Consider the following 122,203-nt stretch of genomic DNA (forward strand, 5'->3'; position numbering starts at 1 on the left):
TGCACTCCAGCCTGAGCAACAGAGCGAGACTCTGTCTTAAAAAAAAAAAAAAGCAAATTGCGAAGTAACTATAATATGCTATCTATGTAAATATTTAAAGATCGGCATATGGGGAACACTTATAATCAGTACAAAAATGAGAATTATAATGAAAATCACTAATTCAATATAGGAATTCTGGGTTGGTCATGTATAATTGTGTTGTGTGCACCACTCATGTAAACTACAGTGTTTATGCAGTATTCAGTCTTCTATGATAGACATAGGAAGGAAAGAAAGATGGGCATGATTTATTAATCATTTATTTATTTATGTATTTATGTATTTATTTATTTTTGAGACATAGTCTCACTCTGTTGTCCAGGCTGGAGTGCAGTGGCACGATCTCGGCTCACTGCAACCTCCACCTCCTGAGTTCAAGCGATTCTTCTGCCTCAGCCTCGCAAGTAGCTGGGATTACAGGCACCTGTGACCATTACAGGCACACGCCACCATGCCCAGCTAATTTTTGTATTTTTAGTAGAGACGGGGTTTCACCACTGTCAGGCTGGTCTCAAACTCCTGACCTTGAGATCCGCCTGCCTCAGCCTCCCAAAGTGCTGGGATTACAAGCATGAGCCACTGTGCCCCGCCATTTTAATCATATTTTAACTTTAATTGTATCTGTAATTTATTTTAAAAGACAAAGATAAAGCAAAGGAGAAGAATCTGATATCGTCAAATGTTGACTTTTGTTTAATCTTGTAGTTCATTAGTAGATGTCTTTATTTATTTATTTATTTTTTTTTTTGAGACAGTCTTGCTCTGTCACCCAGGCTGGAGGCAGTGGTGCGATCTCAGCTCACTGCAGCCTCTGCCTCCCAAGTTCAAGCCACTCTCCTGCCTCAGCCTCCTGAGTAGCTGAGACTACAGGCACATGCCACCACACCCAGCTAATTTTTGTATTTTTAGTAGAGATGGGGTTCCACCATGTTGGCCAGGCTGGTCTTGAACTCCTGACCTCATGATTCACCCGCCTCAGCCTCCAAATTGCTGGGATTACAGGTGTGAGCCACCGCACCCAGCCCTTTTTATTTTCATACTTTTTGCTACGTGTATAGTGTTTCATAATGTAAAAAGATAAAAAGAAAAGTAAAGAAGGTCCCAAGGGCAGTTCTTTTTGTTATTTCCTATTTTATTATTATTTTTATTATTTCACTTTATTTTTTTCATGATTGAAAAGTAATGGTCAGGCACAGTGGCTCAGGCCTGTAATCCCAGCAGTTTGGGAGGCAGAGGTGGGTGGATCACCTAAGGTCAAGAGTTCAAGATCAGCCTGGCCAACATGGTGAAACCCTGTCTCTACTAAAAATATAAAAATTAACTGGGCGTGGTTGCACACACCTGTAATCCCAGCTACTTGGGAGGCTGAAGCATGAGAATCACTTGAACCTGAGAGGTGGAGGTTGCAGTGAACCGAGATCATGCCACTGCACCCCAGCCTAGGTGATAGAGTGAGACTCCATCTCAGAAAACAACAACAAAAGAAAAGTAATAAATGCTTTATTATAGTAAAATTTGAAGAGCACAAAACACAAAAAAAGACTAAAGGAAACAAGTCACTCATATTCCCAGTCTAGAAGTTCTTATATTTCTGAAAGTATAGGAAGATTCCAAAGCCACTGGAAAAAGTGAAAATTATAATAAAATCTAGTATATGCATCAATATTTTGATGCATATTTAACTATAATATTCTATTGATATATTGCGGTTTGCCTATAGTACATGGGCCATAAAATTGGTATATTAGATAAATAGGCAATAAAGCGACTGCTATGGTTTGCAGGGACCTCTATCAAAATAAAACTCATTACTTCCAGTTATTTTCAAATGGGAATAGAGAGGGGATTGGTGGGAGTTTATAGACATGGGCATGGCTATTGTTGGTTGGATGTGGAGCCTTAGAGAAAACACACTGTGTCTTTCATTTGTCTTATTACTTACCAGTGGATATTTATAACAATGAAGATGAAATTCGGTTTAAACAGTGCTAAGGACAATTCAGAAGCACTAAAAACAAAACACATGTTAAAGGGTAGATGCAGTGTGGCAGATTATATTTTCCAAAGGTGACCACAATAGTATCTTTTATCTCACCTCTCTTCTTACCATATATTTTCTCTCTTCCCATTGAGAGATGGGGTGTAGGTTATGACTTCTCTTCTCCAACCTGGGCAAGTTTTTGTAACTGTCTTGACCAAAAGCATATGGCAGAGAGATGCCATGTGACATCTAAGGGTGGGTAATAAATATGCTACACGTTCACCTTGATCTCTAATGATCACACTGAGGGATGCCACCCACATATAAGCAGCCTAAATATTCTGAGGCCGCCATGCTTTGAGGAAGCCTAAAAAGTAGCCCACATAAAGAGACCCTGAGACCACTTGGAGAGAGGTGCTTGACCTGCCCCCAGTTGCTTCAGCCCTTCATTGGTACAGTCAGTGTCTCACTACAATTGCATTAGAAACCCAAGGCAGAACCATCTAACCAAGACTTTTCTGAATTCCTGACCCACAGAAACCATGAGAGATAAGGAAATGATTGTTGTTTTAAGCCATTAAGTTTTACAGTGTTTTCTTAATACCACAATAAATAAGTGAAACATGTAGAAAAGAGGATAGAAGAGTGAGCATAGTTAATAATAATTTATTGTGCATTTCAAAATAGCTACACGAGAAGATTTGAAATGTTCTCAACATAAAGAAATGATAAATGTTTGAGGTGATAGATATCCTGATTACCCTGATTTGATCATTATGCATTATATGCATGTATCAAAATATCACATGGACCCTATATATATGTACAATTATTATGTATCAATTTTTAAAAAAACTATAAAACAGGTCATGGGAGGTGACTCACACCTGTAATCCCAGCATTCTGGGAGGCTGAGGCGGGAGGAACACTTGAGCCCAGGAGTTTGAGACCAGCCTGGGCAACATAGTTAAGACCTCATCTCTACAAAAAATAAGAAATTGGCCGGGTGTGGTGGCGTGTGCCTGTAGTCCCAGCTACCCAGGAGGCTGAGCCAGGAGGATTGCTTGACCCCAGGAGATGGAGACTGCAGTGAGCTATAATCTCACCACTGCACTCCAGTCTGGGTGACAGAGGTAGCTGGGAAAAAAAAAAAAAGTGCTTCTCCTTCTCTGACTTCTCCTCTTTCACTCTCACTCTCCAATGAAAAACAAACAAAAAAGAGTTTAGGATCAGTTGCTAGTCTCCAGATTCTGAAATGTTATTAGCACCAATTGGAAGGTTCCATTTTCTTCTTTGCACATACACAGTCCCTTGGGTCTGGTGTCTGGTAGTGTTTTGTACCTCAAGAGGGAACAATTAAACTTAGTTAAACAGATGACTATTCTGCAGCAACTGAGCATACTTAACCTGAGTTTTCACCTAGCCAACATGGTGAAATTCTGCCTCTATAGCGGGTGCCTGTAATCCCAGCTACTCAGGAGGCTGAGGCAGGAAAATCAATTCAACCTGGGAGGTGGAGGTTTTGGTAAGCCGAGGTCACACCACTGCGCTCCAGCCTGGGAGACAGAGTGAGGCTCCGTGTTAAAAAAAAATAATAATAAAAATAAAAAGTCCAGGTGTGGTGGCTCATGCCTGTAATCCCAGCACTTTGGGTGGCCGAGGCAGGCAGCTCACGAGGTCAAGAGATGGAGATCATCCTGGGCAACATGGTGAAACCCCGTCCCTACTAAAAATACAAAAATTAGTGGGGCGTGGTGGCAGGTGCCTGTAGTCCCAGCTACTCTGGAGGCTGAGGCAGGAGAATCTCTTGAACCCGGGAGGTGGAGGTTGCAGTGAGCCGAGATGGTACCACTGCAATCCAGCCCAGGCGACAGAGCGAGACTCCGTCTCAAAATAATAATAATAATAATAACACAATTTTTTTGAATGTTGGGTTTTCATAAAGTGAACCAACATTGCACACCCTTGTATTCTCTTCATTGTTCTTCTCACAAACAGGAAATATACTTACTTTGTAAGGCAGTACAGAATAATCTTCCCCTTAGAGCTTTGCCTAAAAGCTTTACTAGCTTCACTTTTTGAGTCATGATGTTTTCTTCTTGGTATAAATGATAATGTGCTGTCTTCAAAACATCAGGCTAGGTCTCTGAATTTTTTATCCCCTGTATAGTTGAAGAACAAGTGTGTTTAGTTTTGAGGTATTGCATATCATAAAGTCCTAGGAATAACTTCTATATAGTAGTATTATCATTCTTCAAATCTGGGAATTACTACCTTTAAAGGAGAGTAGAAAGCAGGATTTCCAAGGAGGAAGGATTAAAAATTAATTGGAAAATAACCAAATCAGACGTTAAAAAATTTAAAACATTCATTTAACTATAATTAGTGCAATAAATAACTGGGTAAATTTCCAGGAGTATTTGTCTAATAAAATCTATTATTACTCTTGTTTGTAAATCAAAAAACCCCAGTTTAGGGAACTAGTTTGGGCAAAAAATGGGGATTTGTTGGCTCATTTAAACAAACCCTGGCAGACCACAGTGGCTTATGCCTGTAATCCCAGCACTTTGGGAGGCCGAGGAGGGCGGATCACTAGAGGTCGGGAGTTCAAGACTAGCTTGACCAACATAGTGAAACCCTGTCTCTACTAAAAATACAAAAATTAGCTGAGCATTGTGGCAGGCACCTGTAATCCCAGCTACTCAGGAGGCTGAGGCAGGATAATTGCTTGAGCCCAGCAGGCAGAGGTGGCAGTGAGCTGAGATCTCGCCATTGCACTGCAGCCTGGGCAAGAGTGAGACTCTGTCTCAAAAAACAAAACAAAACAAAACAAAAAAACCCTATTAAGATCAGCAGTACAGTTAGCATCAAAGGTGTCTGGAACCAGGAACTCAAATATATTACGGTCTTTCTCCCTTGTACCGTCTCTCCCTGCTTTTTTCTCACTCTCCCCATTTTTTGGTTTGCTTCTCTCTACTTTTTAATCTCAACACACTTAAAAGTAGAAGTTTCTTGTTTTTAATTGTTCCCCTGGTCTGTTTTTCCTGTCTATCAAATGTTTTAATTCCCATCAATCTTTATTTTTAACATCAATCTGCTTCTTCAAATTTTTAATTTCTTAAATTCTTCTTAGCCTTTGAATTTTTGTCACTAACCTTTACTCTTTGTTGATAGTGTGTGCTTATTAACAATTTATCTCTATAAGAGAGAAGTTCCAGAACTTAAAAAGAAGCATGAGCCTACAAATGTAAGGAAATTGATTTGCATTTATAAATAATGGGGACGGCAAGGTTCTGAGAAGTAGTCAGCTGGTATTATCCTCAACTTGACTTTATTAATGATTTTTAACCACCAAATTTAGACTTTCTATAAGGATTATAACTTCCTTGTTTATCCCTTTTATTGGCTAAGGATGGGAACTACATTTCCCAGAATCCTCTTTCCTAAATGGTTCTAGACTAGAACTGAACAAAAGAGGAATATGTATGAGATTTGGAAAGTGAATGAAACTGAAGCGACTGTGCTCAAAAGGTCATTGCTATGAAAACGGGCGACAGGTAGAGACAGATGCTGCGAGTCCCAGCTTGTCCTTCCATTCTCCATTCTGTGTCTTACCTCTCTTGCCACCTGCTGGTTCGGCTGATCAATAGCAGCCCCTGACCCAGCGTGTAGGCGATAGCTACACAAAGACAAACCTTTCCCCAGAGATGGCAATTTCAAGACACCCTCCATGAATACGCTCTTTGCAGTCCCACTTTGGCAACTGGTCACGCTTGATTTCCTGGATTTCTCGACCAGCAGAAGTTTGTTACTCAACATCAGTGCTTCAGTGGACTCTTCAGCCTATTTCTCTGATTCTCTGACTCTCCCTTCCAGACCTTCACTTTTGCAACTCTTTTCATATTCGTGTAAGTCCTAATTCCTATAGTAAATCAGTTATTCTCATTATAATTACAGTGGCTCTTGGAACCCTTCGATCTTCGTGCTCTGCTGTCTTTATTGCTTCAGCTGTCTTCCCTGATAGTTGCAAAATGGCCACCACACCGAGCGTTCCCTACTCACCTGATGTTGCTCCAAGCAGCAAGCAAGCGCACGGGTACTTACAAGTCTTTCCCTTACAATCTTCTCTTGTTTCAGGATGGAATATTTTTTTTACTGGAAGCTTCTAACAGAATTCCCCTCTAAGTCTCCTAGGTCAGATCAGGCACCTTCCCCTGGTCACTGATAAAGGAGCTAAATTGCCATTATTGGCTCAGGCTCGTGGTCCTGCTCCTTGGCTGCACATCGGGGAAAATTTTAAAACATATTTTCACCTGCACCCAACTTGCAACGATTCTGATCGAATTGTTTTCGGGTGGTGCTGTAGCTCAATATTTGTAAAATGCTTTCACAGAGATTATAATGTGCAGCCAGGGTTAAGAACCACTGCTTGAATCAAACATGATTAATTCTCTTAATATTTCACAATGCCTGAGCAAATCACGGTTCTGTTAAGGAAGAAGGTAGAAATGCCTGAGGGATTGGCCATCAAGATTTATTCATCCAAATTATCTCATTCAAGGATGACCTATGGAATAGATGGAAATAATGACTAAATTTCCCACTTGATTTTCATCATCTAACATCACTAAGAGCTACCAGAGTCTAAGCAAGTTATTTGACTAAATCTAGGAATAATAACACAACAGCTATTCTCTATTCCTTAGTTACCGGAAGTAAAGCCTTTCTGAATGAGCTACCAAACCACGTGGCACAGAGCTCAAGAAGTAACTATTCCTTTGTGGGGCACCTAATGAATTAGCCTTATTTAATGAATTATGTAATTAATTGCATGATTAATATAATTAATTATGGGGTGGGAACATGGAGAGATGATCAAAGGGTACAAAGTTTCAGTTAGAAAACATGTTTTTGAGATACATTGCACAGCATGGTGACTATAGTTAAAAATGTAATGTATATTTCAACATTGCTAATGGGGCGAATTTTAGATATACCACAAAAAATGATAAGTATGTGAGGTGATAGATTTAATTAGCTTAATTTAATCATTTTACAATACATAGATATAGCAAAACATCACATTGTACCCCCCAAATATATATAATTATTTGTCGATTAAAAACAATTAAAAAATTTTTTTAAATCCCTCTAGTTCTGAATTTGAGTTGGAAGTATCAGTACGATATTGTAACATTCTTTTTTTTTTATTTTCATTGTAATTAATTTGTGTGTGTGTGTGTGTGTGAGAGAGAGGGTCTCACTTTGTCACCCAGGCTGGAGTGCAGTGGCAAGGATCTTGACTCACTGCAACCTCCCCGTCCTGTGTTCAAGCGATTCTCAAAGCTCAGCTCTCCAAGTAGCTGGGATTACCCGTGCACATCACCATGCTCAGCTAATTTTTGTATTTTTAGTAGAGATGGGGGTTTTATCATGTTGGCCAGGCTGGTCTCGAACTCCTGACCTCAAGTGATCTGCCTCCCAAATTGTTGGGATTACAGGCATGAGTCACAGCACCCAGCCTCAGTATAGTTAATTTTATACTACAATTTAATTATCTTTATAATGCACTTATTTTTTTCTGTTTATTTTTTGAGACTGATCTCCCTCTATTGCCCAGGCTGGAGTGCAGTGGTGCAATCTCGGATCACTGCAACCTCTGCCTCCCAGGCTCAAGCTCTTCTCCCACTTTAGCCTCCATAATAGCTGGGACTACAGGCACAGACCACCACGCCCACCTAAGTTTTGTATTTTTTGTGGAGAGGGGTTTTGCCATGTTGCCCAGGCTGGTCTTGAACTCCTGGTCTCAAGCCATCTGCCTACATCAGCCTCCCAAAGTGCTGGGATTACAGGAGTGAGCCACCGTGCCTGGTCAGTATAATGCACTTACTTCTTAAACTCTGACTTTCTTTCTGCCACTTTTGCTTATAATTACATAATTTTTTGATATTATAATATTTACCCTTAGGAGAGATCAGAATCATACATCATTCCTCACAGAAATTGAGAGACTTTTTTCCTGTTAAACAGCATTTTTTAGTGATTTCTCTATTGCCATGGTAAGGCAAGTCAAGTTAAATCAGAGGAGAATGTTTAAAGGAATATTCCTGAAAATTGTCTTATTTCTTATCTTCACTTTTGTGAATGGATACGAATTTGTGTCTATTTCATGAATTTCAGATTAACTTGTATAGAAAGATCATTATGCTGTTCTCTAAAATGCAAATGTGTTACGTTAATTTACAAACTGTTTGAAAAGTTAGGCATTTCCTTCATTCTCCTTTCATTTAAAATACATTATAAAAGCATAGACATATTCAGATCATGTAGAGTATGTACATCCAAAATAGGTAATTAAACAAATTATCTTGATTCTGCCATTGGAATTTTTAAAAACAACTTTACTGAGATATAATTCACATACTATATGGTTCGTCCATTTACAGTGTACAACTCAATGTCTCTCACAGTATTCACAAAGTTGTGTAACCACCACCACAATCAATATTAGAACATTTTCATCACCCTGAAAAGAAATTCTGCATCCTTTAGCCATCATGGCCGTCCTCTTCCATGTCTCTTCACTTTCACCATTCCTAGGCAAACACCATCTACTTTTTGTGTCCATAGATTTGTCTGTTCTGGACATTTCATATAAATAAAGTCATACAAAATGTAGTTTTCTTTTTTAAAAATTGTATTTTATTGGCCAGACAAGGTGGCTCACGCCTGTAATCCCAACACTTTGGGAGGCGGAGGCGGGTGGATCACCTGAGGTCGGGAGTTAGAGACCAGTATGACCAACATGGAGAAACCCCGTCTCTAATAAAAATACAAAATTAGCCGGGCATGGTGGCGCATGCCCGTAATCCCAGCTACTCGGTAGGCTGAGGCAGAGAATTGCTTGAACCTGGGAGGCGGGGGTTGCACTGACAGAGATCACGCCATTGCGCTCCAGCCTGGGCAACAAGGGCAAAACTCTATCTCAAAAAAAAAAAAAAAAAAAAAAAAAAAAAAAAAAAAATTATATTTTAGATTCAGAGGATATGTGTGCATGCTTGTTACCTGGATATATTGGTGGATATTGGGCTTCTAGTTTACCCTTTACCCAAATAGTGAACATTGTACCCAAAAGGTAATTTTTCAGCCCTTGCTCCCTTCCCACCCTCCCCTCTTCTGGAGTCCTCAGTGTCTATAATTTCCATCTTTATGTCCATGTGTACCCATTGTTTAACTCCCACCTATGTGTGAGAACATGTAGCGTTCGGTTTTCTGTTTCTGAGTTAGTTCATTTATGATAATGACCTCCAGCTCCACCCATATTGCTATGAAAGATATGATTTCATTTTTTTTGTGGCTATGCTTCTTTTAAAAAAGTATTTTGTTTTACGTTTGGCCACTGAAAAGACCTGGAGATAATGACCAACCCAGTAAAAATAACACCTAGCTCACAGACTGTCTTATAAATACCATTTCCAAATCAACGGAATTGTTGCTTGGAGGAATGACTGATTCTAGATATGGACCAGAAAATGTATGTGATGAGGCTAAAACATCATGTCATGACAAAAAGCAAATAAATGATCAATTCTACTGGGATCATATAAAAAACACATGGTGCCAACTTGAAGAAGCTGCCACTGTTCAAAGACAGGACAATTTGACCACTAATATGAATAATGGATTAATCTATTGCGATAAAGTGCAACAAATATGTTTAGAGCTATAAATTCATAATGATGCTTTAAAAAACCCTATTGGTCTTCTTCAGAGCACAGGAGGAAACCAACTCATTATTTTGAAATCTGATAAAGAGCATTTATCATACATTTATTCTGCCTTTCTTGTATGCATACAGATAATGAGGGGAAGCCAGGTGTGGTGACTCACACCTGTAATCCGTGCACTTTGGGAGGCCGAGGTGGTGGATCACCTGAGGTCAGGAGTTCGAGACCAGCCTGACCAATATAATGAAACCCCGTCTCTACTAAAAATACAAAATTAGCTGGGCGTGGTGGTAGGCGCCTGTAATCCCAGCTACTTGGGAGGCTGAGACAGGAAAATCCCTTGAACCCGGGAAGTGGAGGTTGCAGTGAGCCAAGATTGCACCATTGCACTCCAGCCTAGGCAACAAGAGCAAAACTCCGTCTTGGAAAAAAAAAAAAAAAAAATTCTCAAAAAGAAGCTATCTAACACTATGTGCCTCCTAATAAAATTACCACCTACAATGCAATATTATCAAGCAGACAGAAAACCTTTAATCTGAACGAGCCTCTGTCATTACCAATTTACAGAAAATACAAGAGAGAGGACCCTGTTCAATAGCACCATTGAACTATCAGAATCCATTTGAGAAAAAAGTTTTTAAAAATATATACATAAAACAATGCACCCTGTGAATGCAGTCAGAAAAATCTAGAATATGGACTATCTATAGGACAAATAACCCAATTTTTTCAACAAATAAACTGCAAAAAAAAAAAAAATTGAGAAAGAACCTATAAATTAAAAGAAATATACCAACCAGTTGCAGTGTATGGAACTTATTTGAATCCTAAATTGAACAAACTAAAAAAAAAATGAGATAAACTTGAGCAGTGATTAGATACACTGGATACTTGATTATATTAAGCAGTTATTGTTCATTTCTAAGTGTGATAATATGATGGTATGTTTAGAAAAAAGAAATTATTTTTTAGAAATCCACAATGAAATATATTCAAATGAAGTGATATTGCTTCTGGGGTTTGCCTCAAATAATCTAGTATGGTGAAGGGTGTTGTATTAGGTATCTATTGCTGCATAACAAATTACTCCTACATTTTACAACTTAAAACAACAAACATTTATCTCAAAGTTTCTGTGCATCAGGAATCCAGACCTGGAGCCATGGCTCACACCTGTAATCCCAACATTTTGGGAGGCCGAGGCAGGCAGATCACTTGAGGTCAGGAGTTTGAGACCAATCTGGCCAACATGGTGAAACCCTGTCTTTACTAAAAGCACAAAAATTATTAGCTGGTCATGGTGGCGCGTGCCTGAAATTGACTGTTTGAACTCAGGAGGCGGAGGGTGCAGTGAGCTGAGATCATACTCTAGCGCCTGGGCCATAGAGCAAGACCCCGCTTCCAAAAAAAAAAAAAAAAAGTTTCTGTGGGTCAGGAATCCAGAAGCAGCTTAGTTGCATGTTTCTGGCTGAAGGTCACTGCAGTTATCTGAAGTCTAGAGGGTCTGCTTCCAAGTTTACTCGGTGTTTGGCTGAACTCATTCCTCACTGGCTGAAGCTAGAGATCTCATTTTCTTTCCACATGGGCCTTTCCATAGACTGCTTAGTTAATAGCAAGATGTAGCAGCTAGCTTCCACCAAAATGAGAGCCTAAGATAGAAGCTTCAGTCTTTTATAATCTAATCTCAGAAAACACACACCATCGCTTCTGGCATATTCTGATGGTCACACAGACTAACTCTGATACAACCTGGAAAAGGGACCACTGATGGGTATAAATACAATGAGGACCATTAGGGGCCATCTTAGGAACTAGCCACCACATTGACCCAATGTTTTATGGACTTAGGTCAAGTGTTCATCCTTCCCCTGACCGTAAACCCAAGCCTGACTGGTGGACCATAGTAGTATTTCTAGTCTTTGGTTTCATTTTTCAAACAGAAATTGCTGGTAAATTTTAGATCTTCTTCTACAAGGAACAACCTGATTTATATGTGCAGCCAGGCAAGCAACTTAATGCCAATATTTATACTTGGAAGTTTATCCTGTTAAGTTTTTTACTTTTCGAGCTGCATTTCTGTGATGGGTTTGAATATCGAGATGCACCAATGAACACTATCAAACCTGACTGTATTTACTTTTATACATAGCATATTTAGCTGGCATAACAAGTATTGTTTAATTAATGTCTAAATATTTGCTTTTTCTTTCCTTTTTTTCTTTTTTCTTTTTTTTTTGAGATAGAGTTTCACTCTTGTTGCCCAGGCTAGAGTGCAATGGTGGGGCCTTCGCTCACTGCAACCTCTGCCTTCCAGGTTCAAGCGATTCTCCTGCCTCGGCCTCCCAAGCATCTGGAACTACAGGCGCCCACCTTTATGCCTGGCTAATTTTCGTATTTTTAGTAGAGACAGGGTTTCACCATATTGGCCAGGCTGGTCTCGAACTCCTGACCCTCAGCTGATCCACCCCACCCCCCACCCCCCCGTCCCCCGCCTCGGCCTCTCAAAGTGGTGGGATTACAGGCATGAGCCACTATCCCTGGCCAATATTTGCTTTCTTTAAATCTGTGTCTTAATAGCATCCAGCTGATAGCTAGCTACCCATGAAAATTATTTGAATATACTTTTGCAGCAGGGGCATTTTAATGTTTCTTTTGCAATCCAGAACCTTTAAGGAGAAGTTGTTTTGGTTTAGATTACTTGTTTTTATTATACTATAGCCAGTAGTTCATGTTTAAATTTCGAACTGCTAGTCTAAATTCCACGAAGGCAAGAACCTGGTTTGTCCTCACCACTTTGTCTTCATTGCCTGATAATAGGATGTAATGTTCATGCAATGAGTGTCTATGGAATTAATGCATGATTTCCGGATTCTAGCAAGTTGAAAAACTGAATACCTCCCTCAAGACTGAAAATTTAAAATCCTAGCATACATGATAAAAATTAAGTCATAGATACAAAATACTAACTAGTAAAAATAGAAAAGAACAAACATTTACAGAGCTGTTTTCTTAGCATTCTGTCTGATTTTGTTTTTTCTTTTTTCTTTTATTTATTTATTTTTTTGAGACGGAGTCTCGCTCTGAAGGGCAGTGGCGTTATCTCGGCTCACTGAATCTTCCGCCTCCCAGGCTCAAGCAATTTCCTGCCTCAGCCTCCTGAGTAGCTGAGACTACAGGCACGAGCCACCATGCCTCGTTAATTATTTTTTGTATTTTTAGTAGAGGCGGGGTTTCACTGTGTTAGCCAGGATGGCCTTGATCTTCTGACCTCGTGATCCGCCTGCCTCAGCCTCTCAAAGTGCTGGGACTACAGGCATAAGCTACTGCGCCTGGTAATTGTCTGAATTTTTTTTTTTTTTTTTTTTTTTTTTTTTTTTTGAGATAGAGTCTCGCTCTGTCTCACCCAGGCTGGAGTACAGTGGCGTGATCTTGGCTCACTGCAGTCTCCGCCTCCCAGCTTCAAGTGACTCTTCCGCCTCAGCCTCCTGAGTAGCTGGGACTACAGGCGTGTGCCACCACACTGGTCAATTTTTGTATTTTTAGTTTCACCTGTTGGCCAGGCTGGTCTCAAACTTCTGACCTCAGGTGATCCACCTGCCTCAGCCTCCCAAAGTGCGGGGATTACAGGCATGAGCCACTGTGCCCGGCCAACTGTCTGATTTTCTTATGATTGCATTCAAGTTAGGGGAAATACCGCGGTAGAGACTTTTCTGAAACAGTTTCCTTGCAAAGAAAACAGATATTTAGATACAGCATGCTGAAACTGGGCACAAGCCTGGTTGCAGGTTTTATCATGTTACAGATTTTGCATTATTACGATAATTAAAGAAACCTGCTGTTGAGTTAGTTCTCTCAGGCTGGATTCTTCATTGACAAGAAATGGAAGTTACTGGTGGAGTTCTGTGGCATCATCTTATCAACATTATTTGTTGGCCTCTAGTGTTGGCAGGTCGCTAACAAATAGGTAACTGAATAAAAGAATTTTAATGAATCACACCTACCCAAATCCCATTTGATCCAGTTGAATTCGGTTGCTTATTCCTTCAATCTAGGGGCTTTTAGCTGTATATTCATTGTTTTGTGTTCCTATGTTAATGAAGTTCTAGTGGACGGTCACTTGTAAAATAGGTCTTTATTTTCACACTAGTAGTGTCTAGTACATCCAAACCTATTTATTGTTCTTCTTGCCAATGAATGTAGCCAATAACACAATGTAAACAAATGAAACTGGAATTTAAGTTTCTGAATATTATGAAGTTGTGAAAGTTGGCAGAATCAAAATGCAATCATTAATGTTAAAACAACAACAACAACAAAACTCTAGAGCCAGGAAAGGCCATGAAGAGAGGGTTCTCATGCTTGTATGCTTGATAACAAAGACTATCACAAAGACTCTACAAAAAGCAACCTTGCACAAAGGCCATTGCAACCTTACACAACAAATTATTTTGCAAGGACATCTGCCCAGTAACTGCCTATCCAACCCTGGACTGGCGTCACCCTTGTTATTGATCTTTGCAGCCAAGGATAATCATTTGAAAACAATTATGTCATCCTCCTTCTTTTCTTAAAAACCTTTGTATTATTTTACCTCCGGGAATATGCCCATAGTTTACTCTGACATGAATAATCCCACTGCAATACCCTATTCCCAAATAAGTACCTTTTCTTTTAGAGAGCCTCTCTCTGTTGTGTAGGCTGACAAAGTCAATGAAAGTGATGTTTGAGAGCTGCTCAAATGACAACAAAAGTTATTGTCAGATAAGGATCTGGCAGAGTTAAGTCAATTAAAAATTGAAAAAATGAAAATTTATATGGATGCTGTGTTAAATGCTTCAAGACAAAATTATCTAAATAATAACTGGCTAAGGCTGGCCTTTGGAAAAATTAAAGTCCTGAAATATTTTTGCAGAAAATAACGAATCTGTGATCATATTCTGCAAGTCAGAAGTGAAATGGACATTATATTGTCACTCCCCCAAAAATCAACACTTGATGGCCGGGTGTGGCGGCTCATGCCTGTAACTAAAGAAGGTCCCAAGTGCAATTCTTTTTATCATTTTACTATAAAATCTGTATTTATTTTTTTCATGATTGAGAAGTAATGGCCTTGCATGGTGGCTGCATAAATGTCATCTTTTGAGAGTGTCTGTTCATGTCCCTTGCCCACTTTTTGAGGGGGTTGTGTTTTTTTTTGGTAAATGTGTTTAAGTTCCTTGTAGATTCTGGATATTAGACTTTTGTCAGATGGATACACTGCAAAAATTTCCTCCTATTCTGTAAGTTGTTTGTTCACTCTGATGATAGTTTCTTTTGCTGTGCAGAAACTCTTTAAAAGTAATCCCAGCAGTTTGGAAGGCCAAGGCGGGAGGATCACCTAAGATCAGGAGTTCAAGACCAGCCTGGCCAACATGGTGAAACCTTTTTTCTACTTAAAAAAAAAAAAAACAAAAATTATCTGGGCATGGTGGCCCATGCCTGTAGTCCCAGCTACTCAGGAGGCTGAGGCAGGAGAGCTGCTTGAATCCAGGAGGCGGAGGTTGCAGTGAGCCATGATCACGCCACTGCACTTCAGCCTGGGTGACAGAGCAAGACTCCATCTCAATAAAATAAAATAAAATAAAATAAAATAAAATAAAATAAAATACTTAAATTGAAATTAAATGAATGAGCTATTTCATATTACTGTAGATACCTCCATTATATTATCACTTCCAAAAAATGTGTATATTGCCACCTCTAAAAAAATAAAACGTGTTTATATATGTGTGTGTCAGTTTGGTTATCTTAAAAAAATGAATAATGTCAACTTTTCCCAGTGTGTTCTGCAGAACACTAATCCCAAGCAGTCATCTGTGAAAAAAAAAAAGGCATCTGCAGTGGTACAGGATGTTTTCTGTTTCCCACACCCTATTCTCTATTCTGCTTTGTTCCCAAAAGGCTGATCTATATAGACTGCAGGTTCCTTTGCCCTCTGCCTGGGGAGAGAGGGGAAAAGAGAGACCAGTAGGACATCAAAGGGGATGCGGAAATGCGGCTGAATATTTCTAGGTCTTTTATTGGCCTCCACCTGGATTGTTGTTAGTTGGCTGTATCTTCCAACTAAGATCACAGCTTCTTTGAGGAAGTCCTAGCCATTTAGCTCTTCCCTTCAGTCCCAGTAACTGGTCCCCTTCCCTTGCCTTTTTAGGCTGGGAGGTGGCAACAGTATCACAACATTCCTGTTGGCTTCCCTTTATTAAATGCGTCTTTTGCCGGGCGCGGTGGCTCACACCTATAATCCCAGCACTTTGGGATTATAGGCCGAGGTGGGTGGATCACCTGAGGTCAGGAGTTCGAGCCAGCCTGACCAAAATGGTGAAACCCCGTCTCTACTGAAAATACAAAATTTGCTGGGTGTGGTAGTGCATGCCTATAATCCCAGCTACTTGGGAGGCTGAGTCAGGAGAATCACTTGAACCCGGAAGGCAGAGGTTGCAGTGAGCTGAGACAATGCCTCTGCACCCCAGCCTGGTGACAGAGCGAGACTCCATCTAATAGATAAATAAATAAATGCTTTTTTCCTTTTTATAAATTTAATTTTAAGTTCTGGGATATATGTGCAGAAGGTGCATGTTTGTTACACAGGTAAACATGTGCCATGGTGGTTTGCTGCACCTATCAACCCATCAACTAGGTATTAAGCCCCGCATGCATTAGCTATTTATTCTGATACTCTCCTTTTCCCCACCCCCCATCAGGCCCCAGGGTGTGCTGTTCCCCTCCCTGTGTCCATGTGCTCTCACTGTTTAGTTCCCACCCACTTAATAAGTGAGAAGATGCAGTGTTTGGTTTTCTGTTCTTGTGTTAGTTTGCAGAGAATAATGGCTTCTAGCTTCATCCATGTCCCTGCAAAGGACATGAGCCTATTCATTTTTATGGCCGCATAGTATCCCATGGTGTATATGCACCACATTTTCTTTATGCAGTCTATCATTGATGGGCATATGGGTTGATGCCATGTCTTTGCTATTGTGAATAGTGCCGCAATGAACATATGCATGCATGTATCTTTGTAATAGAATGATTTATGTTCCTTTGGGTATATACCCAGTAATGAGATTGCTTGGTCAAATGGTATTTTTGGTTCTAGGTCTTTGAGGAATTGCCACACTGTCTTCCACAATGAACTAATTTACATTCCCACCAACAGTGTAAAAGTGTTCCTATTTCTCCACAGCCTTGCCAGCAGCTGTTGTTTCTTGACTTTTTAATAATTGTCATTCTGACTGGTGTAAGATGGTATCTTTTTGTGGTTTTGATTTGCATTTCTCTAATGATCCATCATGCTGAGCATTTTTTCGTATTTGTTGGCTGCATAAATGTCATCTTTTGAGAGTGTCTGTTCATGCCCCTTGCCCACTTTTTGATGGAGTTGTTTTTCTTGTAAATGTATTTAAGTTCCTTGTAGATTCTGGATATTAGACCTTTGTCAGATGGATAGACTGCAAAAATCTCCTCCCCTTCTGTAGGTTGTTTGTTCACTCTGATGATAGTTTCTTTTGCTGTGCAGAAACTCTTTAATTAGATCCCATTTGTCAATGTTTGCTTTTGTTACAATCGCTTCTGACATTTTCATTATGAAATCTTTGCCTGTGCCTATGTCCTGAATGGTATTGCCTAAATTTTCTTTTAGGGTTTTTATAGTTTTGGGTTTTACACTTAAGTTTATAATCCACCTTGAGTTAATTTTTGTATAAGGTATAAGGAAGGGGTCTAGTTTCAATTTTCTGCAGATGGCTAGCCAGTTTTCCCAACGCCTTTTATTAAACAGGGAATCCTTTCCCCATTGCTTTTGCCACGTTTGTCAAAGATCAGATGGTTGTAGATGTGCGGTCTTATTTCTGAGATCTCTATTCTGTTGCATTGGTCCGTGTGTCTGTTTTTGTACCGGTACCATGCTGTTTTGGTAGCCTTGTAGTATAGTTTGAAGTCAGGTAGTGTGATGCCTCCAGCTTTCTTCTTTTTGCTTAGGGTTGTCTTGGCTTTAGAAGCTCTCTTTTTTGGCTCCATATGAATTTTAAAGTAGTTTTTTCTATTTCTGTGAAGAATATCAGTGGCAGTTTAATGGGAATAGCATTGGATCTATAAATTACTTGGGGCAGTATACCCATTTTCACGATATTGATTCTTCCTATCCATGAGGATGGAATGTTTTCCCATTTACTTGTGTCCTCTCGGATTTCCTTGAGCAGTGGTTTGTCGTTCTCCTTGAAGAAGTCCTTCACATCCCTTGTTAATTGTTTTCCTAGTTATTTTATTCTCTTTGGAGCAGTTGTGAATGGGGGTTCACTCATGCTTTGGCTCTCAGCTTGTCTATTATTAGTGTATAAGAATGCTTGTGATTTTTGCACATTGATTTTGTATCCTGAGACTTTGCTGAAGTTGCTTATCAGCTTAAGAAACTTTTGGGCTGAGACGGTGTTTTCTAGATACAGGAGCATATCACCTGCAAAGAGACAGTTTGACTTGCTCTCTTCCTATCTGAATACCCTTTCTTTCTCTTGCCTCATTTCCCTGGCCAGAACTTCCAATACTGTATTGAATAGGAGTAGTGAGAGAGGCCACACTTGTCTTGTGCCGGTTTTCAAAGGGAATGGTTCTGGCTTTTGCCCATTCAGTATGATGTTGACTAGGAGTTGGTATAAATGGTTAATGGTTCTTACTATTTTGAGGTATGTTCCATCGATGACAGTTTTTAACATGATGGGATATTGAATTTTATCGAAGGCCTTTACTGCATCTATTGAGATAATTGTGTGGCTTTTGTCTTTTGTTCTCTTTATGTGATGCATTATAATATATTTATTGATTTGCATATGTTAAACCCGCCTTGCATCCCAGGGATAAAGCCAACTAGATCGTGGAGGATAAACTTTTTTTTTTGAGGATAAACTTTTTGATGTACTGCTGGATTCAGTTTGCCAGTATTTTATTGAGGATTTTTACATCAATGTTCGTCAGGGATATTGGCCTGAAATTCTTTTTTTCTTGTTTCTCTATTAAATGCTTAATTATCCACTGTGAGTGAACAATCTGTCTTCTTCTGGGACACTGATTGATATAATGGATAAATACAACATTGTTCTCTTGGAAAGATTAAAAATTCACACCTGCATATTAAAAGCTCTAGTATTGCAGTAGATAATGTCTAAGTTAGGCCAGTGTTTGCCAAACTTATTCATGAGACTATTTCTCTAATATATCTAAGAATATCCCTTGAAAATATTTGATTATAAAATTCCTTGCCTTAAAAACCACAAAATGGGCCGGGCACGGTGGCTCACGCCTGTAATCCCAGCACTTTGGGAGGCCAAGGCGGGTGGATCACGAGGTCAGGAGATCGAGACCACCCTGGCTAACACGTTGAAACCCCATCTCTACTTTAAAAAAAAAACCAAAAAAACAAAACTTGGCCGAGCACAGTGGCTCACTCCTGTAATTCTAGCACTTTGGGAGGCCAAGGCAGGCAGATCACTTGAGCTTTGGAGTTTGAGACCAGCCTAGGCAACATGGAGTAACCCCTTTTCTACTAAAAATACAAAAATTAGCCAGGTGTGGTGGTGCATGCCTGTAGTCCCAGCTACTCAGGAGGCTGAGGTAGGAGTATCGCTTGAACCAAGGTGGTTGAAGATGCAGAGAGCCAAGATTGTACCGCTGCACTCCAGCCTGGGTGACAAGTGAGACCCTGTCTCAAAAAAAAAAAAAAAAGTAAATGCAGTACTAACCTAAACACACACACACACAACCAAACTTAATGGTTTATACTCTTGATGACTATTGTCAATCATTGTAAGCATCTAATTGTTCTGTGCTGTGTATGAAATATCGATTTCCTTAAGGTCAATTGAGGTGTATAAGCTTAAAGCTGTTAGTCGTAGTATTGACTTGTTCCAAGTGGCTGTACTTTTTATATTGTTTAGTTTTTATGATTCCAAATTTGTCTCGTATCAGGCTTACAAATGTATCTTAATTGCTACCCACGTGCTTCTCAACTTTAGTGCCTGAATTTCATGACATCTATTTTGGTAGCCTGGAAACTTTAACCCCTTATGTTCAGCATTTCAGTTATGTAAAATGTTGCTGTGCATGTACTCTTTTAAACCCTGAGGTGGAGGTGATTAATTCTGTGTAGTTCTGGCCTTTCAGCACATGATAGAATTGTATTTCTGAGTTAAGGGACATGTATGATTTCTTAGTCAAGCTTTTAATCACCATGTGAGACGCTCTAAATCCCCTTTTGCCTTCTGTCAGTTAGGTTTCTCCTAAAAATACTAAATTGGTCAAGTGTGGTGGCCCATGCCTGTAATCCCAGCTACTTGGGAGGCTGAAGCAGGAGAATCACTTGAACCCGGGAGGTAGAGGTTGCAGTGAGCTGAGATCAGGCCATTATCTCCAGCCTGGGCAACAAGAATGAAACTCCATCTCAAAACAAAAAAACTCATGCATATTTATTTACATAACTGTGTGGTGTAGTGGACAGGCTCAAACACAGGTTTGAATCCCTGACTTCTACCACTTATTAGCTAGTCCCCTAGCTGGAGGCCCAAATCCCTTACTATAAAATTGGGACAACACTGTTGGAAGGGAATCAAATTATAAGAATTACCTGAAAATAAAATCATTAATAAATAGTAGCTATCAATTTAAGTATATTAACTGGTTACTGTGGCAATATATATAATTATAAAGTCACCATCAATCCTTTCATTCATACGTTAACATATATCACTGGTTTAATTCATTGAAGGCAAATACAACTTTTCCCTTACTCTCCTTCCAAGATTCCACTTAGGCTGGTTACCCCAAATGTAATGGAGAAACATTAAGTGTCACTTTTAAACCAGTCTTTAATTTTCAATTCAGGTGTGAGGCACATATATACACACAAACATTAATTTAAGGAAGCAAGAATGTAGAATATAAACATGTACGGCAGACATTACTTCATGTATTTTAAAACTTACTTTGAATTAACTTCATTGTTTACATGTAAAAGAAAAATATTCACTTATACTTCCACTTCCCTTTAAAGTATTCTCAAATTATATTTCTTGAAACTCCAATAGAAAGCATTCTCTCTTAATCATGGCAAGGGGTGGGGTACTTATTGGTGACCAAAATCTAGTGACACCATCTTTCATGTTCTTTGCCATACTCTTAAATGCCTGGCAAACAGTAAATATTTACCAGATGAATATGACATTTAAAAAATAGATTTCAAGAGATTGAGATTCTCTAGCCAAGTTGAGGGACTACATCATTTTGAAGCACTCTAGAAAGGGGATGTGATTAAATGTGACTGCATGCCTGGGCTGGCTGCTTCTAGGTATAGAGCTGTGTTAAGGCGTGGGAATAGGAGAGCAACGCCCTAGGGAAAAGAGGGCACTAGGGGAAACAATGGTTGCAGTGCACTGCAGAATGACCAATGGCACCTACTTCCAGAGTTTTCCTTCAATTAAAAAGAGATGGCATTTTCTTATGATTCAGTAACTGCATTACTTACATCAGCAACATTATGGTTTTTATAGATAAGCCTAGGCAACTAGTCTCTATTTACACCATCCCATCCAAACCCAACTAACAAAATTTTAGAACACCATCAGATAGTTTCTTGCATTCAAGACTTCAACTCATAACTCTTTGAACTCGTATTAGATATCAGGAATCTAAGATGTATTATAGGCATTCCTATAATTAGCCATATTTACAAGATACAAAATATTTGGATAAAAAGCAAATTTCATCACATCGTATAATGTACAGATAAGGTTTATAAAGTAAATTAATTTATTTTTAGCACCATATATACAATCCAAACACTGCAAATTAATTTCTTTTCAAACTCAAAAGATATTTTTCATTAATCATGATGGCACATCCTCTCTCTCAATAAACGCAAATGCTGTTTTATGGGCTGTGTGGTAATAGTTTAACATTTAGTAATTGATGATATAAAATTATTTTCTCATCAAGACTAGGCTGTATTTCCTTTAAAAAAAAAAAAAAAGCTCAGGTTAAACAGCCAAAAATTTGTGATTATCATCACAAATAATATTTAAATAACCAAGGGCCTCCAGAGGCCCCTGTTCTTCCTTTTGCCTGTCTAAAATTCAATGGAATATATTAAGTGTTAAACTGGTATGAAGAGGTGGAACTAAATTCTTTGAAACACAAGGTAGAATATCACTTTTTACTTAAACTTGGAGTCCTTTACATTTATAACTGCTATTCAAAAAAAATTAGACAAAGACATCTAGATTTAGATTAACATGAACTATCAAAGGGATTATTTTGGATCATTAAAGGAAACTTAACAGTAAGCCTTCATGTACCAAATACTAACATTTAAATTAATTTCAAAATCTATAAAGGTATGTAATTATTAATTTGCAAAGGAGAAAACTGAGGCTCAGAAGTTGCACAAAACCATGGAACTAGTAGAACTGAGCTTTAGAAACCAAGGCTGTCCTCCTCTACTATACATTATTTCTCCTCAGTACACAATAATAAATTGGTTCAAAATTATCTAGACCTTTAAAAAGTATATAATGGAAAGTGCTTTTAGTATTAAAACAGTTTTCATGAATGACCCTAACAAATTTTGTCTAAAAGCTTACTAAAATGCTGACATCATTTATAATCCTTCATTTATTTGTAAAAAGATGAGGACACACATTAAGTGAAGTGCAATTCATTTGTTTTCTACAAAATAAGTTAATTTTAAGCAAAACAATCTCAATGATGATAAATGCATGTCATTATTTATTTAGATGTTTCAGCTCTCGCACTAAGTTTTTACAAGCTGGTGAACACTGACAAAATTATTTCTCCCACAGAACTATAACCACACATCCCCAGACAGTATAAATATATGGTTGAACTAACATTAATACACATCACCATTTTATCAATTACATAATAAAACAAATTATCAAGTATCCAAATATTAAGTTACACAGCTCAAAAGGCATATAAAATATTAGATGTCTGCTCAATTCATTAGCAGAAACCCATTTCTTTTTTTGCAAGAGAGGTTGGGAAGGAAAAAAAAAAAATCACACTTTCAAACAAAAATAAGTTGGTAAACACGCTTCTGATAAGTATGGAAAAAAAATTACAAGAATTTAAGGAAGTTTATGATTACAATAACAAAGCATCTCTACCTTTTAAAAAAATATTTTACTAAATTAAAGAGCATATTCTACATGTTCTGCACAAGACAAAGGCAACATTTTGCTAAAAATAATTAATAGCCCCCTCCCATTCTTTTCTCAGGCCCTCCCTGTTAAGTTGCACCTCAGAGTGCAAACATTAAATTAATGTAAGGCTTTTTTGTCTGAAGACATTAAAGACATGTGCTTCTGTACAATGTAGATTTTCAAAATGGAGGTTTTTTTAATAACAGCACAAAGTGAGATTTATAGAAACATATTAAATAATCACTGTAAGACTTGGTAAAAAAAAAAAAAAAAAAAAAAAATCAATGGTTAAGCAAACCTGATGTATACCGGTATGAATGTGGGAGATGTAAACATAAAGTGAGCAGGCAAATAACCATGTAGGCCCTACTTTCAATGTTTGAAATGAGTGAAAGAATAAACCACATAAGGTCTAGAGTGTTCATAGTTCCTGGGATTTTAGTTCTGTATGGTACTAAAAATATACAAGTATTGTGCTGGGTATTTTGGCACCTAATCTTCCTAAATTTCTTATGTATTGATAAGATTCTGGCATGGGAATAGATTTAAACAAGTCATAACTCAATACTCCATGATTTTGGGAAAGGTCAATTGATACAAATGACAAGCACATTTTATACGCTGACAGCAAGAATCTTTTGCCAAGTATCCAAATAGGTTGACTATAACCCAAATACAGAGGTTGCCAAATCTGTCTAGCTTGTGGCCTGGTAAAACTGCCTTTCAATACTCCTATGGAAGCTTCATTAGACTTACTAAGCCAACATGTTGGCTAATATGTATAACAAATTAGACCCTATCTCAAGTTCCACTTCCAATAGCATTAGGCACCCCAATTTTATTGAATGCAACAGTTGTTTCTATGACCGTTGGAATCTTTGAAACGCAGCCGCATTTTAGGACGATACTTCTCCAAATACAAAAGTTGCTTGCTGTTAAAAGCTCCACGCCGCTTTCTGGGAGGGAGAAAAAAAAAAAAATGAAAGAAGGCAAAAGCCCCCTACAGTAATATTTAGTGTCTTATGGACAACCATCACCTTTCTTGTGGCAATTTATCTTTTGATTAATTAGGCTGTGACCTGATGCAGAAATGAATATGAACAGGCACATCAGTGCAAATGGAAAATATCATAAAAAGTTAATTTTCCATATATCTTCTTTTGAGTATTAGTTATAATAGTCAACTCACAAATCCATTTATATGTAAGTCCAAGAAAAGACAAAACTAATTTATAGTGAAGTCAGAAGTTGCCTCTGGTAGCAGTGAAGATGACTACAAAAGCCACAAAAGCATATTCTAGAGCACTCAAAATATTCTGTGTTGTATTGGATGGTTAATTTGACTGTTATTGTCAACTGGTCTCCTTTAGAGACCTGTGCATTTTATTGTCTCTTTAATTATATCTTAATTATACCTCAATAAAAATACAAAATAATAACCAACATATTCAATCAAGTATTTAAAGCAAAACAATAATTCAAAAACTCTTGTTGGATTAGAATCTTAATAATATGAGCATCTGCATGAAATGCAAAAAAGAATGTAGTATCTTGATTTCCTGGTTTTAATACTATCTCAAAAAAAATCATGATTTGATGGGCTATTACTCACTGACATTCAATAAGGAAATGAAAAGAGAATCCATTACTTACTGTCTTATGAATTGTACTGCATCTTCGTATTTCATTCCACCTTCAATCAATGCTAGGGCAACAAGTACTGGAGCTCTGGTAAGGCGAGAATTTTGATAAATACTTTTTTCAAATTCAAATCTTCATAAATTTATTTCTCCAAACACTCCCCAACTCAGAAGTATCATTATCTACCACCCTTCCTGTTCAAGTAATACCTATGACAAACGTTGACTTTATATTTAAAAAATTATAAGGATGTTTCAAGTTTCTGTATTTTCATTATCAACCCAGACTTTTACCTAGAATCAAATTGATAAATTCATTTACCTCCCAAGGCCTGCAACGCAATGAACAGCAATACAACAACCAGGTTCTTCACGAAACTTAATTTTTACAAGACTTAACCAGTCATCGACAATCTGGTTGGATGGTGGTGCGCCATCATCAAAAGGCCAATCCTAAGTCAAAAGAATATTTAAATATTAAAAATTAAATATCTAAAATAGATCATTAATATAAACACTGTAGTAATAATCCTAAATTTCTAACATGCAAATGTTTTCAAAAGCATTCTCATTGTTATGTTTAATCACATCTTACTAAACCTTGTTGTCTACCAAATGTGACTAAATGCTCAATCTTTACAAAAATGTTTCACAAGTTCAAATCCTTGCTTAGCTTTTCACCTTTATTTAGAAATTACGATTCTGCACAACAATATAATTTTTTAAATAGCTTTCTGAGGTCTATTTATGACTTAAATAGATATTTGAATTTACTATTTAAATAAACTTTTGTAGCACAGCACCATAAAAACATAGGAACTGTTAAATACTTACAAGAACATGGATACCTTCTTTCTCCACAAGAGTAGTGTCGTAAGTTGCTTCACACACTCTTACTATTGTGGTAACTCCATACTTCTTAAGTTCCTGGATAAAACATACATTAAACTAATCTTAATGGCTAACCACATCACCATTACTCAACATTTTATATTCTGATCATCTCTGATCAGTAAGTATGCTGGTTAACAGAAAATCATTTAAATAATGAGATAATCTATTTATGTTTAACACAAAAGCAAATTTTGTTTTAAATGACAATGCTAGAATGTAAAAAGAAAAGTTCTAAATACCATACATATTTTTAATAAACTGGAGTTTTCTTTTTTTTTTTTTAAATGGTGTGCCCCCTTCATACATTGAAGTTGTTTATAGTTATGGTAATACCAGATTGGGATGAAACATTAACTAAAAGGGGCTAGCAGCAATGCAGACAAAGGTAAATATAACTAAAGGCATTATTTATAACTAATTGAGTAATCTGACTTGACTCAATTATACTCACTTCTTAAACTTTACTCATTTGAAATACATAGAATGAAGTCTTAAATACAGTAAAAAAGCCCACATACCATTTAAAACTACAGGCTTCAAAATGCATTATTACTAATTATAACTCTCCTGACATTACACACACACACACGTATATATATAGTAACAAAAATTATATATATATACATAAATAAAATATATGGTAATAAAAATTAAAGTACCATTAAAGTATTTCCCAGCCAGGCGTGGGGGCTCACACCTATAATCCCAGCACTTTGAGAGGATGAGGTGGGTGGATCACCTGAGGTCAGGAGTTTGAGACCAGCCTGGCCAACATGGTGAAACTCCGTCTAAAAATACAAAACTTAGCTGGGCAAAGTGGCGCACGCCTGTAGTCCCCCCACCCCCCCACCAGCTACTCAGGAGGCTGAGGCAGGAGAATTGCTTAAACCCGGGAGGCAGAGGTTGCAGTGAACCAAGATCACGCCACTGCACTGCAGCCTGAGTGACAGAACGAAACTCTGTCTCAAAAAAAAAAAAAAGTATTTCCATATGTTCTGAGAGGCCTATTTGCTGTTTCTTAACAACTGTAGGTATTTATAAAGTAAAACGTGTGCACATCCTGATATATTATTCAGCATTCAATTCCTTTCTCCTAGTAAAGAGGCAGGTAGAGTTTTGGCTACATAGCTACCATTAGGAAGGAACAGAATTTGTAGTTGAGGGATTCTAAGCATCAAATGGGGTCCAAGACCAACCAACTTTGATTTATGGCATTAGTCATTAAGTTAAGCAGATATATAAAAAAATCCATAAATGGCAACCTTTCCCATGCAAATTTCTTGCAAGATAAGTAAGAGTTATACTGTTTTACTGTCCACATATCAATTTAAGCAAACTCAGGTGCAAGAATTATTAACTCAAGCACATGCCCTTCTCAAAATGTATAAATATATCTCTAACCTATAGAAGACACTGACATTTATTTCTGGGAACTGGAATTGTAGGTATACCATCTCATATTTTCCAAAGTACTATTTATTTTGTTAGCTATAAGCTCCACTATTATATTGCAATCAATTTAAGCTACTAAAACATATCAAATCTTACCTCTATAAATTTGTTTAAGGTCGCATTGGTTGGATTGTGTGTAATAAGAAATCTCATGTTCTTGTATGTGACTTCCACAGGAGCTGGGCGGTTCATTCGAGCCATGTTAATTTAGTTAAAAAACACTCAATAGGGTTATGAAATAACTAAAAAAAAAAATCGAATACAGAAATGATGCAAAGAAACTGAAGTCTACTTCAATATACTCCACTTGAAATTCTCAGTGCTTGAGTATGAAGTTGTAAGTAATGATAAATGAAATGAACCTCCTAACAAGAAGCAGCAATTCTTCAATCCAGTAATACTGAGGCCAACAGAAAAGAAGTGCACTGAGGTTTACCCCATCCAGGTCAGAACTCTTGTAAAATGCTCTGTGGATTTCAATTCAACACTTCTGTGTCCAGGATAACCACTCTTATGGGGGCTTCTTGGTGGAGTAGTAATCAGTTTCTACAGTTCACTTGTCTGCATAGAGGTCGTGCTGTGCCTGGCAGTAATCTCCACTGCCCTTCAGAAACTCCATAAATGTGTGACCAAGAACACCACAGAATTGCTGTTTAAAACAAAAAGACAGAAAGAAAGACAGAATAAGTTATTTTCCAATTCAAAAGAAATATATTAGGGTTTTACACTATTTAAGTACACAACTATCTAAAGCAGGGCCTGAGCCACTTCATCAACTTTTACTTGAATCGCAAAATTCAAGGGGTGAGTACAGATTAAATCAATCAGCATAAAACAAGCAGTCAGATAGATTAAACTGAAATCCATGATCTATTACTAAGATTCCTCAGAAAAGAAAAAAAAAGCCCATTGTTACATTTTTGTGAAATTCATATACATACTCTCATATATACATATTCATATATATTCTATCTATATAGTTATATTCTTTCTCTATATCTATATATAACATATAATTATGATTCTATTAATTATTCCTTTTGATAGTTGTTTTCTTTACTTTGTAATTACATACATAACTTTGTTTTTTCCAACTAACGAAAACATTTTTACACATTAATACAAACTCCAGATAACTCTGAAGTTATTAGTCTTGCGTAATTTACTTAACTCATAAACTGAAACATCTTAAGTTCCTTTCCAACTTTATGCTTTTATATCCTTTTCTTAGACTGATTTAAGTGTGTCTATATTTAGAATCTCATTTTATCCTTAACAATCTGTTATCATTCCCATTAAACTGAAGACGAGGAAAATGAGTCTCTGAAAATCAACTTGTTATATGAAATATAAGAATGTATGCTTATGAATTTAAAAAGGAACTCTCATTTATAACTATAAAGAAAATATTCATAATTTTAATAGTGTTCTTTTTTTTTTTTTTTTTTTTCAGACGGAGTCTCACTCTGTCGCCCAAGCTGGAGTGCAGTGGCCGGATCTCAGCTCACTGCAAGCTCCGCCTCCCGGGTTCATGCCATTCTCCTGCCTCAGCCTCCCGAGTAGCTGGGACTACAGGCACCCGCCACCGCGCCCGGCTAGTTTTTTGCATTTTTTAGTAGAGACGGGGTTTCACTGTGTGAGCCAGGATGGTCTCGATCTCCTGACCTCGTGATCCGCCTGTCTCGGCCTCCCAAAGTGCTGGGATTACAGGCTTGAGCCACCGCGCCCGGCCAATAGTGTTCTTTTGTATTTTAAAACCAAAATGTCACACATACAACTCAAAACTGAAATCCAACTCAGAGAAGGGGGACAAAGGGATGTTGAAGGTGGAAGTGGTAGGTCTCAAAGTAAAGTAACTATTGTAACCAATAAATATAAACAAATATGAATGTATTTATATTTTCTCTAAGTTCCCCCTTAAGAACTAAATCATTTTACGCGGCCGGGCGCGGTGGCTCAAGCCTGTAATCCCAGCACTTTGGGAGGCCGAGACGGGCGGATCACGAGGTCAGGAGATCGAGACCATCCTGGCTAACACGGTGAAACCCCGTCTCTACTAAGAAATACAAAAAATAGCCGGGCGAGGTGGCAGCGCCTGTAGTCCCAGCTACTCGGGAGGCTGAGGCCGGAGAATGGCGTGAACCCGGGAGGCGGAGCTTGCAGTGAGCTGAGATCCGGCCACTGCACTCCAGCCTGGGCTACAGAGCGAGACTCCGTCTCAAAAAAAAAAAAAAAAAAAAAAATCATTTTATGCCAATATCAAACATTAAACCAATAGTCACAGGATACTTTTAAAATATGTACATGGAAGACACTGATGTTAATAATTAGTCTTCTTCCAAATAGTTTATAAAGTACCCGTGTACTTGGGAGTAAAGAGGGCTCTAAGGAAAGCATTAATAACAGGTTAACAAGAGCAGTAATTCATAGCCACTTCCTAAAGCATTTCATGTATACGCTCATCACCAAAAAAGTTTTAACAAAAGGTTCCATTAGTTTCTACGCTTAAATGTAAGCATTTGAAGTCTTAAAATTCAAACGATCTGCTCCCATTTCCATTTTACACCTTTAAATAGTCCCATGCTATAGTTTCTAGAACTTTGCTAAATTTTAAGAATAATTCTTATGATGATTACTGCAGAAAACATCAAGTCAAAAACCGAGTCTACTTTTCTGGTAAAACACAGAAATAGCATTAACGGTCATTTATCAAAAGGTCCCATAAGAAAGGTAACTTTCATTATCACAAGTTTATTCAAACAAGCCCTCAGAGGTTACTCCCCCTACTTGGTCAGCTGGGTTAAAAAATTAAGTGTTTAAATTACAAAGACATCACAGTTACAGTGAATAGAGACTGTAGCAATCCGAAAGTAATTTCATTATACTTTCACCCCAAGTTCTAAATACTATCTCTGTAGAATAAAGTGTATTCTGACACTTTCCCAAAGACATACAATGATCTTTAAAAGCTTTATAATGACTTAACACAGTATTCTAATTTCCAGGTATTACTTCTCAATTAAAAGCTGATTTGAGACAGTATTTCACACCACTATTTCCCTATTTAACAGCTAAACTCCTGTTGGCTACAACCTAGTCGGGCCATATCCCTTCATGTAAGTAAGCACTTTGATCAGGAAGCAGAGAAAGCACTATATTAAGAATTCCTTTCCTGAACTGGTTATTTTTACTGAGTGGAGCCACCTAGTGGCTGGGGGGACTCGTCTGTTAAAGCAGTGGTGACGACCCATAGCTTTCTGTTCCGCCCAAGACACTCCTCCATTCCCAATATCCTACCCACAGGAAAAACTATCCATGATGGGGATTTTTTCCCTCCCACATATCAGTTGCATTATAATCACAATCGTATACAAGAGGGGAGAGGAGGAAAGAGCAATCTCTGTGCAGAAGCTTAAGTCACTATTATACTGCAGAGTCAAGCCAATTAATGTGTATAACTCTTTTGCCAAATAATTCCTTGAATAGTCTGTTCCACATCTACTTAGGTCTTAGGGCACCTAGGAAAGCATGCGTAAAATGCTGCTCACTCTTGGGAATGATCTAGTTTTCAACTGACTAACAGGAAGCACCGCCTCAGGATCTGGATGTCGAGCAGGTCAACGGTTCCAATCGTAGTGCAAATCACTTAATACTCGTGGACTGGTAGGGGGCTCCGCGGCCAGAAGATAAAAAACCCTCAGAATTCTGGCTGTGGTTGGCTACTGCTGCCACAAACCAACAGGAGGCAACAACATATTACACCACAGAGTTCAGGAACAGTTCTAAACAGTCCCCGATTAAAAGGCGCCATCCAGGGCCCTTCCAAAATTGGCAGGGGAAACGTATGCTGGTGCCCGGACGGGAAGTCCTTCGCGTCAGTGTAACTAACAGTAGCCCTGTCAGTTTCCAAGACGCTCCGACCCAGGCCATTTCTCCACGACTGGCCCAGAGAAAGGACAAGACTAGACTTGTTCCCATTATCACGAGCCCGAGGTGGGGCGATAAATCCGGAACAGCTCGAATTACCAGGTGGAGCCTGGGAGGAGGGCGGGGCGGAGGGCCGAAGTTCTCACCTAGTAGAACCCCTCTCTGGCCCGGGCAGGGGTGCAACTCGCGGAATGCCCCCGAGGGCCGCCGCCCCGCGCACGCGGCTGTGTGCGCCCGAGCACGCCCGCTGCGCCCCCTCTCTGCGCCGCAATCACGGGTTCGCGCCGCGCCTTCAGTCAGGCGCGGGCGCCGAGGCCATTTTGTCTGAGGCTCGGGTCCCGGCCGTCGAGCACAGGAGTGCAGCTGCACCCAGTGGCTGTCCCGCGCCCACCCCGGAGCTCCGAGAAGCTCTGGGACCAGATCGTTACCACCCGTGCCAGGCTGTCCCGCCTACCCCACGCCCGCCCGGATCTGGAGGCGAACCCGCCACCGCCGCGCCCTCCCCGTATCCGGCTCCGCAGTGACACGCGCAACCCTCGCCCCACCCCGGGCCACGTCTCCCGCTCCCAGTACAGCCACTCTCCTCCGGCCGAACAAAGAGGCCCCGGGACGCCGCGGAGCCTGCCATGCCCGGACGGGTCGCACCAGACCAAAGGGCCAAGGGCGGAGGCGGCGGTCACAAAGCGGCTTTTGTGCCACCCACCCGACCCGCTGCGGAAGCCGAAATTACCTCCGGCCGCCGCGCAAGCCGGACCGCGCCGCCCCCGTCGCCCCGGGCTCGGGAGGGACTCAAAAGCCTGTGCCTCCGGCGGTCAACCGCCACCCTGCAGCCCCGAGGGGCCCGGCGTCTGCCTCCGCACAGCCGGCCGCAATCGGCCGGCCACAGGGCAGTAACCAGCCCGCTCCCACCCGGGACCCACCGGAACTGCAACCCGGGGCAACCTGGAGGAGACGCCGGGCTCCGAACAAAGGCGACAGCAGGGATAGGGGGGCCAGTCGTGGATTCCCAACCCGAGAGGCGACGATGCGACGGCTACTCACAGGAATATGTTTACTCATTGAAGATTGTGGCCTAATCATACAGCCGGTCCCGAGGCGGCGGCGACACAGGCGGTGGTGGCGGCTGCAGGGCAGGAGGCGGCGGTGGTCGTGGCGGAGCGGCGGTGGCGGCGATGCAGGCGGCGGCGGGGGCACCAGACTCTACCATGCAGTGAGCGGCTCGGAGCGGAGCGCGTAGCCGAGCCGGCCCGCAGCCGAAGGAGCCAATACACGCGCCGAGGCGCCCTTGCGTCACAAGCCCTCCCCTTTATAACCGGTGCGACGTGCAACCCTCCAGCCACCAATCGCGGCCTGGAACCACGGGCCGGGAGACCACAGGCGGGGGCGGAGACCCGCCCCCCGCGGACGTCACTCCGCGGCGGCCGCCGCCGGTGTGAACCGGTTGATGAATGGCTAAGCGCCGAACCGGAGCATCCCCCGGGCGGGGGAGGGAAGGGGCTGCCGGGAGGACTCCGGGATGCAGGAAGCCTGAGATTAAGAATGGGTGGGAGCGAGAGAGATTCCGATCTATCGACTGGAAGGACTCTTGCTGCAAACCACGTTTCTCATAATTAAAACCATCCAGGAGTGCACACATGTCACATGAGGAGACTCGAAGTTTGCCTGAATGGTAAAATGCAATCCCTCTAGGGCTGGAACCGCGTCTCAGTGTCGACCCTATTTTCTACTGCCTTAACCACGGTCATCTTTGCCAGTGGTTTACCTTGGCACCTGGGCCCCGAGTACATTCGTCATCAAATAATATTTATGTCGCACGACCGCTGTACCCGGTGACTCAACACCTTGCATGCCACGGCCTTAGGCTTGGTCAAGATGAAGCGTCCCTGGGGGCGCTTTCAAGCGGGGAGAAACTTACCTTCGCAAAACTTAATGCTATAGAAGATGGGGAGAGTATCTTTTGATGTAGACGAAGCCCTGTGCTCCCTATATTCTTTTTCTGATCACGCCTCTATACTACGTACGCGTGCAACTGCAGTTGGCTCAATTGTGGCATTTCGAAATCACATGCATCCTTTGTACTGCTGCTCACTTGATATGTTGTCTCAGATAATGAAAGGTTAGGAAGTGCTTAAAGAAAGTGTTTTGAGAAATTAAGAATCTTCGGCTTTGTCAAACACTGATGTAATTATTTGCGTCAAAGCTAAAGCTCTTCTTTATGTTCGTTTTTTTATGTTCGTTTTCAGTCCTCTTTTACTGACTTCATTATTTAAGCCCCTAAGAAGTAAAGTCTTATCGCAGTTCTGTGCCATACAAGGGCAACTCTGTTACTTATAATCTGAAAACCCTTTCTCCTCAGCTCTGGGGAAGGAGTAAACAGGATCTTTACCTGCTTTTGAAGAACTCAGTTTTCCACTAACACTGAAGCCTTTGTTTGTTATTTTCACTGAGTATGAGATTGGAGAGGTCTTTAGGGATCAATTTTTGTCCTCTCTCAGTGCGCTGCAGCATCCTAGGATTTATTTAGAGACTCTGGTTGTATAGTTACTCAACTTTCTTAACACTGTAAGTAAAATAAAAACTTTCAAAAAACAAAAACAAAATCCTGGGCCAGACTTTCAAAGGAACAAAAACTAATCGTCATTTTGAAGAAAATGACTCACCTAGGACACATTTTAATCCATTAAAATCAAGGGAAACTAGCACACTTGAGAAATATGTCCCTTTACAAATATATGATTTAAAAAAGTAAAGACTCTAAAATCTTAAATTCTAAAAAAATATAGAAAGCTTAAAAAAAATCTTGGGTGGTAGGGGCAAAGCTAAGCAGGCTGGGGAATTCAAAGTCAAAAAGGGACAGATTTCATCATATATAAGAACTTAAAACTTTTATATGGCAAAAGACTTTTGAGAAATGTTAATTTCACACTGGGAGAAAATATTGGTGATACTTCATGGGTAGGGTTAATATAAAAAGCTTGGCCAATGTATATAATAGTGTAGTTAAAAAGCACGTATTCAATCAGCCACTCTTACTCCAAAAGTTGGCAAACACACATAATTGGAATAATGAAACTTTTTCATGTAATGGCGTTTCAAAAAATACGTTTGGTGGGACAAGATATAAACTCAGCAAATGATTAACAGAGCCAAATCTGTGTTAGCCAATTTTCTTGTAGAACTTGTGATACAAGTTGTGAGCCTTGTGATCCACAGATCCTGTAATTACCACAAGCAGTGCTGACATGAAGTATCCAGTCAGCTATGCTCATCAAGTTCTAAAAGCTCTCAAATTCTCAAGTGGCATGGGGGTCTTAGCCTCTCAGACCAGGTACCATCTTATTCTACGATGGAAGCAATATATTTAAAGGATGAAAAAATAAGGCTTTTGCTGTTGAGAGAAATGACGCACTTTATTTTATTTTATGTATTTATTTGAGATGGAGTCTTGCTCTGTTGCCCAGGTTGGAGTGCAGTGTCACGATCTTGGCTCACTGCAACTTCAGCCTCCTGGGTTCCAGCGATTCTCCTGCCTCAGCCTCCCAAGTAGCTGGGATTACAGCCACCTGCCACCACACCTGGCTAATTTGTTTGTACTTTTAGAAAACCCCATGTTGACTAGGTTGGTTTTGAACTCCTGACCTCAAGAGATCTGCCTGCCTCAGCCTCCCAAAGGAAAGGACACATTTTAAACAAGACGTAAGTGTGGTCTTACTGACCAGTCCATTAAATGTTCCTGCTTCTTTGTCAGCTGCCATTGCGGTTCACTGCTATGCTGAGGGTGTCTGCTGTATTGAGTTTAATACTGTTAAGCTGCAGATTCTTAGAGAACAGTAGAACATCCCAACATTGGTCAGGAGACTCCTGTGATTTGAGGACTCACTAACCCTTACAGACTTGCACTCAGAGCATTAGCACCTGTACTTTTTTAAAGTGGGTCTCTAACAAACTTGAAAATAGTGCTTTCAGACATCAAAAAGTGAGAAAATACCTCTAAAAGTCAGTGCTTACTCTGAGCTCCAGGAGAAGCTCTAATATAGAGGATTTTCCCTCCTGCTAAACAAGATTCTCGGCTGGAAGTTACTTCTCTCAGCAAAACATGTGTCCTTGACCTCATCACGATAGGCAGGACTTTCTACTGACGATTCAAAACATAAGAGCCAACAGTTGGGAAATAAGACTAGAAGAATATTATAAGGAGGTTGAGCGTAGTGGCATACAGACTCATGCCTGCAATCCCAGTACTTTGGGAGAACAAGGTGGGTGGATCACTTGAGGTTAGGAGTTCAAGACCAACCTAGTCAATATGGTGAAATCCCATCTCTACTAAAAATACAAAAAATTAGCTGGGCATGGTGGCAGGTACCTCTAATCCCAGTTACTTGGGAGGCTGAGGAAGGAGACTCACTGGAGGGCCGGGAGGCAGAGACTGCATTGAGCTGAGATCGTGGCACTGCACTCCAGCCTGGAAGGCAGAGTGAGACTTCATTTCAAAAAAAGAATATTATAAGGAATGTTTTTATGGAAGATGAAAGACTGCAGAAGGCAAGAGTGCAGAGGAAGACTGGCAAATCTTGATGAAGAAGAACAGAGAAATCTTTGCCAGAACAGCAGATCTAGTAAACATTGATTCCATTTATACCAAGTTTACAAAAGGAGTGAAGGATTCCTTGATTTTCAGTCTTCTCAGATTGGTTAGGGCTACAAGGAAGTCTGATAAAAACATTTAATATAGCAAGAGTAATATCATTGCAATGATAGATTAAATGGGACAATACCAACCTAGAAAAAGACACTAGATTGCAAGATATAATGACAGTCTAGCAAATATACTTAGTAGAGGCAAATACCCCAATGGGCCATAATCTAGTAAGTGTCTGGATACTGGTGCAGAGGGTAAGTTCCCATACCCATATTTAACAAGAGTCCTAAAAATTCAAGTATGCCATGGCTACTGTCAGCATTGTTAAAGTTTATTTCCCTCTTGCTGTTTTAGAGCAGTCTATTTTATATCCAATTAATTTTCTTATATGATTATTAAAATAAATATGTAGTATACAGGCATGCCTTCATTTATTGTGCTTTGCAAATACTGGTTTTTTTTTTTAACAAAATGATGGTTTGTGACAGCTTTTTGTCAAGTCCATCAGAGCCATTTTTCCAATAACATGTACTCATTTCATGTCTCTGTGTTACATCTTGGTAATTCTCCCAATATTTCAAACTTTTAAATTATTATTACATCTGTTATGCCAACTTGTGAACAGTGATCTTTGATGTTACTATTGGAATTGTTTTGGGCCACCACAAACTGTACCCATTTAAGATGGCAAACTTATTTGATAAATGTATATATTCTGACTGCTCCGCTGATCAGCCAGTCCCTCAGCGAGACATGGCAATACTGAAATTAGGCCAATTAATAACCCTACAAAGGCCTCTAAGTGTTCAAGTGAAAGGAAGAGTCCTTCATCTCTCACTTTAAATCAAAACTAAAAATGATTAAGCTGAGTAAGTCAAGTTGAAAGCAGAGATAGGCTGAAAACTAGGCCTCATATCCAAAACAGTCAAGTTGTGAATGCCAAGGAAAAGCTCTTGAAGGAAATTAAAAGTGCTACTCCAGTGAACACAGGAATGATAAGAAAGTGAAACAGTCTCATTGTTGATAAGGAGAAAGTTTTAGAGTTCAGCATTCTCTTAAGTCAAAGCCTAATCCAGAGCAAGGCCTTAACTCTCCTCATTTTTATGAAGGCTGAGAGAGGTTAGGAAGTTGTAGAAGAAAAGTTTGAAGATAGCAGAGGTGGGTTCATGAGGTTTAAAAGTAGAAGCCCTCTCCCTAACATAAAAATGAAAGGTGAAGCAGTAAGTGCTGATGGAGAAGCTGCAGCAAGTTATTGAGAAGATTTAGCCAAGAACATTGATGAAGGTGGCTACACTAATTAACAGATCTTCAATGTAGACAAAACAGTCTTACATTGGAAGAAGATGCTATCCAGGACTTTCATAGCTATAGAAGTCAATGCTTGGCTTCAAAGCTTTGGAGGACAGGCAATTCTCTTGTTAGGGGCTGATGTGGCTGGTAACTTTAAGTTGAAGCAGATGCTCATTTACCATTCTGAAAATCCTAGGACCCTTAAAAATTATGGTAAATCTACTCTGCTGTGCTCTATAAATGGAAGAACAAAATCTGGTTGACAGCACATCTGTTTAGCGTGGCTCACTAAATATTTTAAGTCCACTGTTGAGACCTACTGATAAAACATGATTTATTTAAAAATACTATTGCTTGTTGACAACGCACATGGTCATTGAAGGGCTCTGATTGAGATGTACGAGGAGATTAATGTTGTTTTCATGCCTGCTAACACAGCATCCATTTTGCAACCCATAGATCAAGGATTAATTTTGACTTTCAGGTTTTAATATTTAAGTACATTTCATAAGGTTATAAGTTGCCATAGATGGTGATTCCACTGATGGATCTAAGCAAAGTAAACCAAAAACATTCTGGAAAGGATTCTAGATGCCATTAAGAACATTCATGAGAGGAGGTAAAAATATCAGCATGAACAGGAGTTTGAAAGAAGTTAACTCCAACTCTCATGGATGACCTTGAGGGGCTTCAAGACTTCAGTGGAGGAAATCACTACAGATATGGTGGAAATAGCAAGATAATTTGAGTTAGAAACAGAGTCTGAAGAGGTGACTAAATTGCTGCAATCTTATGATCAAACTTGAATGAATGAGGAGTTGCTTCTTATGAAGGAGAAAAGAGAGTGGTTTCTTGAGATAGAATCTACCACTGGTGAAGATGCCGTGAGCATTGTTGAAATGATAAAGAATTTATAATATCACATAAACTTAGCTGATAAAGCAGTGGGCGAGTTTTAAGAGGACTGACTACAACTTTGAAAGGTGTTCTCTTGTGTGTAAAATACTGTCAAACAGCACTGCCTGCTACAGATAAATTTTTTGTGAAGAGTCATCAATGCAGCAAACTCCAGTGTCTTATTTTAAGAAATTGCCACAGCCACCTTAACCTTCAGCAACTACCTCCCTGATCAGTCAGCTGCCATCAGCATTGAGGCAGGATTCTCCAACAGCAAAGATTGTGACTTGCTGAAGGCTCAGATGATTGTTAGCATTTTTTAGCAAAAGTATTTTTAAATTAAGGTATTGTAGGGTACCCGTTTCCCCCACTTCCTTTCTGTGTCCTGACCAAAATCACAGTGACCCACCAGCCGTAGCCATAGGTTTTCCTCAGCTGGCTTGAACCCAAACCAGCTTGAACATTCCCAGGCACTGATAATGGTATCTAGGTTTACTGGAAAGAAACTGACCCCGACCCTGAGCCAAATTCCTTAAATTTTCATGTAAACTCCATCTTCTCACCCCCTGACTACAGACTTATGTGGATAAAACAACCCTTTTCTCTTGCTGTCCATCACAATGATACATTGCAACACCCTGCAAGTTTCTTTAATAAATGTTTTGGACTGATCACTCTGGCATTTGGAGCTTCTTTCTTTGAAACCTCAAACCAGCCCTGTCTCCAAATGGTTTGGGGTACTCTCTTGCAGGAATTCTCCTGCTGCTGCTTTTAAGGCAACTCCAGCTATGGATAGTTCAGTGGGACAAAACAGGTATGTACATTTTCTAGACATAGTGCTATGCACACTTAACAGACAACAAAGTAGTGTAAATGGGAAACAAAAAAATGCATGTGGCTTCCTTTATTGTAATATTTGTTTTATTGTGGTGGTCTGGAGATGAACTTGCAATATCTCCAAGGTATGCCTATGCTTGAATCTCTATGAACATATAATTTGCACTGCGTAAATATTATTCAAAACTAAAACATGCTCTATGTTAAAAAGTGACTTAATATTCTTCCTTAAGACATTGATTTAAAGTTTTAAAGTTTTATCAAAAGTCTTTTGAATAAGTTTTGATGAATAATCAAAACGCTGTAGCAGTGCCACATCCTAATTTCAGTGGGAATTTTAGACACAGAAATTTCCAATGAGCAAATAAACTTGTCACAACAAGCCTTTTAAGGAATCTGGCCTAAAGACAAAGTCCAAAGGTCAATAGCTGCCTGTAGGCTACTGTGTTTTGTTCAGAGTCAGATATATAGAAACAGTCACCCACCTAGGAGGGTACTACAGATGTAAATGTTTATCTTAATAAATGAATCCTGCTGCATCAGAAGTGACATCTTATCAAGTCATCAAATCAAACCATTTGAGGTAATATTTTTTCTGTAAAATTGATTAAGGCAATTTTGAACAACTTTTTTTTTTAAGTCTATTTTAAGAAACAATTCTCTTCAATCAGTCTCTATTAGGCCCATTCTCTGTCCCTTATTTTTCATGTCTAATTGTAATCAATCTAAATATAAACCTGAAAGTTTGCCTAGGTAGTCTCCAAATCAAATGAGAATGTGTATTCACGTTAGTAATTCTGCCGCTTAATATAGTATTTACTTCTATAGGAGCTTAGTATGCATGTTAAGGACTTAGTATGCGTATTAAGATGTAGTCAACACAGTCAGACCCTGTCTCTACAAAAGAAAAAAAATTATCTGGGCATGATGGTGCATTCCTGTAGATGTAGCTCCCTGGAAGGTTGAAGTCAGAGGATTGCTTGAACCCAGGAGTTTGGGGCTGCAGTGAGCTGTGATCATGTCACTGCACTCCATCTGGGGCAACAGACCAAAGACCCTCTCTCTCAAGGAAAAACAAAAAAGAAATGATGGACAGATTGATTAGTAAGATAATACTTTTCATTTCCATGCTGAAAGTCACCATTTCCTTGGGGCACTGAATAAAGGATTTATTATGAATCTATAAATAACTCATGACTGATTTGCCTACTGGTACCTGGAGGAATCTGGTTTGAGAAGACTCTTCTTATTTTAGTAAATTTGGTGAAATTTCTGTTGCTGTTCTATAGCCTGAATAAAAATCATTTGGGAACTGAAAATCAGGAAGGCCACAGTCTCCATGTGATTGTTTAGAACATGTTGAATTATGCCACAGTCTGAACTGAGGCAAAAATAGCTTAGGAAAGGAGAATTTAATCTGGCTAGAGAAAGGGAATGGAGTATAAATAAATTTTAAAGGTTGGATATGCATGCTATGGCAAAGCTGTCACTTGACAGGTTTAATTTACAGAGTTGGCATTTAGGCTGCAGATAATCCAGACAGACACTGACCTAAGCAGCATTACTGGGGCAGGCCTTACATAAGGAGAAATGTTGTTGAACAATTTCCTGCAAGCATAATAATATTTATTTAACAAAAGCTACAATAGTCATGCTTTTTTCCTATCCTGACACAGTTGCTTTTTAACTAGGGATGTTCAACAAACATTGCTATCTTCGTGTATTTCTATAGCTCCATTCATGGTTGGAAGATACTGAACAAAAGAGAAAATGAGTATAAGCCTTTTGAAATTGTTTTTTTGTTTGTTTGTTTTTTTTTTTTTTTTTTTTGAGACAGAGTCTCGCTCTGTTACCCAGGCTGGAGTGTGCAATGGCGCGATCTTGGCTAACTGCAACCTGCATCTCCCGGGTTCAAGTGATTCTCCTGCCTCAGTCTCCCAAGCAGCTAGGATTACAGGCACCTGCCACCACACTCGGCTAATTTTTGTATTTTTAGTAGAGATGGGATTTCTCCATGTCAGCCAGGCTGGTCTCGAACTCCTGATCTCAAGTGATCTGCCTGCCTTGTCCTCCCAAAGTGCTGGGATTACAAGCGTGAACCATCATTAAATATAATTGTCCTATAATGTATTTATTTAATCCTCAGACATATTAATGCACATAATAAATACTCAACCACTATTTATTTGGATTCTATCATATTGCTTTCCCACATAAAATTCTATTAGGGCATCCCATTCTCAGTTTTTCTAAGTTTTCTTTGCAGGGTTCTTAGTCTCTTAATCCCATTAACAATGGTGTTCACTAGAGTTTTGTCCTAGGGCCTCCTGGACTCACTTTCCACTTTCCTTGGGGTTTTCACCTACATCCACAGCTGTGGCTGTCAACCTTCCCTCCTTCCCCAGCACATATGTGTTAAATGCCTAGCATATGCCAGGCACTCTGCTATCTTATGAAAAACATAAACATGTTTTCTGCCCCAGTGAAATTTATATACAGATGAGGAAAGAGAGAAAATAACAAGTAAATAAGCATAGAATATATTTATAATCTGTGCTGTGAAGGAGGTCAACAGAATGGCTGGGGTGACTTACTTTAGACAGTGAAGTCAGGGGTGGTGTCTCCCAGGAGATCCAGATCTAAATGATGAGAATGAATCACAAAAAGAGGGGGAGGAAGAGAGATATTTTTGGTGGAGGAAATGACAACACAAAATTTCAGGTGGGAGTTTGGTGGTACTCAGGGAGTTGGAAGACCTGAGGGACTGCAGCAATACAAGCAAAGGAAATAAGCCCAGACATCTAGCAGGGACTGGATCATGCAAGACCTTGCAGGCCATGGAAAGAGTCTGGATTTATTTCAGGGACAGTGAATCACACCACATATCAGGAAATGTGTTTTAAGAAAATTGTTTTTCTGTTCTGTGGAGAATGGATTGGAGAAGGCCCTAGAGTAGAATTATTTTAACAGGGTGAAACACTTGAGATTTCCTCCCTTGTCAAATGGAAGGCAATGTTGGTGTTGACTATGATCAGGACAGTGGAGTCAGAGAAAGTGGAGAGATTAGAAATATGGAAATACAATGGAGAAGATTTACATCACAAAATGCCTCACTGCCTCCAAATTGTTGTCAAAGGCCAGAGATATAAGGCCATGATTTTGAGCCTATTTTATGTTGTGGTGCTGAATGTATAGGCACACTGATGAAAAGTTCCGTAATTTCACATTTTCATTAGCAATATGTTTGTAAGGAATAAACCAGAAACTTAAAATAAATAAAGGCACTCAAATTATACTTAGAGAAAGACACTATTTCTGAGGGTTTTGAGAATACAGCAGCGGGACTCCTAAAAATTGTGTATTTAGGTTTTAAGAGAACAATTAAACTCTTGATAGATTACTATAACAGCAAGTATAGCTAAAATTTATTGTGCTCTTATTGTTTTCCAAGCTATGTGCTAAACACATATTTGCACTGTTTTGTTGAATTTGTTAGAATACTCAGACTCTGAGATAGAAATTAGTTAAAAAATCAACTCATAGTGGGTGATATCACTTGAAGTATCTATATAATGAAATACTTTTCAGATATTAAAACTATCTTGGTGGCTCACGCCTGTAATCCCAGCACTTTGGGAGGCCAAGACAGTTGGATCACTTGAGGTCAGGAGCTGGAGACCAGCCTGACCAACACGGAGAAACACTGTCTCTGTCTCTACTAAAAATACAAAATTAGCTGGGTGCGGTGGATGGCGCCTATAATCCCAGCTACTCGGGAGGCTGAGGCACGAGAATCACTTGAACCTGGGAGGCGGAGGTTGTGGTGAGCCGAGACCACACCATTGCACTCCAGCCTGGGAAACAAGAGCAAAACTCCGTCTCAAAAAAAAAAAAAAAAAAAAAAAAAGAAAAACTTAATGTCTTTAACATAAAGAAATAATTGTAATGTTAAATAAAGAGAAATAACACTATGAAAAAAGAGAAAGAAATAAACTAAAATGTTAACAGGTAATAACTGACATTTAAATACTTTATGGGTGTCACTGGGTGATGTGATGATAAACAATTTTTTATTTGTAACTTCCTATATTTTGTAATTTTTTTTCCAAAAATGTTGCTCTTACAGTTGGGGAAAAATCATTTCAGATAAATGCTCAAAGAGGTTGCACTGATAGGTCTGTAGCCTTATTGTACTTTCTGCAGCAGAGATGGAAACACCAGCTTATCCTAACCTGACGGCAATTGTCAAAAACATTATAACCACTTTCATTGTGATTCCGTGTTCTTGGATAGTTAATCTGATTATAATTTACTTTCAATGTGTATTTATTAGCCATCAAATGTGAGAATATAATGCCCAACCAGTGAGAAGCTCCCTGGGGACTTAAAGTTGTTTATATATCATGTTTGTGGCTATAAACCAAGAAATTGCCTCTAAACGTTTGGAAACATCTAAAACCCAAGGTGACGTGGGTATAACCTAAGGGAGGCTGCCCTGGAATGTGATTGTAAGCGAAACAAAATCAATTTTATTTTATCTGCCCAGAGGAAGATTGTGAGAACAGAAGGAAGATGATGACTGGCTACACAGAGGGGAAAGGTCTAAAGATTTGAAGGTTGTCAGTGTTTATCAGGCACTGTCTAGGGAAGAGGCATTGAATCTGTACTAAACATGCTGGTTGTTGTAGAAATACACCTTATTTTAGGATAGTATTAATAACTGACTGACATTTATTGAGTGCTTACTATGTGTTGGCTACTGTATTAAGCACTATATTAATCCTTTCATAAATCTCTCCAGATTGATGTTATCCCCATTATCAAAATCAGGACATGCAGCCTCAGAAAGCTTAGGGTCATACAAGTATTATGTGATGCAGCTGGAATTCAAATTCCAGTGGCTTAACTGTAAGAGTCCCTGCTTCCATTACTCTGTTAGGCTGCACTCATGGCCTTGAAATATCCCTTAAGGTTATTTACTTTCTTATTCTCTGGTTCTTTGCTAAACAAACAAGCTGTCAATTATTAATTTGGCTTCCTACATATTCTGATTCTGTAAAGGAATTATTCCATTACAAATGCACTGGCATTTGGGCTTATATGTCATCCTTCCATGAGTTTAGTAAAAGTGAATCATAAAATATGATTACACAATACTTTACTGAAAATCTGCCCTTCCTTTTCATTCTGATGGCTATTTCAACAGAAGTTGTTCCCTAGACTAATGCTACTCCCACTGTAGTCTGTGAACTGGTGCCAATCTACAAACTGATCTGAGAGGAGATAAGCATAGAAATTGAGAGCAAGCATTTAAAAACTTTTACAGCAATTTGACAGGGTAACTTTATTTCTATTGAACTTAATTTCAAAAATTAGACTTTGTGGCCAGGTGCAGTGGCTCACACCTGTAATCCCAGCACTTTGGGAGGCCGAGGAGGGTAGATCACCTGAGGTCAGGAGTTAGAGACCAGGCTGGTCAACATGGCAAAAACGTATCTTAAAAAAATATACACAAATTAGTGGGCCATGGTGGCACATGCCTGTAATGCCAGCTAGGGTGGCTGAGGCAGGAGAATCACTTCAACTTGGGAGGTGGAGGTTGCAGTGAGCCTAGATCGTGTGCACTGCCTTCCAGCCTGGGCAACAGGATGAGACTGTCTCAAGAGAAAAAAAAAAAAAAAAGGCTTTGTGTTTTGTTTTTTACTTTTCACTTCTCTTTTCTTTTTTTCTTTTTCTTTTTTTTTTTTTTTGAGACAGAGTCTTGCTCTTGTCTTCCAGGCTGGAGTGCAATGGTGTGATCTCAGTTCACTGCAACCTCTGCTGCCTGGGTTCAAGTGATTCTCCTGCCTCAAGGCTGATTCTTAGCCTCCCAAGTAGCTGGGATTACCGGTGCTTACCACCACACCCCGCTAATTTTTGTATTTTTAGTAAAGACAGAGTTACCCCATGTTTGCCAGGCTGGTATTTTTCACTTTTCAAGTAATTCGTTTTTATTGGGAGGCACTATTGTAAATGATGAAAACTATGGAAATTGGTTAGATATGTTATGAAATACATTACCATGAGGTACCTTCATTAGTCTTTCATGAATGAGGCCACTCCCTAATCTTCCACAATATTATATATTCCTGGTATGTCCATCCTGGGTTGCTGTTGTCAAGAAAAAACACCATTCTGGCCAGGTACGGTGGATCACCCCTGTAATTCCAGTACTTTGGGAGGCTGAGGCAGGAGGATTGCTTGAGCGCAGGAGTTTGAAACCAGCCTGGGCAAACCTGGCTCAGACTCCCAAAGTGCTAGTATTACACGCATGAGCCACCATGTCTGGCTGTGAAATTCATTTTATTTTTCTTTTTTGAGATGGAGTCTCATTCTGTCACCCAGGCTGGAGTGCAGTGGCGTGATCTTGGCTTACTGCAACCTCTGCTTCCTGGGTTCCAGTGATTCTTCTACCTCAGCCTCCTGAGTAGCTGGGACTACAGGCATACACCACCATGCCTGGCTAACTTTTGTGTTTTTAGTAGAGACAGGGTTTCACCATGTCGGCCAGGATGGTCTCCATCTCCTGATTTCATGATCCGCCCGCCTCGGCCTCCCAAAGTGCTGGGATTACAGGTGTGAGCCACTGAGCCTGGCCGTGAAATTCATTTTTTAAACCAAACGATTTTTTTTTTTTTTTTGCTGCTATTTAAGCCATTTTTCTTTTATTTAGTGTTCATTGTGAAAAGTAAATTTTCTGTTTTTACAAGTAAGGATGGAAATGAAACTGTCAAATAGCTTTATACACTATCACTTCCCCTAATAACTCCACTGAAGTCCCTGCTGTTTACAAGTATCATTATATTATGATCCTTTTAATTAATGTAGAACAGTTTTTTTTTTAGAATAGCTTTAACAATCTTTGTTACAAGGGAGTATTTATAAGATATATTTTTCTTCATTGGCATGTTATTTGTAAATGTGAACTGATTTTGGTGAAGTTAAACTTGTTAATTTCCCGCTAATGGACATGGTGAACATCAGTGATTCATCTCTCCAGTGTTCTTTTGACTGATAAGGGGAGCAGAGTGAGCAAAATGATCTATCCTTCATGCCTCCATACAGTCAAGCCATCCTTATGGCCTTTGATGTGTCCTGTTTAAAGCTATTCACCCTTCAACATTTATTCAGTGCTTACTATGTGCAGGCACTGTAATAGACACTTTAGGAGCATTATGTAAGTCTTACGACAATCCTACCTGACAGATGAGGAAACTCATTCCATATCTTTATTTCTTTCTTGAAACTCTCTTGTTTTGCCTACATTTATGGGGACCCCTGGGATGGCTTGTCTTCCTCTGCCTCGCTGCCCTATAGGTGTTGGTATTTTAAAGAATATTTCCTATTCTCTCTCTGCCATTCTCATACACTTTACAGTTTCAGACTTACTTAGAGGACTTCTTTGATCTCAACTTCCAAACATTCAATGATGACTCTAAGATGTGCTTCCAGTAAAGTCTTCTCTTCTGAGCTCTGGGTGTATATATATTTCCATGGGATGAACTGAGGCACCTCATATTCAACATGGCTTAGACTGAGTCAATAATCTCTTTTCCCCCATGAGACCTGTTCATCTTACTGTTATCATGAGACAATGACTGGAAACTTTGTCCCTCAGGTGCTCAAGCCACAGACATGGCAGTCTTACTAGACTCCTCCCTTTTCTTCTTTTCTGTCTGACTAGCTACCACATTCTATTGAGACTGGAGAGCAGTGGCTCAGAAACTGTCCCCCTCCTTCTAATTTTTTACTGTGAAAAGCATTATTTGTTCATTTGCTGCTTCTTTCCTTCCCTGCTTCCTTCTCTCCTCCATCCCTCCCTCCTTCTTCCTTTTACTTCCTTCCACAATATTTTCTGAGTTGTACTGCAATAACTTAATTCAATGACTTGTCTTGTCCCATCTAATCCACCCTGCATTTGAAAAATGCATATGTAGTCGGGCGCGGTGGCTCACACCTGTAATCCCAGCACTTTGGGAGGCCGAGGTGGGTGGATCACAAGGTGGTGGATCACTAATTTTTGTATTTTTAGTAGAGACAGGGTTTCACCATGTTGGCCAGGCTGGTCTCAAACTCCTGACCTCAGGTGATCCACCTGCATTGGCCTCCCAAAGTTCTGGGGTTACAGGCATGAGCTGCCATGCCCACACCTAATATTAATTTTTAAATTAAATTTTCCTGATTTCCTCATCAACACAGATATTCCATTCCCTGTACTTCCATTGTACCTTGCAAATACCTCTGCTGCATCATTAAAAAATGATGATAATCATTTTTTAAACATCATCTATCTCCCTCATACCTTTTGAAGATCCAAGGCAGAGGCTGTGTTCTGTTAATTTCCCTGTGCTTAACACAGTGCTTGGCACATAATAAGTATTCAATAAGAAACTAGCATATTTTATGCTATTATTATTTCATACTTGATTTCAGGATGTTTGGATGACTCTGCTAGTGTTTGGTAGAAAACAGAAACCCTGAGAAATAGGATCTGGCAGCAGACAATGAGATTAGAGGATGAAATCAAGAAGTGATGATGATAACAGATGGGTTTATCTTCGATAGTATCACCTAAGTGCTACAGATCGTTTACTAATTTCTGCTTGTTATATTTGGGCATTTCTTGTAAAAGCCGATTAACAACTCACTTTTACATTACTGTTTAGAATAATCATACTTTTTATTCTTTGAAATGAATAACAAGAAGTGACAAGCAGTATCAGTGACTCAGGAATAAATTATTGATGTAGTACAGATTCACCCAAAGCGATAGTGACATGCTGATCTCTTTGGCAAAGCCTTTGCTCAGAGAATTTTAGACTTAACTTCCCCTGTGGTATCATCCTCCCATTATGCATTATGAGGCATACAGAAACCATGCCCTGAGAAAATATCTAACAAGGCACACCTAAGGCAAGTTTGCTGTAATATCTTTAAGTTGTTTTATTAGGCAGAGCATAGTGGCTCAATGCCTGTAATCCCAGCACTTTGGGAGGCCAAGATGGCAGGATCGCTTGAGCCTGGGAGCTTGAGACCAGCCTGGGCAACATAGTGAGACCTCATCTCTACAAAATACATACATATATATATATATATATACACACACACATATATATATATATATTTTTATATATATATGTATTTGACTAGCTACTCTGGAGGCTGAGGCAGGAGGAAGCCTTGAGCTGTGATTGTGGCACTGCACTCCAGTCTGGGCACCAAGGCAAGAGGCTGTCTCAAAATAAATAAATCACAGTAAAAAAAAATTTTAAATTAAGAAAATAAATTGCTTTATTGTATTAGGGTGATTAGATTTTTAGATTTGCAAAACGTGAACTTGAAAACTGGAGTAACTTTTTGGAAATTTAGGGAAAATATTTCTATTATCTTTATTGTGTTATACCAAAGAAAGGGTGAATAATATTAAAGTTTAACTGAAGCCAGGTACGGTGACTCACTCCTGTAATCCCAGCACTTTGGGAGGCTGAGGCAGGAAGGTCACTTGAGGCCAGGAGTTTGCCAGCCTGGCCAACATAGCGAAACCCTGTCTCTACTAACAATGCAAAAATTAGCTGCGTGTTCTGGTACACACCTATAATCCCAGCTACTTGGGAGGCTGAGGCAGGAGAATTGCTTGAACCGGGGAGGCAGAAGTTGCAGTGAACTGGGATCACACCATTGCACTCCAGTCTGGGTGACAGAGTGAGACTCTGTCTCAAAAAAAAAGAAAAAAAGTTTAATTGAGAAGTGAATTGCATAAGTTCTTTTGACTAGTGAGTAATCTATACATAAATTGAAATTACTGACCAATCAGTGGTATTGATAAAGAGCTTATTTAAGAACAGATTTTACAATACAGAGGGCCCTCTACTTATGATGGTTCAACTTTTATGATTGTCTCACTTTTGCCATGGCTGTACTGAGATATTAAATGCATTTTCAACTTAAAATATTCTTTGACTTAAGATGGGTTTATTAGGACACAACCCAATTGTAAGTTGTCAAGAAGCATCTGTATTTATAATAGTTTTCCTTCAATTGCATCCTTTTTGGGAAGAGAAAGACTGGTAGATGGCTACTGTACTTATAGGGCTTAACTCAGTATGGCAAATATCCTGTGATAGTCACACCCTAATTAGGCTTTTATTCTGCAACCATGCACACAATTTGTGATACTATGAAAACCATTAGAAATGACCCTTAAGGTTCTTAGTTTTTAAAAATTCTTGGCTTCTACATAGTTATCTTTTATTTTAAAATGGTTTTTATCTTTGCAAAGCACTATAACTACATAACCCAGCCTTTCTACCTGCAATGGTCATTGTAAAAGGAAATTGTGAAGTGTTTACATCTACATGCCTTTTTGGGGGAGGTGAGATTTAAAAAGATGTTAGAGTGATGAAAGGCAGCAAATGCAGTAAGGTGCTGGGGAATAAAGTTTTTCTAAACATAAGATGAAAGAATTTTAGAACCATGCAAAGGTAGAGCTGGAAAGGCCTGGAAGATCCTCCAATTATACCTCAGGAAAAAAAGCTCTGGAAGGATAAGCGACTCACCCTATCCAAGTGCTCACAGAAAGTGGCATTTATCTCAGAGCCAATGGGAGGTCCTCATAACAGAAATGAACCTTGCATTTCCATGCAATTTAACTCCTCAAATGATTCTCCTTCTATTATCTGATTGCACCTCTTCCCGACTCTAACACTGCATTGGGAGGAGCTATCCTGTTTTACTTAAAAAGAGATTAGAATTCACCGAGTAAATGAGCCACTCAAAACTTAAAACTGGGCCAGGCATTATGGATGATGCCTGTGTTACTGGCACTTTGGGAGGTGGAGGCAGGTGGATCACTTGAGGTCAGGAGTTTGAGACCAGCCTAGTCACCACCCAACATGGTGAAACCCCAGCTCTATACAAAAAATACAAAAATTATCTGGGTGTGGTGGTACATGCCTGTAATCCCAGTTACTTGGGAGGCTGAGGTGGGAGGATCACTTGAGCTAGGGAGGCGGAGGTTGCAGTGAGCTGAGATCCTGCCACTGCACTCCAACCTGGGTGACAGAGCAAGACCATATCTGAAAACAAAAAGAAAACAAAACGAAAAACTGAAAACTGAACTTCCAGACTCATTGTTCCTTTCATAAAATTGAGATCCATGGGTCTATTAATTAATATACAAATTTCTCTGAGGCTGTGGCCTCCAAGCCCTTTAGAGGCACTTGAGATGATTTCGATTCATAAGGTGGGGTCTGTGAATCCTAAAAGCTCCCAGGTACTGTTGCTGTCAGGTAGCTCATCATTGCTAGACCGAGTGGATGTATGCCTTTGGTAATACAAAGTTGATATGTCATTCAGGGAGACAAAATCCTCCATAACTACTGCAATAGGCACAGAGATTTTTTGTGGTGCCAAGAACTATGATAGCAGCGGCAGCTACACTGGCAGTAGTAATACTTCCGGTAACCCAGGCCTCATGTCATTTATACAAATGGATGACTGAAGACACTGGAGAAAGGGAGATACTTTTTGGGCATCAGGAATTTCAAGGATTTTCCTTCCTATTAGTCTAGATCTAATCTAATGACTGTGATAAGAATATTGAATGGTTAAATATTCTAATTTCCAGTGAACTCTCCAAAGGTCCTTGTTTCATTCTAAAAACCTGTTTCAATCTTCTAATGATGGAAATGTTTGCCCTGGAAAGTCGTGTACCTCTACTCAGGGCAGCCTCTAAAGATCTACAGAATCCATTTTCTTTGCTGAGCCAACTAGATCTTCTTTGAAGAAGAAAGGATCAATTAACACTATTCTTATATTACCAGAAATGAACAGCAATTGTTTTGGGAGTGGAAAGATGAAAAGAAAAGGAGGTATGAGTCTTCTAGGAATACATGGAATAATTGCTGCTTTGCTTGGCTGTGTTCTGATATCAACCACACGTTAACAGAAACCATACTATGTGATTCAGAACTTCCGGCATTGACGCTAAAAACACAATTGTCTCCTTGTATGATTCTGATATAATTTCTGTGAAAATCTACTATACACCAGCATTGCCTAAAGGTAGATATACAAACATAAATAAGAGTAAGATTGTCCCCAAAAGTGACCCATGTGTAAACAGTGACAATACAGCTTGATAATTTGTTCCTTTTTTTGAGACAGAGTTTCATTCTGTCACCCAGGCTAGGTGTGATGTCAGCTCACAGCAAACTCTACCTCCCTGGTTCAAGCTACTCTCATGCCTCAGCCTCCCCAGTAGCTGGGACTACAGGCCACCACGTCTGTCTAATTTTTGTATTTTTAGTAGAGATGGGGTTTCACCATGTTGGCCAGGCTGGTCTTGAACTCCTGACCTCAAGTAATCTGCCCACCTTGGCCTCCCAAAGTGCTGGGATTACAGGCGTGAGCCACCGCACCCGGCCTAAATTATATAATAGATGTTCCTTATTGTGTGCTATGGGAAGACTGAGGAGAGATACCTAATTCGGCCTGGAAGGTTGTAATGTGGCAGTGGAGATAAAGCCCTTGAAACAGTCTTCTAAGCATTTGGGACTTCAGTCTAGAAGAAAGTGTATAAGAATTTCTGGTCAAGTTTTGGACAAGATACTCTCAGTATTATGATAAAAGAACATGAATAGAATGCTTTTCATATGCTTTGAGGTTTAAGAGAGACCAGAAGCTTGACAAGAATAGAGAAAATTTCTACTGTAATGGAATATACTTAAAAAAAAAACTGCAAAACTAAATTATAACTAAATACACTTCTGGTGAGGATTGTAAAGTCTTTTTATTGCCTCTGAGAGGAGGCTACCATCTGTTACTTTGAATATTTGTGCTTTCAGTCTTCTGAATTTTTTAAAATTTAAATTAAAGCACTGAATTACTCCTCCCCTCCCAAGATATAGTCAATGTCTATGGAAATTTCTAGATTGGTAATTGGAAATTTTCAGATGTGGTTATAAGCCTCTTAAAATAAGGCCAACTGATACTACTAACTTTGATGCCCTGCTATTTTTCTTTCGTATTTTCTGTTTTAAACAACTGTAGCCATAACCTTTTGAATAACCTGAGTCAACTATGTTAATTGTACTCCATTACAATTATAATCCCAGGCTGGGCAATGGTTTTGTTTAGTTTGGTTATGTTCATGACACAATTTCCTCTTCCTTTCTCCTCTCCTACAATCCGGTGAATTTTAAATCATAATTTACCTTTCCTGCTCATATACACAGATATTAAATTCCAACTCCCCCAACCTAATCAGTGATAATACAATAAATTCTTTACCAGGAACGTACACATTCCTTAGCTGTCATTCATTAGTTAGAACATCAAGATCTAAATATGTGCTAATGTCCAGGGAAAGCTGACAAATTTAGCAACACTGAGACACTAAAATAGCTATACTGCATGACAGGATACCAAACTGGCTTTCATTAACCTGTCTTGGCCAAGAAGAACTTTATTTTTAGGCCACCTATGTAACTGGTTATTTATAAGGAGGAAGCACATTGACCTTTGGCTTTCACTACTGAAACATACAGTCATGGAGACCAAAATTGTGTGTGAAAATCATTCAGCGACCACAGGAGATTCTACCTGAACCTGAGTCGCCAACAGCATCCTGTTACTTTATGGCCCTGAAGCATGGTTTCGGGTACAAAATTTCAGCCTTGTATTAAAAGCAGACCTTTGACATCAACAGATTACATTAGACTAAGCTGTATCACACAATTACTGAGGACTTATTTGATGACGCAAAATTTGTAGTTCAAAGTTGAATAGTATACTTTGGAGGAAAAAACAGTTTTAATACAATCGACATACACAGATATACATTCTCTCTACTGCTTTGCAACTTTGGTGACAAGTTAAATACGGTTCTGGTACCTCTGTATGAAGACTCTTGTGCAACTACCTACATCATAGTTCCCAAGAATATTCATTTGAAAAAGGTTATGATCATAAAACAATGTTAAAAATAGTGAACTTAATATGATAGAATCCTAGTTTTGAGACAAAATATTTGTACATGGGAAAAAAGCATGGAAAGAAATACGTGAAAATGCGTATAGTGACTATTTGTGAAATCAGTATGAATTGTGGATGTTTTATTTTCTGTTTTCTATTTTTTGTTGTTGTCCAAATTACCCACAGCGGCTGGGTGCAGTGGCTCATGCCTGTAATCCCAGCACTTTAAGAGGCCCAGACAGGGGGATCACCTGAGGTCAGGAATTCGAGACCAGCCTGGCCAACATGGTGAAACTTTGTCTCCACTAAAAATACAAAACTAGGCAGGCGTGGTGGCGCACGCCTGTAGTCCCAGCTACTTGGGAACCTGAGGCAGGAGAATCACTTGAACCTGGAAAGCAGAGGTTGCAGCGAGCAGAGATTGAGCCACTGTACTCCAGCCTGGGCAACAGAGGGAGACTTCATCTCCAAACAACAACAACAAATTACCCATAGTGCTTGTAATACTTTCATAAATAAAAAATCTATCAACAGTTTCCAAAAAGTCCAGGTAATTATGGTCAAGCATGTACGATTAGATTCTCAAAGCAAAAATAAAGGTTATTTAAAAAAAAGTATGGGACTGGGCACAGTGACTTACGCATGTAATCCAAACACTTTGGGAGGCCGAGGCAGGCAGATCACCTGAGGTCAGGAGTTTGAGACTGGCCCAGCCAACATGGTGAAATCCCTCTCTTTACTAAAAACACAAAAATTAGATGGGCATGGTGGCAGGTGTCTGTAATCCCAGCTACTCAGAGCCTGGGGCAGGGAGAATTGCTTGAACCCAGGAGGTGAAGCCTACAGTGAGCTGAGATCATGCCACTGCACTCCAGCCTGGGCAACAGAGGGAGAACCTGTCTCAATTCAAAAACAAACAAACAAACAAACAAACCAAAACCCAGTATCACTATGGAAATGTTTAAAAACAAACCTCCTATTCACATATGCACTCCAACCAAGGCTCGAGGAGCTTTTACAGGCCCTTTATCATGAAAGCTCGCGTGGTCTACTCACCCCTCTATGTAGCACTGTTCTTTCTTCAGGCAGAGTCGTCTGAAGAACGCTTCAACCTTTGTAGCTTCACCCTCAGGTAGAGTCGTCTGAAGAACGCTTCAACCTTTGTAGCTTCACCCTCAGCTCGCCAAATGGTGACCCAAGCCTCTTGCAACTCCTTTTATACTCCAGAAGGAGAGGGGGGCCACACCTTTTCTTCCCTGGTTGATTACATTATCTCTGATTAATCACATCATCTTTTTTTCACACCGCCGTTAATTGTAATCCAGGGAGGGGCTCATGAAGCATTTTGTTTTGAATCTATTATGTAGATTAAAAAACCAGTCACTGAGGGTTATCTAGTATGGCTCACATATCTCAGTTTTAAAGTTTTTCTTTCAATATTTTCATTTGTTTAAACTTTTCAAATTGACACATAATAATTGCACATATTATGGAGTACATAGTGATGTGATACATATATAGTGATTAATTAGATCAGAGTAGCGTATCCATCATCTCAAGCATTTATCACTTCTTTATGTTGTGTACATTCAATATCCTCCTTCTGGCAATTTGAAACTGAATATTATTGTTAACTACAGGCATCTTACAATGCTATAGAACACTATAATTTATTCCTATGTAGTTGTAATTTTGTATTCTTTAACAAATCTCTCCCTATTTTCCTCCTCCCTCTACCCTTCCAAGCCTCTAGTATACCCTGTTCTACTTTTTACTTCTATAAGATCAACTTTTTTTTTTAGTTTCTACATATGAGTGAGAACATTCTGTGTTTAACTTTCTGTTCCTGACTTATTTCACTTAACATAATGTCCTCCAGTTCTATCCATGTTACTGCCAATGACAGGATTCCATTTTTCTGTGGATAAATAGTATTCCATTGTGTATATATACTACATAAAGGTTTTCTCTCTTTCTTTCTTTCTTTTTTTTTTTAAAAAAAAAAAAACAACTTCGGCCGGGCGCGGTGGCTCAAGCCTGTAATCCCAGCACTTTGGGAGGCCGAGACGGGCGGATCACAAGGTCAGGAGATCGAGACCATCCTGGCTAACATGGTGAAACCCCGTCTCTACTAAAAATACAAAAAACTAGCCGGGCGAGGTGGCGGGCGCCTGTAGTCCCAGCTACTCCGGAGGCTGAGGCAGGAGAATGGCGTGAACCCGGGAGGCGGAGCTTGCAGTGAGCTGAGACCCGGCCACTGCACTCTAGCCTGGGCGACAGAGCGAGACTCCGTCTCAAAAAAAAAAAAAAAAAAAAACTTCAAATCTTGTCAACATTTTATCATCTTTAAAAATAAATCAGGCTCTCTCCTCCTGCCAAAAGGAAAGAAGGCCAAGGGGAAGAAGGTGGCTCCAGCCCTGCTATCATGAAGAAGCAGGAGGTTAAGAAAGTGGTGAATCCCCTGTTTGAGAAACAGCCTAAGAATTTTGACATTGGATAGGACATTCAGCCCAAAAGAGACCTCACTGGCTTTATGAAATTGCCCCGCTCTATCAGGTTGCGGCAGCGGAGAGCCATCCTCTATAAGGGGCTGAAAGTGCCTCTTGCAATTAACCAGTTCACTTAGGCCCTGGACCGCCAAACAGCTACTCAGCTACTTCGACTGGCCCACAAGTACAGATCAGAGACAAAGCAAGAGAAGAAACAGAGGGTGTTGGCCCTGGCCAAAAAGAAAACTGCTGGAAAAGGGGACATCCCCACTAAGAGACTACCTGTCCTTCGAGCTGGAGTTAACACCGTCACCACCTTGGTAGAGAACAAGAAAGCTCAGCTGGTGGTGATTGCACACGACGTGGATCCCATCAAGCTGGTTGTCTTCTTGCCTGGCCTGTGTGGTAAAATGGGGGTCCCTTACTGCATTATCAAGGGGAAGGCAAGACTGGGCCGTCTAGTCCACAGGAAGACCTGCTCCACTGTCGCCTTCACACAGGTTAACTCGAAGACAAAGACGCTTTGGCTAAGCTACTGGAAGCTATCAGGACGGGTTACAATGACAGATACAATGAGATCCGCCATCACTGGGGAGGCAATGTCCTGGGTCCCAAGTCTGTGGCTTGCATCGGCAATCTTGAAAAGGCAAAGGCTAAAGAACTTGCCACAAAGCTGGGTTAAATGTACACTGTTAAGTTTTCTATACATAAAAACAATTAAAATAATACAAATTTTCCTTCAAAAATTAAATCAGGGTTGTGTTTACATTAACTTAATAAACCTTTTCTGAACTTCTACCATGTACCCTGGTACTCTGGGCTGTACTTGGAGAGAGGAATAGAAGGAAAAACAGGACATGGTCACAGGCTCTACACAGCTCACAGGCTGCTACAATGGAGACAAACAAAAAAACTGAGAGCACCTATGTAGGAATGTGGCATAAGGATATATAAATACTGCTGTGAGTAGCGAACACTTTAGAGTGCTTGCCTGGTGCCATTCTAAGCCTGTTCTACATATCAACTCATTTTATACTCACAACAAACCTATGAGGTAGATCTTGTGATTTTCTTTACTTTGCAGATGAGGAAACTGAGGTACAGAAATGTTATGTCACACAGCAAATAATTTGAATCTGGATTCAAAGCCTGACTTCAGATTATAACAGACAAATCACAGTAATGCCGAAAGTGCTATAGTAGGGAAAATAAGAAGTGCTAAGGGAAATCAGAGAGGGTCATCTAACTGAGACTTGGGATTCAAAAAAGGCTTTCATGAAGAGGTTACGACCTCAGAGCTGAGTTGTGGCAGAATAGTGGGTTTTGGAATATGGGGGATGTGGGCAGGAAAGAAACGGGGAGAGCCTAGAGGGAATGAAACAAGTTCCTGATTGTGAAAGAATTTATATTCCATACTAGGGAATATGAAATGATGAGATAATGGGGAATTTTAAAGGCTTTTAAGCAAGAAAACCTTAAATCAAATTTCTGATTTTTAAATAAATGTTGGAGAGAGCAAGAACAAAGGCAGAGAAATAAATTTGGGGTCTGTGTAGCATTAAAAAATCCTCCCCTGGCTGGGCAAGGTGGCAGATGCCTGTAATCTCAGCACTTTGGGAGGCCGAAGCAGGTGGATCACTCGAGGTCAGGAGTTTGAGACCAGCCTGGCCAACATGGTGAAATCCTATCTCTACTAAAAATACAAAAATTAGCCAGCATGTTGGCACACGCCTATAGTCCCAGCTACGTGGGAGGCTGAGACAGGAGAATCACTGGAACCTGGGAGGCGCAGGTTGCAGTGAGCTGAGATCGCACCATTGCACTCCAGTCTTGGCGACACAACAAGACTCCATCTCAAAAAAAAAAAAAAAAAAAAAAAAAAAAAAAAAAAAAATTCCCCCCTACTAGCCTTAAACTTCTGAACTCCTGAAAGGCATTCTCTTAAGTGTGATTAATCTTATTATATCTGAGTAGGGCAGAGCCAAAATGGTGCCCGTGAAAGGAGAATGCTCAAATAAACTTTTGATGGGAAATAAGTGAAAACCATCTATCACTACTTTAATCCACAACTTTTTAAAAAAGAATGTTTTCTCAACTTTTTTAAGGTGTAAAGCGTAATTGACAAAAATTAAATATATTTATGGTTTACTGTGTGTTGTTTATATATACACACACACACACACATACACATTGTGAAATAAAGCTATTTAACGTATCCATCACCTTACATATTTTTTTTGAGATGAGAAAATTTAAGATCTAATCTATTCAAAATTTTCATGTGTGTAACACATTATTATTAACTGTAGTCACTATACTGGGTAACAGATCTCCAGAACTTATTCATCCTAACTGAAAGGTTGTACTCTATATATTTTTTTACATTTTTTGAGGCCGAGTTTCGCTTTTGTTGCCCAGGCTGGAGTACAATGGTATGATCTCAACTCACTGCAACCTCCGCCTCCCCGGTTTAAGCAATTCTTCTGCCTCAGCGTCCCAAGTAGCTGGGATTACAGGCATGTACCACCATGCTTGGCTAATTTTTATGTATTTAGTAGAGATGGGATTTCACTATGTTGATCAGGTTGGTCTTGAACTCCTGACCTCAAGTGATCCACCTGCCTTGGCCTCCCAAAGTTCTGGGATTACATGCGTGAGCCACCGCGCCCGGCCAAATGTTGTACTTTTTAACCAACATCTCCTGATTTTCCTCCAACCCTCAGCCCCCGGCAACTACCATTCTATTCTCTGCTTCTATGATTTTGACTTTTTTAGATTTCACATAAGAGATCATAGAGTCTTTCTGTGCCTGGTTTATTCACTTAGCAAAATGTCCTCCAGGTTCATTCATGTCATAGCAAAGGACAGTATTTCCTTCTTTTTTAAGGTTAAATTGTATTCCTCTGTGTGTGTGTATATATACTGTATATACACGTTATGTATATGACTTTCTTTATCCACGTTTTAAAATCTACATTTTCTTTATTTGTTGGCTATTGTGAATGATGCTGCAATGATCCAGGGAGGGAAGACGTCTCTTCAACATACTGATTTCTTTTTTTTTTTTTTTTTGAGACGGAGTCTCGCTCTGTCGCCCAGGCTGGAGTGCAGTGGCCGGATCTCAGCTCACTGCAAGCTCCACCTCCCAGGTTTACGCCATTCTCCTGCCTCAGCCTCCCGAGTAGCTGGGACTACAGGCGCCCGCCACCTCGCCCGGCTAGTTTTTTGTATTTTTAGTAGAGACGGGGTTTCACCGTGTTAGCCAGGATGGTCTCGATCTCCTGACCTCGTGATCCGCCCGTCTCGGCCTCCCAAAGTGCTGGGATTACAGGCTTGAGCCACCGCGCCCGGCCCAACATACTGATTTCATATCCTTTGGATATATACCCAGAAGTGGGATGGCAGGATCACATAATAGTTCTATTTTTAATATTTTTAAAACTCTGAAACTACTTTCTGGATATTCTTGTTTTAAGAAAATGAGTAAATATATTTTGAATAACAGAACCAGGTTTCTTTTTATTTTTCTTTCCTTTCTTCTTTTTTCTCTCTTCTTAGAACCAGGTTTCTCACCGCTAGAGAAAAGTAGATACAAATATGGAACATGGGAAAGCTAGAATGAATCTTGGAGTGTTAGATTGAATTTTGAGCATGTCTAATAATATTCAGATTTTGGTTCCTAAATACTATTTTCCCCTAAAAGGAAATGGGCCTTATTGAGAAATGACTGGTTCCAGGGCTGGGTCAGGAAAAGTACAAGATAAGACTAGATTTCTTTTCTTTTTTCCTTCCTTCCTTCCTTCCTTCCTTCCTTCCTTCCTTCCTTCCTTCCTTCCTTCCTTCCTTCCTTCCTTCCTTCCTTCCTTCCTTCCTTTTCTCTCTGTCTTCTTGCCTGCCTGCCTGCCTGCCTGCCTTCCTTCCTTCCTTTCTTTTTTTTGACAGTCTCGCTCTGTCACCCAGGCTGGAGTGCAGTGGCGTGATCTTGCCCCCAGGGAGCTAGCAATTCTCCTATCTCAGCCTCCCGAGTAGTTGGGATTATAGGTGCCCACCACCAAGACCGGCTAATTTTTTTGTATTTTTAGTAGAGACGGGGTTTCGCCAAGTTGGTTCTAGTAGAGACGGGGTCCTATTTGCTATTTCTACGTCTCCCCGCCATCCTCATAACCATTCTGATGTGTTTGATGTGCATCCTGTTTTGTGTGCATGCATTTTAACTTACATAAATGGTATTGTGATAGAAATCTCATTTTGTGTCTTTTTTCTTTTCTTTTCCTTTTTCATTTGTGAGACAGAGTCTCTATGTGTCGCTCAGGCTGGTGTGCAGTGAATGGAGCAATCTTGGCTTACTGCAGCCTCTGCCTCCTGGGTTCAAGCAATTCTCCTGCCTCAGCCTCTTGAGTAGCTGGGATTACAGGCACGCACCACCACGCCCGGCTAATTTTTTTATTTTCAGTAGAGATGGGGTTTCACCATGTTGGTCAGGCTGGTCTCAAACTCCTGACCTCAAGCAATCTGCCTGCGTCGGCCTCCCAAAGTGCTGGGATTACAGGAGTGACCTATCGTGCCTGGCCTCCCCTTTGTTTTAAACCCAGGACTGGATTTTAAGATCTATTTATGATTCTATACACATCTGGGCTCCTGCTTTTGCTAATGGCTGGATGGTAGGCTGTTCAAGGAGTAAGTGCATCTACCACATTTTGTTTATCCACTCCTCAATCATGTACACCAGATTCCATCATCATCCTCAAATATGTCTCACTTTGGATGTTTAAAAGTTCTTAGGGATGGATACCCAGGAGCTAAAGTGCAGGGGCATGGTGTATAGTTATATTGATTTGACCAAGAAACTCCAGATTGTCTTCTGGAAGGCTGTATCAGTGTCCACCATTCCTATTACCCCACCCCCAAACCCTCCAACACTTGGCATTATCCAACTTCCCAATGTTTGTCCATCAATGGATCTAAAGGGTTATGTCATAGTATTATTATTTTTTAAATATATATACCTCTGATTGTTAAGTTTAAACATATTGTCATACATTTGCTGAGCTTTTGAGTTTTTTTCTGAAGACTGCCTATTCATATCCTTTGCCTATTTTTTTTTTTTTTTTTGACACAGAGTCTCCCTCTGTTGCCAGGCTGGAGTGCAGTGGCATGATATCAGCTCACTGCAACCTCTGCCTCCTGGGTTCAAGCAATTCCCCTACCTCAGCCTCCCAAGTAGCTGGGACTATAGGCAACGCCACCAAGCCTGGCTAATATTTTTTGTATTTTAGTAGAGACGGGGTTTCACCATGTTGGCCAGGAAGGTCTCGATCTCCTGACCTTGTGATCGGCCCCACTCACCCTCCCAAAGTGCTGGGATTACAGGCGTGAACCACCACACCTGGCCATCCTTTGCCTATTTTCTTTTAGATTTCCTGTTCCTTGTTGATTTGTAAACCATAAAGAATAATGATTAATCATGAAGGATAGTGATTACTCCTATGATTGAGGTTGGAAGTGGGATGGAATCCTGGAGGGAGATATAGGGGATTTTAACTGCATTGTAATGTTTAATCCTTCAGGTTAGGTGGTAGGTCAAGTATACTTATCGAATAACTCTTTTAATCTTTGTTAATATTACATGTTATATAATTTTAAACAAATTCTACAGGTTATAATTTATTCATTATTCTAAATCAGTACTTTTCAGGCCAGGCACAGTGGCTCATGACTGTAATCCCAGCACTTTGGGAGGCCAAGGTGGGTGGACCACCTTAGGTCAGGAGTTCAAGATCAGCATGGCCAACATGGTGAAACCTCGACTCTACTAAAAAAACACAAATTAGGCAGGTGTGGTGGCACACACCTGTAATCCCAGCTACGTAGGAGGCTGAGGCAGGAGAATTGCTTCAACCAAAGAGGAGGAGGTTACAGTGAGCTGAGATTGCACCACTGCACTGCAGCCTGGGCAACAGAGTGAGACTCTGTCTCAAAAAAATTAAATAAAAATAAATAAACAAATAAAAATTATTACTTCTCAAAATGCGGTTCCCATACCTAGTATCATCAGCAACACCAGAGAACTTGTTAGAAATGCAGAATTGGCTTGGACTTCAGACCTCTAGAATCAGAACTCTGGAGGTGGGGCCCAGCACTCTGTGTTTTAACAAGCCTTCCATGTGATTCTGGGAGAGCTAAAAGTTTTGAACTATTATAGGGGAAAACTAAAGCATATTTTCATGCTATCTTAAAAAATAAGAAAATCTCTTTTGCAGTCTCAACTTTTTTTTTCTTTTTGCATGCTATTTCTTGGTATTTGCAGTATTTTATATGCTTGGACCAAGTTTCTTTCTTTCTTTTTTTTTTTTTTTTTTTTTTTTTGAGACGGAGTCTCGCTCTGTCACCCAGGCTGGAGTGCAGTGGCGTGATCTCGACTCACTGCAAGCTCCGCCTCCCGGGTTCACGCCATTCCCCTGCCTCAGCCTCCCGAGTAGCTGGGACTACAGGCGCCAGCCCCCGCGCCCGGCTAATTTTTTTGTATTTTTAGTAGAGACGGGGTTTCACTGTGTTAGCCAGGATGGTCTGGATTTCCTGACCTCGTGATCCGCCCACCTCGGCCTCCCAAAGTGCTGGGATTACAGGCGTGAGCCACCACGCCCGGCCTGGACCAAGTTTCAAAATTCTATTAATTATTTATTGTTTATGCAAAGCCACAGCTTCAAATACTGAACATGTAACTTTATCACTAAGTGTCTTCAATGCAAATTAAACTAATCTAATTTTTATGATGTTTTAAAACACAGAATATCCAACATTGATCTTTTGTAATTCAATTGCTAAATCATTCAGTCTCAGTTTTTGCAAGTTTATTCTTTTTATGAAGAATGGAAATCGCTGTAACAATGTTCACTGAACTTTCAGTACAATTTTTTGAAGTCTTGTTGCTAGAGAAACTGAGAACAGTTCTAGATTTTCCTATCTCTCTGATGCCAGCTCCCAACCAGAACTTGGGAAACATTTCCTTTTGAACAACCTGTCATTTCCCTACTGGTAAACACTCAGGCTCAGATTCCAAAGAACTATTCATGGTGGTGATTAGCCCCAGTCTTGCTAAGATAAACCTCTAAAAATTTGCATGTACATTTAATGTCAGCAAATTAAAAAAATTTTCCCACTATTTTGCAAAATAATTTCAGAGATAGTTTATCTTTCTTTCTTACTAATCTCCATTTGGCTATACAAGACTGGCCTCAGGTAAACTCTGACTGATGCAAGTGAAATTTGTCTGTGACACCACATCCACTTTTTTGTTCTTTTAAACTGCTGTCTGGGCCTGCCTGTATTCCATTGGTAGGATTCTCCCCAACTTCTCTCTCACTAGGGCCATGGCCCTTTCTCCAGATTCTTGGTGGTTGAGGTGTCCTCACTGTGCCCTACAGGTTAGGATAGTCACCCTCCTTCCCCCTTGCCATGGAAACACAAAGTAAACTGTAGGGTCCCTATTTCCTCAGGGTTCTGTTCTGCTGACAAGGGTGTTAATGGTTTAAGTGGAATTAATCAACCTTGACTGATTGTACTCAGCTTGTGGTTTCACACTTCTTTGAGGAAAAACTTTCATTGTAAAAGGAAGTAAAACAAACAAATGCAGAATTCAACTAGTCCATTGAGTGAGGGTTAGTTTCCGCACTCAGCCAGTTGGCTTTTTTCTCTGGGGTGAAAAGGTACTCTCTAAGGCAATGGTTCTCTACTGGGAGCCTTGAAAACCCTATTGATGCCAAAACCATGTTTCCAGAAATTCTGATTTAATTGGTCTGAGCCTGGGCCTGGGCATTGGTAGTATTGAAATCTCCCAGGTGTTACTGACATGGTTTTTCATCTTTATCCTGCTTTAGAATCACCTGTAGAGCTTGGTAAATCAGGATTCCTGGCTCCACTGCACAATTTCTGGTTCACTAGGTCTAGAATAGGGCCTGATGATTTGCAGTCTAACAATTCCCAGACTGATGTTGATGCTGTTGGTCCAGGAACCACATTTTGAGAACCACTGCTCTAGTGAAAATGTGAAAACCATGGTGGCTAGATGGGTTTTGCCTCGACCAGGAAATACTTCTACTCTCCCCGCCCTCTTAAAAATACTTGTAAACTTAAGAATGGTTAAGAACATTATTCTCCTTAATTCATTCACTTTATCATCATGAATCCATGGAAGCCCCTTTCATTTTAGTTTTAAACATATTTAATTTAATTTTTATTTAATAAATATTTAATTTTAATTTTAAAAATATTTAACCTTAATTCCCAATCACTACTCCTATTCTGTCTTTTCCCACTTTCTCTAACTCATTTGACATGTTACCCAGTTGAAGTGCCTGTCCTCAGAATTAAGTCATAGAGCTTTTTGCTTTGAGGAAAATTTTAAATTGGAATGCTTTAGGGGGAACTTTATGTTACAAAAAGACTCTATGCTGCTAAGACTATCAAATATGTTATACTTTAAATGTTGTATTTATCATTATTTACATAAATAATGTAATAAAACCTTTCCTAATCAATAAAAATTGAGACTGCTTTTTCTTGTAGTGATACTTATTTTCTATAAATTAGGAAATACTATAAAGAAATTCTTTAGAGTATTTATTATCCTTGAGGACAAAACACAGTTATCACAACTGACACAAATGTTACAGAGGAAAAATATTGTAAATCATACATCAATTTTAAAACAGGTTAAAATTATATGGATAAAATATAAATGGTGATTTGTTTCCCATGAAATTCCTGAGTTCAGATGTTTTTGAATACCACAGTTTTAATCTAATCTTGTTATATAATTCACTCTCTCAGGGAAATTAATGGGATATCCTTAAACTTTTGTGATTGATTTTCAAATACCAGTAAAGCAGAGTGATAAAATGATCTGTGCCAAAATTAATTTTTAATTGATTTTTCTTTATCCTTTTCCTTGTATTATTTTTTTTTCCCCCCAAGAATCTAGCTCTTGTTGCCCAGGCTGGAGTGCAGTGGCAGGATTTCGGCTCACTGCAACCTCCGCCTCCCGGGTTTGAGTGATTCTCCTGCCTCAGCCTCTGAGTAGCTGGGACTACAGGCGCCTGCTAATTTTTGTATTTTTGGTAGAGACGTAGTTTCATCTTGTTGGCCGGACTGGTCTGGAACTGTCGGCCTCAGGTGATGCACTGGGCTTGGCCTCCCAAAGTGCTGGGATTACAAGCTGGGCATAGTGGCACATGCCTGTAATCCCGCTACTCAAGAGGTTGAGGCAGGAGAATCACAGTCTGGTTGACAAGAGCGAGACTCTGTCTCAAAAAATAAAAAAGTGCTGGACTTATAGTCATGAGCCACCGTGGCCAGCCTAAATACAGCTATTGACTTTTAACTAGCCATAATCTTCCGGAAGGCTGTCAGCTTTGTGATCCTTTGATATGGGTGGGCCACAATCTTTCTGACTAACTTATCAAAGCTACTATAAATGTGTTTGTGATGTTGCTCTAAGTATTACATTGATTTTTATACATATTTCTACATTTATTAACATTCAATACCTCATATTATCCCTGAAAGAATCATATGACACATATGTACAACTGGCAAATGCCACTAATTTTAGTTATAGAATAAATGAAGTTTATTCACCATTTAATTAAGGAGAGAAATGCATATTATTGCTTTTTTTTTTTCCTTTAAGACAGAGTCTCGCTCTGTTGCCCAGGCTGGAGTGCAGGGGTGAAATCTCGGATCACTGCAACCTCTGCCTCCCTGTTCAAGTGATTCTCATGCCTCAGGTTCCTAAATTGAGTAGCTGGGATTACAAGCATGCCACCACGCCTGGCTAATTTTTTGTAATTTTAGTAGAAATGGGGTTTCACCATGTTGGCCAGGCTAGTCTCAAACTCCCGGCCTCAAGTGATTTGCCCTCCTTGGCCTCCCAAAATGCTGGGATTATAGGTGTGAGCCACTGTGCCTGTCCTATTACTGTGTTTTTAATCCTTCTAAATCTTTCTTCATCCACAGGGACCACACACTATGTATTTTATTGCCTAAAATACTGTACTTGGTGCAATGTTTTATATGAAAATATTCTAACAATTATTATTATTATTTTGTGGTGGAGTTTCACTCTTGTTGCCCAGGCTGGAGTGCAATGGTGCGATCTTGGCTCACTTCAACCTCCGTCTCCTGGGCTCAAGCAATTCTCCTGCCTCAACCTCCAGAGTAGCTGGGACTACAGATATGTGCCACCACGCCCAGCTAGGTTTTGTATTTTTAGTAAAGACAGGGTTTCACCATGTTGGCCAGGCTGGTCTTGAACTCCTGACCTCAGGTGATCCACCTGCCTTGGCCTCCCAAAGTGCTGGGATTACAGGCATGAGCCACCATGCCTGGTGACAATTTTTATTATTATTTTTATAGAGATGGTGTCTTGCTACGTTGCCTGGGCTAACTCTTGGGCTCAAGCAATCCTCTAGCCTCAGCCTCCTGAGTAGCTGCGATTACAGACTTGAGCCACTGCGCCCAGCATAAATGCTTTGTAAGTACTGCATTGACTTAGACCCCAGTTTTAGAGATATGTGTGTGTGTGTGTGTGTGTGTGTGTGTGTGTGTGTGTGTGTGGTGATGGCTTCTGAGTCATTACTTTCACTCAGTGGAGAAATGTATCAGGTGTACAAGTTCTGTATTCAAATGTCCTTAGAGAACCATTGCTCCTAACTTAGAGTGAACCTGGATGCCAGAGAGATTGCATGGCACCAGATGTAGCAGAAAAACATTTGCTTTCTGTTTCCTTCCAATTACACTGTTAAACCATGTCCAAAGTAAAACTTTTTTACAAAACATAATTGCCATATGTTGTTAATGTGTGTTCAATGTGTGATGAATGACAGTTTCTACATTAAAAAAAGTTTGTTCGGCTGGGCACTGTGGCTCATGCCTGTAACCCCAGTACTTTCATAGGTCAAGGTGGGCAGATCACTTGAGGCCAGAAGTTCTAGACTAGCCTTCCAAAATGGTGAAACCCCTTCTCTCCTAAAAATACAGCGATTAGCCAGGCACGGTGGTGTGCACCTGTTATTCCAGCTACTCAGGAGGCTGAGGCGTGAGAATCACTTGAACCCAGGAGGCAGAGGTTGCAATGAGCCGAGATCACACCACTGCACTCCAACTTGGGCAACAGAGTGAGACCCTACCTCAAACATTAATTAATTAATTTTTAAAAAGTTTGTTCAGGAATTTGCTATATTTTGTTTGTGTAGCTTTTATTTTTCATTTTTTTATTTTTATTTTTTTTTATTTTTTGAGACGGAGTCTTGCTCTGTCACCCAGGCTGGAGTGCAGTGGCGCGATCTCGGCTCACTGCAAGCTCCGCCTCCTGGGTTCATGCCATTCTCCGGCCTCAGCCTCCTGAGTAGCTGGGACTACAGGCGCCCGCCGCCTCGCCTGGCTAGTTTTTTGTATTTTTAGTAGAGACGGGGTTTCACCGTGTTAGCCAGGATGGTCTCGATCTCCTGACCTTGTGATCCGCCCGCCTTGGCCTCCCAAAGTGCTGGGATTACAGGCTTGATCCACCGCGCCCGGCCCGTTTGTGTAGCTTTAAAAAAAAAATCCCAAGTATATTTTCCCATACATTTCTCAATGCTGTTGCTCATTAGTTTACAAGCTTCCTTCTCCAGCTTTATAAAGTCATTTAGAATTCTAATCCTGTCCTCCAGAGTAATAACCATTTATTCTAATTTGCTATTATCTATAAATTTAATCATGTGCTCTAGTCCCTCAACCATAAAACTGATGCAAAAGTTAAATAGCTTTGTATTCAAGATAAAACAATGCATACTATAGCTTGGTAAGCATTATTTATTGAGCAAACTCACTGTGAATCTCCAACCAAACTATTTTTTAAAGAGCTCTACTCTAGCCTTTATTTTTTCATGTAATTATTGTTTGTAATACAAAATTTAGATATTATTAATGACAAGATATATTCATCTTATTCTTTTCTTTTTTGAGACACAGTCTTGCTCTGTGGCCCAGGCTGAAGTGCAGTGTCATAATCTTGGCTCACTGTAACCTCTGCCTCCTGGATTCAAGTGATTCTCATGCCTCATCCTCCCAAGTAGCTAAGAAAACAGGGGTGTGCCACCACATCCGGCTAATTTTTGTATTTTTAGTAGATACCAGGTTTAACCATGTTGGCCAGGCTGGTCTTGAACTCGTGACCTCAAGGGATCCGCTTGCCTCAGCCTCCCAAAGTGCTGGGATCATAGGCATGAGCCATCTCGCCCAGCCTTATTGTTTGCTTTTAATCTATCAAGTCTCTTAAAGGAGAAAATGAATGCTTATAGATTTTGATGCCTCTGTCAGGTCAGTAGCTCTTCAAAGGCAGTGTCTGGTGATAATATTTCTGTGACTACCCTCTCCTTCTCATGAAATAGGATGAAGGCTCACATTGGGTATGTAATACCTTAATGCAATACATTAATTATCAATGGATTAGCTAAAAAGCAGATATAATTTGATCAGTGTCACAAAAAGTATATTGTGCACTATTCCTTTTTCCAGACAATATTTTTTGATAGCTTATTCCCAAATAGAATTCGATCTTTTGGGGCCTAGATACTGATTGAACAAACATGCTCATGTGTTTTTGTAAAATTTTGTAACAATAAAATATTTTAACTCTCATAGTTATAATAGGATTGATTTTTGTTTCACTCTCCAGCTTCCTCCCCTCCATCACACTTGCTCTTCAGCTGAAAGGTGTACAGTGGCATAGGACATTTTTGAGATTTAATTAAGGGGATGGTGAATGGGGAGATTTTTTTGTGTGGATTTAGTGGCATTTATTTACCTGGTTTGCACCTACCTCCAAGTACAGCTAGCTGCCTTGGTATAGAAATGGTTTCTAGAAATAGCCCTACCATCCAATGTGCTGGGCTGGCCCATACATAGGACGTATGCAGCCATGAACAGGTCCTGTGGTGCCTGGTACTGGTAGTATGTGGGCATGGAGGAGATTCAAGATTTGAGAGGTATGAATGAATTCAGAAGCTAAACTGTGGAAAATCTTATAGTCAAAGATCAAAAAACAACTTAATAGAGGTTTACCAAAATTTGACAGTATTCCTGAAAATTCGTGTGACTTCACTCATAATAAATTGTGACACTAAAAGAAAGTTTTCAAAATTTCAATAACAATTTCAATTACGTATGTGAGAGGAAAGATTGAACTGTATTTCTATTTTTTTCTTTATTAACTATTACGAAGTTGTCATAAGAAGAGGCAATCAAAGAGTATGTGGCTGGCCAGGCATGGTGGCTCATGCCTGTAATCCCAGCACTTTGGGAGGCCGAGGCGGGTGGATAACATGGTCAAGAGTTCAAGACCAGTCTGACCAAGATGGTGAAACCCGTCTCTACTAAAAATACAAAAATCAGCCAGGCATGGTGGCAGGTGCCTGTAATCCCAGCTACTCAGGAGGCTGAGGCAGAGAATTGCTTGAACCCGGGAGACAGAGGTTGCAGTGAGCCTGGGTGACAGAGCGAGACTCCATCTCAAACAAAACAAAACAAAAAAAGAGTATGTGGCCAAAATCATGCAGATAAAAGTGTCATAGGAGACTGGACATGGTGATTCATGCCTTTAATCACAGCACTTTGGGAGGCCAAGACAGACGGGTCACTTGAGTCCAGTAGTTAAGACCAGCCTGGGCAACGTGGTAAAACCCCAACCCTACAAAAAAGTAAGAAAAGTTGATCAGGCATGGTGGCTCGTGCCTATAGTACCAGCTACTCAGGAGGATGAGAGAGGAAGATTGCTTGAGTCCAGGAGGTTGAGACTGCAGTGAGCTAAGATGGCACCACTGTACTCCACAAAAAAAAAAAAAAAAAAAAAAAAAGCACGATAGATATGGGTCAGGAACTTAATACAAACATTACAAATATTACATTCTCTCTTCTGGATTTTGTGATGTCTATGTAGGCATTTTGCATTAAAAAATTATAATTTGTTATGTTTTTTCTTTCCAAATAAATGTTCATTTTTGGAATAGTTTTTTTATTGTTTTAGTTAAAGAGAACCCCCAGACTGAATACATTCCAGGCCTCACAGATCGGTATTTGCCCTTGATTCCATCTATTCCCTACTAATTAAACCAATCCTCTTCTTTGTCTGTGATTAGTTTAGAGGTGGACAGTCTCTGCCCATTGGCTGTGAACCAGGAAGCAGGTAGCCCTCATTGCTGGCAGTTATCTTGATGGACGCCAACCCAAGAGGCAGGCAGAACTGAGAGGACTTTGGAGCCTGAGGGAACAGTGCTTGAAACCTGATCTATCTTTGGACGCACCATATAGAAGTTCTCTAGTGTTTATAATATCAGAATTTTCACAAGCAAAGCTCATTCTTATATTTAGTTGAATAGTTGAAATTATAAAGCTAGGTTAAAATGCAAACAAATGTAGAAAAATAGTGCTCATTTTTCTAAAAGACTTTCCGTTGGTATACAAACCATTCTAATCATTACATCTCTGATAGTTTATAACATTGAAGCTATAAGTAAGTATCAATCTGGATGTTTTAAGGTACTACTTTATTAAATGTTGCTAATTTATTTTAAAACTGCTAATTTATTCAATGTGAAAATATAGAAGACTAGGAATAAGAAAAAATGAATTCATGTATACCTCTATAAATTTTATTTTGATGTACTTCCTTCTGATCATTTTTCTATGTATATGTTTTATTTGAAAAAATATTTATCGTACTTTATATAAAATTTTATCTTCTCCTTTTTTTTCTGTTATTCCCTGTAGTTTAGCACAGAAGGGCATCCATGTTCACAAATTCAGGGGGCTTTTTCTCATTGTAGTCTATGTGAACGGTGTCCACTGGAGTTGTGCAGTCAATACCCTGTGTGACTGTATGAGGCAGCCATTTACATCTGGGCATCTGAGCCTTCAAGTTTACCTAGAGCATCTTATGGTACCGTCCTAACTACAGATTTGGGAATAAAAAGCAGGGCAAACCTTTCCTGGCTGCCTTCCAGTACCACCATATACATTTAATATTCAGCCTTTGTGCCTTTTTCTCAGGCTGGCTTTGTCTGTAGCTGTGTCCCACAGCTCTCCTCTTACAAGGTTACATCTATGCTTTTTCTTCACCTTGGAATAATCTGCTGACTCCAGTGGATGAAAAAAAGTGTTAAGTAAATTAACCTCATGGCTGTTTTAATGATCGCATTTCATGGTTATATCATTTTGGATGGTTCCAATTTGACTTCCTTCTCTCAGTTTGTTTGGATTGATTTTTCTATCTGCTCATTTTGAGAAATCTATACTGTTATTATCCTTGCCCTATCTTGAGAAATAGTTAATCTTCATGATTCTATTTTCTTTTTGTCAAAAAATGAAATATTACTCATAACTCTATAAAAGTACCTAAATAATGGTGAAAAGCCAAATTACATAACCAATTGTAATGATAAAATATCCTATTTCTTTAATAGTGAAAATACTAACTTACTGGTAACTGCAGACATATTTTTACACTTAATCGATAATTTTTAGTTCTCTGATAGCTCCTGCCAATTCCTCTTACGCAGATATTTTGCCAATATAGGATGTGGGTAGATGAGGGATTACTCAGAAAAACGGAACCTCATTCTTGGCTGATAGGATGATGAACTGTGTGATAAAATGCATAACGTTTTCCTCCACCCTTGGTTCACAAAACTTTTAGTTTTCTAACTTTTATTTTATGCAAACAGGGTTGGCTGCTCAAACCAAGCTTTTGAGAGAGTACAGCAAACAAAGCAATTTCTTAAAGGTTAAGCCCCTCCTCTATAAAAGGAAAGAAAGGGTGAGAATTAAAAGGGAGAGAGGTAGAAAGGGAAGGCTAAGTTGTTAGAAAAAGAGGCAAGAGAGGCAAGAGAGGGGTGAAGGAGGAGGAGCAGGAGTGAGAGAAGCAAAGTAATCTGGTCAATTATTTTGCCTAAAAGTTTGAGAGATATCTGCTTGAATTGATGTAGGAAATTAAGCAGTTTGATCTTTGTTCTAATATTTGTCTTGCGATAAGACCATCTTATTTATCAAATGTTATGTAGAGAAAGAGGAGATATTATTTTTTTTGAGACTCTGGAGAACCTAGACACCTGTCTAAATTATATGAAAGTTCTGTAAAGTTATTAGCATATATATGTATCTATCCACACACACATATATATATTTTGAGACGGAGTTTTGCTCTTGTTGCCCAGGCTGGAGTGCAGTGGCGCAATCTCAGCTCACTGCAACCTCTGCCTCCCAGGTTCAAGTGATTCTCCTGCCTCAGCCTCCCAAGTAGCTGGGATTACAGGCATGTGCCACCACGCCCAGCTAATTTTTGTATTTTTAGTAGAGATGGGGTTTCATCGTGTTAGTCAGGCTGATCTCGAACTCCTGACCTCAGGTAATCCACCGGCCTCGGCTTCCCAAACAAATATTTTTATAAAACATATTCTGTAGTATAAATACTCTGTGGAGGGTGCCACCAAAGGTGATATTAAACCTTTCTTTTCTTTAAGACAGAGTCTCACTCTGACACCCAGGCTGGAGCACAGTGGCGCAATCTCGGCTCGCTGCAGCCTTGATCTTCCCTGGGCTCAGGTGATCCTCCCACTTCAGCCTCCTGAGTAGCTGGGACGACAGGCGCACGCCACCATGCATGCCACCATGACTGGCTAGTTTTTCAGGCCTGGCTAATTCGTTGTTGTTATTGTTGTTGTATTTTTTTGCAGAGAGGAGGTTCCACCGTTTGCCCAGGCTGGTCTTGAACACCTGGGCTCAAGCAATCAGTCCACCTTGGCCTCCCAAAATATTAGGATTATAGGCATGGACCACTGTACTCGGCCTTAAAAAAAAAAAAAAAAGGCAGAGAGTCACTGTGTCTCCCAGGTTGATCTCTAATTGCTGGGTTCAAGCAATTCTCCCACCTCAGCCTCCGGAGTAGCTGGGACTACAGGTTCACACCACCATGCCAAGCCAATGCTATTTTCAAACAGCTCAATGGGAGCAGAAAATACATTATGTGTGCTCAAGTCATCTGCACCATGGCCCTCTGTTACTAGTGTGTTTGAAATTTTGTGCATCAGTAAGAATTTCAGTGACTCACTAGGCTTTATGAACCAATATATGTAGGAGTGGGTTACCCAGCAACCACTCCATGGCTTTAAGATGAGAAGGTAGGGGAAGTGAGGAAGTCACACTTACCTGTCTGCTGCCTGCCTTCCTTCTCCCACAGCCATGCTCTTGGCTGGGGAGAAAGGGTGGATGTAGAGCCTCCAAGAGCTGCAGTACTATTAAAAATCCATTGGGTTTCTTTCATAAACACATAGATGCTTTTCTAAATCCAGCAGAAATCTGACTCCCTGACCTGATCGTTAGATGTGTGGTCAGAATCCCAGCACATGAACTGGCGCTGCTTCTGGGAATTATGAGTCAGCCTTTCATGTTCTTCCTGGTGTTGAAGCAAGTCTCTGCAGAGGAGAAAGAGCAATCTGTCAGGTGAGCTCATCACTGCTATCGTCACTGTCTAAGCTCTGACTTCCCAAGAGACCATGCAATGTATGTGAAAGAGCTCTTTTCGAATTCCAGAAACATCACTGTCTTGTTATGTGACCTTGGACATGGTTACTTAAGTTCTCAGAGCCTCAGTTTTCTTGGTAAAAATGGAAGACTTGTCACCGAAACTTAAACAGTTAATGTATGGGAAGTATCATGCAGATCTAGAAAAGTGAAAATATGGCCGGGCGCAGTGGCTCACGCCTGTAATCCCAGCACTTTGGGAGGCCGAGGCGGGTGGATCACCTGAGGTCGGGAGTTCGAGACCAGCCTGACCAACATGGAGAAACCCCATCTCTACTAAAAATACAAAAATTAGCTGGGCCTGGTGGCACATGCCTATAATCCCAGCTACTAGGGAGGCTGAGGCAGGAGAATTGCTTGAACCTGGGAGGCGGAGGTTGCGGTGAGCCGAGATCGTGCCATTGCACTCCAGCCTGGGCAACAAGAGTGAAACTCCGCCTCAAAAAAAAAAAAAAAAAGAAAAGTGAAAATATTATTTTATAATACTGTGGACCCAGTATAAAGCACATTAGATATTATTTATGCCCTTTACATTTTCAAAAGTTTTTGAGATATCTACAGTATAAGGAGAGGAGAAAGACCTATCAAACAGTAGATGACTATTTGTTAGGTCACTATTCACTCAGCACTTACTGGTCAATATTCTGTGCAAGGTCTGTGGGTTACTGTGGTGATACGAGAATCTGTAAGATATATGGTGTGTCTTTAAAGAGTTTATAAATCTAGGAGGAAAGATTGAACATAGACACAAGCAATTCAGAAGAGAACATGTGCTCTGTGTAAATAAAATGTGCACATAAAGTAACTGCTATCGCACTTCAAAGCAGACTAATTCTGAGGAAGACTCACTGTAGAAGAAACGCAATCCAAGCCAGTTCCAACATGTGTTGAGTATCCATTATGAGGACTGCTCAGGTATTTGTATATTCAATAAGGACTCTCAGACAAAAGAAACTGCCTGAGTCAAGAGGAAGGTAGAAATACATAATGTAAGGTGCAGCAGGGAACAACAATAAGCTCACCTGGAAGCAGTGCCCTAATAAAGAAAGATAAACTTGAAATCATTTTGAAGAAGTGCATAACATCATGGATGCCCTTACATATAAATACAACATTTGGTCTTTTGTCCTGCAGATAGTGCAAGTAATGCAACCTATGGAAGCCCTTAAGAAGAAAAAATCTTTTTTTATTTTTATTTTTATTTTTTTTGAGATGGAGTCTTGCTCTGTCACCAGGCTGGAGTGCAGTGGTGTGATCTTGACTCACTGGAGCCTCTGCCTCCTGGGTTCAATAAATTCTCCTGCCTCAGCCTCCCACGTATCTGGGACTACAGGTGCATGCTACCATGTCCAGCTAATTTTTAGATTTTTAGTAGAGACAGGGTTTCACCATGGTGGCCAGGATGGTCTCGATCTCCTGACCTTGTGATCCACCTGCCTTGGCCTCCCAAAGTGCTGGGATTACAGGCATGAGCCACCGCGCCTGGCCTAAAAATCTTTCTTAAAAAAATATTTTTGTTCTGCTTGCGGATATATCATACATGGTCTTCTTCTCTGTTGAACTGAATTGGCTCTGATTCTGGGAAAGATTATGTAAGAATTCTTCATTTTTGATAATAGAATTTCAACTTTGTTATCAGCTATTCTAGAACCCAAAGCTTCTGGAAATTTATTTTATTTTTTTGAGATGAAGTCTTGCTCTGTCACCCAGGCTGGAGTGCAGTGGTGAGATCTTGGCTCACTGCAACCTCCGCCTCCCCGGTTCAAGTGATTCCCCTGACTCAGTCTCCCGAGTAGCTGAGACTACAGGCACCAACCACCGTGCCCAGCTAATTTTTGTATTTTTAGTGGAGATGGGATTTCACCATGTTGGCCAGGCTGGTCTTGAACTCCTGACCTCAGGTGATCTGCCCGCCTTGGCCTCCTAAAGTGTTGGGATTACAGGCATGAGCCACTGTGCCTGGCCTGGAAATTTCTTAAGGCATTAAAATACAGTGGTTGAAACTCCTGGCACCACCCTTTTGTATATTGGTACCAAAAGAGGGATTTAAACAATTGATAATTGGAAGAGTCTGTCTCAGAGATATGTTGTCTCCTTAATGTCCCTACTCACTAGAACTCAAACATTAACATTTGTATCAGTCAGGGTTTAGTGGAAAAAAGAAACCACACCAATTATTTTAAGAGAGAATTGATACAGGGAAATTTAGTTATATAGATATTGGAGGACTGACAGGGGAAAAAGGAACAAATACTCAGATAAAGTAATTGCAGAAAGCAGCTGCTACCAGTAGGCCTGTGGGGAAAGGTGAAAGGTTGGGGTTGTTGGAAACTACAAGCTTGGAGAAGGTGGAGCCTGGAATCCAGACCTCTGAGGTGAGGAAGTTGTCTGGATGGCACTGGTGCTTCAGAACGCAGAGGAGAATCCAGTGGAGCTGGAACCCAGATTTCAGAAGATACTCTGAGAGAGTGCCATGAACTGGGTTCTGGGAGATGGGGAAATAGTGGAAACTAGAACCAACTGCTACTAGAAAAAGCTAGAACTGCTGGGGTGAAGAACCACAGCTAGATGATACTGACAGGAATAGCAAGCAAACCGGAAGGAGTGTGTTCTCTAGCTCCCCCATTGGCAGAACCTAACTGGAAGCCAGGTGGCAAAATGACACTGGTGGTTACCCACAACCGGCTTCAGCATCACAAGGCCAAATATGGAAGAGTGGGTTTGATCCTGAAAGAGTACTAATAACTAGCACTACAGACACACAATTCACCAGGATAACTTATTTACAATTGAGAATTTTGAAATCTATACTGGCGTTCTGATTTAGTAGTTTTAGAGAGGGACTTAGAAATCCTCACCTTTGAAAAACAGCCTTGAATGATTTGATGCAGGACATCTTCTAAACACCCTTTCAGAAATGCCGCTCTAGTCTGTCTAAGCTAAATCCCTGAATCAAGTTAGAACAAGGGTTGGTGACGTGCTCAACTCCACTAATTTAGGAGTTAAGCTCAATAATTAATTTTACTTTCTTAAGTTTTTTCATTAAAAAAATGTTTATATTAAGAGTGCCTCTGAGGTATCTTCAAAAACTGCAATTTAAAGATTTGTCCATTGTGGTATGCAACATCTCGCATTCACATATAATGTTTATAATTCTAAAACATATAAAAATAAAATGATTAAAATGAGATAATATATACAAGTTCATGTGAAAAGGTAGGTTTTTCACATGAACTTGTATGTTTTTTCTTGTCAGTCAAAAGAAAAGAAAAGAAATAACACTTTGCATTTCTCTTTTGCTTTGGCTGCAAGGAAGCTCAGAGTCATTCAGTAGAATCTCATCCAAGGCTTCCGTTTGGATAATTTTATTTTTACATTTTTAAAAACTGTGAGTTGCTTCATCTTTTTTTCTTGAAACATAATGAACAATAGATTCATATAGGAATTAAAATTATACTTATTTTTCAAAATGCTTTTACATATAATGCTGTGAAGTTCTCACTTATTAAACTCAGGGTATAATAAAGGCCCAAATTGATGTCCTCTTAGAAGAAATTCATCTGCTGTGGCAGTTTTGAGAAGGTACTGGTCTTCAATATGAAATGATTTTTTCTTACAAATATGCGTCATTAATATATCCTCCAGGACTCTTTACACTTTAGAAGCTAGATTAAAAGCCTATTGAGTGCTGGGCATGGGGGCTCATGTCTGTAATCCCAGCAATTTGGGAGGCCAAGGTAGGCAGATTATTTGAGGCCAGGAGTTTGAGACCTGGCCAAGATGGCAAAACTCCATCTCTACTCAAAACACAAAAATTAACTGGGTATGATGGTGCAGGGCTATAGTCCCAGCTACTTAGAAGGCTGAGGCATGGGGAGAATAACTTGAACCTGGGAGGCAGAGGTTGCAGTGAGCCAAGATGGTACCATTGCATTCCAGCCTGGGTGATAGAGCAATAGTATCTCCAAAAAAAAAAAAAAAAAAAAAAGCCTGTTGATACAATTCTACCTTTTAAATATTTAATTTATTTCTACTGTTTGTATAGTCATATCTTAGAAACTTGAGAATGACAATAAAACATTATTATGCTGGGAATAGGCAATCCATTAAAAATTCAGACACAGAATACTACAGGCCAGGGGTGTCCAATCTTTTGGCTTCTCTGGGCCCCAGTGAAAGAATTATCTGGGCCACACATGAAACACACTAATGCTAACGATAGCTGATGAGCTTAAAAAAATCGCAAAAAAGGTCTTATAATTTTAAGAGAGTTTATGAATTTATGTTGGGCCATATTCAAAGTGTCCTGGGCTGCATGCATGGATAAGGTTGCTCTAGGCAAATAAAATGTCTTAGTTCTGAGTGAACTTATTGTAGATTGACATGGAACTGGTTTCATTTTTCTGCTATAACTTACTACCTTGCAGAATTTCTTTTACTTATTTATTTATTTATTATTTATTTATTTATTTTCGAGGCAGAGTCTCACTCTGTTGCCCAAGCTGGAGTGCAGTAGCACGATCATGGCTCACTGCAACCTCTGCCTCCCGGCTTCAAGCGATTTTTGTGCCTCGGCTTCCCAAGTAGCTGGGACTACAGGCATGTGCCATCATGCCTGGCTAATTTTTGTGTTTTTCAGTAGAGATAGGGTTTTGCCATGTTGGCCAGGCTAGTCTCGAACTCCTGACCTTAAGTGATTTGCCTACCTTCATTTATAGACATCACATTGTGTATGGTGCCTGAGAAAGTACATAATAGTGAAATAAATATCCTAGACACTTACTTTATAGTTGTTTTTGATGACTCTAAAGAGTGATTAAAAAAAAAAATAAAAGAGTGATTAGGCCGGGTGCGATGGCTCATGCCTGTAATTTCAACATTTTGAGAGGCCGAGGGCGGGTCACTTGAGGTCAGGAGTTTGAGACCAGCCTGGCCAAAAATGGTGAAACCCCATGTCTGCTAAAAATACAAAAATTAGATGGGCATGGTGGCACATGCCTGTAGTCCCAGCTACTCCAGAGGCTGAGGCAGGAGAATCGCTTGAACCTGGGAGGCAGAGTTTGCAGTTAGCTGAGATTGTGCCACTGTACTCCAGCTTGGTTGACAGAGTGAGACTCTGTCTCAAAAAAAAAAAAAAAAAGTGATTCAGTCTTATAAAGGGGATCATTTCACGACCTCAAAGTCTGAATCACTTTGTATGGGAATAAAAAGGAACCCATTGCACTGAATCTCCCATGGTGGAAAACAGTAATATGGTATCTCTCCTATTGTTGAAAGAATATCAGCTGTGAGTAAACATATGAACAATAGAAGTCCCCAGGTCCAGCTGGAAAAAAATGATAAAAGCTATGAGCAAATATATGTTTTCTGCCTGCTACGCTATCATGTTCTTTTGACTAATACAAATAATGTAATTTGGGGGAATATTCAACTCATAGACCCCTTTTCTACCTCAAAAGGAAAGTGCTTCTTATTGCTCTCTTTGCTTATCTAAAGCTTGTCATGGACACAGTCTTGGTGAGAGTGATAAAGAGCTCTGGCATTTGGTCTGTTTCACCTGAATTGTAACTAGGGTCCCCTGATGAGATTATCTGCTGCAGGGACTACTTATTTATTATTTATCTTCTGTTTCACTAGAATGTTTTTAGCAGATACATGGAGATCTCATTTACATCATGAATATGGTTTCTGGACGTCTTATCTTTATAACAATGCAAATAATTTATCTAAGTTCAAATAAGTAACAGAAACAATAGTTAAAATTTGCCATATATTATAGCCCATAAAATGCTTTGGAGAAAAAGGAATATGACATTCCATAAAATCAGAAAACATAAATATAGAGTTTGGCTAGGGAAATCCAAGAGCCCAATCTGGAAGACAAGTCTTCACCTATGTATCCACAAAAGTTTCTACCAATGTAATCCAAGACATGAAACATTATCTGGCAAAGCCTGTGGGAAAAAGCACTGGAGAGGGAGACAGATTACTTGGGTTCTAGTCTGGGCTCTGCCACTAAATGAGTGTGTGTCCTTGAACAGATCAGGACTCTCTATGAATTATTCCATTTGCAAAATAAGAGAATTAGATTAATACATTTTTATAAGATTCCCATTGTTCTAACAGTCTGTCCCTAGGTGTTCCATAAAATATACAAGTAGGTAAGTTAGAATTACCCGTTTGATTAAGACTAGCTTTTCAGATTGATGATTATTTCAGTTCATTTTGTATAAGGATACTGGACAAGGCAACACAGGCCTAGGAGGGTCAGAAAGTGTAGGAGCTTAAGTCTATCTGTTAATGAGTTACTGTAGGGGAGGCAGACAAAGGGTAACGTATCTGTTTATTTTGCAATTTATACAGGTCAAGGGGACAGTTTCTAAAATATTTGCTATTTGTTTCCAAACTATGCTCCTTTAGGAAATGCATAATTTTGGTGGTTAATGGTAATACTGATAATGAAACTTAGTTATGGCATTTAGCCATCTGTCATTTACCCTCTTTACATGTGTTGTTTATGTATTTTCTGTTTTTATGTAATTAGCTCCTTTGGTGTATTCCTATATAGAAGGATACTGTCTCTTTCTAGCCTACCTGAGCTTCTGAAATAATTAGATTGGGGAAAAAAACACTGAATTGAAATCTGTCTGATTTGTAAACAATGATGTTGCTCACTTTATGCTAGAATATGACAAACCAGACATTATTTTCTGTACAACATTGAAAATTATTTGCTGTTTTTTTCTTTTCTTGCTCAGTTTTACTTTGATTTTTTTCTTTTATTCTACTTTAAGTTCTGGGATACATGTGCTGAATGCTCAGATTTGTTACATAGGTATACATGTGCCATGGTGGTTTGTTGCACCTATCAACCCCTCATCTAGGTTTTAAGACCCGCATGCCTTATCTGTTTGTCCTAATGCTCTCACTCCCCTTTCCCCCCACCCTGTGACAGTCCCCAGTATGTGATGTTCACCTCCTTGTGTCCATGTGCTCTTATTGTTCAACTTCCCCTTATGAGGGAGACCGTGCGGTGTTTGGTTTCCTATTTCTGTGTTAGTTTGCTGAGGATGATGGTTTCTAGCTTCATCCATGTCCCTGCAAAAGACATGAGCTCATTTTTTTTTATGGCTGTATAGTATTCAATGTGTATATAAACTGATTGTTCATGTAGTACACTCCCTATAGCACATGGTCTAATTAAATGGTCTCTTTACCACCTGCTTACAAGGCAAAAAATTAAAAAGAATAATAACTCTGACGCTGATCATATTGACAATGAAATAATAAACACAAACCACAGGTTTATAAGGTGAACAATTGTGCCAAAATCTTTTTTTCAGATATCTATTTTCAATTTCATTTTATTTATTTATTTATTTATTTGTTTGAGACAGTCTCACTCTATCACCCAGGCTGGAGTGAACTGGCGCGATCTTGGCTCACTGCAACCTCTGTCTGCCTCCCTGGTTCAAGTGATTCTCCTACCTCAGCCTCCCGAGTAGCTGGGATTACAGGCACATGCCATCATGCCTGGATAACTTTTGTATTTTTGATAGAGATGGGGTTTTGCCACATTGGCCAGTCTGGTCTTGAACTCCTGGCTTCAAGTGATCCACCTGCCTAAGCCTCCCAAAGTGCTGGGATTACAGGCCTGGGTCACCGCCCCACCCTATTTTCATTTTTAGTGTTTTACTATTTTTCCTATTGCTTAGCAATGTTAACTGATAAATCTCCTGAAGGCCAAGGACAATGTATCACAACATTTAAAGATAAGAATCACATAAATGTCTAATGTGAAAATATTCCCAATTGTAGAATCAAGGAAGACTGAAGATAAAAAATAATACATACAGAGGAGAGAAAAACATCAATGCAATAGCAGTGTATAATATGTAAGAGATCCAGTGGTTAGTTTTTGTTTGATAATTATGTTCTTGCAAATTTATGTGTAGTTTTAAAATATGTTGGATTCAGACATTGAGGCTCCTCGAAAGATTATAGGTAGATGATACATTAAATCAGTCTACAGGTTTACACAGTTACAGGGTAGAAATTATTGTCTACTGAATTTTACTTTGTTGAATGTCTATTTCAAGTCCATTTGTCAAAATAAATTATGGGAGCAAATGTCTTCAATCTGAACAGAATGATTTTTATTCTTAAATTGATGATTGAATTTCAGGAGCTAAAAATCTATATTGCTTTCTAATTTTCTCATTGGTTTATTTGCAAGTCAAGTGTGATAGTAGGAAGTTAACTATAGTTTTAACATTGAATTAGAACTGTCATGCATGAATTGCTTAATACCTTTCCTGGATTTTAGTAGACTGACCTGTATTTCATTTTCATGTCCTACTTTTTAATTCAATTGAGTCACATAATGGGCTGTAATTGAGTCACAAAGCAGGAAATAAGCTTGTGCCAAGTATATGGGACAAACTTGGCATATGTGGTGTCTTTACTCTTGTTAGTGGAAAGTCAATTCTGGTAAATCAATCAGTCAGTTTATCATTAGTATTTCCCTCACCTGGTAAGACAGGACGCAGTGCAGTTTCACATCCCTTACCTGCAATTATGAAATCCAAAAAGCTATGAAAAGAGGAAGTGTTTTCAAAATTCAAAACCTGACCTGACTTGACCTGAACTTGTTTAGCACTGAAACTGTACTGAACTGATATGCACCTTTTGTAGTCTTTTTTTTTTTTTTGAAATGGAGTTTCACTCTTGTTACCCAGGCTAGAGTGCAATGGTGCGATCTCGGCTCACCGCAACCTCCGCCTCCCAGGTTCCAGTGATTCTCCCGCCACAGTCTTCCGAGTAGCTGGGATTACAGGCACCCGCCATCATGCCCAGCTAATTTTTGTATTTTAGTAGAGATGGGGTTTCACCATGTTGGCCAGGCTGGTCTTGAACTCCTGACCTCAGGTGATCTGCCTGCCTTGGGCTCCCAAAGTGTTGGGATCACAGGTGTGTGTCACCGTGCCCAGCCTATAGTCTTTATTTATCTCACCTAGTGTGAATATGCACATGCTTTACTATAGAAATATATATTTTTTTAAATTTATTTATTATTATTATACTTTAAGTTGTAGGGTACATGTGCATAATGTGCAGGTTTGTTACATATGTATACTTGTGCCATGTTGGTGTGCTGCACCCATCAACTCATCATTTACATCAGGTATAACTCCCAATGCAATCCCTCCCCCCTCCCCCCTAGAAATATTAATATGGTTAAGAGGGTGCTGCCCAGATCCTGCTGAAAGTATAATATATGGCATATGTATCCTGCTTTTTTTCTAAAATCTGAAAGATACTGACTTCCAAAACAGTCTTCAAGAGTACCTTTTCTTTGAATATAAATCTCCTAATGTGCATTTTTCAATACTGAGTCATTTTCTATCTTTCCGGCAACTTCCTAGGTGCATTTATGATTATTGCATTGTTATTGCAAGTGTTACAGGCAAAATCCTGCTTTTGTCCTCTCTGTTGTTAGTACACTATGAAGGCTGAATGGCTTGCTGGAAACACCCTTAGCTGTAAAGAGACCCAGAGTTAAATCCCGGTTGGACTGGTCGTAAGCTGTGTGACCTTGGACAACCTATTTAACATCTCTGAGCATTACATTTCTTTTTCTGTAAAATACTGACTGATACCTACATTGTCCCCACCCTCTTTTTCAGTTTCAACCTCAGAAAAGGAATTCTGGTTAGGTGGACTATGGTTGTTATCCTTTACCTCATTGCTAGTCCTTTCTTTGCCCTGGGGATGTCCAAAATGCTGATTTTTTAGTTAACTAATTATAAAACTTATTCTTGCCTTTCCTGTCAGGACCTCAAGATACCTGAGCTGTTAGTTTAGGTACAAGTAACAAGAAAAGTAAATACAAACAAGAGAATTGATGTTATGCTTATCAGGGAAAGCAAAATAGCAATCTAAGATGTGCTCTGGCAGCAATAAAGTTATGGAAAAGATGACAAAATATTTTCCAGAGTAAAGGGATACTCTAGAAACCTCCTGAGATTTTTTTTTTTTTTTTTTTTTTTTTGAGGCGGAGTCTTGCTCTGTTGCTCAGGCTGGAGTGCAATATGGTACGATCTTGGCTCACTGCAACCTTTGCCTCCCGGGTTCAAGCAATTCTCCTGCCTCAGCTTCCCAAGTAGCTGGGATTACAGGCACCTGCCACCACACTCGGATAATTTTTGTATTTTTAGTAGAGATGGGGTTTCACTATGCTGGCCAGGCTGGTCTCGAACTCCTGACCTCAGGCTATCCACCTGCCTCGGCCTCTCAAAGTGTTGGGATTACAAACGTGAGCTACCATGCTTGGCCGTACTGAGATTTTATAAGTGTCAATGGATTCTTTTAAAAACTATTGGGTTGCACTAGTAGATAACTTTTTTTGACATGATTTTGGACATAATCTGTGTTTGGAGGTAGAGGAAGGCTGCTCCTTAATTTTTAATTCTCCATCAAGGTCTGTGATACATATTGTGGAATTATAGATCATTCTTGACAATTTCTGATATAAAAGTCATATATATATGTGTGTGTATGTGATTGTTTGTGTGCGTGTGTGTGTGTGTGTGTTGGTAGATAGTGATGGTCCTTGTTTTGAGTTTTTAGAGTGTATTTCCCTTTACAAAATTGTTTCTTTTGATCATAGTGCTATTGTTGTTAATTGAGGTTATTATCAGGAGATCTTTCGCCATTTAAATGGTTTCACTTTACAGGACATCATGTGTGCATACCTTTGTTTTCCATTTTGAATTTCTTTTTAAAATTCAGAGTCCTTCAGACTAAGAACATTAGGCAACACTTGGTGTAAGAAAATATGTGATTACTATGGGGATTAGGAGCTATTCCAGGTCTGTTTGACCTCTTTTCTTTATTGCAGGTGATTTGTTCTAATACATCAAAAATTGCTTCTCAGGAGAGACTCTATTCTTTGGTAGGTACCTTTAAAGTTCTTTAATGCCACTGGTCTGAAAGGTAAGACTTTCCAGATATATTTTATTTTTCTGAATATTTAGATCATAATATAATTTTTGTTTAATAATAATATAATAGTAATAATAAGCATAATGTATTGCACACTTACTATGTAGCTAGCACATGATCTCATTTAATTCTTAAAACCTTTCTTTGTGGTAGCATTATTAATTAGAATTAGGTTTGACAGAGAGAGAGAAATAAATATCCCAAAACAACGGCTTCAGTCAATGGTTTATTTCTCTTTCCTGTTCAAGAAATTCAGGAGTCAGTTCCGGGTTGATATGATATGGTGGCAGAGACTCAATCTCTTTCTGTCTAATACCTCTGGCACGTATAGCTTCCAATTCCAAGGTTACCTCATCCACAGAGGAGACTGTTGGAGTTTCTTTCACCATGTCCATATTCTAGCTGTAGGAAGAAGGAAGGGGAAGTCCTACCCATTTCTTTAAGGACACTTCCCAGAAGTAGCACATGCCATTGCCACATATATACCAAAACTCAGATGGCCACACCTAGTTGTAAAAGAGACTTTTTTCCCACTCACCTGTGTGTCCTGCTAATAATTAAGATTCTGTAGCTTTGGAAGAAGAGAATGAGTATTAAGAGACAGCCAGCAGTATGCCAAGTTTGAGTGCTCTCATGCCCAACTTACAAATGGAAAAATTGAATCATAAGAAGTAAATGGACTTACTAAGAGCTCACAGCTGGTAGAGTCAAGATTCAAAGCTAGGTCATTCAAACATCAGAGTTCTCAAGCACTACTTTGAAGTGCTTCTACCATAAAACAGTTGTTTGACTTTATTCATCTCTTCTGCTAAATTAGTCTAAAGAAAACATTTCTGGACTAAGTTGCTAGGTCAATCTATTGAAACAATGAAATCCTTTATTTTACCAAGCATTCTTGGCAAAGGGCACAGTACTGGTATAAACTTGTGCAATGAAGCCTTTACTTTTGCTGACCTTTTGGATAGGTGGATTCACAGAATTTAGTGACAGGTTTAGAAAATTGCCTGGTGTACAGATTAAAGTCTTATTTTCAATCTTCTACTTGTTTAGGGTTGCAACAGGTTTTAACTTCATTAAAATATGCTTTGCTGTTTTATTGATGGTGTAGATTTTCAACAAGGTAATAAAAGGACAAAGTTTTCAATAGAGCCAATAAGAATAAATAAAAAGGAATGATTTACTGTAGGAAAAATCACAGTATATCATGATTATTTTTCTACTAAAAATTTTCAAGGTAAATGATAGCACATCTTGGAACAAATCACACTATGTTACTTCTAAGTTATTTGGAAAGTATTACATTTAGATGATTAACCTGTGATTCTTCAATATCTTACTTGTGTAGAAATCTAAATCATACAACACGAACTAGGCCTCCCTTCCTTTCCCTTTCCTTCCTTCCTTATATTTCACAAAGCTTAATTTGTAATTCTTTTCCTTAGGTTCATTTTTGTTTAGATTGTTCTCTCTTCCTAGCTCACAAGGGTTTTTAATCATTCTCATGCCTGACCAGCTCTTTGCTTTCTAGCACCAAGGGAGAAAATGAGAATATGAATGAATAAATCAATAAAAAAGTAAATACCATGCTTTATACATGTCAACTCAAGATTGCTATGTTGCTTACAATTTTCAACATTTTAAATAACTTCTGTAAATTTATCAATACTTTTTGGAGGCTGGGCGGGGTGGCTCACACCTGTAATCTCCACACTTTGGGAGGCTGAGGCGGGCGGATCACCTGAGGTCAGATTGAGACCAACATGGTGAAACTCTCTCTCTACTAAAAACACAAAATTAGTCGGACATGGTGGCAGGTGCCTGTAATCCCAGCTACGTGGGAAGCTGAGGCAGGAGAATTGCTTGAGCCTGGGAGGCGGAGGTTGCAGTGAGCTGAGATCTCGCCATTGCACACTAGCCTGGGGGACAGAGCGAAACTGTCTCAAAAAAAAAAAAAACTTTTTATAAAGGTGATTAAGATAAATGATATATATATCAGTTGCTCAAGCCAGGCATGGTGATGCTTGCCTCTAGTCCCAGCTACTTGGGAGACTGAGGCAGGAGGATGGTTTGAGGCCAGGAGTTCAAGGTTGCAGTAAGCTATGATCATGCTACTGTACTCCAGCCTTGGTGACAGAGTAACACCCTGTCTCAAAAAACAAACAAGCAAGGCTGGGCACAGTGGCTCATGCCGGTAATCCTAGCACTCTGGGAGGTCAAGGCAGGAGGAATCCTTTCATCCAGGAGTTTGAGACCAGCCTGGGGAACATTTTGAGACCCTGTCACTACTTAAAATTAAAAAAAAAATTAACTTGGTGTGGTGACTCGTGCCTGGGGTCCCAACTACTAAGAAGGCTGAAGTGGGAGGATCACTAGAGGCCAGGAGATTGAGGCTGCAGTGAGCTGTGATTGCACCACTGTACTCTAGGCGACTGAGTAAGACCCTGCCTCCAAACAAACAAACAAACAAACAGAAGGCAGTTGTTCAACAGAAGTTCTTCACTTAACAAACCACAACAACATTGGGGACATAGAGTGGTTAATGACAAGGTTTAAAGATTTGAGAGTTTGCTTAGATGTCAATAGACATTTTCATTGCTGTGACAACTTACAGAAAAGTCACTTTCAAGTGAAAAAATATATGATAAAACATCAAAGGGGGGCAGGTGCGGTGACTCACGACTGTAATTCCAGCACTTTGGGAGGCCGAGGTGGGCTGATCACTTCAGGCTGGGAGTTCGAGACCAGCCTGACCAACATGGTGAAACCCCATCTCTACTAAAAATACAAAAACTAACTGGGCATGGTGGTGCATGCCTGTAATCCCAGCTACTCAGGGATCTGAGGCAGGAGGATCTCTTGAACCCGGGAGGCAGAGGTTGCAGTGAGCTGAGATTGTGCCACTGCACTCCAGCCTGGGTGACCAAGTGAGACTGTGTCTCAAAAAAAAAAAAAAAAAAAAAAAAAGAAAAGTCAAAGGGAAAGGGAACAGTGATCACAGAACAGATCAAAGGTCAGAGCACAGCAGAGATTTCTACTTATTTGTAGTGTGCCTTTGGTTCTTTTGGTTCTTTGCAAACATTGAGCAAGAACAGGACCAGGGACCAAATGATGTGGGGAGAAGAACACAGATGATTAGTCTTTAACAGATTTTTCACTAATTATTTTATTCACTAATTATTTTATATTATTCATTTGTATTTATACAAGTAATATCTTAATACATATTCCTTATGAAAAATTCTAAAGCCCCATTGGAATAAAGGCAAAATGTCCATTTTTCAGTGGTCTTTTTTTTGAGACAAAGTCTTGCTCTGTCGCCCAGGCTGGAGTGCAATGGTGGGATCTCGGCTCACTGAAACCTCCACTTCCTGGGTTTGAGCAATTCTCCTGCATCACCCTCCCGGAGCAGCTGGGATTACAGGCACCTGCCACCACACCCAACTAATTTTTGTATTTTTAGTAGAGATGGGGTTTCACTATCTTGGTCAGGCTGGTCTCCAATTCCTGGCCTCAGGTGATCCACCTGCCTTGGCCTCCCAAAGTGCTGGGATTACAGGTGTGAACCACCACACTCAGCAAATTGCTTTTCTAGTTGAATGTGCAAAAGCAACATTAAGAACCACTACAACTGCCTCATACATAATTTTAAAACTAGAGTATGAAAAGTACTCCTAATTTATTATTACCTTCCCATGAAGTGGCCAGAGAATTCCAGAAAGAGGGGACAATGGAAAACATTGTAATTGGGTAACCATTATCCATATCTCCCCTTATTGAAAAAAAAAAATCCCCATTTTATCTGGGGCAGCAGTGTGTGCAGCTCCATAACACTTTGTTGGATAATTACTTTCCCAGATTCCTTTGCTTTTGAGGAGACCAGTGTGGCACACAATCCTGCCAATGAGACTTCATGGTAATCTGCATAGGAGGCTTCTGGGGGTTTTAAAATCTTTGCAAAAGGGATGAGAATAAGAAAAAAATGTCCTTTTCCATTTCTTTCTGGTTTGAAAGTAGATGAGGTATTTAGAGCTATGGCAGCTATGGAACAATGAGGTGAAAAGAATAAAGACAAAAGTCAGCATGCTAAGGACACAGAGGAGAAAGAACTTGAACCCTTGGTTATATTTCAGAGGAGCTGGACTAGGGATTGCCTCCCTCTAAATTTCTCTAGGTAAACACCAAATGTCCCTATGGTTTGGCTACTTTTAATTTCCTATTCTGTCAGTTGCTGCTGAAAGCGTTCCCAATACAAATACATATCTGTCTTGTTCTCTGTTTTAGTACTGAGAACTGTGCCCAACGTGTAGTAAGTGGTCAAAGAATGTTTGCTGAAAGAATAGAGTGAGTGGATTTTAGATCAGATTCTAAGCATCATACCGGAACTTGTGGGTAGTAAAGTTGTTCTATTTATTTTACATTGAATTTTTAGTTTGAATATAATTTCCTTGAAACTATTTACCTTACACTGCTTTTTTCTTTTTTTTTTTTTTTTTTTTTGAGACAGTCTCGCTCTGTCGCCCAGGCTGGAGTGCAGTGGCGCAATCTCGGCTCACTGCAAGCTCCGCCTCCCGGGTTCACGCCATTCTCCTGCCTCAGCCTCCTGAGTAGCTGGGACTGCAGGCGCCCGCCACCGCGCCCGGCTAATTTTTGTATTTTTAGTAGAAACGGGGTTTCACCGTGGTCTCGATCTCCTGACCTTGTGATCCGCCCGCCTCGGCCTCCCAAAGTGCTGGGATTACAGGCGTGAGCCACCGCGCCCGGCTACACTGCTTTTTTCACACTAACAAAATCTCAGATTTGTTTATCCTTCCACATGTTATCTGAGGGAAGATAGACCCCTTTGCAGTCTCAGAAAAGCCTATCTTAATTGGTCTAGGCTAATCATGGTAGTCTCATACCCTTTGCACAACAAATGACTTATGCCTGGGTATGAGAGGCAACTGTGGCCAATGGGGCTAATTCTGTGGGGACTTAGGAAAAATATTCCCTATCAAATAGAAAGTGCTACATGGAAGATAATGATTCTAGGTCTTCACGTGGCGTCAAGATATGCAACAGCCACTTTGCAGCAATGAAGGATAAGGCTTGAGGACTAAGCCACCATGCAAAGAATGAGAGCATGAGGCTGGCGCCATGGCTCATGCCTGTAATCCCAGCACTTTGGGAGGCCAAGGCAGATGGATCACTTAAGGTCAGGAGTTCCCGACCAGCCTGGTCAACATGGCGAAACCCTATAAAAATACAAAAATTAGCTGGGAGCTGTGGCGCATGCCTGTAATCCCAGTTACTCAGGAGGCTGAGGCAGGAGATCGCTTGAACCTGGGAGGTGGAGGTTGCAGTGAGCCAAGATCACACTAGAGCACTCCAGCCTGGGCAACAGAGTAAGACTTTGTCTCAAAAATAAAAGAAAAAGAAAAAAAAGACCATGGAGCAAGGGAAAGAACTTGAGTCCTTAATGATGACTGAGCCAATCCAGGAGCAGAACTACCTCCAGACTTCTTGCCATATAATAAAATAGGTATCTTTACAGTTTCATCACTTTTAATTTTTTCAATCTGCATCTGCTTCCTAGGGAATTATTATTTTTTAATTACTTGCAGCCAAGAACATCATAAATAGTATGTGGACTTAAACTGTCTTTCAAGTGTGTACACATAAGTAGTAACAAATCCCAATGTGTATTTTTCATCATCTTCAGATTTGGAGAGTCATTTTCTCAGTAAGAAGCATAAGAAAAATTACATAGTAAAAATATTTTCCAATTTTGATTCTGAGGGATAATTCAAAACTGTAGAATAATAAGCTCTGTTTCAGAAAAAATTTTAATACTTTAGATTTGGGGGTCTATAATCTGAAACATCTAGGTAAACTACAAACTGGCAAAATTTAAAACATGCCCAGATAATGATTTCAAATTCTCAAAGCTACTTTTTAAGAATTCACTTGAGGCTGGGTGCGGTGGCTCTCGCCTGTAATCCCAGCATGTTGAGGGCCAAGGCGGGTGGATCACCTGAGGTCAGGAGTTCAAGACCACCCTGACCAACATGGCGAAACTCCGTCTCTACTAAAAGTACGAAAATTAACTGGGTGTAATCCCAGCTACGCAGGAGGCTGAGGCAGAAGAATCGCTTGAACCCGGGAGATGGAGGTTTCAGTGAGCTGAGATTGCACCACTGCACTTCAGCCTGGGCTACAAGAGTAAAACTCCATCTCAAAAAAAAAAAAAAGCTATTTGCTTGCATAAGCTTGACCTGGAGTAGGGATCAGGATTTCTAGGGCTTCCTTTGGGCTCATCCTATAGATATAGCATGTTGTAGGAAGGGGTGGGAATGTAGAACCAGGCACTTGTGTTAACTGCCCCTGATTGTTTCTCTTAGATTAATAGGTGCCATGAGCACAGCACCACTGATTTCCTTATTCGACTGAGCACATTTTATTGCCATCATTAGCTTATCTGTCTAGCTGTTCCTCTATATAATTTGCATCTTGACCTGCTGTGGTGGCTCATGCCTGTAATCCCAGCACTTTGGGAGGCCGAGACGGGATGATCACCTGAGGTCGAGAGTTCAGGACCAGCCCTGGTCAACATAGAGAAACCTTGTCTCTACTAAAAATACAAAAATTAGCCAGGCATGGTGACATGCACCTATAGTCCCAGCTACTCAGGAGGCTGAGGCAGGAGCATCACTTGAACCCAGGAGGCAGAGGTTACAGTGAGCCAAGATTGTGTCACTGCACTCCAGCCTGGGTGACAGAGTGAGACTCTGTCTCAAAAAAAAAAAAAAAAAAAAAAAAAAAAATTCGCTTCTTGAGGGAAGAGAACATGTTTTGCTTATTTCTATATTCCTGACAATGAAGATGGTACCTGGCACATAGTAGGTACTGAATGAAAGTGGGGAGAGGAGATTTTCTCTGGGGAAGCAGAATAAGGGGAAAATCTAAATATTGAATATTGAAGAGTTATGACTTGAAGTGTTTAAAAAACTAAAAAAAAAAAAAGTAGTCAAAGCATAGAAAGATTAAGTGGTAACTAGAACTTACGAGGGTTAACTTAACTTTTATGATTTTTTTTCCTTCTGCCTGGGAAAGCACCTTTGGGATCATGTGGTGTTTGTGCAAATCGCTTGGGTCTACATAGCACAGAGTGGGGCTAAAGTGCAGATGAGGTGGAACTAAGAAAGAGCCTGTCCAAACAAGCATGATTTAGAGCAGTTGCCTCATATACTGGAGCACTTTTTTAGTAGTGAAGGTGGCAGCGACATACTTTATGGCAGTCACAAGCTGCCTTTAGTATGTTAAATGAATGAATACAGGCAGCTCTTCTGGAACCTCAAGGATTTGTTGTTGTTTCTTTTTCTCTTTAAAAAATTCAAAAATAAACTTACAACAACATTAATTTTAACCGAAGCTTTATTAGATGGTTACATTTACAAATTTACAGTTCATTTGTGATAGTCCTTAATTATAATGATCATGTACTCCTATTTTGAAAAGTGAGTGAAACTTTCTCTAAAGAGCAGGGCTTTCTGTTCTACCTCCATACAAGGCACTATCAGTGTGGGAGGAAGGGCAAAACACTGTGCTAAACCTGGCCCCATCCCAGGTCTGCGAGTAACCCAGGGCCTTGGCCAAGTCAGCTAGCCTATCTACTGTTTAGTTTCTGCATTTGTAAAACAGAGGCATGTGTGAAGACGATCTCTTATGATTTCCCCTAGCTCTAAAATTGTACTGTGATAGCATATTAAACGCCTGTGTTTATAGGAACTGAAACTGGTTAAGGGTTAATATTTACTCTGTAAGCTAGGTTTATCACTTCATCCTTTATAATGAAATTTTCACCTTACACATTATTATATCATACATTTAAGAAACCACGGCAGCTATATAAAATAATACAAAAACTAAAAGGTATAATTAATATTTGATATATTTATTTTAATATCGATTTCTACAAATATACAACATGCACACACCTAATTGGGATTATACTGCATAGACAGCTTTGTATCCTTGATTTCACTGAATTTGGTATTGTGAGCATTTCCCCATCTTATTAAAAAAATCCTTAAAAAATAGTATTTTTGGCCAGGCTTGGTGGCTCAGGCCTGTAATCCCAGCACTTTGAGAGGCCAAGGCATGTGGATCACCTGAGGTCAGGAGTTTGAGACCAGCCTGGCCAACATGGTGAAACCCTGTCTCTACTAAAACTACAAAAATTAGCTGGACGTGGTGGTGTGTGCCTGTAATTCCAGCTACTCAGGAGGCTGAACCTCAAGAACTGCTTGAACCTAGGAGGTGGAGGTTGCAGTGAGCTGAGATCTTGCCACTGTACTCCAGCCTGGGCAACACAGCGAGACTCTGCCTCAAAAAAAAGAAAAATTTGTTTCCTTTATTACAAAATTTTATATTGTTAGATATAGTACGAATACATAAACTATACAAATAATTATTATAAGGTGAACATCTATAACTATGACCTCACTCAGTCACCCCAGAAATACTCTTTTTTTTTTTTTTTTTGAGACAGAGTTTCACTCTTGTTACCCAGGCTGGAGTGCAATGGCCCGATCTCAGCTCACTACAACCTCCACCTCCCGGGTTCAAGCAATTCTTCTGCCTCAGCCTCCTGAGTAGCTGGGATTACAGGCACGTGCCACCACGCCTGCCTACTTTTTTTGTATTTTTAGTAGAGACAGGATTTCGCCATGTTGGTCAGGCTGGTCTCGAACTCCTAACCTCAAGTGATCCACCTGCCTTGGCCTCCCAAAGTGCTGGGATTACAGGTGTGAGCCACTGTGCCAGGCCAGAAATACTCTTATAACATAACCATCTCCCTCCCTACTGAAGTGAATTGCCTAATGATTTTTAATCATTTATTTTTCTTTATAGTTTTGCTACACTGTGTGCATCCCTATATATTATCATTTAGTGTTTCCTAAGAGTACAATTTTTAATGTATGCTTATTATTCTACTATATATATATACATTCATACAAGTACAACTTTTTAGATTACTTTATTTTTTGGTGGTTTTAAAAAATTTTATTTTTTGACTAGGTATCTATTTACATAATGCAAAATTTTAAATGTTTAAAAGGAAAGACAATCAAAAGTCTTACTGCTACTTTGTCCTCCAGCCATCTGGCTATCTCCATAGCCAGTTTTTAGGAAGCTGTTTTTGAGGAAAATGAGCCTAAGAACGGTATTGATATTTTTTTAGCTTTAATGTCCTAAACTAACCTCCTAAGTAGGTACAAAAATGTAATTCTTAGAAAAGCATCCAAAAAGTTGATTTTTCTTTTATATGAAGTTGACATAATTTCTGGAGTAAGATACGTGATTTCACTCTTGAACTAGTTAAATGTGTACCATTGATTAGTTACCATGGATTGGTTGTGAAATAACCAAAGAAGGAAAATTAGGATCCAACTAGGTATAAATAGTGCAGTGGTATTTTACTTTGCTTAACTATGGAGCTGAGAGACCCAAGTTACTTTTTTTGTCTCTTGGGCATGATGGAAAACTCAACAGTTTCTTATGTTTTTGCTCTAGTAGATCAATAATGTCATGAAGATAACATGTTATACAAAAATGCATAATTCAGTTTGCATTAATGACAGAACTACCATTAACCTGTCTGGACAGTATACCATTTTTATGAATCAGGGTTCTTTGGCTGTAAGAAACAAAAACAAGCTCTGTTTAACCTAAATAAAGGGAATTTACTGGGAGAATTTGGGTACTCATTGTTTGGCAGAAAGGATGAAGAATCAGGCTTTGAAATGAACAGAGCCAATACCACTTACGAGGTCCAGGAACTGCTGATGACAAGAATGAGCTCATATGAAAACTGGCTTTGGATATTTTACTAGATTCTAATAGAAACTGTGATCCTGATCATGGAACACCAGGTGACTATGCAACTAGATCTACTCACTAGGATATTATCAGATACAGTAAGTGATAAGTTTGGATGAATGGATGTATTTATGATAGAAATGAAACATTTACATCCAACTTGACCATATTCAAAAGGCATGAATGAATTATATGCATATGTATCTCAAACTTTCAGGTCATCTGTCTCTGTTGCACCAATAACCCTCCCTTAACTCACATGTGGGCCTCATGAAGGGAGGGGAGTAAGTGACCCGCTCTGACTAAGTGATGGAATAAGAAATAACTTGGCCAGGTTACCCATGAATTCTCACAGTACATTAGCGATAGTGGAAAGTAAATTTCCACCACATTATAGCTCCACTCAAAGACAGAGGGACAGTTGTGAAAAGAAATCTTCTCTCCAGGCAGGCAGTGTTATTAGTCCAGACTTATGCCGCCTGCGATGATCTCTTAGAAGTCCCCCTAGCTAATCCTGACCTTAACCTATATGCCGATGGAAGTTCATTTGTGGAGAATGGATACGAAGGGCAGGTTATGCCATAGTTAGTGATGTAACCGTACTTGAAAGTAAGCCTCTTCCCCCAGGAATCAGTACCCAGTTAGAACTAGCGGCACTTACCCGAGCTTTAGAACTGGGAAAGGGAAAAAGAATAAATGTGTATACAAATAGCAAGTACGCTTATCTAATCCTACATGCCTGTGCTGCAATATGGAAAGAAAGGGAGTTCCTAGCCTCTGGGGAGACCCCCATTAAATACCACAAGGAAATTATGGAGTTATTGCATGCGGTGCAAAAACCCAAGGAGGTGGCAGTCTTACACTGCCAAAGTCATCAGAAAGGTGAAGGAGAAAAGGCAGAAGGAAACTGCCGGGCAGATGCTGAGGCCAAAATTGCTGCCAGGCGGAACCCTCCATTAGCAATACTTACGGAAGGACCCTTGGTATGGAACAACTCCCTCCAAGAGATTAAGCCCCAGTATTCCCTGACTGAAATAGAATGGGGACTTCCACGGGGGCATAGTTTTCTCCCCTTGGGGTGGTTTAATGACAGAAGAAGGAAAGAGAGAAAGAGACAGAAAGTCAGGGAGAGACAGAGAGAGAGGAAGCAACAGAGAGACAAAGCAAAGAAGTCAAAGAGAAAAAGAGATGGAAGTAGTAAAGAAAAAACAGTGTACCCTATTCCTTTAAAAGTCAGGGTAAAGTTCTGTCTACCCAGCCAAAGTGTATTCTTCTTATGTGGAACGTCAACCTGTATCTGCCTCCCCACTAACTGGACCCGCATCTGCACCTTAGTCTTTAACATTGCCCCAGGAAATCAGACCCTATCAGTACCCCTCAAAGCTCAAGTCTGTCAGTGCAGAGCCATACAACTAATACCCCTACTTATAGGGTTAGGAATGGCTACTGCTACAGGAACCGGAATAGCCAGTTTAGCTACTTCATTATCCTACTACCACACACTCTCAAAGGAATTCTCAGACAGTTTGCAAGAAATAATGAAATCTATCCTTACTCTACAATCCCAAATAGACTCTTTAGCAGCAGTGACTCTCCAAAACTGCCGAGGCCTAGACGTCCTCACTGTTGAGAAAGGAGGACTCTGTGCCTTCTTAGGGGAAGAGTGGTGTTTTTATGCTAACCAGTCTGGGATAGTAGGAGATGCCGCCTGGCATTTACAGGAAAAGGCTTCTGAAATCAGACAATGCCTTTTAAACTCTTATACAAACCTCTGGAGTTGGGCAACATGGCTTCTCCCCTTTCTAGTTCCCGTGGCAGCCATCTTGCTGCTACTCACCTTTGGGCCCTGTATCTTTAACCTTCTTGTCAAATTTGTTTCCTCTAGAATCAAGGCCATTAAGCTACAGATGGTCTTACAAGTGGAACCCCAAATGAGCTCAACTAACAACTTCTACCGAGGACCCCTGGACCGACCTGCTGGCACTTTCCTTGGCCTAGAGAGCTCCCTTCTGGAGGACACTACAATTGCAGGGCACTTCATCGCCCCTATCCAGCAGGAAGTAGCTAGAGCGGTCATTGACCAAATTCCCAACAGCAGTTGGGGTGTCCTGTTTAGAGAGGGGATTGAGAGGTGACAACATGCTAGCAGCCCTCCCTCTGGGCACCTCCTCGGCCTCAGCATCCACTCTGGCAGCACTTGAGGAGTCCTTCAGCCCGCCACTGGACTGTGAGAGCCCCTCTCTGAGCCAGCAGCTGTGGAGGGGGCGCCGGGTCCCCCAGCACCTCCGGCCTGCCTGCCCTGCCCTCGAATTCTCACCCCGCCTCAGTCGCCTCCCCTGCAGGGCAGGGTTTGGAACCTCCAGCCCCCACCCCACCATGGGCTCCCACGTGACCTGAGCTATGCGCCCTGCCCCCTGCTCCGTGGCGCTGGGTCCCATGGACTGCCCAAGGACTGAGGAGTGCAGGTGCGCAGCTCAGGACTGGCAGGCAGTTCCACCTGCGGCCCTGGCGTGGGATCTGCTAGGCAACACCAGCTGGACTCCTGAGTCAGATGGGGACTTGGATAACTTTTATATCTAGCGGGAGGATTGCATATGCAACAATCAGCACTCTGTATCTTGCTAATCTGGGGGGGACTTGGAGAACTTTTATGTCTAGCTAAAGGATTGTAGATGCACCAATCAGCACTCTGTGTCTAGCTCAAAGTTTGTAAACTCACCAATCAGTACTCTGTGTCTAGTTAATCTAGTGGGGACTTGGAGAACTTTTATGTCTAGCTAGAGGATTGTAAATACACCAATCAGCAACCTGTGTCTAGCTCAAGGTTTGTAAACTCACCAATCAGTGCTCTGTGTTTAGCTAATCTAGTGGAGACTTGGAGAACTTTTATGTCGAGCTAGAGGATTGTAAATACACCAATCAGAGCTCTGTGTCTAGCCCAGGAATTGTAAATGCACCAACCGGCACTCTGTCAAAATGGACCAATCAGCTCTCTGTAAAATGGACCAATCAGCAGGATGTGGGTGGGGTCAGATAAGGGAATAAAAGCAGGCTGCCTGGTGGCAACCCACTGGAGTCCCCTTCACACTGTGGAAGTTTTGTTCCTTCACTGTTTGCGATTAATCTTGCTGCCGTTCACTCTTTGGATCTGTACTGCCTTTATGAGCTGTGATACTCACCGTGAAGGTCTGTAGCTTCACTCCGGAGGCCAGAGAGACCATAAACCCACTGGGAGGAATGAACTCAGGATGGGAGGAACCAACAACTCCAGATGCACCACCTTAAGAGCTGTGACACTCACTGTGAAGGTCTGCAGCTTCACTCCTAAAGCCAGTGAGACCACGAACCCCCCAGAAGGGGGAAACTCCAAACACGTCTGAACATCAGAAGGAACAAATCCAGACACACCATCTCTAAGAACTGTAATTCGCATCGCAAGGGTCTGTGGCTTCATTCTTGAAGTCAGTGAGACCAAGAACCCACCAATTCTGGACACATTATGAGTAGGGCGAATGATCATTCACTTGGTATGGAGAGAGAAATGTACTTTGTATAGATATATGGGGACCGTGGGGAAGGTGGGAATGTCTTGGCTGGTTTGTCAGGGGTAAGGCATCCTGGTATTGGGTCTCCCGTCTTCCCTTCCTCACTCTTCTACTCCCTAACTCCTGCTTCCCTGGGATTGCAGGGATACTAGTAAGATAGTGTCATGTGAACTTTTGTCTCAGGCTGTTTTGAGGGAAATCAACTTCTCTGAGATGTTCTGTGAGATATTTGTGGGCAAATCAGACTCCCTGACCAAATTACACATGCTCCACCAGAGCAAAGATATATGTTCAGTGGTAGCTCAAGCTGTTTTTATGACCATTTTTCTTATTTTGGAAAGAAAATGAAGTAAAGCTTGTTCAATTTAGTTTTGATAACTTTCAAGTATGCCCTGTCTCTTAAAATCTACTAGGTTAACCATTTATAAAATAACTGGGTTAGCAATCAGAGATAGAAACTGATTTGTGAACAGACTGAATAAGAAAACTGTGTCATCAACAAAACAGGAAGAGCTGGGCGCGGTGGCTCACGCCTGTGATCCCGGCTCTTTGGGAGACCGAGGAGGGTGGATCACGAGGTCAGGAGTTCAAGACCAGCCTGGCCAACATAGTGAAACCCTGTGTCTACTAAAAACACAAAAAATTAGGTGGGCGTGGTGGTGGCTACCTGTAATCCCAGCTACTTGGGAGGATGAGGCAGGAGAATCACTTGAACCTGGGAGGTGGAGTTTGCAGGGAGCCGAGATCCCACCATTACACTCCAGCCTGGGTGACAGTGCAAGACTTTATCTCAAAAACAACAACAACGAAAGAAAACAAGAAGAACCTATCTCATCTCCTTTCCTTGAGAAAAATCAGTATGTAATCAAAATTTTTATTTTCTTTAAAACTACCCAAAAGGTTGAATTTGACTTTTTCTCGATACTATCCACTGTCAGTCAAAAACCTAAGCAAAGAATGTAAATAACTTTCAAAGTATTTCTTCCACTCTACTCTTTGATGAGTCTAAAGTTAAACAACTGGAAACTGCCTCCCTCAGTTTAGCATTTGGCACATCTCATTTTAAGGACTTTCAAGATACCCTGTGTCCATTACAAATAAAAAATGGCGTCCGCGTGCGGTGGCTCACACCTGTAATCCCAGCAGTTTGGGAGGCTGAGGTGGACGGATCACTAAGTCAGGAGTTTGATACCAGCCTGGCCAATATGGTGAAACCCCGTCTCTACTAAAAATACAAAAATTAGCCGGGAATGGTGGTGTACACCTGTAGTCCTAGCTACTCGGGAGGCTGAGGCAGAAGAATTGCTTGAACCTGGGAGGCGGAGGTTGCAGTGAGCCAACACTGTGCCATTGCACTCTGGCATGGGTGACAGAGCGAAACAAAAAACAAAATGAACAAAACAAAAAAAGAATGGCAGAATTTCTTTTTTTCTTTTCTTTTTTTTTTTTTTTTTTTTTTTGAGACAGAGTCTTGCTCTGTCGTGCTCTCGGCTCACTGCAACCTCCACCTCCTGGGTTCAAGCGATTTTCCTGCCTCAGCCTCCCGAGTAGCTGGTACTACAGGTATGTACCACCACACCTGGCTAATTTTTGTATTGTTAGTAGAGACAGGGTCTCACCGTGTTGACTAGGCTGGTCTTGAACTCCTGACCTTAAGGTGATCGACCCACCTTGGCCTCCCAAAGTGCTGGGATTACAGGCATAAGACACCATGCCCTCCTTACTTTAGAATTTCTTTTTTTTTTTTTTTTTTTTTGAGACGGAGTCTGGCTCTGTCACCCAGGCTGGAATGCAGTGGCCGGATCTCAGCTCACTACAAGCTCCGCCTCCCGGGTTTACGCCATTCTCCTGCCTCAGCCTCCCGAGTAGCTGGGACTACAGGCGCCCGCCACCTTGCCTGGCTAGTTTTTTTTTTTTTTGTATTTTTTAGTAGAGACGGGGTTTCACCGTGTTAGCCAGGATGGTCTCGATCTCCTGACCTCGTGATCCGCCCGTCTCGGCCTCCCAAAGTGCTGGGATTACAGGCTTGAGCCACCGCGCCCGGCCCTTAGAATTTCTTAACTAAAGAGATGAGGAAAAGCATATCATTCCTCAGCCTCACTTTATAATGCTTGATAGAAAATGGGCGTGGATGAGGAGATATCAATAATGTTAAAAAAAAAAAAAAAAAAAACAAACCCGCAAGTTACTAACAGGAATAAGGAAGCAGAGAGAAGGTAAAAATGTAGGATGAGGTGGGCTTTCTGGCCAGCACAGGACAATAAAGAAGAAAAGGAATGCCATGGTCATGGTGATAACCTCACCAGTTCCCAGTGTAGATAAGAAATGAAGCATAGCTGATCTAATAATTTTAGGTGACACCATCCATGCCTTTCACTATGACTCAAAAGCATGTGTGACAAACCACTTCCTCATCAGGCCAGCTGATGGTGTTGTCACTCAGAAATGGGGAGAAAATTCTTAAAGAACCATTCAGAGCTTTTCACTACTCTGAACTTTTAGCTTGAATAAAATCCACTTAGTCCTTTCTGTATTTCAGTGACTGCAATTATCAAACGTTGATAATGAGCTTCTTGGGTTTTCAGAATGGTCACAAAAAATTACTTTCGGCTGAGTGTGGTGACTCACATCTATAATTCCAGCACTTTGGGACACCAAGGTGGGTGGATCACTTGAGGCCAGGAATTTGAGACCAGCCTCAGCAACATGGCGAAATCCTGTCTCTACTAAAAATTCAAAAAATTAGACGGGCATGGTGGTGCATGCCTGTAATCCCAGCTACTCAGGAGGCTGAGGCACAAGAATCGCTTGAACTTGGGAGGAAGAGGCTGCAGTGAGCCGAGATCGCCACTGTACTCCAGCCTGAGTGACAAGAGCGAAACCCCATTTCAAAAAAAAAAAAAAAAAAAAAATTTTTATTAAACCATAGGTTGAAAATAGGTGAGGTATTTATTAAAAAAATGGTTAAGGATGGTATATTGAGCAACTTTAATGTGTGACTGTTCAGCATTCATTTCTCTTTCCTAATAACACCACATTTCTTTTAAAGGGAATTATAATTTTTTTATTACTGTTGTTACTATTTGCATATATATTTACATATATTTGTTATTGTTTTTTGTTGTTTTGTTTTTTTTTTGAGACAGGGTCTCACTCTGGTTGCCCAGGCTGGAGTGCAGTGGGGCGATCTCGGCTCACTGCAGCCTTGACCCCTCAGGCTCTGGTGATTCTCCCACCTTAACCTCCTGAGTAGCTGAGACTAGAAGCAGGTGCCACTGTCCTCAGCTAATATTTTGTATTTTTAGTAGAGGCGGGGTTTCACCATGCTGCCCAGGCTGGTCTCAAACTCCTGAGCTCAAGCAATCCACTGGCCTCGGCCTCCCAGAGTGCTGGGATTACAGGCATGAGCCACTGTGCCTGGCCTTGTTACCATTTTGGATTCAGCCTGGTGGACTTTTACTCAGCAGCCTTATACTTTCTTAGCCAAAGTTTGAGTATATGGTTGAAACCAGGCCAATCAGACACCTACTCTCTGGAATTAAAATCTTGGGTAGAGGATTAAAGAGAGGATTAACCTATTCCAGGGGTGAGTCCTGGATTTTGCCAACGTGAGGCCATTCTTGTCATCCCCAGATCCTTGACCACTGCGAATACCTTGAATCAGCACATTTCAAAGTCTGGTTCTCTAGTCTTACTTCCAGGCGATGAAGTCTGATATATTTCATTAAGTTTCCTTTCCATAAATGAACTAGGGCCTCTTTCTGTTGTCTGTATCTATAGAACTCTGACTCATTCATAAGTTATGCCTTACAAATTAGGCAGTTTAAGGAAAAATGCACTTTATAGCTACAAGGTAAACAGTATGAGACCATAGCTATTAGTAATGTTATAGTTGATTATTTAAACATTGTTTTAAAGCCTGCAGAAAAAAAATGTACTCATGATGAATACAACAATTTTATAGAGAAGAAAAATGGAGACTGGAAAAAAGAAGATAACACTGAGCAAAAAAATTAGAAAATATATTTTTGAGAATTTTCTTATGGCAAAAATATAAATAAGGTGGCAGGTATTTTTAAAAAATCTAACATTGATTGATTAATTAATTCATGGATTCTTACCGACGAGAGTAGAGCATAGATCTTCTTCTAGTTGGAATTATTTTCTAATTACTACTTGCTCCTCAGTATTCAGATCTCACAGTACTTTTCTGGCTAAGTCTGTATTATTGCATGCAGAGGAATGAAATTTCAAAGTTACGAAACTTGATTTGACTCGAATCCTCCCAGAAGTGAGAATTGTATAGAGCGCTTAGTCAGATGACATTTAATAGGATCCAAATTTCAGGATTTACTAGTTTTTCTCTTTTAGAAGGTTCAGCAACATTGATGACTTTTGTATGGGAAGACTATCTTGATAAATCATATTAAAGAAAAAGTGAAGGCCTCATTTCTTGTCACTTTCCATCTGTATCATTATCCTGAATGATCATCAGGTATAATCCTCTATCAACAGACTTAATATATGATATTACCTTTCTTTTTAGTGCATTTTTTTGGTGGTGAAAATGGAGGCTCATTTTTTTCCCTGCCGTTTTTTCCCTGTTCATTCTCACAGAAATTATGTAAGATAGAATGAGTCATGGTATATCAGGTATCATAACCTTTATTACAGAAGCACTTTGAGAATTATTGACCTAGCAGGTAAGCAGTTGGCATAAGGAAAAAACTGAATGGAGTATGATGTGGCGATTATCCTAGACTTCACCCTCTGCTTTTTCTCAGAAGAGCCAACACTTCTCTAATAGATAGTTAACACAATCTAACGAGAAAAGGTTCTGAAGTATTTCCAAAGTATTTCCTCTTATCTTGAGGTGGTTAAGGCTCCGTCTGAATCTGATGTCTGTGTGATCATGAGTTTGCAACCCAAACTGTACTCATCATAGAAAACTTACAGTAGGCTAGGCACAGGGACTCATGCCTGTAATCCCAACACTTTGGGAGGCCAAAGTGGGAAAATCACTTGAGCTCAGGAGTTCAAGACTAGCCGGGCAACACAGCAAGGCCCTGTCTTCTATACAAAATTTAAAAAAAAATTAGCTGGATGTGGTGGTGTGTGCCTATAGTCTCAGCCACTTGGGAGGCTGAGGTGGGAGGATTGCTTGAACTGGGAGGTTGAGGATGCAGTGACCTGTGATCATGCCACTATACTCTAGCCTGGGCAACAGAATGGGACCCATTCTCTATAAAAGAAAGAACATTTACAGTAATGTTCTTTTAGTGATCTAATTCTACATATAGTCCTAGGATCTTCTTAAAAGATCCAAGAACAGCAGGATCTCCCTTAAGAAGCATTTTCTTGAAAAATATCATCATGTCACTACTTTGTTATATTTGTTAGGAGTGTTTTTAGCTGCAAATAATGGAAAAATCCAACAGTTACTTAAACAACAAGCACTTTTTTCACATTAGACAGCAGCTGGTTTCAGGGCTGTTGTTTAATGACTCTGTAAGTTCATCAAGGATGCAGTTTGTTTTTATTTCTATATTCAGCCATACATAGCATATTTATTTGTTGCTTTATAGTCTCAAAATAAATGCTGTAGCTCTATGCATCACTTCTATAGTGAAGGCAAGAAAAGGCAAGGGGTAGTGACAATGCCTTCTCCTCTAATTTTTCTTTTCTTTTCTTTTTTTTTTTTTTGAGACAAAGTTTTGTTCTTGTCACCCAGGCTGGAATACAGTGGTACAGTCTCGGCTCACTGCAACCTCCGCCTCCTGGGTTCAAGCAGTTCTTCTGCCTCAGCCTCCCCAGTAGCTGGGACTACAGGTGTGCACCACTACATCTGGCTAATTTTTTGTATTTTTAATAGAGACGGGGTTTCACCATTTTGGCCAGGGTAGTCTTGAACTCCTGATCTCAGGTGACCCACCTGCCTCGGCCTCCCAAAGTGCTGGGATTATAGGCATGAGCCACTAGGCCCTATCTCCCTCTCATTTTTTCCTTTTTTAAAAAAGCAAAGCTCTCTCAGACGAAATAACCTGTTAGCCATGTGCAGTGGCTCACACCTGTAATCCTAACACTTTGGGAGGCTGAGGCAGGCCAGATCACTTGGGGTCAGGAGTTTGAGACCAGCCTGGCCAACATGGCAAAATCCCGTCTCTACTAAAAATACAAAAATTAACCAGGCACGCACCTCTAATCCCAGTTACTCAGTAGGTTGAGGCAGGAGAATCGAGCCCAGGAAGTAGAGGTTGCAGCAAGTCGAGATTGCATCACTGCACTCCAGCCTGGGTGACAGAGTGAGACTCTGTCTCAAAAAAGAAAAAAACAAAAAAATAACTAGTTGCCAGGTGTGATGACTCATGCCTATAATCCCAGCATTTTGGGAGGCCGAGGCGGGCGGATCACCTGAGGTAGGGAGTTTGAGACCAGCCTGATCAACATGGAGCAACCCTGTCTCTACTAAAAATACAAAATAGCCGGGCGTGATGGTGCATGCCTGTAATCCCAGCTACTTGGGAGGCTGAGGCAGGAGAATCACTTGAACCCGGGAGGCGGAGGTTGCGGTCAGCTGAGATCGGGCCATTGCACTCCAGCCTGGGCAACAAGAGTGAAACTCAGTCTCAAAAAAATAATAATAATAATAATTAAAAATAAAAACAAAATAACCTGTCAGAGGTTACTCAGACATGAAGCAGAGAAGCAAGGATTCTCACCCCAGCTGTCCGCTTCTCCTCCATAACCTCAAGTTTTCAGTAAGTTCTGTTAAATGCTGTAGCTTGGCTTCAGCTCTGCTTTATGAGCTAAGGGAGGGGCCTCTGTTACCACTTATGAGAAAAATTTGGGCAGACAATACTGGCCAGGAGAAGCTTATTAAAGGGAGCTGCGGGGATTGGAGCAGGATGGCTACCTGAGGGGATGATAACAGCAGTGTGTGCTTGAGGAATATGCCTCTTTCAGAGAGAGATGTCTAAGAACTTGAAGTACCCACAGAAAAGTATGGAATTATGGAAACTTGAGTTATCATTACCTGGATTGCTAAATAAGGAGCTCAGAAGGCTGGGGAATTTGGGCATACGGTTGCATGAGTCTCTGATATTTGGTTTCTACTCCTAGACTTAATGTAAATTGGACATATAGACCGAACCAAATCCCACCTTGCTGCTAATTCCAAATACAGCCTTGCATTCTACTCTGTTCACCTTTCAGGCTCAAGAGGGGTTGGATTGGTCAGGTTGCATAGAGCCTAAAGGTGTCCTACAGCAGAAGGCTTTTAACAACATAAAAGACGTTATCAGGTGTTCCATAGGTGATGTACAGAGAAAAACCCATACTTAGAGATTGTGCTGAACTGGAAATTGCTGCTGCAGTTATGACGATTTTTATGCACTTGAAGCAGGAAAGAACTATCTCTTATTCAAATGCTACAAAAAGAGAGGTTTTCCTCTCTATTATCCAAAGAACCTACTGTCAGGAAATAAAAGGGATTGAAAAACTCTTCAAGCCCCACCCATAGCAACTGGACAACTTTTCAGGAATCTAATATATAACAATCTATGAATTAGGGATTACTCTTTTCATTTTACAGAGTTGAGCACAGTATGGCTTATTTGAGGTAACACAGCTGCTCAGTAGTAGAACTAGGAGAGCTGGCACAGAACCCACTGACTGTACTATACTTTTTCTTGAACTCTGTTCAGCTTTTATGAAAATTTCCAAGATTCTCTTCCAATAGGAGGCCATGTATGTCCACACGTTAATGTAAACATTATTAGGTTTAAGTGTTTAATGAAAAATTCTGTATATTGTACATACTATACAAGACTTAAACAGGTCACTAATCAAGCAAGCAAACCAGAACTGATTTACTTTGGAGTTGGTAAAAATAATCACATAAACAATGTATACACAAGGCAGATTCACTTGACTTTTACACATTTTTCTAAATTCCTAAAGAATGTAGGTTTTTGGGAAACCATCAACATGATAATTTAATGTAGAGTTTTAAAAAGCAGGTGCTTTAGGTGGGCGCTAATAATACATTAATAAATTCCATGTAAGCTCAGGTAAGTACCAAATGGCCTTTTGGTATACTATCACCATCGGGTTTGCTTTCTACATCTCTTTAGTTACCCTGTAGTCTTCCCTGTGTTAATCAACCCAATACCACTTTTCATTGTTGGGAAGAATTTCCCATAAAGTTCCTCAATTAATTCCTGTTCTCTTTCATTCCCTACCCACATGAACTCCTGTAAATGAGCAGTAGTCTCACAGACAGAACAATGTAACAGGGAGAAACCACATGAAAACATTGTTTCACTGTCCTGTCCTTGTTCAAGCACTGTGTCCACCATCTTTGATAAAATGACAAGCTTTGGGTTTTGAGTTTCTGTTATGACTACAGTGAACCTTGACTGACTGCCATGACTACAGCGAACCTTGACTGACTGCCTACTACTTGCCAGACATTGTGTAGGTGAAGATTGGAGAACAAGACTGATCCCAGATGCTGCTTTCATAAAACTTATGTTCCAATGGGAGCCAATAGAAAATGGAATGTAGAGATAAGCTCCTGGCATTAGTGCTCTGTTATAAATGACAAATGACAATAGAGATGAGATAGAGAATAATGGGTTGGGGCATGCAAGGCTGCTCTGATCTGGTTTTTTAAAACTGAAATCTGCCTCACAGGAAGGAGCCAGAAATACAGGCTTCGACCTGTTTGAACATCTGATCAGGTAAGAAACTTTTGGCAAGTCATTAAAACTTTCAGTCTGTGTTTTCCTCTTCAAATAAGAAGCATGACAAGATGGGGCACGGTGACTCACATCTGTAATCCCAGCACTTTGGGAGGCTGAGACAGGTGGATCACCTGAGGTCAGGAGTTCGAGACCAGCCTGGCCAGCATGGAGAAACCTTCTCTCTACTAAAAATACAAAATCAGCTGGGTATAGTGACACATGCCTGTAATCCCAGTTACTTGGGAGGCTGAGGCAGGAGAATCGCTTGAACCCGGGAGGCAGAGGTTGCAGTGAGCCGAGATCACACCACTGCACTCCAGCCTAGGTGACAGAGCGAGACTCCGTCTTTGGGACACCACTTTGGGAGGCTGAGGCCTCGCTTGAGGCCAGGAGTTTGAGACCAGCCTGTGCAACATAACGATACCCCATCTCTACAAAAAAGTTTTTTAAAAAATTAGCCAGATGTGGTGATGTGCGCCTGTGGTCCCAGCTACTTGGGAGGCTGAGGCAGGAGGATTGTTTGAGCTGAGCCCAGGAGTTTGAGGTTAGTGAGGACAATGGAGTGAGACCCTATCGCTAAAAAATAAAAATAAAAACTAAGATTTCAATCAAGGATTTTTGTTGTAACCTTCGAATCTTTGTTCTCTTCACTCTTAACATCCATGTGGCTGGGTGCGGTGGCTCAAGCCTGTAATCCCAGCACTTTGGGAGGCTGAGACGGGCGGATCACGAGGTCAGGAGATCAAGACCATCCTGGCTAACACGGTGAAACCCCGTCTCTACTAAAACAAATACAAAAAACTAGCCGGGAGAGGTGGCGGGCACCTGTAGTCCCAGCTACTCGGGAGGCTGAGGCAGGAGAATGGCGTGAACCCGGGAGGTGGAGCTTGCAGTGAGCTGAGATCCGGCCACTGCACTCCAGCCTGGGCAACAAAGCGAGACTCCGTCTCAAAACAACAACAACAACAACAACAACAACAAAAACATCCATGTGGATGCTCAGACCATCTTTGGATCCTATACAGGCAAGAGCATGAGCTCTTGACACAATCAATTCCTGGCTGAGTGATGTTAAATTATCTATTTGCGTTTCATCTATAAAGTAGGGATGATGATAGCACCTACCTCATAGGATTGTTGTTGTAAAGAGTAGGCTGGGCATGGTGACTCATGCTTGTAATCCCAGCACTTTGGGAGGCTGAGATGGGAGGATGGCTGAGCTCAGAAGTTCAAGGTTATAGTAAGCTATAATTGCACCACTGTACTGTCTCAAAATAAAATAAAATAAAGAAGCAAATGGTTTAATACCTCTAAAGTTACTTCAGATAATAAACACTTTATAACTGTTGCCTATTTTATAACCCACTTCCTGAATCTATTTCTTATCTTATCCAGATCTTTGTTATCTCACTTAAGCTATTGCCACTCCCTTGTGTATAGCGATGCCACACAGCTATCTGCAACCTTGTCTTAATTGCCTATAATTCCATCATTCACGCACTCCACAAATATTTATAAGGCACTTATTATGTATGTGTCATTGTACTAGCAGCTATGGCAAGTTCTCAAAATACAAAATATAGTCTCTGCCATCAGTAAGGTCAAAATCTAGCTGAGGAAGGGACTAATATACATGGAAAATGCTACACAACAATATGTGTTAAATAGTCTTATAAATTAATACAAGATGGCCAGGCACTGTGACTCACGCCTGTAATCCCAGCACTTCGGGAGGTGACGTGGGCAGATTACTTGAGGTAAGGAGTTCGAGACCAGCCTGGTAAACATGTGAAATCCCGTGTCTACTAAAAATACAAAATTAGCCAGGCATGGTGGCAGGTGCCTGTCATCTCAGCTACTTGGGAGGCTGGGGCAGGAGAATCACTTGAACCTGGGAGGTGGAGATTCCAGTAGGCCAAGATCACACCACTGCACTCCAGCCTGAGTGACAGAGTGAGGCTCCATCTTAAAATAAAATAAAATAATTAATTAATACAAGAGGAGTCTAAGACATTACATGTGAGTGTTCCATTTACAAACATGCATGTCATCCTCTATTGCTATAAGAATTAGTATGCATTTTTTTCCAGGCTTATGCAGTATTTATTGAATTTTCTCTTGATCCTTATACTAATCCCCTCATTAGATTTAAGTATCTTTGAGAACGGCTGTGGTGGCTCACGCCTATAATCCCAGCACTTTGGTAGGCCAAGGCGGGCAGATTGCTGGAGGCCAGGAGTTCAGGACCAGCCTGGTCAATATGGTAAGACCCGTCTCCACTAAAAATACAAAAATTAGCCGGGCATGGTGGTGCATGCCTGTAATCCCATCTACTAGGGAGGCTGAGGCAGGAGAATTGCTTGAACCAGGGAGGCGGAGCGCCGAGATTGCACCACTGCACTCTAGCCTGGGCTACAGAGTGAGACTCCATCTCAAAAAAAAAAAAAAAAAAAAAAAAAAGGAAAAAAGATTTAAGTATCTTTGAGAGGAGGGACTAGATCTACAGTACAGTGTTAGTGCATAGGCTCTGGGGGCAGAAGGATCTTTTCTCTGCTGCTTGTTAACTGTGAGAGGGAAGCTTGCTCAGCTTCTATCAGCCTCATTTCCTCATCTAGAAAATGAGGATAAAATAATACTTTTTTGGGGTTAATGTAGGATTGAATGATATAATTCATGCGAACCCTTATGCAAAATCTGGCATTTGTAAATGCTCAATAAACATAAATTATAAAAATAATTGTGTTTTATAGAACTTCTGGTATATGAAAAACCTATAATTTATGGAGTATCTAGTACAGTGCTGTGTCAATAGTGGACAGGGAAGTAAATGTGTTATTATATAGGTTAATAGACAGTGGAAACTTTCTATCATATCCTCAAAGGCATAAAATGCATGGCATTTTGATATTTATTAAAGCAAGAGATTAAAACTTATAGGAATTGACACTGAAAACAGTAGCCAATGTCTTTCCAGCAAGTATCTTGTTTCGGAACATTGTTCTACTGATATTATATAATTTAGTGGAATGTCAACTATTTGTCATCACACTCTAAATGAAATAATAAAACTTAGAATGTATAGAATGTAAAAAGACAATAGAGATATAGCAAGTTAAAGTTTTGCCTATGGCACATCATTTCTTTAGAAACAGAACAGCTGAGTTCAGTGGTTCCTGGGGGAGGATTGTGTGAGAGCCCAGGAGTTTGAATCCAGCCTGGGCAACAGAGCAAGTCCTTGTGTCTAAAAGAATGAAAAGAAGTAGAACGGAGTGCTTTAAAAATTTTCAAATGCTATTCTTCTTTAGAAATTAGATAATGTGCCTTTCAGTAATTGGTACAATGCCAATTCTCAAAGACCTTGAAATACGAATCTGTAATTAAAATTAAATTCAGAAATTAAATTAAAATCAGAAATTTGAGCCACAAAGTTACAGAGACACATATTCTTCACGTTTCATTATTTCTCTTTATTTCTTTGACACTCTTACTCCTCTATTGCATATGTGTGTATATACATATTACATATAACATGTAATATGTATATATTCTGCTTATATATCTTATATTAAGAGTGAACACATAATACTTATAATGATAAGCTGCTATAGGCTGCTGCTTTGTGGTAAATATGGGGATCCAAAGAGCCATAGAAATTACTTCTTCTGGCCAGGAGTGGTGGTTCATGCCTGTAATCCCAGCACTGTAGGAGGTTGAGACGGGCGGATCACCTGAGGTCAGGAATTCGAGACCAGCTTGGCCAACATGGTGAAACCTCGTCTCTACTAAAAATACAAAACTTAGCTGGACACGGTGGCACATGCCTGTAATTCCAGCTCCTTGGGAGGCTGAGGCAGGAGAATCACTTGAACCTGGGAGGCAGAGGTTACAGTGAGCCAAGACTGAGCCACTGCACTCCAGCCTGGGTGACAAAGAGTCCGTCTCAAAAAAAAAAAAAAAAAAAAGAAAGAAAGATAAATGATTTCTTCTTTCTTTCTGTTCCAAGGGCACCTGAGATACAATGATTCACCTCCTTGATTGTTGAAAATTAAATCGACTTTTGAAAAGCAATTTTGGTTTTATAAAGTCACAATTTATAAAGCTTCAGAAGTCATTCCCAGGGGATGCTTGAGGATGAATCATCAAAGAACTGATACCTGAATCAGAGAGTGATCATTCGTGAGGCTTAGAAGTGTCAGACAAATAGGCTCATGATTTGGCTTTACATAAACAGGCCAGGAAGAGATGGCTGAGGAGCCGATAGTCATGGTACTGGGAAGGTCAAGGGAGGAATATCTCCTCTCCACACAGGTTTTGCTCTGGTCAACAAGAGAGACCCAAGATCCCGTGGACACAATAACTCAGTGTTTCCTAGGATAGCCTAAAAGTTTCCACACGTGAATGAAATTCTAGAAACCAAATTTTTAAACTGAACATCTGGACAGTCCTGCTGAGATGTCAACCTCAAACTGTTGGAGTTGAAATCTAAGGAATATTTCTTCCATCTGACCTGAAGAGTTTGGGAAAAGGGAAAGAAAATGGATTTTTGTTACCTATAAGCTGAGTCAGACGGCTGATTACATTTCATTAAATTTTGTTAAGAAATCTGTGCTCTGCAAATTCATTGCTTTTTACATGTTTGCATTTCCTTTACTTCCTTGTAGTTTTACAATGAAAGCACTTTTCATTTTGTTTTAAAACCACACGGGGTCTTTGTGACCTCATTCTCCTAACAGATAGAGTCCTTCCTATTGAAGCAGTTAACCAAAGCAGACATTCAGGAAAAAATATTGTGATGACAAAATAGTTTTGTCTTCTCAGACCTGGAAGGGTTGAGGAAGAGGTTTGGGGAGAGGAAAGAGGGAGCAATAAGACATTGGAGAAATGTTAATAAAGAGTACCAATGGTGTTCACGTCTATAAACATAACCCAAAGCAGAATAGTCTGTAAAATGTGAAGTTCAGAGCTAAATCAGCACTCCAGGCAAAAATGACATTTCTTTCTCAGCTTTATGAGACAGAATCCTGTAAGCCATATAACTTCGAATATCTTTAAAAATGCAATCATTTCTCAAAAGTACTCAGCCTGAAGTGTGATTTTAAAGTTGGATTTAGACGTAAAAGTTAAGCCATTACACCTACACCTGTGTGTTTACTGAACTTTATATAGATGTGTATTTACTGGGCAACGATTGATATTGTCTTCCTTGAGTACATGCTGTTCTGTGCCTGGAAAAGGTTTGCTGTCTTTGTGTGGTTGCCTTAAATGTCAAGGCTGCTGCTGCAATCCCTTCTACCTCAGCAGGGCTGTGTGCACATCCACTAGCCTTAACAAAGAGGTAAGGTCTTAGGAAACAGAGTTAAGATAGAAAAGTGTCCTTTTATGCATGAACCCAGTCAGAACTCTGCCTTGATGTTTAACTCACTCATAGCTTTAAACATGTAACAACAGTTAGGCGCACAAGTGTTGCAAAGTCACTGTATAATTAAGGATGTTTTCAAAGGAATTAGCATATAGTTACTATGAAAAACATGTCCTATTTTGTGGAAACTATGCAATTAACTTGTCCTAGACTAATAAATTAAAGGTAGTATAAGCTCATATAACAGCTGCAGGAAGGACAGGATGGCTGGCAACACATTTATTGAGATCACTTTGAACTTACTAGCCTCTTTCCACTCAGTGCATAGATAGGTGTGTCCTGATTTAAGGAAGTTATGCACATGCCTGCATTTACAAAATAGATGTTTTAGGAAGTTTGAACATACTTGGTTAGGAGAAAGAACGTAAAGTAGAATGAAGAAGGAAAAAATTGTGAAAATGATGCTCATATCATTGGATACAAATTTGAAGTAGAACTAGAATGACAGTAAAACATAAGTGATTTTTTTTTTTTTTTTTTTTTTTGAGATGGTCGCTCTTGTTGCCCAGGCTGGAGCTCAATGGTGTGATCTTGGCTCACTGCAACCTCCGCCTCCTGGGTTCAAGTGATTCTCCTGCCTCAGCCTCCTGAGTAGCTGGGATTACAGGCCCGCATCACCACACCTGGCTAATTTTTTGTATTTTTAGTAGAGACGGGGTTTCACCATGGCCAGGCTGGTCTTGAACTTCTGACCTCAGGCGATCCACCCGCCTTGGCCTCCCAGAGTGCTGGGAATTACAGGCGTGAGCCACCACGCCCGGCCACATATATGAATGTATACTGTGAGTCCACACTAGCACATGGCACTTGCAGAAATTCAGTTTATAAGCAATTTACCAGAAACCCATCTATTGCAATTAGAAAGACATCCCTGTACCATACCCAGGAAGTTATTGATTATTTTTTATATTTTAAAAGACTCTTTAATCTTCTTCTGTGTCTTCTGCCTATTCATATTTCATTATAACTGGCCTAAATTTGATTGAAAAAGAGAAACAGTTCTCTAGTTTGTTTTTCCATGGAGGGTTTGGGAGGATTTTGAAGGATTTTACTGATCACCTTTGGATCTCCTTTAGAATTTGGCTTTGGTGTGTTTTGAGGAAAAGACCTAGGGTCTCCCAGGTTAGGTAGGAATTGCTAGAACTGGATGGCTGACCTCCTAAGTGCCCAGCCCCGAAGTAGTGATAAATGCCAATTTTGGCATTTTTGATGTCTTCCAAGCAAAAAACATTGCTGTAGGGCAGGGAGCAGACTGACTTACACTCCAGGTTAAAGTTCTGGAAGATCTGGGGTCCTGGTGACCTCTCAGCTTTCAGTCAGGGCCACCCCATCAGCATGTTCACCAGAGAGAAGAGAAAGGTGCCGGTTAACTCTGCCCTGGGAAAGGGCCAGATAGTTGGTAAAATATTATTTCTGAATGTGTCCATGAGGGTAGTTTCAGAAGAGATTAACATTGGAATCAGTAGACTGAGTAAAAAAGATCCACCCTCACCACTGTGGGCAGGCATCAACCTGTTGGGAGCCCTAATAGAAAAAAAAAAAAGGGTTGAGGAAGGATGAATTCATTGCCTCTTTTTGAGTGGGGTGTCTGTCTTTTCCTGCCCTTGGATATCCGCACTTTTTCATACTTGAGCTGGGACTTACACCATTGGCTCCCGTTGGTCCCAGGGCTTTGGGCTTGGCATGGGACTTAAGCACCAGCTTTCCTGTGCATCCAGCTTGCAGATAGATCATGAGACTTCTCAGCCTCTGTAAGCATGTCAGCCAATCCCTCCTGGTGAATCTCTTTCTGTGCATCTATAGATACCCTTTTGGTAGCCAGGTGTGGTGGCACATGCCTGTAATCCCAGCTACTTGGGAGGCTGAGGCAGCAGGAGAATCGCTAGAGCCTGGGAGACAGAGGTTGCAGTGAGCTGAAATTGCACCACTGCACTCCAGCCTGGGAAAGAGAATGAGACTCTGTCTCAATAATAATAATAATAATAATAATAATAATAAATAAAAATAAAATAAAATAGATACCTTTTGGATCTGTTTCTTTGGACAACTCTGGCTAATGCACTCCATGTCATGTAGCAAAATTCCTAATTCTGGTTAGGGTAAGGTTAAGTTTAGGCTCAATGACTGGAGGGAAGAAATTTCTTTCCTTACGTTTTTTGCTTGATTGGTCATCATAAGGTTGGCGTCATCTGTTGGCAGTCTGTCCAAGAGAGGATCCACTCACTTATGGAGGTAGGTATCATACATTCTTATTTAGAAACTAATCCTCTTAATGTTTCTGCTGTTACCCATCTATTCTCAACCTTACACATATGACCTGAAAACAGTCAGGAAGAGATACAAAATTGTCATATAACTGGAAGACGGACAAAGGCAGTGTACTCTTCTGGCGCCAGTGTAAAGACTTCAAACCAAATAGTTTAGTTTATAATTGAATCTTTTGCACATGTGTTTGAGTATTTTCTTTTCCTATGTAATAAATTCAATGAAATGCCATTTTATTTAAAATAGATAGCATTTTCTCAATTATTTCTATATTTTAAAAATAAAATACAGGCACCAGGTGCAGTAGCTCACACCTGTAATCAGCACTTTGGAGGGCTGAGGCAGGTGAATCACCTGAGGTTGGGAGTTTGAGACCAGTCTGGCTAACATGGTAAAACCCTGTGTCTACTAAAAATACATAAATTAATTGGGCATGGAGGCAAGCGTCTGTAATCCCAGTTACTCCTCGGGAGGCAGAGCCAGGAGAATCACTTGAACCCAGGAGGTGGAAGCTGCAGTGGGCCAAGATTGTGCCATTGCACTCCAGCCTGGGTGACAGAGCGAGACTCTATCTCAAAATAATAAATAAATAAATAAAATCCAAGCCAGGTGTGGCAGCTCACGGCTGCCATCCTAAGCACTTTGGGAGGCTGAGGTGGGTAGATCATTTGAGGTCAGGAGTTTGAGACCAGCCTGGCCAACAATATAAAAACCCATCTCTACTAAAAATACAAAAATTAGCTGGGTAGTTGTGGTGCACACCTGTAATCTCAGCTACTTGGGAGGTTGAGGCATGAGAATTGCTTGAGCCTGGGAGGTGAAGGTTGTGGTGAGCTGAGATCACACCACTGCACTCCAGCCTAGGTAACAGAGTGAGACCTTGTGTCCAAAGAATAAATAAATAAATAAATAAATAAAATAAAATACAGACTTAAGTAGCTTTTGAATTAAAAGGAAATCTTATTCCAGGCTATTTAGATTACTTCCAGCAGAAATTTAAATTGTATGATAAATACTACTCTTACCTCTTTTGCATTATGTATTTGTTGGATAAATTACATGAATTTTGTACAGCAAAAATACTCATTTAGCTTAGTTAAAGTGTTCTATGATTTTTATGGCCCATTTCCCGTATCTAAAATGGTTATATTTTAAAAAGAATACAAAATTAAGCATTTTTGCTCAGTAGTATATCAATTTTTTTCATGATCCTTAGCAAAAATTCAGTATTATTTTACCTACTTTGGTATCTGCTATATTTATTTGTTATGGATTGCCAGTTTAAAATTGGAGGACAGAATTCATTTTCAAGTGACTTTCCGAAAAGATTCTGTGATCGATTTAAGATAAACATTATTTGGTATGTTCAAAATTTTCTTAAGATTTAATACTAATACTCTTGGAATTTATTCTACCAATTCACTTGCTTTTTTTGTTTTTCTTTTTCTGGTAAACTTTATTTTATATTTCTCTGAGATGGAGTCTTGCTTTGTTGCCCAGGCTGGAGTGCAGTGGCGTGATCTCGGCTCACTGCAACCTCTGACTCCTGAGTTTAAGCTATTCTTGTGCCTCAGCCTCCCAAGTAGCTGGGATTACATGCACCTGCCACCACACCTGGCTATCAGTTGCTTTTTTTAATTGCAGAAGACACTGTTTTTGAGTAATAAAATGAAAACTCACACCTCTAATTCCAGATATTCTCATATTTTTCCAGACAATTATTGGGAAAAGAAAGCTGTAGGGGGCTTATTGGTCAAAGAAAATGAAGAGATGAATTTCCCTTCATGAAAAAAGCTGAAAGGAAGGCAGGAAAAGGTGATGACCATGGCTTCCTCCTCATCAAGGTATGGAGCAGAGTTGTGAGGAGTCCAGGAATGGGGATCAATCAACCTGAGCTCTGCCTCTTACTACCTGTGGCATGCTGGGCAAATTACCTAGCAGCCTGACCTTCTCTTTTCTCACTTGCAAAAGAATAGTACTTAACTAATAAAGTAGTTATGAGGATTAAGCTAAATGACATAATATATCTAGAGCACTTAACACAGTAGTAGGTATTATCATTTTTTGATAAAAGGTGTATCTTCTGAAGATCAAGCTTCCAGACCAAGGAGAAATTAGTCTCTGCTTGGGATATTTGTGACTGTGAGTTTATCTTGTCAGAAAAGCAGTTGGATATTATTAATATGGAAAAGCTTCCCTGATGTGCATTATTGGTTAGCTGATCACACAATTTTAGGATTATGAAAGTATTTAGAGTTTATAAAATTCAATGCCTTCAAAGCTAGTAGATTTTTCTTTTTTTTTTTTTTGTTTTGAGACGGAGTCTTGCTCTGTTTCCCAGGTTGGAGTGCAGAGGTGTGATCTCAGCTGACTGCAACCTCCACCTCTTGGGTTCAAGCAACTCTCCTGCCTCAGCCAGTAGCTGGGATTACAGGTGCCCACTACCATGCCAGGCTAAATTTTGTATTTTTAGTAGAGACGGGGTTTCACCATGTTTGCCAGGCTGGTCTCAAACTCCTGGCCTCAGGTGATCTACCCACCTCGGCCTCCCAAAGTGTTGGGATTACAGGCATGAGCCACCATGCTCAGCCTTGTTTTATTTCTTGTGAGGCTCCATGCAGGATTTTGAGGATTTACACCACTGAAAAACTCTGAAGTCTGTGTTCAGTTTTCTGTCTTCTGAAGCCCACGCAAGAAGACAAGTTTGAGTTCTCTTAACATTCAGGTTAGCTTTTGAGTTATCAAGCAAAAAATATTAAAGAGTCGTGTTGAAAGATAATTTTGGCATTTTTGGATGTCTTCCAAGCAAAAAGCATTGACAACTTTGTTAAAGAATATTTGCAAAGTTTGCTGTAGGGCAGGGAGCAGAGTGACTTACACTCCAGGTTAATAAAGCTAGTTTCCCTCCCTCCTTGGAGATAGTCCAGGTGGTAAAGATAATATCTCTTTATGTGTCAGAAGGCAGATTTGTTTCCTGATCAAGATAACAAAGACAGGCTGGGTGTGGTGGCTCACGCCTGTAATCCCAGCACTTTAGGAGGCCAAGGTGGGTGGACCTCTTGAGCCCAAGAGTTCGAGACCAGTCTGGGAAATATGGTGAAACCCCATCTCTATTAAAAATACAAAAACAGGCCAGGCACAGTGGCTCACACCTGTAATCCCAGCACTTTGGGAAGCCGAGACAGGTGGATCACTTGAAGTCAGGAGTTTGAGACCAGCCTGGCCAACGTGGTGAAATCCCATCTCTACTAAAAATACAAAAATTAGCCAGGTGTGGTGGCTCATGCCTGTAGTCCCAGCTACTCACGAGGCTGAGGCAGGAGAATCGCTGGAACCCAGGAGGTGGAAGTTGTAGTGAGCTGAGATTGCACTACTGCACTCCAGCCTGGGTAACAGAGCAAGGCTCTGTCTCAAATAGTAATAATAATAACAATAACAATAATAAAATAAACATACAATAACTGAGGTGGGAGGATCACCAGAGCCTGGGGAGGTCGAGGCTGCCGTGAGCCATAATCACGCCACTGCACTGCAGCCGCGGCAATGGAGTGAGACTCTGTCTCAAAAAAAAAAAGAAGAAAATAAAGGCAATGTCTCTTGCTACAGAGGTGGATGAGTGGATATTACTGCAGCTCCTTTGAAAGACTGGGTTAGCTGTTACACAAACCCACTGTGTGTGCAGCATCTGCCTGGGACTACCCCTGCATCTTTGCCCTGGGACTTGGGGGCTGGGGGAATCAATGTGCACATGAAGCTCGTGCTGTTGACTGTGCCATGTATAATATATGTAATAAACTGAACAAATCCATCTGGGCTCATTGTCTCCCTACTAACTGAATCTGTGGAAGTTTGGCAAACTGACCTAGCAGCTGTTGTGTGACTGCTGTTCAGGATCTGTTTGGCTGCTTGACAGGTAGGATGTTCACCTCCAAAAAAATGTTGATCACGAGTTCCTTACCTGAAAGGCAAATTCCCATTCTTACCTATGCTTTCTACTTTGTAGGAGAGTCCATAGTCATGTGAGAGATATTAGTAAAAGTATTAATGATATTTAGGTTAATGTGTGTATGAGTACTTTAAAACTCATAAATGTCTTCGGTACAAATTTATTAGTTTTGTCAATAATTGCCTTCCTGCTATCTTAAGGAGCATTTCCCCCTCACTCATCCATCACCAAAGTTACTATTTTGATTAGGAGATCCTGATCAACTTCTATAAACAATGTTCGGCTGGGTGTGGTGGCTCACACCTGTAATCCCAGCACTTTGGGAGGCTGAAACAGGCGGATCACCTGAGGTCAGGAGTTTGAGAGCAGCTGGGCCAACATGGTGAAACCCCATATCTACTAAAAATACAAAAAATAGCTGGGCGTGGTGGTGCGTGCCCGTAGTCCCAGTTACTGGGAGGCTGAGGCAGGAGAATCACTTGAACCGGGGAGCCAGAGGTTGCAGTGAGCCGAGATCGTGCCATTGCACTCCAGCCTGGGTGACAGAGTGAGACTCCATCTCAAAAAAAGAAAAAGAAACACAATTTTGATCTGTTCACATTCTGAAAATAACAGATGCTGAGAGGTCATGGAGAAAAAGGAATGCTTATACACTGCTGGTGGGAGTGTAAATTAGTTCAACTATTGTGGAAGACAGTGAGGCTATTCCTCAAGAATCTAGAACCAGAAACACCATTTGACCCAGCAATCAAATGGTTTTGACCATGACTATATGCTCAAAGGAATATAAATCGCTGTATTACAAAGACACATGTACACATATATTCATTGCAGCACTATTCACAATAGCAAAGACATGAAACCAATTTAAATGCCCATTGAAGACAGACTGGATAAAGAAAATGTGGGACTTTCAAAGTTCCACACTCCCAGGCCAGAGCCTTCTCGGCTTCTTTTTTTCCCTCCTTCTCCTTCCGCCCCCTCCCCCGCACGGCTGCCTCCATTTCCTTAAGGAAGGGTTTTTATCTCTCTCCCTCCTCCACACCATAGCGGCGCATGAGCGGGTCGGGCGGGCGGCCGAGTTTTCCAACAGATAACTTCACCAAGATGTCCAGTGATAGGCAAAGGTCCGATGATGAGAGCCCCAGCACCAGCAGTGGCAGTTCAGATGCGGACCAGCGAGACCCAGCCTCTCTAGAGCCTGAAGAACAAGAGGAAAGAAAACCTTCTGCCTCCCAGCAGAAGAAAAACACCAAACTCTCCAGCAAAACCACTGCTAAGTTATCCACTAGTGCTAAAAGAATTCAGAAGAGCTAGCTGAAATAACCCTTGATCCTCCTCCTAACTGCAGTGCTGGGCCTAAAGGAGCTAACATTTATGAATGGAGATGAACTATACTTGGTCCGCTGGGTTCTGTCTATGAAGGTGGTGTGTTTTTTCTGGATATCACATTTTCAACAGATTATCCATTTAAGCTACCAAAGGTTACTTTCTGCACCGGAATCTATCACTGCAACATCAACAGTCAAGGAGTCATCTGTCTGGACATCCTTAAAGACAACTGGCGTCCCGCTTTGACTATTTCAAAGGTTTTGCTGTCTGTTTGTTCCCTTTTGACAGACTGCAACCCTGCGGATCCTCTGGTTGGAAGCATAGCCACTCAGTATTTAACCACCGAGCAGAACACGACAGGCTAGCCAGACAGTGGACCAAGAGATACGCAACAAAATTCACATCGTTTGTATGCAGTGTGAAGGAGCTGAAGGCTTCTTACTGTGCTGCAAATCTTTATAGCCTTCAAAATACAGACTTCTGTGTATATGTTATACTGATTCTACTCTGCTTCTATCCTTTGGAGCCTTGGAGACTCCCCAAAAAGGTAAATGCTATCAAGAGTAGGACTTTGTAGCTGTAGATTAGTTATGTTTAAAACGCCTACTTGCAAGTCTTGCTTCTTTGGGATATCAAAATGTATTTTGTGATTTACTAAGGATACTTACTGGTCCTGAAGTCTACCATATATTATAGTGCATTTTAGCCTAATTCATTATCTGTATGAAGTTATAAAAGTAGCTGTAGATGACTAGGAATTATGTCACTTGTATTAAACACAGATCTATTTCTGAGTAGGTGGTTCATGCTATCGTGAAAAATGTTTTACCTTTTACCTTTGTCAGTTTGTAATGACAGGATTTCCTTTTACCCTTTGTAGCTCAGAGAGCACCTGATGTATCATCTCAAACACAATAAACATGCTCCTGAAGGAAAAAAAAAATAAAAGAAAGAAAGAAAATGTGGTACATATCACCACGGAACACTATGCAGCCATATAAAAGAATGAGATCATGACCTTTGCAGGGACATGGATGGAGCCAGAGGCCATTATCCTTAGCAAACTAATGCAGGAACAGAAAACCAAATACCACATGTTCTCACTTGTAAATGGAAGCTAAATAATGAGAAGACATGAACACATAGAGGGGAACAACACACACTGGGGCCTACTGGAGAGCGGAGGGTGGGAGGAGGGAGAGGATCAGGAAAAATAACTAAAGGGTACTAGCCTTAATACCTGGGTGATGAAATAATCTGTACAACCCCCCATGACACAAGTTTACCTATGTAACAAACCTGCATGTACCCCTGAACTTAAAAATTAAAAAAAGAAAACACAATTACAAAAAACGAGTAGTGTCTTTAAGTAACAAGACAAAGTGGATAAAATGCATAGAGTAAACCTAAATCTTTCTTTCAAAACTTGCAGCTTTCACTGGGGAAAAATACAGGGTGTCCGCCTCTGACACATTAACTTAGCACTTTGGTTCTAACATACTGAAACAAATTTAGGGCTTCCTTACTAAGGACCTTGCTACTTTGATTCCTCACAATAATAGTAGGTATTACTGACACAACTGGTCCAGAAGTTATTCACGTCAGAGCCAGTATAATACTTTGGGTATATTCTCTTGCGTAGTAAATCATCTTTTAATATGTACCTTGGTCTAGAATGCGGGACTGCAGTGCCAGTCTGAAACTAGATTGAACCTGTCCACTGGCAAAAGACAAAGCACTCTTGTAAAGCTCTCTAGATTTTTTGTCTGCTACATCTTTACTTAAACGCTGTCAATTGGTCTTTACATCTGGGTAGTCTTCTGGGATTTCTTTTTTCTTTTTTTTTTTTTTTTTGAGATGGAGTCTAGCTCTGTTGCTTAAGCTGGAGTGTCGTGGCGCTATTTTGGCTCACTGCAACCTCCACTTCCCAGGTTCAAGTGACTCTCCTGCCTCAGTCTCCTGAGTAGCTGGGACTACAGGCGTGTGGCACCACACTCGGCTATTTTTAAATTATTTTTTTATTTTTAGTAGAGACAGGGTTTTGATGGGTTTTGCTATGTTAGCCAGGCTGGTCTTGAACTCCTGACCTCAGGTGATCTGCGCTCCTTGGCCTCCCAAAGTGCTGGGATTACAGGCGTGAGCCATTGAGTCTGCTCGGATTTTTGATGCTCATTTGTTTTAGGATGGGTCGGTGGTGCATGAATCAGTTTTCTGTTTTGTTTTGAGACAAAGTCTTACTCTGTTGCCTAGGCTGGAGTGCAGTGGTGCCATCAGAGCTCACTGTAACCCCTAACTCCTGGGCTCAAGCGATCCTCCCACCTCAGCCTCCTGAGTAGCTAGGACTACAGGTGCTCGCCCGCATGACTGGCTAATTTTGTATGTTTTATTTTTTTAACTCGGAAACCTAGTTGATTGTATGTTATGGGATGAAATGTACTCCCTCAAATTCATTAGTGCTGACCCCTAGTACCTCAGAATGTGACTACTGGAGATACCTCTTTAAAGATTCTCAGAGTAGATGACAGAGTGAGCCCCCATCTTACAAAAAAAAAAAAGGAAGAGAAAATTTGGACAGAGATACAGAAGGAAGACCATGTGAAGGCACAGGGAGAAGATGGCCATCTATAAGCCATGGGAAAGCCGTTAGAATAAACCAACCCTGCTGACATGCCACCCAGTCTGTGGCATTTTGTCATGGCAGTTCTAGAAGATTAATGCAGAAAACAGTAAGAAAAGAGCTTCTGGCCGGGCATGGTGGCTCACGCCTTTAATCCCAGCATTTTGGGCGGCCAAGGCAGGTGGATCACTTGAGGTAAGGAGTTCAAGACCAATCTGGCCAACATGGTGAAACCCTGTCTCTACTAAAAACACACAGAAAAATTAGCCAGGCTTGGTGGTGCATGCCTGTAATCCCAGCTACTTGGGAGGCTGAGGCAGGAGAATTGCTTGAACCCAGGCAGCAGAGGTTGCAGTGAGCCCAGATCATGCCACTACACTCCAGCCCGAGTGACAAAGTGAGACACTGTCTCAAAAAAAAAAAAAAAAAAAAAAAGAGCTTCCTTTTCCACTTCTCCCTAGTTTGAAATCCATGAGGTATTTAGAGCTATGACAGCCATGGAACAATGAGGTGAAAAGAATAAAGACACAAGCCAGCATGCTAAAGACACAGAGAAGACAGAACCCGGACATTTGGTTACATTTTAGAGAAGCTGATCTAGGGGTTGACGCTCTCTAAATTTCTGCTAGGTAAACACTGAATGTTCGTATGGTTTAGCTACTTTTAATTGCCTATTCTGTTAGTGGCTGCTGAAAGCATTCCTAATGCAGATGCATAGCTGTCTTGTTTAACTCTATAGTCTTAGTCCTGAGAACAGTGCCTGACATGCAGTAAGCGGTCAAAGAATATTT

General features: G+C 40.3%; 2 protein-coding genes, 1 long non-coding RNA gene and 1 pseudogene across 5 annotated transcripts; 2 read left to right on the plus strand and 2 right to left on the minus strand.

The window, feature by feature from the left end:
• Positions 1–20,621: 20,621 nt before the first annotated feature.
• Positions 20,622–27,340, minus strand: PTP4A1 (protein tyrosine phosphatase 4A1). Of its 2 annotated transcripts, none has more exons than XM_074037717.1 (5): positions 27,074–27,340; positions 25,466–25,558; positions 24,954–25,084; positions 24,645–24,719; positions 20,622–23,943 (listed from the first exon to the last, which is right to left on the minus strand). In XM_074037717.1, exons 1-5 carry the CDS (start codon positions 27,176–27,178, stop codon positions 23,793–23,795), a joined length of 555 nt encoding a protein of 184 aa, XP_073893818.1. In that variant the 5' UTR covers positions 27,179–27,340; the 3' UTR covers positions 20,622–23,792. The 2 variants fall into 2 exon arrangements, with proteins under 2 accessions (XP_073893818.1, XP_005552683.1); XM_005552626.5 differs by having other exon boundaries at positions 20,622–23,947.
• On the minus strand, positions 27,083–32,116 carry LOC135970605 (uncharacterized). The gene is made up of 2 exons (XM_065543893.2): positions 31,946–32,116; positions 27,083–27,626 (listed from the first exon to the last, which is right to left on the minus strand). The coding sequence occupies exons 1-2, from the start codon at positions 31,982–31,984 to the stop codon at positions 27,531–27,533; spliced, it is 135 nt and encodes a 44-aa protein (XP_065399965.1). The 5' UTR covers positions 31,985–32,116; the 3' UTR covers positions 27,083–27,530.
• A 6,895-nt stretch (positions 32,117–39,011) lies between these two features.
• LOC135970606 (uncharacterized) lies at positions 39,012–96,629 on the plus strand. 2 transcript variants are annotated; one of them, XR_010586368.1, is made up of 4 exons: positions 39,012–39,150; positions 72,451–72,601; positions 83,583–83,636; positions 95,430–96,629. It is a non-coding gene; the product is annotated as an uncharacterized lncRNA (long non-coding RNA). The 2 variants fall into 2 exon arrangements; XR_012433692.1 differs by having other exon boundaries at positions 72,454–72,601.
• Positions 96,630–118,500: 21,871 nt separating this feature from the next.
• On the plus strand, positions 118,501–119,756 carry LOC102134811 (ubiquitin-conjugating enzyme E2 E3 pseudogene; annotated as a pseudogene).
• The last annotated feature ends 2,447 nt before the right edge of the window (positions 119,757–122,203 follow it).

The sequence above is a fragment of the Macaca fascicularis genome, chromosome 4, assembly GCF_037993035.2.
Source record: "Macaca fascicularis isolate 582-1 chromosome 4, T2T-MFA8v1.1".
Lineage (NCBI taxonomy): Eukaryota > Metazoa > Chordata > Mammalia > Primates > Cercopithecidae > Macaca > Macaca fascicularis.

Excerpts from the sequence above, each read along its gene's own strand:
- PTP4A1 (XM_074037717.1), bottom strand. The coding sequence starts at position 27,178 with ATGGCTCGAATGAACCGCCCAGCTCCTGTGGAAGTCACATACAAGAAC. Across the intron at positions 25,559-27,073 it reads CCTTAAACAAATTTATAGAG|GAACTTAAGAAGTATGGAGT; the intron begins GTAAGATTTGAT and ends TGTTTTATCCAG. Across the intron at positions 25,085-25,465 it reads AAGAAGGTATCCATGTTCTT|GATTGGCCTTTTGATGATGG; the intron begins GTAAGTATTTAA and ends CTTTTGACTTAG.
- LOC135970605 (XM_065543893.2), bottom strand. The coding sequence starts at position 31,984 with ATGATTAGGCCACAATCTTCAATGAGTAAACATATTCCT. Across the intron at positions 27,627-31,945 it reads CAATGAGTAAACATATTCCT|CAATTCTGTGGTGTTCTTGG; the intron begins GTGAGTAGCCGT and ends TGTTTTAAACAG.